Raw genomic sequence first — 144179 nt, forward strand, 5'->3', positions numbered from 1 at the left:
ACTCTGCATCCATAATTTCAGACTCTCCTACACAATAGATCATAGTTAAAGATCTGTTAACAGACCTCTGACTGCTGAACTGGGCAGCTTGTGGTTTTCTTCTAAACCTATTGGCAGTATGTGGATTTATGCAAGAGGTGCAAATTGGAAGTTGTCTGCTATTGGAGCCATTGGCAGAACAGAAATCATACTGTAGGGTTAGCAGCATGAAGTACATTGCTTTGAAATTACACAGCAGGGTTTCAGCTTGTTGCTCCACTTGCCTTTAAGACCAAGGTCTTATATTGTCTGGCCATGATTAAAATCAAAGTGTGGACCTCTTTGCTGGGTGCCAGTAAATGAAGGTGAAAAACAGAAACAATCTGGATTCTTAATTATTTTAAAAAGCAACATAGGCAAAAAACGAAGATGAAAGCATTTGTTACTAATCTATCCTAATTATTGCACATAAAATGATTTCCTAAAGAGGTCTATATCTTGAGATAGTCACTTTCTATGAGTATGCAAGATTTTTTTTACCATATAGCATCTTTTACTTAAACTTGTGAAAACAAAAACTGACAAACAATCTAAATAAATGGTAAACTTATTTATATTCAGGTTTATTTTTATTCAGGGTACATCAAGCCTTGAAATAATCCAATACACTCTGAATTTAGTGAAAATTGAATGACCACTAGCTTGTTCCACTAGCAAAAAAGCACACGTTTGGAAATGCTCCATTCTGCTGCCATACTATAAAGATAAAATGTAAGCATATGCATACTGGTAAGTGGGATCAGGAAAAAAAAAAGTGACAATAGAAGATAAAGATACAGTAGCAGCATAGGAGCCCTCAGTATAAATCCCAGACTCTCTACTCTGAGAATCTCACTCTTGTTTCAGTCACTGTGGTCACATTTAAGTAAAATCATAGCAAAGCAGTGGCATTTGACAGAAAATCAATACTAAATGGGACGGACCTCTGTGAAGGCTATCTACACTACTGTGACTTTTACATAGGTGAACGAAGGAGCTTGTTCTTTACTTGTCAGCATATTCCAAAGTACTTACTGTCAGGATGTTTTTCCTAATCAGCTCTTGGAGGTCTTACTGATAGACAGACCTCTTGACTGAAATGAAGATGCTGCATATCTGGAGATAGTCAAGGACAAGCATTAAAACTGATGTGAAAATTACTTACCCACTCTATCTTTGGACTTTTTAGATGTGTAATATTTTGATTTAGGCTACAGTGCTTGGAAGTCACCTTTTTGGCCTTATTTTTCCTAGTCTAGGCTTCTTGTTCATAGTGCCTTTTCTCTCAGAAAACAAGTGCACACTTTCCATGTTTCCAGCACAAGAAATATATTGGCTATAAGGGAATAAAGGATTCAAGAAGTCACTGTGAAATGTATTCTATTTTGCCTGTTCTTTTAATATAGTTTTAATGCATTTTGAGTACTTTTTTTTTCTTAATAATAAAAACCCATTTCATATCATCCAGCTTGTTGAGTCCTAGACAACCACCTACAAACAAAATTTTCCATGCTTTCAAACCTACAGCAAACAGAGGGCGATGTTTCTTTCATGCCCTAGATTAGAGCAGTTCCTGATGTTAAATTCCTAACTCACAACAACATGTATGTGACCACTGAAGTCAGTTTTATTAACTGGGCTCGTGTCTGGTCGAGCTGTGGCAAGACTCTATCAGGCAATGTCAGTGAGAACTGGAAAGGTGAGCTCCTTGCTCACTCCCTTGCTGGGAGGTCATTTGTACTGCTTGCCCACTACTCGCATACAAACATATATTTAAGACCACCCTGGGTAAGAAATTAAGAGCAGTATTACTGCCTCAAGTTTCTACTTCTTTAGGAAATCCCTTGCCATTTTTTCCTATTTTGCCCCTTTCCCTTAAAAAAAAAAAAATCTCATTACTGTTAAGAAACCATATTGTTTGGATTTTGCCCAGTATCCAAGTATGTTGAGCACATACTGTGGCAGATTTAGCCACATAAAAATTGATGCCTTGCCTTAATTTCTAATGTATATAATGCAATGCTCCACTGGAGAGCTTTAAAGTGACTTAAATAAATACATTTCCCATCTTTGAAAGCTGTAAAAGCTCAAAATAATTTAATAAACTGAAGTTAAAAAAAAAAAAGGTAGACAAAATCCCTACTAATGCCAGTGAAGCTTGTTTTCTGCAAGAAAACTCACAAGAATATGCAGTTCTGGCCTATAATATTTCAGCTCTGGTACTAACAGTAGAAACTGTAGTGGAGGCAACACCCTGCCCACCAGTGCTGCCAGTAGTGCCAAGAACTGAAGCAACGTTGGTGCAAGAAATTCACTGTCAGGCAGGATTTTAACGACTGCACGGTATCCACAGCCTCTTTGCACAGCTGCTGCCATGAGAACAACCGTATGAGGGATAAAAAGGCAAGCCCAAGCGGAAGCTCTGTCAGGAAGGAGGTGCTCACTTCACATCACAGTCCATCAGAAAGGAAGATGAAAGAAAACAGCTGTGAAGAACAGATCTATTTCATGCAAATTCTGTCAGGAAAATACTGAGCACCTCTTTTTGAATTATTTCTCCATTCCTTTCTTTCTTCAAGTCCCTTAAGGCAATCTGTCCTAAGGTAAAGAGGTCTGCAAGTTAAGACTTAGGTGTTTCTCCTGCTGAGCATTCTCTGCAAAATAGTTTTCCTAAGCATTAATTCTCATTATTCTCCTTGTGCTTGGGCCATACTTCCTGTGAGACAGACACCTGTCTCTCTCTCTCTTCCACCTTTTTCCACACTGCAGATTGCATCCAGTGGATTCACTGGTAGATGAATCCTATAGTATCCACTAGAGGCTGTTCCTGAAAGGGAACCTATTGTGGGATCATTGTTACAGGCTGCTTGACTCCTTGCAATACTGACTGAACCTGATGGGCAGACAGAAAATACCATTTTTATAGGTATACAAATCTCAGAAAGACTTTTTTTGGACTTGTGATCTGATAGCTGGACACTCAGAACTTTGCAATACAATGCTGAGAACAAAATCTGGCATTCCTGCTTCACAAGTTTGGTTTTGGCACACATAACTAACTTCAGAAGTAATGCATTCTCAATGAAATTAATGTATCTTAAACAAAACAGCTAATTCCAGCTGCAAAAACCTGGAAATTAATCTCAGCTTCAAGGTAAGTAATAAAAAAATTAAACACATAAGAAAAGCCAAGTTAAAAATAGTGAATTTATCCCTAAGAGTACTATTATGTTATGTTATGAGTGATATGGCCACTGAACCCTGCTATCTTCTGCATCCCAGTCCTGGCTTCTACCCTTGGACAATTCACTGAATATTTCCTCCTCAATACTTATAGGAGGGGATAAAATACTCATCCTGGTGTGATATGAAGACCATTAATACTTTTTTTTTTTTTTGTTTAATATTTTAAGAAATGAAGGGGAAAATAAATAAAAATAAAATAGAAGTTATTCCTAAACCCACATGGAGTATGCAATACTGAGTGAATAAAAATAAACGTTGCCAGCAGATTTTTAAGCTCTTTAGGACAATTTCAAAATTAATGATAAAATGGAATAAAGTAGCTTAACATACATTATCTTAGCTCAAGTACTTAGTAAAATCTCATAATTTAAAAACATAATTCAACCTTTTATGTAAATGGGGCCAGAGAGATTACAAAACAGGATAATGTTAAATGGCAAAATATCTAACTATCCAAGCCAATGGAAGGATCAGTGTAAGAACTGTTTTTAATTAACATCCTAGTGGTTTGGAAAATGGAATAAAGATCATATTAACTAGATTTGATGTTGATGTTGCACTGAAAGATCTTGCCAAAAGTAAAGCCAGAGAAAATACAGTGGACCAGAGAGGTTAAACAAATATGGCAAGGGAAGCTAACTCTCAACCTGTGGGAAAAAAAAGCAAGTTAGCATTAGATAAAGAAGATAAAACATACATGGGAGAGAAAGAAATGGAAGTGAGCAATTGCTCTGGTTCATGCCAAAATCAAGTTAGATTTGTGGTTTTAGCAAGATCAGACATCAATGGAGTAGTTTTACTTGGGCTGCCTTCTGCCATGGCAGGTGCAAAGGAAAGTGTCTCTCTCTGACCACAGTTTTGTGCCAGTAAGAATTGATAGAGTGCCTGCAATGAACATCAACGAATGAAAGTTGAAATGCTACATTGTGCTGCTAACCCCAAGAATTGAAGACTTGTGATTCAGGCTCTCTCCTTATCTTCTTTATTGCAAGTTTTATAAAGTACCACATTTTAAAAGTAGGAAGCGCTGTGATTCTTCTTCATTTGGAAACATTAAGCATTGCATTTTAAGGTTTTCCGTGTGGGAGAGGGCTAGCGAAAAAAACCCAAATCAACTGTCTTTGTTATTGTTGGTTTTGTTCTCAGAGATAGAAACAAAAAGCTGAGATTTTCTCATTCAATGTAATTACAGGAGCTGATGCCTTAAAATAGACAAGTACTATGAAGTAAAAAATAATTGGATCTTGCAAGAGTACAGTATCTTGCAAACAGTGGCATTCACTTGTAGATGCTAAGACTGAAGGCTGGTGATTCACCTATGAGAATTTCCAAGAAAGTAACTAAATTAAGATTAAAGGAAATCTTATTCCAAAGGTCTCCTGGTAAAGTGGCTGTTATTGAGCTGTTGATGTGCAGTTATATGGTAGATGCTGACAGAGGTCAGAAACATCTGTGTCTGGCTGCTCACTTTGAGGATCCCCTAAAGAAGCTTAGCTTTGGCTGAATCTTAGAGAAGACTTTGCATTTGTTGCAAATCCATTCTTTATGCAGCACACTGCAGTTCAGAAGAGCTCAGGAAATGTGTTTAATCCACTTAATATCTGGATATTACTAAATATTATTGCCACCATTTCTTTTGCTTGGAAAACTAAAGTGGACTGGTATTGATGTCACAAGTGGTAGTAAGGGGATTAGAATGCAAAATAGGGCCAACACTGAAGTTCCATGTCCAAGTTAATGTTTATAATTAAAGCTGAGTTTTGGCACAGAGCTGTTGAAAATTTAGGACTCTGCTTTGTTTTTGTGCAGCCCACTCTCTCTACTTATGCAAATGAACACGTCCTCTTTGCTTTCAAACAACCTATATTTCTGATCTGTTCTTCTCTCAGCAGCCACCACCACCAATCAGAGCTGAAAACATCCATGTAAGTAGCTGATTCTATCCACTTCTTCCAAATGCTTGCAAGTCCTTGTACAAGCAATAAATTAGAAGCTATTCTTTAATGCAAAATACCTCGTATTCCAACGTGAGGGAGAGCTGTTAAAATATGCTACATAACCTCCACCCTTAAATAAAACCATCTGAAAACAAAACAGATTTAGAAAAAAATTAGTTTATATAAATTAAAATCAAGAAAAAGAATAAGACACACTTTTTTTGTTTGTGATTAAAGGACAAAGACTTAAAAAAATAAATTTAGAGGACACGAGCGTATAGAAAGGATGGAGGCGAAGGTTAAATTTAAATTCAGCTTATGATGGGCTTGTGTTGCCTGTAATATTCTGATTCTTTATATAATTAAAGATAAAGAAATAGTTTTATAGCTCAACCTTTATTTTTAAAGTATCTAAAATCACCTAGAAAAAATTATTTTACCAAACAATAATAGGAAAAAGTCTAATCACGATTTTTTTTTTTATAAAATGTGTCAACATTAAATGACCTAGTAAAAGACAAAAGGACCTATAACTTCATGTTTTAAACATTTTTGAAGCAGAATTCAGAATCTGCATTGAGGTACTAACCCACACCTTGGAGAGTAAAAGAAAATGGACATAAATACACAGGTTGAATTTATGTGCACCTCCTCAAAGTAAAGCAAGCAGGAAAAACTGAGGACAGACACACAATTTACATCCTTGAGCAACTTTATTCCAGAAGCAGAGTGGCTGTACTCCAGATGCCTAAACCTCAAGGCTGAGGGAGTTCTGAAAATTGCATCTCGACTGTCTTTACTCCTTTTCCAATAATGCAGCAAAATTCTTATGCTTCTATAAAGCCCAACATTAGAGAGATGTGCCAGACAAGTCAAAATTCTTACTTGAACACAAGTTTTAAATTCCACTAATTCGTGCTTCAATGAAACAAAAATCGACTCTTCTGATAGGGAATGTATATAGTTTCAAAACCTTCATGTACAAATATTTTCTCTTAATCTCTTTAAAGTAAAAACATAGTCTTAAATGTAAAACCCTATTTAGACACCACACTAGACAGGCCAAAAAGTTGTTAAGCAACTGGCTGAAAGAAAAATTGCTAATAACAAAAAAACTTCCAGTGAATTCAAAGAAAAAAGCCTTTCAAGAAGAAGCTGGGAATGTTGGATGATCTTGATATAAAAGGAACTGTCTAGGAAAATCCCAATCACTGTGAGAACAAAAATGAATTCCTTGCACTAGTATTCATTACAGAAAATACTGTACCCACAAATTGTTCTTTACTGAAGAGGAGTATGAAGAACTATCTCTAGCTGAAAGTCTGTTCTGTAGTGAAAAATTGAGGAAGAAAAATTTTTTCGTACCTAAATGGTATTTCCAAGAGTGCCAAAGATAGGAAAATCCTATACTGGTAACTGAGAAGTTTTAATTATTGCTTAAATTTGCTTCAATAGTGTTGTGGTTTAGGAATGGCACTCCTCATTTAGTGCTGTCCCTTCTCCCTGAAACTGACCCAAAACCAGATGCTGCTCAGTCTCCCCACCCTCACCCCTTTCCTGCTCTGAGAATTGAAGGCACAAAAAGGCAAAAATTACGGGTTGAGATAAGAATAATTTACTGGGAACAGCAGTAAGATAAGAAAATGAACAGTAACAGCAACAGTATCAATAACAAAAGGCATGAGACAAGGAAGCTATGTATAAGGAAAGCCCAGGTCAGATACTGACTGGTTCTTCCCCACCACACCATGTTTTGTCCTGACTGGAAAAAGGAAGACCTTTATGAGAAATAAGAGCCCCTTTCTCCCCAGCCCCTGGGATGGCATAAAATGGTATCAAACAGCAGCTGTGTCTTGGTCGCACCCACTTGGCACAGACACTGCAGCCCAGAACCCCTGGGAGCAAGTGATCTGCTCAGCCTCCCTGGGTGCTGGGAGCAGAGGTTTGTGCCACTGCACCAGGCTACTGGAAAAAAAAATCATCTTTGTCCTGGGCAGAACTAGAGCAGATACTAAGAGAATGTGACACACGCCTTTGCTATCCCATCAGATACTAAACAGAATTTTATTTCTAGATGTCTTTATGTAAGCCTAGATAAAGTGATAGAGAACATACTGGAATATGATACTCGGATATGATGCTTTGGGGAAGAGTTAGTAAGTATTGCAGATGTAGAAATAATTTGCAAGAGCAATACGATTCTTTGGAAGAATGATGAATCACCATGTGAATAAGGGTAAATCCAGCTTGTACAGTGTAGCTGGACTTTCACTTGAACTGTGTCCTTACAGAGTAAAAGGGAAGGACTTGTCATACAGTGACAACTGAGTGACAACTGCTTAAATGATAAGAAACAAAGGGTAGGAATAAGTGGTCATTTTTTTCCCTGTGAGGAATGTTAGGAATATACTCCCTCCCTTATTTTAGGACAGTAGACGTAGTAGGGACTAGTAGGCACAGGACTACCTTGTATTTGCCAGAGTTTAAATAATTATACACACAAATGATACAATATACAGATGATTTAATTTCTGTGATATGGTTCAGTTCTTTAAGGTGCAGCAGTTTGGTCATAGGTGTGAATCCTCTATTTTCAAGAGCTCTGATACAACAGAATTACTGCAGGATAATAATTATTTCAGTAGTGCCCCATAAATGTTAATATGCAGCAGTATAGACCAGGTATCTGGAGCAGTTTAAGCAGGAGTTACAGAATATTTTTGTTTTTCTTAAAAAAGAACATGTGTTTTATTCTCTCATAGGATTTATTCAATGCAGAGGTTACAATAGGACAAATAGGAGGGGAAAAATATATAATGAATCTAACAAAAGTGTTTAAGCAGATAATTTCTTAAAATCATTAAGAAGTAAGGAATAAAGTGATCTGAAAGGCATCTTGTTTTCTTGAAAATGTTGCTATGTGAACACAGGAAAAATTGAGTTAAATACCTTGGGAATTAACATAGAGCTTGTGAGTTTTCTGACATATTTCATTCATGCATGGAATCTCTCTTTTCAAGGAAGATTTGATTAAAAACATGTTTTCTAACATAAATGCAACTCCCTGGTAACTCTTAAAAATGAAATAAAAATTTATGTGCATCTATTTACTTCTCCAGAAAAGCAGAGAAGACTAGTGGGTTAATGCTTAGTGTTCTTAAGAAGACAGATAACTAAATAATGACAATGGAAAATTGTGCTAATTTATGAAGAACATGTTAAGAGAAAAAATATTCACAAACTATTATTGGGACCAAATGTATACAATGATATATTAGGTCCTGGAGATGAGAGGACAATAAAAATTCTGCACATGGATACAGAAAATAATTTAATCTGAAAAGAAAGATTCAACAAAATATGTCAAGAGGTTTTCCACTGCCTTGCAATAGGTGCTACACTGAGATCTCCATTTCTAGTCCCTTTCTCACTGCTTCTCACCAAGTGCAATGCCACCAGTGGAAGTGAGAAACCACAATAACCAATCCTACAAGTTTTCATTTTTAGCACCTGCAGTCCTACAAAATGTGACAGAGAGAAGAATCTCCCATTAATGGTTGAAGTTGAGCTCTTAAAATTGTTTTTGCAATTTGCATTCAAACACAAGATTATGGTATATTCAAAGGTAATTTGCATCATATTGAGTATTCATTATTCAATACCATGACTGGTTTTTATTTGGTTTATCACAGGGATAGGTAATATTTTACTGTCTCTACATCAGTTTGAGCTGGATATAATTTCTTTCTTATATTTCTATCTTGAGGGGAAATAATCTTGAGGGGAAATAATCTTTCTCCTTCAAGAAAGTTTCATAGAGTGATGTTCATGAATAGTGGGTGAGCCCATGAGCTCTGTGCAAATCCACAGATTCCTGCTGTCCTGGGTGTCATGTCTGGGCAACAGACATGGTGTGCAAGCTGAGCCCACCTGTCCATACAGACCTGTCTGGAGTACTGTTAAATCTTAAAAACTTTTTCAGCTTATATCAGTTGAACACTGCTTTTGCAAAATAGTTCTGTAGCCAAAAATGTGGGAAAAAAAATTATGTGTAGAGAGTAATGTGTTCATTTCTAGCTGGATTTATGCAAACCCATGCGAAACCTATGTTATGTCTACTGACACTGTGGAAAAAAGACAAAAATACACTCCAGCTGTCTGATAAGTTCAGGGCCAAAGCCTCTCCTATTCTGACACAAATGTCATCCAGTGAGGTTAATGGGACTGGGGTGCTTACACTATAGGGTGCCTAATTGTTTCTTGGCGGGCTAGCACTTGCTATCAATACACATACAGACAGTATTAAAATAGATGTGTCATATCAGTATGATCAGCTAAATGATAAACAATACCCTGGCATTAGCTCTGAATGGAGAAAGAGATCTTAGTGCGCAATCAGGGAAAGGAGTTGTTAGAAATGTAATGATTGCACGTAGCCCCTTGATGAACGCTGAACATCAAGAACAAGCCTAGTATGATTTTATGGGCTGTAAGCCAGCAATCAGGTAGCAAGACTGAAAGTCCTTGTCCTTGAAAATTTTAAGCAGCTTTAGACCTTCAGATGAGGATGAATTGTTTTTTATGCTATTTTCATGCATCTTTTTTGATAGCTTTTGCTTTGTTGGTTCTGAAATTAACAATTCAGCTATTAGTATCAACACGTGTCTTAAAAAAGCTAACATGTACCTTATCAGAAAGGGTATAGCATATTAGAATCAACTGAATGACTTTTATAGGGTGACTTCTGTAATAGCTCTGAGGTCATTGCATGAAAGCATGAGATAATTTTGCTGCTTCAGTAAACTGCAAAGTCTCTGGTTTAAATGTAGTGCAATCCATCAAAAAAACCCAGCAAAATACTGCAAAGTGATGGATAATATAAATAATACATGGGTCAGCTTAGATCTTTGCTAGGCCTGAGATTTCTTCAATTTATAATTAAGCATGTAAGGACTTTTGGAGTTTTGTATGAGCTCTAATTTTACCTTTGCAATAAAAACCATCAATGTGTATTGCTCAGTTTTGCTAATGATAAAAAAGAAAAAATTCAGGAAATGTACCTGAGGTATCCATGAATGAAAATAAATATCTGCCATATTTATTACAGTCATTTAGTCACCTGAAAAACTCTTAGGGACCAGGTATTTTATGGGTTCCTTCACTTATAGAAAGATGGCCTTCTTAGAGGTAGATTAATTGTTCTTTTTTTTTTTTTTTTTTCCTTCTTTTACCCTTTCAACAATGTTTGCAGGGCTTTCCTTGAAAGGCAGAAGCAGAATACCTAAGTCAAGCTATTGCAATATTCTTATTACAGATTAGACAAGTCTACTTGTCCCTGTGGAAATACTAGCTTTTGGCCAGATTTGTTTGGAATTATGATCAATCTGAAGTATAATTCCTTTTTTTTACACTTAGTTCCAGGCTATGACCTCATTAGGGTATATCACATGAAATCAGAGAGATATGATTGTTGAGCAAGAGCTCTGGCATGCAAATCTATGAAAATCATCTGTTAGTCTGATACTCTCCTGCAGATTGCTTAAACTCTCTCACAGATGTCATTCTTTACGTCAGGATATACACGTCAGTTTATATTTTGGCTTTATTTAAAAGTCCAGATTTCTGAGGTCTCTCTTTACATTCTGTTTCTGAGAATGGAATAGTTTGTCAGCTCAATAGTCTCAGTTTCTTCCATTTCCTCACTCACCACTGAATGTGAGATGTTGAGCTGGCATTGAGTCTCTAAATCACGACTGCTCAGCAGCTGCTTCCTTCCTATGGATCCAGGCTGCTGCTGCTCCAGGAGGCTGAGTGCCTGAATTCCTTCTCCTTCCCCCAGCAGAGCTTCAGGACATGCTGCCACTGAGATGGATGGATGAAGTGGGGAGAAGAGTGTGGCTGGACTCACTGGATCCCAAGGATGAGGATTCCTATGGATGAGAGTTTTAGATTGGTTTTGCTCTTTCTGGCAGCCATGGATTGCCAGGGCAAACAAGCAGCCACACTGGCTATAAGCACTGCTGAATGCTGCCAGCTTGGTTTCACCCTGATTTAGTGCCAGAGGAGGAACCATTTCTAAAACAGAGGAGTTTTGTTTCATGTTTTACAAGTGTCAGGAGTGTTCCCTTTTTTCAAATTTTTTAAGGTTCTCATGTGCAAACCCTTCTATACTGGATCAGAGTAAATGAATTTGTCAGGATTATTCCAATGGGTCAACAAGACAGGACCTTAAAACAATAAGAAATGAACAATTTCCTCCAAAACTCTGAGAACTTCTGAGAAAGAGATATTCACCCTCTCATACACCACTAACAGCCACACCACTGCATGGGCCTGTGCTGTCTTCAAAACATGACATAGAAGGACACTGCTAAAAATCATGCAGCAGAGGAAAGCCTGCACCATAAATACAGTCTAATCTGGAAAGGAAGCTACTGGTCCTACAGGGCTCAACAAGCAAAATTCCACCAAAGTTACAAGGGAAAAACCATCTTTTCCCAAATGGACATGCTTCTTTAGATTAGCAAAAATGTGTCTCTGAACCAATAGATTATATATTCATCATGCTCATCCTACAACCTACTGGGCAGAATATACCTAACAGGAATTTAAGTAAGGGGAATAAAATATTTTAGCACATTTCTTTTTTATTGTTTTTTTTTTTTTTCTTTCATGATGAAAAACTGTGATTTCATGTGGAAAAAAAAATCAGAAGATTAGTGGAAAATGGAATCTTTCAGAAGAGGAAACATTAGTTAAGCTTAACGTGGGTGTCTGATGTTTGTCTTAAAGAATACAAAAGGACAGAGAATTTCAGTTCAGATTTAAGTGGACTTTTTGAAGTATTACGGAAGTCTAATGACTACTCTGCATAAATTACTTCCAGATGCTGACCTGCTTGAAAATGGTGGGATAGGATAATTCCATGTTTTAATCAGCACCTGTAACAGGTGAGATATCACCAAAATTTGTTTCAAGAAATGCAAATATATATTTTTTTTTAATGTGAAGGGGAAATGAAATAAAATCTAAAATTTTTATGAGCAATTTTTTGAAACAGTATTCTGTAGGGCTTTTTGCATCCTAGAGAAATATTTTAGTCTAATTTTTGTCGTCACAAGGTAGAGTAAAACCCCCAAAAAGCCAAGAATAACTCATTAGAGCTGTGGTTTTCAGCTTATAGAGATTAAGAATGAATATGATCTGAAAATATTTTCTTATTCCTTTTGTTTCACTTTTCAAATAACTTCTTGCAAAGAACCAAACAAACAGTTCCAGGGCACAGGCCTCGGAGTGCTGAGCTCATCTACAACCAGCCTAGCTGGGAGAGCTTTAGCAATTATAATGCTGCTTCTGATCAATGTCCTGCAAGTGCACTTGACTGATTTCTTCAGAGATTGGGAACCACATGTGAGAATGATAAGCATAACAAACAACCCCAGAAAAGCAACGTTTATCATAATCAAAGAGTAAAATCACCGTTTGAAAGTTGTATCTGCTCCAAGGCAGTTTTTAAAGGCCAGCAACACTGAGGCACTAAGGATGCTAGGAAATAAAGGGTTCCTTGCTTGTGAAGGGACTTACTTCTCATTTTTCATTTCTGTTTGTAATCGCTGTCATTTTTGTTTCTCATGCTTTGGATAAAAAAGGTGACTTTTATATTTATTAGAACCGGGTTTCAATAAACATTATGCAATATGGTAGACCAGGGAATGATTTATTGATAATTTGTCACTTATATTTATGGAAGTGTAGACCCTGGAGCCCTAGGGCTGGTAAATCATATTATCCAGCTACAAATGTTTTTTTATTCTTTGCTGCCAAAAGTGCACCATGTAAACTGATTGCCTCACCAAACCCCCAGGGCCTGATAATGATGCACTTGCTAATACAAAGGCAGGAGGGGTGAGTAGAAGACAACTAATTATAAGTTTATTTTTGTTTCAATATGTTTGCCATTTAATCTAGAGTACCATAAACAACAGATTGATGAAATATAATTAGGAGGAAGATTACTGTTTAATGAGGGAAAAGATTGGGAAAGAATGTAAGTGGAGCAGTGGGCTGTGCAGAGTTTTTAGTTGTTTATAATTGTACAGCTGTAAGGCACTTTCACACAGTTCCCAGATGGAAGCAGCTGTTAGCTCTTTGCCATTAGAAAAAAGGAGGTTCATAGTTCATTTTTATCCACTTGTTCCAGCCTAGTAACGCTCACTACAACACTTCACCAAGTCACAACTCCCAGCTACGGCTGACTCTGTCAGGACGGGCACCCTGTCTTCATTTGCCACTTTGCCATTCACTTATCACACCTGGCAACCTCTCAAGCAACAAGCTGTTCCACTCCTTGTAATATGTTTATATCCCATGATGATGTCAGCAAAAGTCAGCAAATCTAATATTCATGCTCAAACAGATTTATTGGTGCTCTTTGTTTATAAGAAAGAGCTCTATATCACCCCTGCAGCTGCTTCCTCTTCACCAAGTTTTGTTTTTGTACAGTACTCTTCTGATAGGCCTTGGGAGCAGTACAAAGCATGGGCCCGACTGATTTAACAGGTTTTTGGGTTTTTTTAATATGAAAAAACCCCATCCAGCATTTTTTTTCCCCAGCATGTTATGAAACCTGTGTTTTCTCCTCAGCTAGAAAAGGGCTCATACACAAGACAGAATATAAAAGGCAAATAAAACAGGCATTTCTTTAAAAAGGCAGTAACTGGGAAAGAAAAAAAGTAGACAGACTTTCAAAAATGAATACTGCAGTAACATTTCTCTTGTAGCACTTAAACAATTCCACATTATGGGCCAAGATATCCACTGCCCTGCACAGGCATTTACATTAGTGCAAAGTGAGTGTAAATCTTTACTGTTTCAGACAGGTTGTATGTTATATTTGGTGCCAAGCTATTGCACATGCTACAGGGAATTAGAGAATTTGGTGCTTGTTTTTGTAATGATTTATGCATTTCACTCTTCTCATTTCACAGTGCTTGGAGCTACCTCAGATACTTTCTATGGCATATTGTGTTTGGGTTTATATCAATTTATATTTCTGAGGTATGTTGTGCATGATAGTTCTATCAGTCAAGGCAAAGGCAGTGTTTATTCCAGGCTGGCATTAGCCATAATGTTTCTGAACAGTTTCTCAATCTGGGTGAGGTATGTTCTTCTTTATTAGTTTCTGTTTTGAGATTAGAATTTCTAAAATTTCTTTTAGACTACTTCACCATTTATTCAGATGTTTGGCTAGAGTTTCATTCTAATTCCACAATTTATTTGTTCCCAGCACAGGATCAGTTTGGAGATCTGGGTTTAACTAGGTGGCAATTGTGGCACTTCCTTTTCCACTAATATAAACCAGTCTGCTTCTAAATCTCTCTCTGCCTTTTTTTTTTTTTTTTTTTCTTTTTTAAGGAAAAACCAAGAGTATTTCTTTAAGCATTGAATTAAATGCTGGTATCTTTATATTATTTTCTTATTGGCTGTCAAAGGACAATTTATTTCACAGTTTCCAAAACACCTTTCAAAATTAATATACACTACATGTTACAAATTTAACATTTAGGTGAATCTTAGGAGTAGAATGATATTCTGATCTGTAAAACAAAATAAATACATAGTACAAAAAAATTCCAACAGTATAAAGTTGTCTTTTTAGTTATTTTAAATTGTACCACTATCAACAGGCCACCCACATGCTTAATCTAGAAGAACCACCTCTAGGCTATGAGGAAATCTCTGTGGCCCCAGAAAACGTGGCTATTTCACAGACAAGGATGCTGGTTAAAGCCAATTATGGCAGAGAATTTTATGTTCCAAACAGCTGTCCAGTCAGAGTTGGGCTAAGACCACCAAGTTATTTCATGTGTCACAAATAGCCATCTGATTGGTTAAATAAAGCTGCATATATATTTTTATGAATAGAAGTGGAAGGTTTAATTTGCTTTTGTTTGTGGGGTCTTATTTATTGCTCGAAAGTGTTTGGATGCCTGCTGGGTATTTGTGAAAAAGGGTTGCAAAAGCTGCACGTATTTCACCTGCAGGCCAGGAACAGAAGTACAGTGTTGTGGTTAAGGCTAACCAAAGCAGAAAAACGATGCTGGAGCAAGATAAGAAAACTACTGCCAAGGTTGTGGACCAAAACTAAAAACTCACTTACCCAACTAAAAATCCCACCTAGTATTTATGTGTTTTTTTGTGTGTGTGTGTTTATTTAATATTAAGGAACAATTTATGCTCAAAAATTTTGCCTCCAGTTTGGGTATGCTACTACTTAAAATTACAGCAGTTTAAATTACTTCCTTACCTGCTCTTTAATGCCTGTTTTCTCTTATTTGATTAGTTCATGCACCTAGAGCACTTTCCTATGTGCAGTTTTTACTGTTTCCCCTGTTTAGCCAGTCTGTTTTTTCATCCTGTCTGTAACATGAAAGCCCTATGCAGCAACTTAGGAGAGAAAAACACTGTTAAATCTCAAAATTATTAATTTTGAATTTTACAGAAAAATAAAGATGCAAGAGCAAAACTGGAAATGCTAGCAAAAGAAGTCCAAGATAGCCTGAGTGTCTGCAGCTATGATTAACTTCTAGAAAAAGAGCTTTGTTAATCTAATGTCATTGTCATCACTTTGAGATACTGACCCCAAAATTCCTAATTTCATGGATTACATTCTTATTTCTCATTAGACTAATTACATTAATAAGTATTTTTAATCCAACCAACACTTCTGAATTTTCTTTTAAAACATTCTAAAGTAAATTCCTCATCCATGGCATAGAATTAATGTTCCCTGAGGTTGTATTTGCTATCTACTTCCCAGCTCAATTACACAAAACTAAAAAAAGAAAAAATATTGCAAAATATTTGATTGTATCTAGAACCAGCCCTTTCTTAATATTTGCTTTCTGTCATAAGACATCTATATTCAGCTTCTTTTTCTGTCTCACTGAATCTTTTGCATGCTTCCTTTCCTCAGACAGCTTACTTTTTTCTTCACCTTCTCCATCCTTCCTTTTACCTTTAAATTACTCCTCTGTTATCACTTGACTCATTCATCTCTTGTCAGTCTGCAGTTTTCAAATGCAAAAAATTGCTCATGATTTCAAAACTATATTGTAAATAAGCTATAGGCAGTATCTAAATCAAAAGCAGTGTATCCAATAAAATATACCTTTATATATTAATAAAAAAATCCTTCCTTTTTCTATCTTATTATTGCTAACAATTAACAGCCAAGAGCAATATTTCTGTGACTTGAGGCAATTGTGTTATATGAAACCAATAATTACAATGGTGCTTTATTACCTCAAGAAAGTTGTGATAAGAAGCACAGGAAAAGATTTTCTACAATTCTGTTTTTCACTGTGTTAAATTTTTGCAGTATGGGGGTGGTTGCATGCATCCCAGTGAGGAATTTCATCTCCAGGATGCCACTCAGCTAGAAATAACTTTTATAACCATCTAGCCTGTTCTTTAGGATAGCATAATAGAAAGAACTGACTTAATCATTAGGTTCCTTTCAAGTCCATGAAATACATTGGAGACTTAATATATCTTTTAGAAGAGCACCTACAGTAAAGACTATAATTGAGGGAAAAGCCACTACTCCCCTAGGTAACCTGGACTTGACCAAAAAGTAAAATTCCTGTGGAGGCAGTCCTAACCAGATGAACAAAGTGTGTGACACATTTTGGTTTACAGTGAAGCTGCAAGAAGCTTCCCAAAACTAAGTGGGAGCGTTTTCCGCTCTAAAAATTTCACAAGAGTTTTTTAAAATTTTGTGGCCTTGAACATATGCCGACACATGGTAGCTATTAACTGCAAGGCATGGGTCTGATATCTTTGATAAGAAAAGAATAAAAGAGACCAGAAAAGAGAAGAGAAGGAAGATTTCCAGACTTTGCATTCATAACAAACCTCTACTCACCCAAAAAAATACCACAAGAGCTGTAGGAAATTTTTAGCTTAACAGCTTAAAAAGACACACAAAAGCTCTGTCTGAGTAGGAACACTAAAATAGTTTGTATGATTCACCTGCTACTTTAGGCCATACTTTGCAGTATAATAATCAAACTTAGCAAATCACTATACCATGGCCATAAGTAAGGACACACAAGTTTTAAAACCCACCAGAAATAGACACTTTCTACGTATACGCCTGAATATCTGCCACTTGGTCTTAAGGCCATTTCAAGTCCTCAAGTAAGCTGATATTTAACACCTAATAAAAAAGCTGTGTACACCTGAGCAGAGGAAAAAAGTGACATTTGTTGGTGGTTTGTATGGAGGATCAGATTACCTTTTTTAAAAGCAAGAAAGATCTTCCTCTAAGTGTTTAGAAGGAGAAGAAGGAGGAAGGGTGGCATTACAAAAATCTTTGTTTTGGAGAAGGTGTTAAAAAAAGAATTGGGTTTGTACAGCTGCAAGCAAGCATACCATTTTAGAAAACTGCACAGACTTGCACTGCTTCTCGGTGAATTAAAAGATTTACAGTACCCACCTAAGAAAAATTATAGCTACTTTGCACATACCCTCCAGGTACCTGGTGGCTTTTTGACTGTCATGTGCTCAGAAAGATCTCCCTCTGAATATGCCCAGATGCATGTAATGGGTCTGCTTTCTTTAAGGCCAAACAAGAAGGCAATGAGTTGCACAGTCTGCCCTGCTTTGTTTTCCTCAAGTGAAATATGATTTTAAACCTAAATGCTGAAATGGCACCAAATATTTAAAATATTTTATAGTTGGTGAGGTTTTCCACAGTGCGGGTTTGTTTTCCATTCCCCCCATGACATCTCACAACTCTAAGTGCTCAATGACAGCCTGTAGAGGTTTCGCCATAATCCACCTTTATCCATTAACAGACACTCAATCACTGAAGTGCTTACTAGACTAAACATATTTATCCAACCAAATCACACTTTACAATGCAATGCTGCCAATCAGACCCCAGCTATTAACGAGGAACTGCTTTAAGGGGATTTTGGTGTTTGTGCTGTGAAGAGCATGCTTACCTCCAACAAACCACTAAACCAAATTAACATAGCTGTATCCTCATAAAAGAAACCAGATATCCTGTTGTGAAAATAGAAAGCTTGGTAGGACAGGGCTCTTTTGATGGCTAACAGTGTGGCAGACTAAGGCTTCAGACTACAAATCTGGTTACCACAGGCTCATTACAAAACTCTAGCATTAAGCTTTTGCTGACTTTAAAAACAAAATAAAAATTTATCATTTGGGTAACTCAGTAAGTCATCAACTTACTAAGTTACTATTATAATTGCAATAAGTGCTGTAATTGTTGGATAAGGCTCCTTAATTCTAATTGCTCCTTTGTCCAAGATCATGTTGTAAAAATGCTTGCATTAGCCAAAATAAAATCCAAGAGACACAAATGTGGTAGTAATAATAATTCCTTTTATTAGCCTGGAAAAGAGGAAGAGAACAAAGCTTTAAAAAGACTTCAAAGTTCTGACCAAGAGAAAAAAAATCTAAAATCGGAGAAACATGCGTACACTCTGCCCTTTTATTAGACTCATACAGACTAAGTGCCATCACCACAACTTAGAGCTTGACAGCATTTCTTTCCCAGGCAGCAGGAAAAGTTACACCATCCATGTTGCAGGGCTAATTTAAGTTCTCTGTCAAAAACTACATAAACCAGTCCTGTATATTCTCACTAGGAAGCCCTAATAGTTTTAGACTTATTGGTATTATACATCCTTTAAATCCCAATATTTTAAAGCTGGATTCGACATTGGCTGGGACTTGATGTATTTTCCCTCCACTTAACCATAGTTAAAAGAAAGGTTTAAAGTTTTCAACTCTGAGGTAAGTGACTCATGAAAATTCATGTTTTTAAGAAACACTTATCAGTTTAAAAATGCATATATATCCTTCTTTGCTCCCAAAAAGCTTTAGCTCTGTTATTGAAATATGTATTTCCAATCCTTCACTGCTTATCAAAAATAATGAGCACTTTCTTTTTTATTAGCTTTTATAAACACTTCTGGGGAAAATTTTATGAGCAGCTAGAACAAGTTTTACTTCTTGCAAAGAAGGCTTCATGCTGGAACTGTATCCAAAATGAGCAAACCACAACATGAACAGATTTTCCAAAAATCACTAGAGCAAACTTCTAAGTTAGAGTTGGAAACATGTAAAGTACAAATTAGGTTGTCAAGTAACAGAGTAGTATACTTTTGTATGGTAGATCCATGCATCACAATATGTACCCATCCTCACTGTTTCTGTAGTCTACATATGTTCTGAACAGGTAAAAATAATACAAAAATTTGCAAATTAAGGTTTTCCAAGCTTGTGTGTAAGAATGTCAATATGTTTTTATATGAAAGGAACCAATGCAGGTTTCCAATGCATAGTTATACTACTTAGAAAGGGAAAAACATCTTAATACTAGAAGTACAAGAAGAAAAGAACAAATTACAATACAAATTAAGAACAGGAATTATTGTAGACCACAATGAATCTCAGCATTTAGAAAATACTTGTTGTGGTACATGAAAAGTACGTTTTCACGCCTTTGCTTCATATCCATGTTAATACATTTTATACTCTGTATTGTATATATGTGTCACAGAAAGCAATGAAAATACACACAGAAAGCTGCCAGAAAGAGCTTTGCCCTGATTAACTGAGAAAGAAGCATTAATAACTGCAATTCTGCCAATTCGGTTCTGTACCATCGATTTGAAACAATTTGTTGTTCCATGGAACATGAGTTTCTCAATGTTCCACTTAGTTATTTTTAATTGGTGTTTTGTTTTGAAAGGTACCACATGTAGCATATTGAACTTCTCAGCTAGCAGAAAGTGAAGAATAGTGCAAACACTGGGGCAACAAAATATTTCATTCTTTCATAACTTTGTTACTTAAGTGAAAAACACAGCCACATAATTAAAAGCATTTTACTTGAATACTCTTGTTATGTTTAGAGGCCAGAGATGTTAATGAAATGTATGTCAACTCCTTGAGCACACAGGGAAGGGAAGGAACAGCTAATCTGTTGAATTACACGATGCAACTCATACCTGTAATGTGCACGAGTAATAAGAGAACACTGCCCATAGTTCTAAATACCGTGCCCCCAGTTTTTATGCACAAGGGCAGTATTATGCCTTTTCACTTGTGATGCATGAAAGTGTCAGACTTCCCATTTAGTTTCCAGTTGTGTCTTTAAATAGACATAATACATCTAGCCAGATTGCCTATATTTTCCACCACATGGCCAGCACTGCTTGATTTGTCTTCTGGAAATGAGATGATTCATTCTTTAACGTTGCTCCACTGAAAGGCTTTTCCACATGTTACCCAGTATTGATAATCTCCACAGAATTATATTTGCAGGAGGTACAGTAAATAAGAAAGTGCAAAATTTGTAGCTGCCTCTAAATATCTTTGACATAAATAATAAACATTTTCTGTAAAATATTTTGAAGTTAAACCAATTTCAGGACTCCTAAATCCCTAAAAAAAAAAAAAAAAAAAAAATCTAGATTTACTAATATATGATGTTTGTATTTACCCTAAAATGGATAACATTATATAATATTTTGGAATTATTTTATTTCAGCTGAAGATAGAATCTGAAAATAACAATTCGTTAGAAAATATATTACCCATAACATGATGGGTCTTATTTACAGTCATTTATAGTCTCTTTTATAGTTTCTGCTTTATTCATTCCTACAGTACAGGTGTCATCATGGCATATTGGCCAACAAATCTGTAGCACAAGCTCAGATGCTCCTGTTAAGCTTGTTTACTCTATGAAGTGTTTTTAGCTTATTTAATACAACTTTACAGGCTACTGAAAATCTTTGAAGTCATTGCACCTATTCTTTAGGTCAAGTCATTGTACATATTCTTTAGGTCCTTAAAATGTTACCATCAAGACATTTTTCTGTGGGTAATTGGCCTAATATGGGAGGATAATTATAATAATTCTCCATTACCCAGGCAAAGAAAAGTAGGCAGCAGAGGAAGTATTTGATATTATGGGGACTGCTGTAACTGATCATGGGGAGTCAGGTCCTTTGGGGTTATCAGGTCCTCCTTGGTACTATTTGTGCTGGGCCATAGCTTTCTCTGGCAGAAACATCCATGTATATCTGTGGTTTGTTCTTTATCTCTCCAAACACAGAAGGGCTCATTATCTGTAATGGAGCAGAGTATGCTTGTGATGAAAACTATAGACTGGGTCAGGGCTGGCTTCTCTACAGGCTAATAAGGTCTATATATACCCACACATATATGCCTGAATACCTACAAAACACCTGCTAGTCCAAACTGGCAGGCCAAGAGGAGAAAGTGCTTGCTGGCCAAGTGGGCAGTCAAGACACATTCTCCTGGCTACACCATACTTGTTTCGTTCTCCTTTCATGCTCAAGCAACTTGGTCAGAAAACTTTGCACTGTGTAACCGTATTTCAGGGTACTTGATGGACTAGGTTGCTCTCCTTTCTGGGTAAATCCATGGGGCCACTAGCAGGTGTTCTCTATTTGTTTGATAAAAATGTTTTAAAAACAAGGTGTTTTTTTAACAAATCATAAATTCTGTCTCTCTTTTATTATATTAAACAGCATAACAAATGTCTGGTAAATATGTTGATATCTTTAGTCAAATGTTTTGTTAATTATTTAGCCAAAGTACTGCTGTTGTCTCTCTGAGAAGAGGCTCCAGAAAGCAATATTATCATAACAGACAGATAGCATCTAATATAATATTTGGTAGGAACATTTCACATAAGAAACCTTCAAACTACATTTTTCCTTTTGCTAAAATATTAAAGAAAGAACAGTTCATTATCACCTGCCCTTCTCAGTCTACAACTGAATCTAGAAGTGTATCACATTCCCTCCACAGTTCAATGGCAAATGGATCCTAAAATAAATAGTGCTTTACCTCAAGTGGATGTTACAGGCATATATGGATGGAACATACTGCTCCTCTATGCTTTAGTTAAGCTTTATGGGAAAGTACGTAAGAAGGCACATTCACAGCAAAAGTGCAATACATGTTCCAACTGGAATGCACATAAACAGTGCCTTTTAAAATTTCATCATTCTGACTTGTCAAATTTTGACATAATATAATGCATGCAAGATTTTACAACTCAAATAAGTCAGTGTGATACCAAAAAGGGAAGATATTTGGAAGCCAGAACTGTACCTTGTTGAGCATTTTGGTATTTACCGCTTTTTTTTTCCCCCATATGTATAGAAAAATACATAATTTTAGTTCAGACATATTCTAGTTCAATGATGTTGGAAAACTATTGAAAGAAATGTTTATTCCATTTGCATTGACACAGGAAGGGAAGAAATGTTTTTTTGACCATACAGTACGTGTTTCAGACACATTTGTTGTACTGTCTGGTGTCTAAGCGAAGGGCTGCTGCATTCTCACTATTGTGACAAACTTGAACTTCAGTTTTTTACTCAGAAATTTGCTCTGTTTTAGTAGAGTCTGAAGCATTTCTTGCCTTTCTCCTGAGTCTAAATATCCACAACATACAGTCTGCCATATATATTTAAAATATATATATAGATTGATTGACCTATTTCTCTCAATACTTGCAATTTTGAGTTAATGAGAAGATCCAGAGAGATCTGGCTAGTCAAGCCAGGCTTTGTTGGGCTCAAAAATTTTGGTAATATCTATATGGGAAAACACAATACACTTGTTAATTAAAAAACACCGAAATATTTGACAAGTCATTGCTGCTATACCTCTGTTCCCTGGCTGTTTCACACCATTGCTGCAGCAGTCACATGCAGGCTTCATAACATTCTGTGATGTTGATCAGGATGATGTCCATTGACATCTCACAAAGAAGTTTGCATTTAGTAGCTATTGCATTTTTGTGAAGAGATGCACTGTTCTTTCTCCCCCAAATCATATCCCACAGCATTCATCTTCATGTACTATTTCTTTCCTCCTCCATATTTATTTTAGAAGATGGCCGTATTAAAAAAAGGTCACCCCTCTTCTAAATACTAAATCCATGATAGACTTTCATGAAATTTTAAGTCTCATTTTTTTTTCTGTGAAACAAAATGAATCTATAATTTACATAGGTTTAAGAATGAACATTTCTTTACTGATGGAAGGCCAAACGTCATTTTTTTTTGGTTCACTTTGTTTGTTCGAAAATACTATTTATCTGGTTGCCTGTTCCATAATCCTTTACTGAAAGGTCAAAGATTAAAACTAAGCACTCTCGTCCTGTGCCCTCAAAGCAAGCATAGCAGACAACCTCCGTTGTCTTGGTTTCCTGCTACTCAGTGTTTGTCAGACACTGATTACGAATAACACCCTGAGCAGTTATCTCTATATGGTATGTTTCTAAATCAAATGTCATAACCAATGAGTCACCATGAGTAAGAGAAATAAGATTACCTTTTAAAATAAGTTACAGTAATCCTTTTCTTAAATGTCACAGCTAACAACTCATTATTTTGCATGACATGCAACTTTGAAGTAAAACCCATTTGTGAATGTACAGTGACTTGGTATTTCCATGATGAAGAAAGGAGTGGATTTCTTTTTCCATAGACCTTTATTCTGTACATTGTGGAGCTCAGATCTCTTTGCCATTTTGCAGACCTAAATTCAAGAGTATCAGAATAAATACACTACCATTTCTTTCATAGACTTCTCCTTTTTTTTTTTTTTTTTTTTTTTTTGGCTTTCACAACACTTGATAGATGGAGAGGAAATAAGTCAGACTATTTAAAATTTGAAAGCTTTAAAATAAAATAATGAGCAAAGAATTTTCCAGTGGGTGGGGCAATAAAAATGAAAGGCGAGTCCCCCAAGAATCACAAACATGGAAGATTATACCAGAGGAAACAGCCAAGATTGGATAAGCTGGCTGAACAGAGAGAAACAATGCCAGAGACACAGGCTAAGTGGTTCCACAAAGGAGAATGCAAAGGGAATTTTGAATTGGTGATAAAGTTATCTAAGTTTCTTTAATTGACTGATGTCATGACGAATGTAAAATAAAAAAAAAAAAAAACAAAACAAAACAAGGAATCCAATAGAACCACTAAAATTTAAATAAGAGTTTTGAGGGAAAGGCTCAGAGACAGAAACTCACTTCGACTGGTATAGTTTGGGCAAGATCTGAATCTGCTTCCAGAAATGGTGGTATTATTATAGAGACTAAAAATTCTCTATGCTCATGAAAATCCCATAGACCTATTACTCCATTTAGGCAATTTTTTATGTGCAATAATTTGTATTGTTGCTGTATCTGCCACAGTTTTGCAGACCTCAGTGACAGATGCATACTGGCATCCAAGCCCAGGTCCAGCTGCAAGCTCAGAGGTGCTGTTAATTTCCATGTTTCATACTCAGGCAGAGCAAAGCTTCCATCCAGCACCAGAGGAGCTCTGGGGCACAGCCGTGCTCCCTGGCAGGATCCTGCTCTGCTCCAACACTGAGGACCCCTGCCTGGAAAGTCTTGCACAACCGGTGAATCTTATGTTCCTTATCTTGGAAACAAGCATATTTAAAACTTAAAAGGGATTTGAAATCCTTCTCTGCTATTTTCACCATGCCAATATACTGTAAAGGCAAGCAGTTTTTTGCTCCCTGTGGTATGAAACTGTACACATAGATTTGTGAAATGGGTGTGGGTCTGGGACTGGGAAAGTCCTTCAGTCTAATCCCATCTACAGACAAGCTTTATCATATTTCTTGCGTAGATAGCTCTCTGAAAAAGATTACTTCAAATGGACAAACATTCCTTCAATTTTTTTTCAGACAGTTTCAGGAAGTTTTCTGTGAAAACCTAAACTTTCAAGCTGAAATATCTCCAGGAAATGCAAATCTTCTGACAAACTTTAGGCTTCCTTCACCACCACAAAGTGATCCCAAAGTGGGCTTTGGGGGGGTTTTGTTAGTTTGTTTTCAGGTTTTTTGTTTGTTTGTTTGGTTTTTGTTGTTTTGTTTTTTAGCATTTTTAAATCCTCAGGATGCAAAGTTCTTGAACATTTTATCATTTTTTTAAAGATATGCATGTCTAAAAATTTTGAAAAACTTTAGAAGTAACAGATTCAGTGGCAAATCTATGAAGGATCATCAAGTCTGACTCCTGTCCTGTGCAGATACCCCAAGAATCACACCATGACTGTGGGGCAAGCAGCTCCAGAAACAGTTAACTGTCATTGTTGGAAGCAATGATTTTTGCATTATTTATGAAACTGAGCTACTTTTCTCTTTCAGTTCAGTTTCAAAACCCTTGTCACACCACTTGTTCCCTTTCAGTCATGCCCAAAGACAATTGAACATAGGAAGTGCTCTACTAGGTTAGGTTAGTGGTCCACCCAGCATTCTATTCTGCCTCAAAAAAGTAGCATTATAGGGTATTTAAGAAGAGATTGTAAGGCTGTCTACTTCATGAAATTCTTTTAACTTGTGCTTCTCCAGCATTCATGATTGATGCATTTGGGATATCAGAGGGACCATCTTTCCCAGTCATTTTGGAATCCATTTATGGATGTTTTTTTCTAATAAATTTGTTGAACATCTTCTACTCCTTTCCTTCACAACATCCTTGGACAATTGGTTCCAAAATTTCCTGACCTGGTGAGAAAATAATCACTTTTTTGGATGTTTTAAGCCAACTTTATGCTAGTTTCATGGGTGTTGATGATTCTTATCCAGAATGACCAGCTGAATAACAGTTTCCTGCTTAGCTCACAGTACATAAATGACTTTGTGAACCAAAATTATATTCCCCTCCAGGCTTTTTTCCTCTAAATTGTAGATTGCTAACTATTGATAATCTTGCCTCCAAGGGTCCCAGCTTCTTAGCCTTTCTTTTGTTGCCCTTCTCTTCAACAACTTTAATTACAATGCACTTTTACTCAAGTTATAAATATCACAAACAAACACAGAACTGGCACTAAGGGATGTCTTTCTCATGACTTTGTGAAAAGTTAGGGTTTGAGCTGTAGGTACCAGTGACTGAAGAAGACCTGCTCTTTCCCCATCTGGCACTCATCAGTAGGACAGCAGGTTAGAGCACAGCAAATGTGAATCCTTGGCACCACACTGAAAAAAGCTTCTCCAGAACAATTACAAAGTTTCCATGAGAAAGTTGTTCTCCTTATTCATAAGAAAGTAATTTGATTAATTCTCTTTCCCTTTGTATGTTTAAAGAATATACAGTAACTCAATCAGACAATTAAGTTTCATTAAAAGTATTTTAAGGCAGTAAAACAACTCTGTAACTTGTTGTTGCACTGCCACAATTAAGACCAGGCTCAATTATTTCAAACCTTAGACAAATGCAAAACACATTTAGAGTTGGGAAGTCTGTACTATCAATGGTGTCTGCAAAAATTATAGCTAAATGTTTCTGATTATATTAGTTTAGCATTTTAGTGAAGTCATTCAATGGGCAAGTCCACATACAGTATTTCCTTTTAGGAAGCTAACAGATTCTGTTTCCAATTCAAATGAGAATGTTTCCAGCCTATGCAGCACTGGCTCCAACCATCTCTGTAGAGACTGTGTGTGCTTTATCTTTGTGTGATTTATTGTATGACACTGAGCAACAGTGGACATAGAGACCCCAACAGCACAAACCATTCCTCAGGGTCATATCTCTACATTCATACAGAGATTCAGAGAGTAAAACTGTTCCTTCAAAAGGAGGTTTTTGTAGATGTGAGCTCAAGTCAACCCCAAAGTTAGATGGGATCTTGTAATCCAGTATTAAGAGATATTCAGGGAGCAAGAAATTTGAGAGAAATTACTAATATTCAGTATGTTTCACCTTTTCTCAAAATCTGGGACTTTAATTTGTCCCCTGTATGTACCCTGTCAAAGTAGCAAGGGTTCAATTTTTCCTCTAATATGTATTATCCCTTTTAATCAAGAACTAATGCCCATCTATTGCCTGTCTACTGAAAGACTATTAAAGACTACTAAATACTATTAAAGTTCTTCTTCTTCTGTTGCAGCAGACTTATTCCTGATTTAAGCATCTCTCAACTTCCTTTCTCAGTCAGAAACCTGTAAACTGCATCTTCCAAAGAGGAAGAAAAGATTATAATAATAATATTTTTTATATTATAAAATATTTTATTTTAATTATTATTATAATAATCCAGACTGAGAGAACCTAAGTTTTACTGGAGATAAGATTGTTGCAAGCTCAATCATATCATCTAGTCAAAAAAACCCCTAAGATTTTAATCTCTAAATCTTATAATATGAAACTAAATGCAGTTTTTAAAGGTGCCTTAAATAAGGCAGGCTTTCTGAGGAAAACAAAGTTTTAAATTGTTCATTAAAGACAAAATGTCAGTAAACTAAATTTCAGATGATTCTATTACTTAGAATATTAAAATTCCTTTTCTTCATGATTCAGCACTGTAGAGAATTTAATTTTGTAAAAAAAAACAAACCTTGAGTCTTGTGTCTCCTTGGTTTTTTTTAATATAAAACTAGTAATGCAGTTTCCACAAGCAAGGAAGACTTATTTAAACTTGGGTGGTATTCAGCTTTTTTTTTTTTTTTAAATTTTTTTTTTTTATTTCCATACTCTTTTGTTTTGACAGTAGAAGTCTTCCTATATACTGTAATAAACAGGAAACAGAACTCCAGAGATTTGCAAATCAGTAAAGCCAATGCTAAAACGTTCTTTCAATAAGAATTTTCCTATTAATTGAAAGAGAACTATTTTGCTACTGTATACTTGAGGTGAAGGAATTCACATTAATCTTTAGTGACTTTTGAAAGTTACTTGATTTCCTTGCTGCTGCTCTTCCTGAATCCTGCCCTGTCTAATGCGGTGAGGGAAGCCTGGAAGCTCAGCTGCCTGTCACTGAGCCTGGCCACAGCCTGGCTCTGAGGGCTTTCTAATGTCCTGCCCCGTACAAGCCAGCAGACTGTTAAAGCTGAAGATGCCAGATCCACCTGTACTTCATATTAGAGCAGCTGTTAGGGAAAGTGAAGAAAAAAAAAAAGGGACTTAATTTATGTTTATGATGCTACAAAGCAAAATGGAAGGAGATCAGAATGCTATGGAAGTAAATTTCCCTACAAAACATGACAATGAAAAGAGAGTTGTCCTGGATGAAAATCTTTATTTACTTGATGAATCCAGACAATGGGAATCCTCTTTCCACTACCCAGCCAATTGGCTGACATAAGTAGGGCTTAGATTAGCTCTCAGGGAACATTAGAGAACAGGGTCTTTCTTTTATGTTATTTATTATCTATGTTGGCTGATCTTCAATATTTTCATCATCTTCATACTGATTGTGTTTCCTTCCACTGTCTCTCACCATCCTTGGGGACTCTTAAACATTTATGTCTGCACTCAACAGGAGAAATTGAAGATTTTGTACGTGACTTCAAGCTAAATCCTAGGGTAATGTATTATTAGGGAAATCATGACATTCTGGCAGATCTGCCAATTTTATTTGCAAGGAGAGCTATGGAAAAATTTTACTTGCTGCAATCAAGAGGCAGATGTGCACAGTAACATAATAAAGCATAAGGCAAGTATTTAACAAATCATATAATTGTTTGCACTTCTGGCTTTTGTAGATTGCAATTGGCATATCAGCATTTGGACCCTTGAATTAAAGGGGAGACTGGTAGTCTTATCTCAAAGATACCACACTTATTTTCTCTCTAGCATTCTAAAAGTTCAAAAGAGCAATGATAAAGGTAAACCAGAATTATCAGAGAAACCTGATTTTTAGTATGTAGGTACTCAACACTTTTTTGAGACTATCAGACTGTTTTAAGGGCAAGGATTTGGGTTATCCATTAGTCATGTTTCTAAAAATATTTGGCATCACCTATTATCTTACCCATGAGCAACTGACGAGGCAGAGCAGCCTTTATGATTTTTTTTTTTTTTTTTTAAGAAATAGCTTTAAGAATAGGTGGTTAACTTGGAGCTGTTATCAGCCTACTAAGAAACATAATAAGTAAAATATGGGATTTTTCACCAGTGAAATATGATTGTCACGCAACTATGATATATTTTTCGCCACGCTTATTCATTTACGAAACACACTTTACTTGGCACAGTTGAACTCCAACTTGTAATTTCTTGCATTACTTGACTGAATTTAGTGTTCCATTAAAATAAGTGACAAAAAATTGTCATTGTCTTTAAAACTTTTTACAACCAACCCGATAGTGTTACTGATTCCTTTAGATCATCTAATGACACTAGCTACTGAAAACAAAGAGCAAAAACACAGTTTATTTTTAGCTTATAATAAGTGTCTGAAAACTCCACAGTAATTATTGGATTAATGCAAAGGAGTTAATCTTATTTCAAATTAATCTCAGACAACTAAAAAAAGACGTAGTTGTGCATTAGCTACCCTCTGTGGTCCAATGAGGGTTTTTTTGACAGATTGCTCTGATTCCAAACAAGTCCAGGACAGTCTGAGAGCTGTGGGGTCACAGCCATCTACCTTATTTTTTCTGCCATTGTGAGTCATAAATGCCTTCAATAATTTTAGCCCTGATGCTGTGCATTCATATTATTAACTCTAATGGGATCACAACATCATTTGGAAGTTAAAGAAAAAAGTTCCCTGTTTCCTTTGACAAATCATGAGTAAAGTAATTTAAATTTTAGTGTTGTATGAAACAGGAAATACAGGAATTGACCACAATTTTATTTTTTCTGCTTTTTTTTCAAATATTTCTGTCACAGAAAAGGTATAATTTTTCCCTATAATTTATTGGCAACTTAGCAAGGATGCTGGGCTCCAGGCTTCTCTGGAGTCTAAATAACATTTTAAAAGGAGCCTAAGTGTTTCAGGAGTATCAGAGTCATGAGAAGTTAAAAACCACTTCTAAATCTGTGCAAATACTCATTAGTGCTTATGCAATGTATTTAACGTAGCAAAAAACCAATACTATGCACTAAAAAAAATACTGTGTACTGATGTGATCATTGTAAAGGGGAAAAATTTAGTATTTCAGGATTAGAGCTCTCTAAAATCTTGTAAATCTAAATATGTGTCTGTTTATGAACGAAAGAAAATGGTTTAGATTTTCAGGTAATCAATTTGCATCTCTCACAGAAAGCACATTTTCAGGGTTCTCTAAAATATCTTCTACTTTTGTCCTTTAACACCTTTGCATTATGAAGTTTATTTAAAGGCAGTTATGAAGAAGTAGAATGACCATTCAATGAATATTGCTATTACCTCATCTTTACTGGAAATATTTTAAAATTTTTTTCTCAGATTTTGTACTATTTTCCTTTCTACCACTTCTTCATCTCCATTTTCAGAAGGCTACATCACTTGAATATTTTCCAAAAACTTTCAGATCATATTTTTGACTGCTTGGGAAAGACATTGCTTTGAAGACTTTACATTGGTTTCATTATTTCATTATTTTAATTTTAAATATGGCCTCTGATTCATGGTCATAGGTTTAGAAGGATTATCATGCAAGTTCTTCTTTCTTTTACCTGTCAACAAAACTTAGTTAATTTGTTGTAAGATGAGTGTCCTCCACTACCAGCTCTTGAGATTATTTCTGAGGAGTGCATTAGTAGTTTTTCAGTCTTAGTGTACTTACATAACTCATCTTCATCATTAAGTACTGTGTAAATATTTACTTATAATTTTATGCAATGTACAGAAAATAATTTAAAAATCGTTGTCTCAAAATAGTAGTTAGAGAAGGAAAAATCTCAAATAAGTTGTTATATCTCTTGTCTATTCCAGCTTTACACTGGGTCCACATTGTAGAGGTGAGGTTCTAGTTTTCCACAGACTTATTTTGCTACAGACACAACACAAATCAGAACAATAAACTGTTTGTGTTTTATGATAAGATAAAGAACTTTTCCTGAGTTTTTGTTGTGGGGTAAAAATATTTTGCTGTACTGATAACTCAGGGTGAGCCATATTTTCCCTCACCTGAACCCAGCTGTAGTGAACTATTCAGACTCCAGAACCTAGTTAACTCTCAGCTTCCTTGAAATAAGAAACTTGTGCTTGCACTTGTATCAGTTTCACCAGCCAAATGTAGGGAAGCAGGAGTTTTCCTGCTTTTAGCCTATGAACCACATTTTTACAAGCCAATCGAGATTTGGCGGGGAGAATAGGGAGAAAGTTGGCGAGATTATTTTCAGACCTGTCAATCCTGTGTGCATATTGTGATCTATACTGGTGCTGTGCTCAGCGCAGAAGATCAAGAGCACAACGTTATTGTACTATTTTCCTTCTGCATAAAATACATTTCTTCTCTAATGTCCATTAACCTAGACTGTAAAGAGCAAACATTTTTCTGTATGTGAAAGTGCTTCCCTGGGTATGACTTGGGTACTGCTATCCAATGCCAATGCACAAAGTCCTGTAACTCTAACTTTGTGGTGGTTAGAAATAATTTTCAGAAAGAAATACTGCTGTAGACACTTAACTTCCAAAGCAAAAATAAAACCAAAACCTCAGGAAAACTTTTGTGGTTTTTCTAAAACTGAAGAACCTAAACGCATATGATTCACATTTTTCTTTTTTTTTTCTTTTTTTTTGTCATTCAGCTGTAATATTGTATGAGATTAAATAAGTTTTTGGAGTATAACATATTGGAGAAAATTTCTAACTTGTTGTTTTCTATGCTGACTTAAAAGCTGCTCAAACAGGATTTGCTCTGATTTCTCTCCAGTTAAAATAGAATGCAAATAGCTGAAAGTTCTTAAACTATGTAAACAACAACAGTAAGGGTACTATTAAAAATATCTGGCTGTAATTTTAGCTTCAAAACTCTGTTTTTAATTTTCCCTTCATGCCACTGGCAATGCTTTTGTCTTTATAGGGCCAAATGAACAAGAATGTAATGAAAATATGAAAAGATATCTCTTTACATATTTTGACTTATATTTTTAGCTCAATTTCCTACTTCAAGACAATTGCTGCCTAATAATTCACCATCTCGGTCTTTGCTTTATGTATTTCACATAATTACTTTCTTACTTTAAAACCTAACAAGGAATGAAGCTTGTTTAAGTTTCATAACAGTGAAAATATCCTCATGATGCTCTCCAGATCTCCCTTGGAGGAAGCAATGCACCCAATCTATCCCTGCTGACAGCACCTAGGACAGTGAAATCTGTGACCTGTCTTTGGGAAGCCAGTGACACAAAAAGAAGTCTATTATGATTATTTGCCATCTTTTCAGTTCACACCATCATTGTCTAAAAAAAGATGATAAATTTCACTTCATAAACCTTCAGTTTCACAGCTAAGCTAGGTAAGAAAGAGATTTTGTGAATGGAATAGTAGAAGGTGAGCACGCATGACTTACCATAAATAAGTTTGTTCTATCCATTCTCAAGTTTATACAAGGGGTTGTCCTGGTATTTAGAACTAACTGTAGAGTGGAAAAATTCCTTCTGAATTTTGAGTTTTCACACTCCTTTATTCTTTTGTAAAACAAAAAAGAAAATATTCACTAGTCCTAAATGACTGCAGTTTTGTTGGAAGTACTATTAACTCTCAGCAGTCTCAAACCTGCAAAAATGAAAGCTGTTCAGGTCAGTTTTGAGGAAGAAGGAAAGCTAAGATTGCTAGAAGGACAAAACAATCAATTACAATTTTACTCTGACCTTTTATAGAGGCCTGCAAAAATGTTACAAATTATGAGATAGCAATAGATTCTCTTACTGTGAAAGCCTCACAGTAATTTCTTTATCTAAAGGGACAAGAAGCTTCAAAAATTTTTAAATTTATTTTGCAATTAGAAATTTAGACCATAGAGACATACAGAAATAGCACAGTTAATCTGTTTACTAACAACAACACTGTGATTAAGAATTTTTTATTGTGGAACTTTTATATTTTTTTCTGTCTAGAGTAATAGTGTTAGTGATTTAAAATTTGTCTTATAGGATAGAATAAACTTCCCTATCATGGTTGAAAATACTGCTTCTAGCATCAACCTGTGTGCCTGTTCTTCTGGGAAAATATCTTAATATTTATTGCTGAAGCAATTTCCTAAATATAATAGGCAAAATTTTTCTGTTTGTGTTTTGTGGAGGTCTGATAGGTAGCAGAGAGACCCAGGTTCTGCAAAAGAGGGAATTCAGATCTTATCTGCTAAACATTTCAAGGCTGTGTCTTTTCAGTCACCTGATGTATACCAACATAGCAAAAGGAGAGATAAAACAGTTTGTGGAAAAAGTCTTTTCAGTCCTTTTATATTATGTTTAAGTTGTGTGTGTTGTGTACCATGGAGGAAATCTTCAGAATTCAAACATATGTGAATATGGTTGATACCATAATTTTTCATTTATAGTTTTTTTTTTTTTTTTCTGGTTGCTGACATTTTGAGCAATAATATGCAGTTATTTTGAAGTGTTTTTCCATAAGCATCAATGAAAAGGAAGAAGCTTTCAAGTTCAGTAAGAAAAAAGCAATAACATTTAAAAAATAAAGTGTCATTTCTGATATTTTGTACTCTCTCTTTTGGATGCACATGGTATAGTTGAACATTTCACTATCATGCTGACAATGTTGAAAGAAAGTTTAGATATTTTTTATATAGATAAGATTAGATAGATAAATACTCAGTTTAGGCAATCTGTGGCAAGAATAGGAAATGAATTCATTGAAACCTTCAAAGAAGTTAGTTTCTCATCCTCCAGACTGATGAGCCCACCGGTCAGTTCAGTAATGCATGTCACTTGAGTGGCATATGATTGTAAATAAAAGCATTCAATGGTTGAAGAGATTTTAACTGATGATTGGTAAGGTTAAAATCAAGGTTTCTTTTAGTGGTCATTCCACTGTGATCCCAGTTTTTTAGTCTTCCAGGTTTTCTTGTCTTGAAAATAAGTTCCTTGGAGCAGAGCTGAAAAATTTTCATTTTATTCCACAGAACAATTAAAATGTGGGTCAAACTACTAATGCCATAGTACATTCTTCTTTCCATGTTCTGGACTGTAATCCCACTCATTTGCCACGTGCATCAATTTTGTAAATTCAGTATTATGTTTAAATCCCAGTGAGATTGCTCAAGTTATGCAAACATAAATCTTTCTAAGACTGGGGCCTAAGGCTGCGTAGTCCCAGGGCAGAAAAAGTTTTTAGTTTTTCTTCTAAAGGGCCAAGCTCACTGTCAGATATAACAAATAAATAATATAGTGGAAATATCATTATCTGAATTGCAAGCCTATTTTTACAAAAGTATCATGTTCCCTGATGGTTGAAACATTATTCCAGGCTAGACCAATCTTGAGTTCATATTTCAACATTACATGTCATAGTGTAGACAAATACTATGTAATTCATCCAAGAATCAGGAATCCATGAATTCTTAATTACCATTGAAACCAGTACAGTTTTTTTTTTACAAGTAAACAATTAAGATTATATAATTTCCTTCCCGTGAACATGAATATAGTATTAAAACAGAAAAGTTCTACTTAATGTCAAATAGCTCCTTTCATTTTCATAAGGGCTGTGATAATGCTCTGACCTAAAGACACTGATAATTCCTACTCCGCTGTATTCATTTGCTCATGGTACCTGAAGCTGATTATCATGCATGTTCTTTTGCTTACATGCAAAGGTTACCTCTACAGTGACACTTGAGATCAGCCCAGCAGTGACACCCTTTCCAGGTAAGTGAGAACTGAAAAATCCTGTAGATCTCAGTCTCTTTTAAGTGTTTATCATCCCAGACTGTAAGAAATTCTGTCAGAGGATTGAAAGAGTATCATGGGTTGTTGAAGAAGACTATTCCTCCCCTGGAAGACAGGATCTCCTGCACCACTGTCACCAGCAGGTTTTTGTCAAACTTATTATGAAAAAACTCAAATAGTAGAGACCACTCCACCTCTGTGGAATATGCTTCATAGTCTTCACCACCAGAGAGTCTTGTTTTATATCTAACCAAACCCTTTCCTTTCTTTCTAAATGTTAGTAATTATATTCTATTTTCACACTCTATTTTTTCCCCTTCTCCAGTCATGCCAAACCTTTGCAATTTTTAACACAAGAACAAGGCTTCTTGTGTTACAAGCAGCTAACAATAAAAGTAGTGAAATGCTAGGTGATTCAGCTCTCTGGAATCTTAAAACTGCACATCAAAAATGTTTTCTCTCTCACTCTTTGATATCCTTTGTTGGACAGAAGTGAAAATATGGGTATGAGGCTTCAATAACCACTGATATTCCTATTTTTGTACTTAATTTCTAAACACCTTATTTCCTAATCAAAATATTACCTCAAAATTTTCCTATACAAAATTATTCTGAATTGCATTAACTTTTTTGTTCAACTTTGTCTACAGTTATCAGCCGGATATCCCTCTCAAGTACCCTGTTGGTGTTCCTGCTCCCCAGCTACCTGAGAATGAACTCCTTGTTACCAGTCATTTAGGAGGAAAGGAACATGGAAAGGAAATGGGTTTTGTGCTGTGACTCTGGAACCATAAACCCAAGTCTTCAGTGATGTGATGTCAAAACCAGATATAAAACCCCATCCCCACCATTCCTAATTTTGTCAACCCATTCCTGTTTCTGGGAAGTGTTATCCAGAGAAGCCCCATGTGTTTTCTTTTCCTGTCCTGATAGCAATTCTGCAGATATGTGAATAGATCACCTTTCTCTGCTCTCCATCACCAGAACTGAGAGCTGACAGCCCAGAATCCCTTTGTTACGCACCATCTGATTTTTCAGCTGGAAGTCACCATCCCTGTCCAGTTGAGGTGGAGGCCTGAGTAGCCATGAAAGAAAAGACTGGCTCAGCATTTGGGTTTCTCAGGTACAAACTGTGATTCACTCTCTCATGACTGGTCTACTCCACCTTATATTTCTGTCCTGGTTACATTTCTGATGCAAGTATTCCTGTCAGTCCTTACCCACTTCCTTTCATCACAGGCTTCTCCCTTTTCACTTTCCATGATGTTTATTTTAGATAGGGACTACTGTTTAAATCCTCCTTCTGGGACCTGGTTGCTGTTGATTTTTACCTTGTTTCCTCATGGTTCAGACAATGAAACTAGTGATCAGATCTAAATGGTAGCACAGAATGTGTTGCATTCACCACTTGGATGGAAGTGACTGCTCAGCGAGCAGAACACTGGGGAGCTGAGTCCACCAGCCCTTTCTGCTTTCAGATATGTCCTGCTTCCTTCTTGTAGAAGTTACCTCCCATTCCTTGTGAACTGGTGAAATTAATAAAATCTGTTTTAAAATATGTTTGTTAATGGAAACATGATTATTGTCAAAACAGTAAAACAAATAAAAAATTCAGCTCTGTCAAATATTCAACAAAAAAGGGAACAGTACAAAACATACTGAAGTCTTCAGAACAGTGAATTGCTTAGTCAATAGGCAGAGGCAGCATTACCTACGACAGCTCTGCTATTAGCAGCTTGAAAGTCTCTGCACCCTTTGAACCAGTTTGGAAGGAAAAGTTATACCAAGTCTCGTTTCATGATAGTGTTTTCTGTGAATATGCAGTCAACAACAAAAAATCTAGTTTAGGGATCTAGTGAGACTTACCAAGCAGAAGGTCTCTTAGCAACAGAACCCCATAACTAATGTGAAGCAGCTGTGGTAATTTTAGAAAATGGCTCAAACTGTTGAAAAGCCATTAGAAAGCTGATATATAGAGAATAAAAGGAACCACTCAACTTTAAAAAGATTTCCCAATATGGAGTGTTATGTTATTTTATAACCAAATCTTAGTCATCCGAAGTTTACACGCCACAAAATTCTATTTATGACCACGTGGCTGGACTTTCTACAAGTAGCTGGAATTCTATCACATATCTGAAATTCCCCCTGAAAAAAGAAATGGCCAATGGCTAAGCACATATTCTTCAGCGGTAAAGGTGCTATCGCTATATTTTAGTGAGACCAATGCCACTTATGGTTTGATTTATTATTTGCGCTTGGAATGGGATCCTAAATAATTGGAATCAATTTCTTTAATCATGTAACTTTCAGTCTCTACTGGAAATAATGAAAGCCACTTGCTTTTGGTAAGGCTTTGCACATGGCTGACTGTCAGACGTTAGCTAACAAGCCTTCTAGCTTATTTGACTGCTTCTTTAATTGGAAATATCCAGTAGCTTGACAAATGACATATTTTAAAAACTGCAACTGGAGCAAAAAATTAGAGGTGTCAGGAATAATAGATTTTATTGGTTTACTCTTCAGGCTGCTGCTGACTGATGAAAAAATAATGATATTTTATTTCTTATATTTATTATTATACTATGGTCTAAAAGTAGCCTAAAACTTCAGGCAGGGAAAAACTGTTCTCAGTCAGTATATCAGCTGGCTCCTACTGGATTCAAGTAGGATTAAGTACTATTTTGAATAAAGGCCAAAGGTTATAAAAGTACAGAATATTAATTAGGCAATCTTCATGAGACAGAAAAAACTATACAATCTGAGTTGGATGGGCTTTCAGATATTCATCAGTCCTAGATAAAGGTGGAGGAAGCTGCATAATTAATCTTATGTGCAATGTGAAAAACTGGTGTGTGCAACCTGGGGACATGAGGCTCATGGTTTTTGAGTCAACCCTTGCCATCAGGTCTGACTGCACAACAGGAGAGCAGTGCTCAGTCCCACTCACTTGTGTTGGACAGCTCAGCTCCCATTTGCTTACATTGAAAATAATTGCAGTTGGAAATTTGATTACAGCTAAACTTACTCAAAGGATTGTGGGCAACCTCTATCTGTCAAGCCTTTGTCTTCTTAGCAGAGGGATGATTTTTGGAAAAGCTGCCTTAATGGACCTCACAGGTATGATATATGCTAGTGTGTTATGGTATTAAATTATAATTATTAGGAAACCACATATCTAATCAGCTTTATTAAAATTAAGTTTTGAGGGAAATAACTGAAAAAGCAGCAACAAAATTTAGTATGATCGTGTGATAAAAAGGGCATAAACAGAGTTTCCAACTCTGATATCTACCAAGTCAGGAGCCCAAAGATTAGCATTACTTATAAAAAAATGCAAAAGTAAACAGGCTTTACAAGTATGTGAAATCTTGAAAACTCAGTAAGCAGTTTTAAGTATTCTCCAGCAAACAACAGGGAAAGCTCCACTTTTTGAGTATCATAATCATGTCTGCCTTTTTAGATTTTCTGTTTTATGGCCACTGATGTTGAGGATGGACTGTTGCAAAACAAGTGATAAAACACAGAAGAGACCATATAAAGATTTTAAAATCTCATGGTTTAAGCCATTTCTAATTGGACTGACTCTTTTATCTGTTATATGATTATAAGTTTAGTAATGCTAAAAATAAATCAAGATTACCAGAAAAATAAATTAAATCTAACAAAAGTTATGGGATTATAGGGAAACTTTGTATTTAGTGGCTTTGACTCAAAGTTGGAAGGAAATTGATAACACTGGCAAAGCTTCACTTTTAGTTCTAAGCCACTTTAGAAACCAAAATAAATCAACTAAACTAAAAAGAAAATATTTGTCCAGGAATGTCCATAAAACTCGAGCTATCAGGGTTCACATACCTGATGTAAGAGACATCTTCAACTCTATTTATTAAGTTAACCACTTAAAAAAAATAATAGAATATTTTATAACCTGCATATTGTAAAATATGCAGTAAACAATTATCATGCCTAATTGACTCTTAAAGAAGCTAATTTATTATAAGGTCAACAAATTTTAGATGAAATTTTCTGCAAATGTAAATTGCATAATTACATAAATGAAATACAGGGACTATCACCTGCGGTAATGCGATGACCTCAGGGAAGAGATAAAATTCCAAAAGTTAATTCAAATTTCCAAATTTACTGTCAAGAAGAAGTTGATGATTGTTCTTAAACTCAGTCAAAACTCAGTGTTGCTATTTGCTATAGTTGATAAGGCTTTATTCAAAGTAAGATCAGTTGGTTTGTTTTTAATGACCTGATATATATCTGGCAGTGATTAATGTAAAAATATATTTGTTTATATTGTTACAAATACATCTGTATTTGTTTACATTGTTAACAATGTGCAAAAGCTACTGCTCACTATCAAATAACAGTGCAGTTACCTTTACAACAAAACCAGGTAGGCAAAAGCAATTTGTTCCACCATTTAGAAGCTTCCTGAAATATTTACCTTCTCTTACCACTGTCTTTGCCAGGCTGTATCTCTTGCTACCTAATTTCTATTTCTCTCATACAGCTACTAATTTCTTTAAAATAATTTGTTCTATTTTTTCTGTATTTTTTTTTAATTTGCTTTCATTCAACCACCCTTTGCTCTTTCTCCTTCAATACCATACAGATGGAATTCCCAGTCTAAAAAAGCAGACTACCTTGGATTTTGCTTTTGTCAGTTTTATTTTATATTGAGTTTAGTAATCCATTTTTTCTCTTACCAGTATAAATAATTATCATGAAGGTACAAAAACTACTGCATGTGTTAAGGCCAAATGTGTTAAGCATTCACATTTTTTGAAAAGTCAGGCTCTTTGGAACATATTCAGCAAAACACTTAGAGTTCTCAAGAAGACAATCTACAAGTGCCTTGAAGCCCACTTCTGTGATATACAACAGTAAATCTTAGCAACCATACTTAAACTGATATCCTTTCACAGACAGGAAACCATCACAGGATGAAACTGTCATACTTGGCTGCTAATTAACTAACTTTTGGAGTAGTGTAATTTGAGAGTAATAATAGAATAAGAGGTCTCTTTCAGTACTCCTGAGTGATGTATTGACTTGAAATTGTGCCACTGGCTTAATCACATGCTTTGGAAATGCATTCAGAACAGTCTTGTGGAGTACCAATACTGTGTTTGTGACACACTAATGAATTATTTCTTAATAGCAAAGCTACAAGATGCTGGGGAACCAGAGTTCACATTCATCCATGAATTCAAACTTCATAGGAGTTTTATGTTATAATATCCTTACCATTTATAAGTGATCTTATTCTCTATTATATAATTCTTTTCTAGGTAGTATTTCATATATCAGACATTCTGTCTTTAGATGTCTGATTGAAGAGTCCAGCCTCTCTTGTACTCAGTGGACAAAGTTATTATCTTTCCAAGTTTAACTGTGGATCAATAAATTAGGGTTCTGCTTTGAATGACTATCTGGAAAAATACTATGCCCATCAGTAAATAAAATGGAGTCTCATTAGCCATTTTTAGTTACTGGTATGAATATCAACCTTAATCTTTACTCTGGTCTTATTTATTATGTATGTTATGTAAAATATTCAGAAGATTCAAATAGTATTTACTGTCCATTAACTGGCCTGCAAGACCATACTACAAGCCTCTAGGGACAGGGAGGTTGCGTTTTGCTCCTAATGCCAGCAAGGAAATGCCTGGATGAAGGATGGACTGAACCTCCTTAATGCCATCTTAACATTTAAACTGATTTCTCAATTTTGACTGCTCAGAGTGAGATTTTCAAGATGGCTTTTCTTTAACTAAAATTGCAAAATACATCATGACTAAGAATACTATAAAGAATTTATCCAGCTGACTTTTAACTCTGTTTTAATATGCTACTGATGTGTCTTAATTTTTGAATGAAGAAAATGATGAGATCTATAAATCAAAAGGGAGAGAGGATAAGCAGTCCAAACTGACAATTTGATTAATATGAATTAGTACAAGTCTAGTTTAGTACTTCATTAGTTCATGTCAGCAGTGATAAAAAACATTAATGATGATACTGGAACGCTGAACTTTTAAAGTTCTAACTCAAGTACTGTGCGTGCTACAAAATAGCCTTGTTGACCCTCAAACCTTAGCTGTAGTGTATGTTTAGTGGGCTTGGAGATCTGTAAGTCAACTAATGTTTTCAGACACCTTCATGATATTATCATTCTTAGTTTTTAATGAAAAAATATCAGTTTTGTTAAGCTGATACCAGGTAGATGTGTTATAATCCTGTCTCTGGGTCTTTGAAAGAGATAAACTGCCTCAGTGACTGCTGCGGGAATTACCCAGGGGACTGACAGAAAAATTTCAGCAAGTGAAAATCTTGGTCCCAAGTTCATAGTTCTTATCAAGAGAAAATTCTTATCACCAGATCCTGATAGAATCACATTTAGGGAGAAACATAAGGAGCAATCAATCAAATAATTTCATTTTACATTATGAAGTTGTCTATGTGTCAAGAATAAAACGGATTTGTTGGCACAGTGGCAACAATTACAGAATAGTGTGTAGGAGGTAAGAAGATTCTTTATTGCTTTCACATAATAAAATACTTAGGGTGACAGTCTGAGGATCCAAGATAATTTGTAAAATACAGCTCTATACTGCTAGACCAGTAGGATGACAAGAGTGTAGAAGACAATGGCAAACCTTGTGCATAAGAGAAATACATGCGAGGTTACTATGACAGGAGTTGGATTTCCATGTTGACAGTGTCAGTATCCATCATCTTTTCACCATGACTGTGCTGGATCTGAATGTTGGAGAGAGTTTCAAATGTCGTCACCAGTCAAAGAGACAGCTCAAGGATTAAATGAGATGAAAAAATAAAAAAGTGATTTATAAAAATTGCACTGGAAAGAAGCCACATTCTTTGGGGGAAGAGAGCTTCCCACATCATGGAATTGTTATAATTCCTTGATTTCTATGTATTAGAACCGTTGTGAAGAGATTGAACCTTGTCAATCTCTTCACAGTCCCACCACTGCCACTGGTGGCCACCGATAAGAAGAACTAAAGTGAGACTTCATTTCCTAAGGAGATATAATAATGATGATTTGTCCTTTTTTCCCAGGACCCAGTTCCTGTAACTGGTGCTACATGGAGTGACTACTAGCATCTTGGCAGGATTCTGCTTGAGCCTCAAGTTCTCTACAGGGTCACAGCAATGATTCCTGTATGGCTGTCTGGTAAGGGCTGAAGCAGTACTCTAAAAAATGTAGGAGTGTGTACACACATGCTTGTACCTATAAATTTGTCTAATATGGAAGATGAAATCAACACATTTACAGGTTTCTCTCCAACTTCTTGGAGAGAAGAATTGCTCTTCAGTAAATGTTAAAATGTTGTGAATAAAGTGAATGTGAATGTAAATGAAGTATAAAAAAAAATCTAATCTTGTTGGCATCTAAGACAGAATCTCCTGATTTCAGTGGATTGGTCTGTAATTCTGATCTGATTATAAGGTAATAATCCCAAGTTCATGGAGATGACTTCAACTCAAAATCTGAAGAGCTAAACCTTATTGCTTATTTTTCTGCTTGCAGGTTTATTTTATGACTGAGTTGCTTTCATTTTCTGAAAAATCCTTTTTCTTATGTGCTACTGTACTAACTATTTAAAGTAAATCCATCTTATAGATGGAGTCACTTCAGAGTGTTTTGTTGTTTTTGCGGCATTACATTATTTGATATAACAAAAATAAACCAAATATTTTTCTTCCAGAAACCAAACTTGATATGCTTAGATATATATAAAGGGTTAGCCTGAGGCTTTTACGATGTAGAAGTAAAAATTAATAGCTAAGTGGTATGTTATACTTTGTCTAAAAAGCTCATTTAATTTTATGGCATGGGGTTTGCATGTGTTTTCTTTTTTCCAATGATATTTTACAAAGTTTTGTGCCACGACTTTCAAAGTCACTTATATAACACAAAAAGCACTTTAAAAACATGTAAAAAGCTATTGTGGCAAAAGAATAAAGAATTTCCTCATGTTCTCTAGTAAGTATCCTGTTAAGTATCTTGTATGTTATTGAGAGTTCCTTCATCATGGAGGGTGGTCCACTGGTAATTTACAAAAAAAGGATAGTGTACAAAAATTAAATTATTATTTGACCCCACATCACTATATGCCACATAACTAATTAAAGCACACTTTAACAATGTACTCTTAATGTGCCGTCTGTTACTTGCATGACTCACTCATCTTTCACAAAGAATAAGTGATTTGTATTAGACGAGAGTTGCTAAGGATGTTTTTGGGGCTAGCAATTGCTGTCATTGCTATGTTAAATCACAGGCCCTAGCCTGGGATAGAAAGAGACAGGCTTATCTTGAGCCAGGAAAACAGCACCACAGGACAGATAGCTCTGACTTAGGGCCTTGTTTAAAAAGTTATGAGTCAGTACAAGCAGCCAAGGATCTTCAGCCTTCCTCAGTTCACTCCAAAGCAGCCATTAAGAGCCCTAATGTTCAGGTTGCGTGCCTCACTCTGATTATTTTTGGGAAGTTGATCACAGCAAGCCCTTTTTTCCCTAATAAGCATTCATCTTCATTTACTGGATGAAGGGAGCTCTTAGTGAAAGCTTTATACATGGTGCAGGATAATGGCAACTTCTGCCAAGCTCTGTAATTGTGTGCATGGTCAGTGAGCTTCTCTTTTCTTTGAGTTGTAAAGCAAAAAGCACATATCATAATAGCTCTCCCAGATAAAAGTACGAGCAAATTATAGATATGAATAATGATTTGTGAGGGAATTAAGCTCGTTTATCTAAATTGGCTATTGGTGATGCTAGAATTATATAATACAACTGCATAGACTATATAAGAGGAACTTGTGCAGCAATATCAAAATTTTAGAAACTGCAGAAGACTAATTCCTTTTTTTAAGTAGGAAATCTTTTCCTTACTGCCTCATTCTTATACTCAGACTTGTTCAGCAGCATGCGTGAGGATAATGCAGGGAGAACTTTTAAAGTGACCTTTAGTAACTTGTTTATGCTTAAGAACATAATTATTTAAAACTCTAGGAGAGCTAGTGGTCCTTGGGAGTTGTGAGAATGAGGTTTATTTTCCTCAGGAAGTCTTAATTTCCAATACAATAGTATTGCAAGACATCTGAACTTAATATCTTTCTAGCCTGGGACTGAATGTTGGCTACCAGAGCATTAAGACAGCACAATTTTGAGAGCAGAAAATCATAGGTAAGAAGATAAAATTCAAAATTTCAAGGAGGTAAAAAAGTTTTTCTGAAGTTATTCAATCCCTTCAGCCCTAAAGTTATATTTTAACAGAGAGATGGCAAATGCAGCAGTGATAGAAGATTGTTTATGGCTAGTAACCACTTTGCACATACAAGCTGATACATATTCTCACATGTAAATAAGTAGGTATCTATTCTAAAGCAAAAGCAAATGGATTTTCAGGGTGATTACAGTGTTAAACACATAGAAATTTATTCAACCCTAAAATTGTTTAACTCGGCCCCTTGAAAGTATAAGCCACCAAATGGTTCCTACACTTTAAAATAATGGGATATGATATGTCAGAAAAAAGCAAAAATCTGAGGCATTAGGCATAGTAATACATGCAGGCTTGATTGTGAAAAATTTAAAAAAAATACACAAAAAATGAAAATACCCAAGGCTACTGAAGCACTGTGCAAGCTATAATTGAAATTAATTAATTTTTACTACATGGAATTTACTAATAAAAATATTTTCTATTTAATAGAAAGTAAGCTCTCTGAGTACTGTCTTATAGGCATTAGAAGTATATTAACATGCGAAAGAATGACAATATAATCTCCTCCTCCCTCATCACCCACCTGCAAGCAAACACACTCAGTCTAAAAACTTGAGGAGTCCAAACTGGTAAAAATATGAAAACAGTTTTTTCAATACAGGGACAGTAACTAACATTTTTAAAGGAAAAAAAAAAAAAAAAGAAAATGGTTTCATTCTAAAGACATTTGTTTTGCTTACATTTTTCCCTAACTCAAAATAAATGTATCTATTTTTCTGCCTTCTGTTTTCTTCTTCCTCTTTCCCGTTTTCCTCAAAATAAGAGCTCACAAGGGAAAATATGGAAAAGTTCTAATGAAAGGGGAAATTACCACTGTTAAAAGTGATTTTTCATTTCCATGTCTGTTGCATAGTTTATGTATTCTCTTATAAAAATAGAAGAAGGAGATGAGAAACCTTCACAAAACATCTAATTATTTCCTCTAAAAAAAGAACAACCAGTGAACCAAAGATCCTTGTGAATTTGGACTATCTGGAATATATAAATTCTTAGCCCCATGGTCAGTCTAGTCCTCCTTTTGCCCATCTTTAATGCCTTTATATTTTGCTCTTCTCTTTTGATTTCTATCATGGGTCTTTATCTTTCACTTTTCCCTGGAGGTGTCCATACCGATGTAACAAAGCGGATTAAGGGGGCATTTCAGCATAACTTCCCAGAGGCTCTGCAAGGGGTCTCAGAACAGCATGAGCTAGGTTCCTTTCAGGTAAAACAAATTCTGGAAGATGCCCTAGCCTGAAATGGATAGGCAGAGAAGGACATCAGCTCTGAGCCTCATAAAGAAATATAAAATCTTGAAATGCATATATTACTTGCATTAAACCCTCACTAACAGCTCTTGTGCTCCACAGATTTGCTCTAACAGTTCTCTGTTTCTTGCTAAGCTACCCAAATGCAATCTCTTAAAAGGGGACAATAACGCCTATCTAGGTGGTATGTTCTAAATTCAGCTCTTCTCTCTCTGCTCAGCACAATAATCTAAAGTTGTCCTCTGCAGCAGAGAACTGGTGTTTAAGGCAGTCTTGCAGTTTTCACAGACTTCCCTCCCACCAGCATATTTTCCTTGATATAAAAAATTGTGGGCTGGTGAGCAGGTGTGCAATTTGAAGGCAACATGCTTCCTGCTATGTGAGGACTATCTTAGTATCTTTTTCTGTCTATCACTTACGTCCATGTTGGCTCACTGCAAAACTGGACAAAAAACCTCAACCCAATCCTGGTGCTACGAGAAGTTTCGGCCAGTACCTTGTGCTGTGGTGTGTCAACTGCTGTTGGTATTTTAGCTTTTAGCCAGGTAGATTCTGCTCTATTGCATTTCCATTTATGAAAATGCAGGTGATAGCAGAGGTTATGTTAACAGAAAGTAACCATAAACAAGGAATTCCAAAATGAATTTGTAGCATTTTTACTTGTATATCTATACATGTGTTTTGTCTCCTCCAATGTTTTTTCCACTACATCTTTCAGAAAGCTATAAGATCACAAGACCAAACTGTTACAAGCTTGTTGGAAAAAAGAACATATAATTTCTAGCCACAGGCCAGAATGTCAACTTCAGCAAAAACTGAGGGGAGAGGAAGAGAAAGAAGAAAGAATATAGGACTAGAATACGTTTTCATTTATTTTAAAAAGTCTCTTTTAGGAGGAGCTCATGATGGATAACAGGAAAAAAACAGCAATAACACCCAGGGAACAGTAACATCTATAGAAGCTATGTGTGCTGTATGGCAAACAGTGACAGAAATTAAATAAAAGCTTCAGGTCACTGTTCAGCATGAGACAAGAAGGCAATCATGGTCACTTTTCAGCATGGTCTTGAACTGGATACCAAGAAGTTTAGATGAATTGGAAGACATGACTTTGGATGATCGAGTGCTAAACTCCTTAGCCCACTGATAACAACGTCCAAGTGTCAGACATGCTTGACCCGTGCTTGGTACTTTTATTACATTGGACATCGGTCAATTCCGACTCATAAATGCCAAGATGACAAAGGAGATGAAATTCAGTGAAGTAATAAATCATTACAGTGTTGAAATGCAGCTGTGGTGAGGCTGAAAGCAAAGTCTTACATACATTTAGCAACATCAAGTGCCAGCAACTCCTCATGGACTGTGAGCAGCTCAATTGGAGACAGTTGAAGGGAGCAGGAAGGCAATTTTCTAAAAAAGTAAAGATGTGAAATGGAATGATTTGATTTAAAAGTCAAAGTTTAGTACTGGTTACACCTGAAAAGAATGGCATGGGCAGTACCTGCTGCTGAAAACTGAGAGGATAAAAAGCAAAAGACGAACACATATAAGTGCAGCCAAGGTCATTTTGAAGAAAGAATCAAGAATTAGTTAGATTGGGGTTTATTATACAATATCAAAGTTGGGCTTAATTGAAGAAATTGTCCCCAATGAGAATGACCATCAAAACTACACCCCAAGGACCTGACAGAAGATTAAAAGGTATAACTAATTTAGTAGATAAATTGATGTGTATTTGAAACTCTGTAAGAAGATAACCCTGATTCTTGCTGTTTGTTACTATTTTGGGGAAACTACAAGTAGAGAGCATTACAAATAAGCAGATTCCAGCATATTTGAGCTGCAGTCAGTTATGCTACACAGAGACTTATTTTTTGCAACATTATTCAGTGAGACACTGAACAGCAGATTCTTCCAGGCCCTTTGGTTCTTAGTTATTAAGGAAAAGCATTCTAATGTGGGTGTTTTAGACTTCAGCTTGCTATCCTTCCCTCTTGTCTTTCTGAATTTTCTTCATACCTGCTTTCTTTGTCTGCTTTCCTTGTCTGCTTTCCTGGTAGAATTGTCATTGTTTACATAAACCACATTATGAACTGCTTGAACAATCTTCAAAATGTGGCAGAACCGGTGTCTTCCAGAGCATAGATCACACAATAAGCAGGTTCTAGCATCAAATGTTGAAAGAACTTACTGTTGCGTAAGGTTGTTCAGTGAAATGAGGTTGTCTTTCGCCCCATCAAAGAAGACATGGGTGGGTTTATGCAAGTTTTAGGGAACTCCCTGTGGGGTTCTGTTTTAACCTATTCTGATAGCGATGCAGGAAAGAAATGAGCTACATAGTGTATATAACAGATGTTTAATTGCATCTGGGGAAACATTCATTATGAATATCATTCACACCGTACTTTACCTGTTCCTCTGGTGAACACCTGTGTGTTAGTAGTGCATGTGGTGGTAATGTGAGAAACTCTCACTACCAGCCTTTTAAATTTTACTATTCCCTCTTTTTTAAAATGTGCTAAATTAGATACAGAAACAAAGAAACACACCTAAATAAACAAAGGAACATAAGGAACATGAGCAATACCGCACTGCCAGAAAGAGCAGGTGGAAATACAAGTTTAAGGGCCATTAAAGCCCTGTGAAATTTTTCAGTGTGTCACAATTACAGGAACACCTGGGTCAAATAAATTAGGACTAATCCATTGGGGGTGTTCTTTACAGTCTACTCTGGTCTCAGAATGGCTTGACCCTAACCTGTAATTCCGAACCAAAAAAGAAAAAATTAACAGGAAAAGCTTGCCGGTTCAGGTGGCTATTGTCAAGGTAATCCATTAACTTTTAATAGAATACAAAGATGGCAGGGAGAGAGTACAGATAAGGAAAGTCTCCACGGGCCTTAAAGAGGAAATTCAATAGGTATATATATATATATATATATATATATTTGGCTAGTATGTGAAGCTTGATAAAGGCCCAACCTCTGATTTCTATGTAATTTCAATCATAATGCATGCACACTGATGTAAATCTAATGAAAAGTTTGTATAGGAGAGCTACTTTATGAAATTTATTTAAAAACCGGATGAAGCTTCTTGATTTCCAAAGGCTGAGAAAACATTCTGGTTAAAGAATATATTTGGATCCAATGTTCCATAGGAACATCCATTACTTTTGCTTCTTGGAAAGGAAAATGAACCAGTAGATATAAACTATGCCAGAGGACAGGGAAAGTTGAAAACGTTCTATACTATGTGTATATGTACTACATGTACCTCATACACTGGTCCCACCATCAGGAACATCGTAACCTCCAATTTTCTTGTCAAGAACTAATAGACTATTTTGGGTTCCTTACCTTCATTTTATCCACCATGGCAGAGTAGCAGACTTCCCTTGGACCTAAAAGAGAGTCAGGGAAAGATCAGAAACTGTTTTCCACTCCTCAAAATTCTGCTGAAGATACTGTTTCCCTCTTCAGAAAAGTGATGATTAGTTAAGAGAACAGACAATCACCTTTGTACATTCTTTCTCCATGTCAAAAGTTTTTGTGAAGAAATCCATTGCAAGATAATTTTTCAAGGGCACAAGGCTTGATTTAATTAAGGGCTTAACAACAGTTAAAAAGCAACCCCAAATCTCACAGTGGCTGTATATGTATTACGTGTAGTCTAATATCCTACTGTATTAGGTAATAAGAGTTTCAACAACTATAGAATTAATACAATAACTATTATTCTAGCATGCACACACATGAATCTTACCTAAAATTATGATAAAAAAGTAAAAGCAAACCAATTTCAAATCTGTGAATTCTAAAAGCAGAAGCATATTAACAGGTAAGCAAGACATGATGTTTTCTTTGTTGAATGGTATAAAATAGTCTCAACAAAAAAATAGATGAATGCCTGGAAACATGTTGAGCTTCATTTATAAAGTTTTAATATATGTAAGGAAATTCAAAGAACATAAATTCAACCTTTTAAAAAACTATTCCAGCACTTAAAACAAAGGACCTTTTAAAAAAAGAGTTTCTCCTTTTTTACAAGGGTTCTCCTCCCTGTTAGATTTAAGCAGCAATATGTTTGATTCTGAAAACAGATCATCTAAAATTTATTAGCCTACTCTACATGGAAGGAGTCCTAATAACACAAACTGAATCATAGTACTTTGAGACATTGATAAATGGCAGTTGAAATGAAAGAAAGAGAAGACTGTACCAAGTGAAGCAGTATAATCACGTTCTTTACTTCAAGCTAAAAAACTAATCTGTTCTCAGCAGGATGTGATTATTATCTCTTTAGAAACACCAGAAAATTAGTTTCACTAAAATGTGGGCAAGGTCAAAAGATGACTCCTCACTTGAACAGAAGCAGAACCCAAATTCAAATAATCCTCATTTCAAAACAGCCCTTTGAAGACTGGTGTTTATGAAGGGATGGACAGTTGAAGATGATCTTAGGGATCACAAACTGAATCCATAAAGGATGCAAAAGGTGCACCAGGAATCTAAACTCTTCATTTATCTAATGTGAAGCCTTTCAGAAGTTCATATAATTACAGGCAGAAGTCCACCAGTTTTTACTGGAAATCTAAAGAAACATCAAAATCTCGGTCTAAAGACTACCAATGTCATACCTCCTATAGCTGTGTTAAATGTGGTGTTGCTAGGCTTTTCTTGCCAGTAGAAGAGAAATCTATTTTGATTTCTCAAGGATATTTGTCTAGATATGGTTTCGTGTCAGTTTAAATTTTTATGCAGTGTTATAACTATAAAAATTTAGACAAATAATATATTTACATATGTTTAGCACCTCAACAAATTAATCTGAGCTAGAATACAAATACTTGTAGAGTGCATAAGACTCTACATTAGCTTTACTTCAAGGTTAAAAGAAAATATTTTCATGGCACAGAATTTTCACAGCACAGAATTTTCACGTGATCTATACATAGAAGGTATTGCAACATTAAGAATTGAAACAATGTTAGAATAATGAACTACATATAAAAGGATATTTTTAGCTAAAATGGGATTCTAGTGCATTGGATCTGATGTAATTTTGGAATTTTCACAGAAATATTCTATACCCAGGGAAGTGGCCACAGCACTAAGAAGCATTCGGACAGCACTCTCAGGCACATGGTGTGCTTCTTGGGGCAGTCCTCTTCAGGGCCAGGAGCTGGACTTTGATGATCCTTACACATCCTCTGTAACTCAGGATAAGCTTGGATTCTATGATTGTAAATTAGGCAGAATTTACATCTTAACTCTGGTGCATGAATCAATTCACAGGTGCTTTTACACAATCATAACAAATAAGTTTTTTAGGTAGAACCCAAAATTAAGTCAGCCAAGAATCCTTATGAAGTGAGTACATTTAATCTGAAGGAATTTCCTCATAAAAATTTGACTTGAAATATTTGGCGTAGTGTTCTATTGCAGTTGAGACAGCCACAATACACAGAGTGGCACCATACAATTTCAGAAGGCTCTAAGCACTTGCCCATACAGAGTAACACCATACCTCATCGGAAGGCGTTGGGCATCTGCCCATACAAAGCAACATCATTTCACTTCAGAAGGCTGCAAGTGTCTGCCTTTCTTCTTCTTCAGCCCAACCTTTTACACCCCTCATGTTCGTGCACTGCACCTCTGTGCCCTCTGTCCCCTTTGGTGGTTTGTCAGTGCACCTGGACACTCCATGGCTCATTGCTGTCAGTGCTGCTCACCTGCTTTTCACAGCTGTAGCCCACTGGGGACGAGGCTCGGCTGCAGTCCCACTCCCAGTTAACACAAACTGTGTGTCTACAGTGTTCCAGAAAGAAATCCATAAAGATAAATGAATTGGCATTGTTGTTTCTAACAGCTTTCCTTGTAGGGGTTGAATCTAGAAAGAAAAGGAAATTTTGACTAACCTCACTCAGCAACAGTGACATTTTCTACAGGTCCCAGTGTTAATAAATAGCAATCAAGGGCCTCTTGTTCAAAACATGCCTTTTGTTTTAGCTATGAACAGAGATACTAAGCTACTTGTGAGAGCTCAGGTACATGTAAATTGTTTCCATTAATGGAAATAGAAACTTAGGGTTCTTGGAAAGACATCAAAGATTCAGCCACTTAGAGCTGGAATTGTAGAACAAAACATCTTGATGCTCTGTTAACAGACAGCTTTTGGCAATAGCACATCCTTTGGTCCCAGTGTTTCCAGCAGGGAGATTTCCACATTGACTGTGGTGAAATGGTCAGATAGCAGGTAAAAGATTAAGGCAAGAACAGAGAGGACACTGTCGATTTTTATATCCAGTGGATTTAATCTGAAAACTATCTTGCAAACTCAGGGACCAACTCTTTAGCTGCCACTGATATTACCTTAGTGAGGCTCTAATACCTCTGGGCAAACCATGCTGGTTTACATCAGTTGACAGAACTCACCAGCACTTTTATTTCTGCAAATTGCACAGATGGAGAAGGTTCGTGCTTTTCTTTATGTTCACCGAGCATTTAATTCTAGTGCTGGGAGAGGAAATTTGGAGAGGTTTTGACAAGGGCCAAATTAAATTTTTTTTTCTGCGCAGAGTTCTATACCTATCTGGGCTGGCCAGACCAGATGAGATACCAAATGAAGCAGTACTCTGCTGGATTGCTTGGTTACAAAAAGTGCGAAGTGTGGAAACACAAGCAAATGAAGAAGTCCCATATGAAATGTTGGTACAAGTCCCACCAAACTGAAAATCTCAAGAAATATGGACTGAAAGTTTAATATCCGAGTCTAAACAATTTGATCTTTTAATATCTTTTCAGTCATTTCAGCAGAAAACCTACTATGAAATTGTAGGACACAAATGTCAGGAATTGTGTGCCCCCATACATAACTGGAACACTTCTGATGGATAGGATAAAGAATGAAAATGCAGAAAATGGGAGTTCAGTTTAAGGCCAAAGGGCTACCTTGATAATGAAAATAAGAGACTGAGGAAAGCATGTCAGGTAAGGTGCTATTTAGTGAGAGGGACAGGGAGAGGAATCAGAGACTGAAAAAGAGTTTCTAAAAGAAGTGAGGAAAGGAAGAGTAAGAGAAATTTGAAGCCAAAACACATTAATAAAGGAAATTCACATAGGACCTGAAGAAAACCCAGTTATAGGAAGAATGCTATGCTAATGTAAATTGGAAAGCCATGATGAGAACATTGTTTTGTTTTGTTACAATCACCAAAAACCAGAACAAACCAACATAACAGCACTGGACAGTGGTATAGGAGTTGGTATAGATGTTGCCTGCCTTGAAAAACATTTTTTCTTGCATAACCTACTGTGTTTTTAAAGAAAACCTTTCTAGGACTACTCTAGAGCAAAGCACAGAGTATTTTCTTTTATTATAATAGCTATGATAGTGCTTGAGAATGGGCCACAGTTTATTGATTATGAGTTTAAATCATTTGCATTGAAAATGACTTATGCATTTCCTAGTTGTCAAATCAGGTAGCTTCTGGTAAATGCTGTGAAGACAGCTCTGAAGTCTGTCAAGTTATAATTATTATATGATAAATGCACGGATAGAATATGATTGTTTACCCATTGTTTAATGGATAAATAAAAATGTTTGTACTCCCAGAGACTATTAAAATAATAAAAAATAATGGAAATTTGCAGATATTTAAAGAGTGTCTAGGAAAAACCAAATGCTAATTAAACCAGATTCATGCTATGTATGCATATAACTGTGAATTTGTTTATTATTTTGGCTGTTTAGTTTAATATTTGCAAAGGCTGTGGTTTTAGTTTAAATGAGGGTTAAATGTTCCTGCAGCTATTTTAGCCAGGTGTTTAGGTAGGAAGTTATCTACAGGAATAAGTCATTGAGGTAACTGTAACTTTTAACTTCAAAGAGATAGAATGAGCAAGATGAAGAGAACTAAAGGACTGTGTTCTGTCATAAAGGAGATTTTATCTCCTCTCCTCTTCCATTCCACCATGGCCATCCCTAATCTATGTTTCCTAAACTGTGCAGTACCTCCTTGCAGGAAGTTGCAGGCACAAAGGAGCAGGAGTGGAACCAGATTTCACCAAAGGAATTACACAGTCACTGTTTCTGAATGAAGAGCTGCAAAAAAGAGAGTAATAATTTGTGTCCATGCTAGCTGTGGCAAGAGCAAGCAGACCTAAAATTCAGAGAGAAAGACTCATTTTCAACCATTAGATAGTGAGTTTGGAGGAGTTAATCAAAACAAAAAGAGATTAGGTAGAGAAATTTGGGGCATCCCAGCTCTGGAAGGTCTTTAGGTACAAACCAAACAAACATTTTCAAAAATAGCACAGCTAGAGCTGATCATATCCTGAGGCAAGAGATACACCAGATGACTTTTCAAGTCTCCTTCCCAGTTTATTTTTCTGTGGCTGTGGCTGCTCTGACACCTCTTGTACAGACAGTATCTGTTGTAGTACTGGCTATTAAGCAGTGATACCCAATATTCCATCACTGAAGAGGCTGATCATTCTTTATTTTAGTCAATGGAACAAGACCAGAAACTATTTTTCCATTTCACCTCAATACAAGAATGGCATTAACAGCAGTAATTTCCAGCAGAATGCCATTTGACTGCTAAGGGATGGGAGCATGAGTGTCTATCTATTTCTTATATTGATGTCTTTTCACACAGTCTTTTCCCTCCAAACTGAGACTGTAAAAACCCCAATAGCTACAAATAATAATGTTTGTTCTGAAAGGCTGGCAATAAACCTTTAACAAACAATGTAACTGTAACCCCTAAATAGTAATTGTACTGCCTAAGGCATCTGATAAAGGATTCTAGTGTTCTTGCTATATTGTGTCAGGCAGATACATCAATCAAACTCCATAATGGTCTAAATTGGAAAATAGGGTAGTGGGAATAAACAGTTCTAAAAAGTGGTGAAACTTTGTGACAAGCAGCCTTAACAGACCAATCTTGATTCTAAACATAGAAGCAATTTTAGGGCTTCTCTGGAGGCAGAGGACAATTATTGCCTAAACAAATAAACTAGTGTCTCAGTACCTCCGGCATTCTCTAAAGTTAGTTTGAAAGAGTTTTGAGTTCTGAATAGTAAAGCTTCAGGGACATTGTAGCTTGACTCATTAGCTTTCATTGAACTGTATATGGACATCCTTTCAGATAATCCATATTCCACTAAAGTGGAATAGAATGAGAAAACTGGAATGTGTTATGATTTTAGCACCAATTTTTCTGCCAACAAAAATAACTAGATCTGAACGTAGATTAAATATATATGTCAGGTGCTGAATTTGACTCCTGATGAATATTGCACACTTAAGGTTCTTAGGTTCAATAAAAGACCTGAACTTCATATACTATTGGGAAAAATGGATTTATCTGAGCATTTATATTCTACTGTGCTGAGGGCTTCTTTGCCTTGTAGGTGAACATGGAATCCAGAGCCCACAGGCTCATGCTTGCATTCATACTTGCACTATGTACTGAAGGGAGTCATACGATGACAGAGGAAAAAGTTTCCCAAGAGTTTTTCCTCCATGGGAAGTGGTTATTCATACTCCTAAAAAAATTTTAAATGTCACAGGGATTTAGATTTCTCTGAAATAGCTTAGCCTCTGTTACAACTTGAAGTTGCATTTTTTGTGCGAAATACTCACACCCTCTTCCAAGACTAACTGAAGAGATTTTCTGTAAATATTAATCAGGATGCATAGACTGTCTTTTCTGCTATGTGAACAGTATCTAATACTGTACTACCATCTTGTGAAGTATTATTACAGCAGGGCAAAAAAAGCTTCCTCTTTCTTGAAAATGGTAGAGCTAAGGAATGTATCATGAATTTAGAAGTTAGTTTTGGTGTGGATTTTGCTAAAGCCATTCTTCTTGTGATGCATGCTGATTCTTCTGATCAATCATGTAATTGATCTGGCATGAAGGAGATTAACATTTCCACCTAGTCATGATCACTCAAACCTTTTAAGCAGCAGTGAAGAGCAAGCAGATTGGGAAGCCCTGTGGCAAAACCATCATCAGTTCCAGACTGATAAAGCATTTGGCACTTGAGAGTTACTGGATAATAGTACATAAGTCAAGCACAATATTTTGGCCTAAAGATACTCAATGGGATTAAGTTACATTATCTTTTTTATTTTTCAGAACTAGCACTATTAGAGGGATTTTGACAAAGATTAAAAAGAAAAACAAGAACTTTATCTCCATCATTGTAATGCATATTTATACTTTATTGCAGATATATTAGGACTATGTAAAGTACATGTTTTTCTATGGTTGAATCCTGTCATTTCTCTTATACTCTCCTGTTCTTGAATATTTTGCAGTGTCTGCTAAATGGAGTGACAAATTACATACATGCATTCATTGTATTTCTCTGAATATTCTTTGCCTCCCATTTTTCTTTAAATCTCTATTGTAATTTCTGAAACAAGTCCAAACAAGTCCTGCTGAGTCCTGAATGTAATCAGATTGATAATTCTGGGTTTTCCTTCTTTTTTAAACTATTTTTCTGATGATTTGTCTTACACATTTGGTGTGGATCTGTCCATTGTAGGCAATTAATTGTGAATCATTCACTTAGTTGAGCAGAGGACCCTGATTTCACAAAAGAGCTGGCTCATGGTGGACTGTGGACTTAGATACTATACATAAAGCTCTTTTTCTAGGAGATTATCCTATACCCTCTGTCAGCTGATGTACTTGCAGATGTACAAAGATGTGCAAGTAGTAGGATCAAACAGAAACAGAGCTGAGGTATTTAACACATACATTGTTGGGGCAGGTTTACTTCAGACTAATTTAGGAAGAAAGAAGAGTCCCGGAAGAGTTGGGAACATCTCCTTTGAAGAAGCACAGACACTTCCCTTCATCCACTATAATGGCTTGTGCCATGTTCAAGCCCTCTGCTTTCATTGTAAGCAAGAAAACCCCTTGGAACATTACCTGTACTTCAACTGAAGAGAGCACCCCATTCATTCATCTGTCTTGAACCTTGAGTCAAAAAGGAGCAGAAAACGCTCTTTTCACTCCTTAAGAGACAGAAGTTTGGGGATGGAGGTGTTAATTGAAGACAGGCAGTATGGGAAGCAGTGCAACCACTGAAGAAAGCTCTGAAGGACGGTGCTCTGGGGTGAGAAGTGGCTCCTTATTCTGCCTCATCCCAGCTTTCACTATATGATCTTCTTTTCAAGACACCTGACTTGAGTCTCTGAGATCGTCATTGCTGAAGTGGTAAGTGCCCACACATTCCTGAAGCTGATGGGAGCTTGTCCTTGAAGGTACAAGCTTCAGGGAATGCTACTTTTCCTACGTTAGGAAAAGGGGAGCTCATATTATGTGTAGCAGCTGTTTATATATTTCCTAAAATCAAATACCTGAGAACCAATATATTTCATTTTAGATAGCCATCCACAATACCTTTAAGGAACATTTTATTATTTTTCAGTTTTCCCCTCCTTGTTCCTCTTTCAATTTTCTTTCCACTTCTATGAGGTGAAGTCTCCCACAAGGCAGTGTGTTCTTCCACACTGCAACTAGGGGCTGTGTAATAAACCTCTTCTTCTCTTGTCTTTCTCAGAAAGCCTGTGCTACAGAGGAAGATGGGAACAGTAAGATTATGGACTACAGCTGCCTGAGGTTTTATGGTAGTATTTCATTACTGAAGTATTTTAATTGTGAGCCAAAATATTTCAGATTTTGTTTACTTTTAAAGTTGAAATTTTCCACTGTTTAATTTCCCTAAATAGCTTTAATGCTACGCAGTCTGAAAATGGTCCTAGATATCTCACACTGGACATCCAAAATTAATTTAGGTGTTTTTCCTAGTTTTTGCCACTTTACTGGTCTTAACAATAGACATAATAATAGAACATCACCACTAAGAAAACTTAAGTAATGTTAAAGCGTGTGGTACTAGAGTAAAAATTGTTTGAAAAATGGTTGTAAAAGTAGATATGTGTTCAAAAAAGATTGCTGAAGAATCCTAATTCTGGAACTAAAGAGGATTTTGGTTGGAATCTATGTAGGTATTCAATTCAGGAAAATTTTAATTTCTTGCTACAGACATTAGGATTTTGTAATGCTAATGTAAGAGCATCACAAATAGAACACAAATACTATTGCTGAAAATATTATACAGCATCTTTATTCAGGAGTTGTCTTTTCAGTAAACATAATCAAAGTTTTCTACGTGTTTCTTGTTCAGAATAAAATTGCTTTTCACATATGCAGTGCTACAAGCTAACAAGCACTGTGATCTTTAGCAAGTTTATATCTTGATTTCACTGTTTCAAAGGTAGTGGTGGGGAGGAATAAGCAATCAGCTAAACCTTTCAGCCTGTTTTAGTGCTGTCAGGTCAAATGTATGAACACACTGCTCTTCCTTAGGATACTGATCTGCCCATGCACTCAGGTTTGGATTGCAGTGACAATGAGGTTTTGGGTAATGTCATACCTGCTCATGTATACAAGTGACATAATCCAATCAAGATACCTGTGGTGACTCAGAAACTTTGTAGTCTGATGATGAAATAGCTCTCAGATTTGTAGACATTGCTCTTTTCCACAGTGGCACATGCTTGTCTGTTAGCGTGGCGTATTAATGATACATATTCTTTTGTCAGAGCTGCTTTTAATGTGTCTGTAAGGGATTTTTACTGTACGTGTTTACAGTGCTTGCTCCTTGTCAATTAGAGGACACACTGCAGCTTAATAGGCTCATGCACAGATTTTTATAGGATGTCAGAACAAAATGATTTTTTATTGACGAAGGGTCAAACAAGTTGTGCTTTTTGTTATGTCACACTAAACAATATGAGGAGCATGTTAAAAAAGCTCACTAGAAGGCAAAGAGTAGGAGAAATGATTTAAAGCTACATTATCCTGTTTCTAATTCCTTTTCTTTCTTCCTGCGGAAATGTAATTGCAAGAGGCTGGGAGAAAGGATTGGAGCATTGGCTTCTATGTCAGCCTTGAAGAGAGTCATAAAGTCTCTTTTATGGGTTTCTCTCTAGCCTACTTCTACTTTTCCAAATTAGAGGAGACAATATGACAATCTTAGCTAGCTCTGATCTTACATCTTAATTTGAAAACTCAGCAGCAACATCAATGCCCAACTTTAGGGGATATGAGGAAATATTTCTGAATTTAAACAATTTCCCATCGACCTGCAGTAAAGGCCCTTTTTACAATTGTCGGCACATTGCTTTAAAGACTTCCTCTCCCTCAATTTTATAGGTTCTGATAATAAATATTCTGGATATCTAATGTCTGTCTCAGTTAAGCTGTCTGGTAGATCCTAGATATAGGAATCAAATATGCATCTGGAAGATTGAAACTGTAAGTTGTGCTGATTTTTTTCTGAATTGACTACAGCAAACATAAAGCACTAGAAATTATAAATCTGTGAAGCAGTTGAAGATTTTTTTTTCATCATAATTTGCTGAGAACTAGCTCTGGCTGTTTTACATATTTTGAATTACTTTAAACTCATATCTATATGTTTTAAATTCCAGAAACCTTACAGTACTGTGTATCACCTATTCCTTAGCATTTCCTGGCATCACTTAATAAAATTCCTGTAGCTGCAACATGCTGCTGGTGCTGGTGTACCTTGGTCATGACCTGGAAGGACCACCCACTCCTGTAAAAGAGAGGGTAAGTCTGTCTCTATGCTAATTCGATTTTAGACCTCCTTTGAAGAAAAAGCATGTGTGTCCTTCAGTCAGCTTCAGTCTGGGCTGAGCTGCTTATGTGGTGCAAGTTTAGGTCTTCAGGAGCCATTTATAGCTGTGTGCATAAGGCAGAAGGTATTTTCTGTGTGTAGGTGAGAATGAGAAAGGAAACATTTATTGGTGCTTTTGTTTCTTTTTTAAGTTGAAAAAAAACCCCAGATATTTTGCCAGTTTTATTTGAATAAATATTAAAGAAAAATAAAAGCATTAATATTATCAAAATGAATTTTTAGTTAATGAGATGTGATTGATTACTATGAAAGGAAAAAACTAATATCCTATTACATATAAATCTATGTGTATTTTTTAAAGATCTAAATAATTTTATTTGCCACAAAAAAACACTTGCAATTAGGAATGAAAAATGCAGTAAGTCAATGAAGAGAAAATAAATTTATTGAAGTGACTTTGCAAATCACAGTTAATTGAGCCACAAACAAAACAGCAAATAAAGGAAATAATGTGGTAATTGGAACCCTTATCCCTTATTGGCATAGATTATGGCTTGCTATCTTTTAGCAGTATTAAATCATTGCATGTGAATGTTGCCAAAAAAACTCTTCATTTCCTTTTAGTGACTTCTTACTGCCCTCAGTTGAAGTTTAATAGAAAAGGAAGGACATGATGTAGTTTTAATGACAGGAAACCCATGGCTTCCAAATGAATAAATTCCATCACTGGCTGCCACAAAGTGTGCTAATTATTTCCTTTGATAAATTAAAAGCCGTAAAAGTCCAAAGTGTATAGCATGTGGTTTACAGTTATAGTCTGCCTGTCTGCATTATTGAAAGTTCATATAAACCTCATTATTTTAATTTAATAAACATTATAATTATTTTTTACACCAGTAGGCTATATAGAAAGCACATGTTGAAGACAAACTTGTCTGACAGAAGCGTAAATAGTCCACAAACAAAATAAGCAAGGAACATGATGTGTCATGTGTCATGATGGCTCGGGTTTTTTATGATACTTTCAAATGAGCAGATGCTTATTTTTTTTAGCTTTATAAACAAGAAAGTAGTAACTAGCTTTATCCTGTAAATGAGTATCTCATTCACCAAAGTGTGCTTTGATGAACAATATAGCCCCTTGCATTTTACAATAGAGTCTGAGAAAACTTGGGAAAATCTAGGGAAATGTGGAGAGGGAAATGGAGGTTTTAGAATAAACATTGCAGGGCAAAAAAGAAAAAAACTCAAAAAAACCAAAAACCACCAAAAACAAAAAAAAGAAAACCCACCCCTATTTTATCTAAAATAATTTAAAATGTCCAACAGAGATGTAAAATAACCATGGATGGTTTGGTGCTGTTTGGTTTGTTTTTTTCCATTCTTTTTTTTTTTTTTTTGTCCAAAAAAAGGCCATATCCAATGACAGAATGAGAGCCTGAAAATTTTTAATGACTATTGTACTAATGACATTCAGGCCTGCTCAGTCCCTCATGGGATTAGACATTTACCTTAATGTAAAAAAACCCAAACCAAAACAAAGACTGAAGAAACTGAAGAATGAGTAACAAAGCTAATTTTTATAGGTTATGAAAGCTCATTTTGGCTTATTGCTCTAAAACATTTTAAATGGCAAATACTTTACTTTCAGGCTAGTCAGACAACACAGTAAAAGAAACGGTTAAAGTGCCAAATCTTTTGCTGTGTCCTGATCTAATACACCTGACTACAGCTGTAAACTGACTCAAATGCACTTTTAAAATAAAAAAGTATTCAGCTGGTCTACATGGTAATTTTGCTAAGTGTATTCATTTAGTAATGAGACTGGAAATTTCTGGAGACACAAGACAGAAATGACATGCCAGAGCACAGGGCATAGGTTCACACAGCAAATATCTGGAACCAGCAGGAGGATGAACAGAACTAGGTCTGACAGGACCAGGAAAAAGCAAAAGGCAGGCAAACCATTCTGCCCTTTCAATTAAAAATGCACGTTAAAGAAAGCAACCACAGATACTGATTAAAATGACAGGAACTGGAGCACATATCGTTTTCCCACTGTATGTGATAAAACACATTGTAGAGGTGGTATGCACAGATATCTGTGCCTTGCTGTGGGACAGCTGCAGCTCCCAAATGACCGATCCCTGTGTCTCGTGATGCTACAGCTCATATCGGGGAGCTTGTTTGTGCTGCTTATTGAACTGTGCTGTCCCTAGCTCAAATCAAACCCTACTGACCAGCACAAATGTGTAACTGGTCTGGCTTGCTTGTGCTGGAAGTAGCTTTTCTGTAAAGAGGTAGAGATCTCTGGCTAGGTATGTCTTTGACCAATTCAGTAGTTCAGTGCAAAACGAAGAATGTGTCTCCCTGGTTTGTCGAAGTGTATGCCTAAATTTTCTGAAGCAAGTTCAGACTTGCGTGTGCTACAGGGAGGAAGTCAGTGGAATTCTATCAAATTGCAGTGATGCTGACTTAGTGCTGTAATGATTTGATATTTCAACTAGAACTTATCCATTTTAGAATGATTGACAATTCATCATGTTATGGGGAAAGATGTAAATGTCTGTGAGAAAAAGAAAAGAGGAAAAAAAAGTACCCGACTTTATGATAAGGTGCTTGAGTCAATTTCTGAGAAATGTTATTTTGCCTTTTGGTGAAATGACATGGAAACATCTTTTGTTTGATGTTCTGGCACTCTTCTGTCATTTCATTGTTACATGGTAATATGAAAAATGATTTTGAGGAAACAGAGTAAGAATTTTTCTGAATCTTTTAGCTGAAAGGGAGGTTGAGAAAGAACTGGGGGAGGTGTTCTAATATTCTTGCAGAAATAATTGGTGTTGCAAGGAAGTGTAGGAGTGTGAGTCCTTCCACATTGCAATATAATGCAGTCTCAGAAGTACTTAACTGTACCATGCATTATACTTGAGGTATACTTGATTGCAAAGACTAAAAAAAGTATATTGGAAATGCCAAATTTATAGTAACACTTGCAAGAATATCACCTTGAAGTGGGGCACACTCCCTTTACAACTGGATGTCACTACTTCTCTGTGATAACAAACCTATTAAAAATAGAATAAAGGACTATTAACAGCATAGTAAGGTCAAATCAAATGCAAAATAAAAATATCATAGTAAACTGTGACAAGATTGTAGTGTAGAAATTACTGCTGACTAACAATTAAAGGACCTGTCATAGACTTGCTATGTCTGTGGTACATAATTTAGAGAGAGCTATAGTAGTACTTTTTTGGTTTTGATTTTAAAGACATATTAGTGCCTACTTGGAAAATGCAAACACACGTTGACCAGGCAAAGGAATTCTGTTACTTTTTCTTTTTTTTTTTTTTTTTTTTTTTTTAATTAGTGGGAAGAAGATAAGATTACTGCTTTTTAGAGATTATATAGTTCATTGATTTTTCCTTCTGTAGTCATAATAAATCTGCTTATAACTGAAAATTACTTTCATAACAGATAACTGCATATTTTCATGGTATCTTGCTGGAAGAATAAGTAACTTTTTTAGACATGCCATTGTGAAACTATGTGATCAAATGAATATATATCCTGTCAACTTCCTGGCTTCTCAGTCAGAAGTGTATAGGAGTTACCTCTCTGTGAAAATTTACTGCATTTGACTATGAGAAACAGGGGGAGGAGGGGCTGTGGTTTCTTTATATACCTGCAGGAGGTCAATGTAAGCAGCAGTGATGAAATTCTCTCCTTGAATTTTCAGGGCTGTTTACAGCTCATGTGGTACAGCACCACAGCATGTGTGGCTGAGAATAGGACACAAGACCCCTCTGATGTTCTGGGGTAATACAAAAGCCTGTTCAAATGTTTTATTTTGCTTAGGCACTAGAAGAGTTCATGATTTAAAGACTATAAATCATATGCTGTTCCATACTCTAAGCATGACACTGGCATTCCCTGGAGAGTCAGTTGCAGCTTCTTGGTTTCAGATTGGAAGAAGCAGTTTTTTGGGGTGAACAATTTTTTGGGGTGCAGTGTGATTACTTCTGCTCTATCCAAAGGGCACAGAGCAGGGAGGTGGCAAGTCTCTGGTGTGTCTCCTGACACAGGTTCCCTGTCAAAGGAGAGGTGATTAAAGTTGGTCTTGATACATTATTGCTGCTTGGCAGAATAGGATAGCACACTATTTTCTCATTGCTAAGTGTCATGGCAACACAGGCCAGGGTAAAGCTGTAGATGCAATTACCATCAGAAAAATGTTAAATGGCTGTTAAATGGCTGAATTTGTTGAAATATTGTGTTTCTTCTTGTCACAAATGTTTTATCTGTTTTTATCGGATTTCTATTTCTGTCAAGTGAGTGAGGGAGTTAAATAATATTGTTATCCTATATAAGTTTCCATTGCCATGGGGTGGGAAAGCACAAGGGTTAAATATCAAATGAGCTGCTTGAAGCTCTAATTTGAAATCCCATCAGGGTTAGTTGTTTACTAGCACTAATAGTTAACTAGTGCACAGCCTTTAAATTACTGCTTATTACAGAGGTGCTGTTCACACCACTGTGCTTAAGGACCTGTCAGCATTTCCAATGGAAAACTCTGTTAACAAAGGCTTATGACTTTGTCGTGAATATTTGCACTGAAACTTGCCAAATGTCATCTCAGGTTAGAAACAGATTATTTCCTTTATTGGAGACTACTTGACTGGGCTGGGGAATAAATTATTTTCAAATTATTTTGAACTCCAGAAGAACTGCTTGTAAGGTTTCCCCACTACCATACTCTACTGCACTGAAAATAATGCAAGTGAGGAGGATTCTGGGACACTGGGGTAAGGAAAGTGTAATACAGTAAAAAAAAAATGAACATGCAAGTTGTTTTGTTGTAGCTTTGCAGTAGATTCTGAGGTGGTAACAAGGCACATTGACAAATTTTTCTAGCTTTTGCAAGGTATAGTTGAAGCTTTGGCTGTTAGAATTTTGGTGTTTTGATACTTCAATTGACTTCTTTATATTGTCCTTTAAATCTCATTTATTTAGCCTAGCAACTGAGGGGACTTGAGTTTGATTCTTACCTGTCCATCAATATTTCTGTAGCCTCAGACCTGTAATATTGACAAACTTGAGTCCCATCAGAAATGGTTTCCCTCAACTGCCTACCAATCCCTAGGGTCTGGTCAGATGCTGAGGATGTGAGAGCTATTCCAAGACCTCAGCTTTAGTGCTGCAAATGACAACCGGAATTCTCAAACTGAAGCACTATTATTTTTGGGGAATTTCCTCTTGTTTTTCAGAAAATAGCTGCTTTCTTATGCTCTTCTTTGTTACTGATCTATATTCAAGGAATACTTTATTTCTCCAGAATACAACTCAGAGCTTTTAATGGTGGACTGTTTTATGAATGAAAGACTTTCATTTTACTGTTGATACATTGGGGTTGTTTCTTTCCTTTAATTTTGCTTTTCATTTTTAATTTTTCTTGAACAATAAATGTACCTAAACTCCAAAGTTTTACACTTTGTTAAGTTTTGTTAACTTTTTTTCAGTTGGAGTTACCTGAATACTTCATGAATCAAATTACTGTCTCCTTTGATGCCATGTATTATATTGCACAAAAACTGGGCAGGATAACAGCTTCAAATTTTCAAAGATCTTTTGTTTTTTCTTTTTTCTTTTTCTCTTTTTCTTTTTGTACTGCTTTTATATTTTCAGAACATACTTTGTGCTCAAGCACACACAAAAAGATTGCTATTTTGGAGATTTCAATGCACATTTTTGAGAAATCTGTAAATCTGCATTTTGAGAAATAGCTGAGTATGCCACAGTTCCATATGGTTATCTTCAGATCCGTAGTTTGTGATACATTTTTTTTTGCTGGAACATATTCAGGTTTTGAGGTACAATATTTCCACAGCACTATTATTCATGCTTTCTTGTTCACAGCTACACTGTGTCTTATTCAGCAACCTTATGTCTCTTGCTGTCTGCTTGTAGGTGTTAGCCAGGAAAAAAGATGCACATGCTAATAGATTTTTTTTTCCTGGAGGAAAATATACTAGCATAAATTTCAACAAATTGTCTTTTATTAATGGAGGGGGAGCATCTATTGCAAGTAAATGTAATTTTATCTTGGTATTTTGCAAAGGACTGAAAGAAGTTAATGGAATAAATATGCATGCAAATTCACTAAGTAATCACTCAGAAATCTGAGTGAAACATCAGTGTGAAAACAAGGCCTAAAGGAAAGTAAATATGACATCTTTAAAATTAGTTTTGACATTTGATAGGAATAGATATGTAAGCTGGGGAAAGGCAAGGTCATATTCAAAACCAGGGACTAAAAAAAACACTGAACTAACAGGCCTATAGCCCTGCATATGTTGGGGATTTTTGACATTAGAAACATTACACGGGCAGGAAGATAAGAAAGAAAATTTCAAGTGCTACTTATTATTTTTTATACAATAAGATATGCAAGAAATAGAAAGTATGTTGGAAAAGCACAATTATTCCTCCATGTTATGCATTTGTTAAACTGAACAGGAATTCTTATAGTAAACCAAGTTGATTGTTGATCAAATGTAGATTATTAAAGCTGAAAAGCAGAATAAAAATGAACAGTAAGATGTTGCAATGGAGGCTTAAAAGTAGGTGGAAGACCAATCTAAAGTAAAGATGCTCTGAAGCGTAAGTGTTATTGGTGAAGAACCTCATTGTTCATCAATATGATAATCTACAATTTGGGGAATATTATTTTAACCCCTTGCCTTCACCATGCACATCTGTGTAGAATTCCTTCACTGGGCTTCTGAACCCATCATGCACACTCCTGTTGCCCCTATCTGAGTGCAAAGCTAACAATGTTGATTCATTGTTGTGCTGATAATGCTCAATTCAGAAAAAAAAAATAACCTTGAAACCAGTAAATTTATTTTCCTTCAAAATCTTTGTACCACATGCAGATGTTAATTATTTCCTAAACAATTTCTGTCATTTAGGTGAAGAATCCATGTGTGCCTTCCATGACCCCAAGTAGGTTGTTAGCCACAACAGAGAAACAGGACTTCAGAGGGAGTTGCTAACCTTCACTGACTGGCCTGTCAGCCAGGGAATGATACAGAGCACCTTCAAAAGGTCCCCTAAGTAATGAGCACTAAGGAGGGTTATAATGGGCCCATCATTAGCTCCAGCTAATATTTTGACCTAATGCCCACATATACTACAGGTGTCATGCAGGGCCACCATAGGATTAATCTGCAGGATACTTTGTGGCTATATGATGACAACACATTTCTTCAGCATGTTTCCTGACTTGTAAACCTTTATGCATGTATTTTATAAAATGCAAGTAAGTTATGACCTCTTGCATATATTTTTTTAATTCTTTCCTCAATCTCAATTGCCTACAGTGACCAATGAAACCAAGTAAATAGCCATGTAAAAGAGAAAATAAATGGCAAGATGTTAAAAGCTTACCCTCTAACAAAGATGTAACAAAACATAAATGTAGCAACTAAAAACCTCACCCTTTCTCCCATTTTGTGTTCTTCCTTTAAACTGTTTTTTTTGTTTTTTGTTTTGACTTTGTGTGTGTGTATGTGTGTGTGTGTGTGTGTGTGTATGTGTGTGTTTTGGGTTTTTTCCCCCCAAATCCTGTTACTACTTACAATTTTGAAGAGGATGAGACTTGTGCACTCTACTTCTGCAAGTATTTTTATGGGTGTCCTGTACACTTATTCCCTGCCTTCTATGGAGAGTTTATTTCATGAAAAATAACTTCTTTTACACCTTTCTCTAATGTGTTTGGTTTTTATTGCACTAAACTTATTCACTTGCCCCTTCAAAGTGTTGGACATTCTTGCTTCCTCACTTGATAGTTAAAGATCCTTTTGATTGTGTTTGCTAAGGATCTACCTTCTCAAAAGTTACAGCTCTTCTTCCTTTTGTTTTGGTAGTATCTTTACATCATTTCCTAAGGAATAGCAGTCACTTTGTGAGGTGAACTGAGCGAAATTTATATCATTGATATTCTCAACCAGATTTAGGCACAAATTCATCCATTTGCCTGCACTCCTATCAACATGGCAAAGACAGTTAAATTTTAAGACATCTTTATGTTTTGTTAACCTGTGCAGTCAAGTTGCTGAGTGAATTTCATGTGATTATAATTTGAAAGTCATATGGTAGAATACATCAAATATAAAGATAATTCGTACAGTTTTTGCCCAATACTACCAAAGAGACATTGCCATTCTATGATCAGCTCATTTAGTAATTGGATATTTAATATAAGAAAAGACAATATTTGACTGATAAGTACTTTTAAATTCCTTGCACAAATGCCTTCCCCCCACCCTGCCATCCACAGCTCTGTGGTTTTGTATTCTTGTACCACTCATATCAAAAGTGCTTGCAACCAGAATGTTGGGTGCTATTTAATCTTACAAAGATGAAGGAACAAAGATTTTGCATTCATGCTGAAACATCAGAAATGTCTAATAAGATAGTAAATAACACAAGTTATTTAAAAATTATATGAATTGAGTTAAAATTTCAACTTAGCTTAATAAAACTTATTCTCAGATTCACTGAAATACAGAGTGCAGGCTCTACACATATATTTGTGTATGTGCTCACACAGATTATTTTTTCTTTAAATTATGTAACTGTAGATGAACATAAGTTGCTTTTTTCTTTGGGCAGGAATTTGTTAAGAGACAGCAGAGACTTCAAAAAGAAATGTTAAGATGTTGGTTTAAAATTGAAGAACTAAATTTCGCTTCATGAATATCTTTATAATAATTCAAGCTAACTATGCACATTTGATGCTGAAATATTGCTAGAAATGGATTTTACATCACTATGCCAATTTAGATAACTTATTAAAGGCGCTATTATTCTGGGGAATTAAACTCTAAAAGGCCATTGCAAATAATTTCATTCATTGCGAAACAGCACTTAACAGAAAAGAGAAAAGTATTTTGGATGACATTTAACTTGACTTCATTTGGGCAAGAGACCTTGAAATTCTCATATGGGCTTACTGAATACAAATCAATGTTTTGTTAGGGTTTTATTTATTTTTTTTTCTTCCTTTCTCAATGGGTTATTTTCAGGGACATTCAAGCAATCTCAGCACAGTCTTTTTTTTTTTTTTTTTTAAAGAAAAAGAATGAAAACTTTTCTTGAGACAAAGATATTAAAATGATAAAGTCTGGTCAATCCATGTTTGTTGTTTCTTTCTCTATTGCTACTAAAAATAAATCCTTCAGGAGAACATTTCTTTAGCTCACTTTTTCATTATTTCCAGAGGCAAAAGCTGGCAAGGCAATTTATAATTCAATTTTTGCTAAATCCACAACACCTAATATATATGTCAGGCATTTCAACGGCAGGGTACTTTGGGGATAGGTGATAAATTGTGCTGATTATAAGTGCAAGCTGTTCTTCTAAAATATCATATCCAAAAGAAGGCAAGTATTATTAGGAAAATGAAATGTATCTTTAGAATGTCCAGAAACATAAGAGATAATCACTTCACGTGAATATATTTTCCCTTGAGTTTTACAGCTCAATATTAGGGTTTTACCATGGTTTTGATAGCACTCATCTGAATGGAGGGACCATCATAAGTTGGTAGTCTTTCAGCAGCCACATAGCTCTTAGGCCTGCAATAATTCATTTCTCCCAAAAAAGAGCTTTACTATGAAACCTGAAACATGGTCATAGTAATTTTCTGATTATGTTGGGGAATGTGAAAAGTCTAAATATTATTCTATAGTATAATCTGTCCTGATCTTTTAAACAACTTTTCAATATTTCCATGTATTTTCCTGTGGGGTACACATGGCTAATTGTTTATCAATACTTCTGAGCAAAACCAAAAACATTCTCCATAATAATCTTGGTTGTTAAGATAATCTGAAAATGAGGAAAAAAATACTATGTCCTGGGAACTTTCCTGTCAGATTCTGCTTTTTTAAACCAAAAATCAATTAGTATTACAAAGATGAGATCAACGTACCAGCTACAAACAGAACCAAAAAACAGGCAAATGTAAATGGGTGGTTGAGATTTGGGGAATGATGGAAACCTTTTTAATTTTATGTTGTTGGTCTGAATCTAGCTTGGCTGATTTTGACTTAGCTGCTCAGCAGATGCTCCTTGTTTGTCTTGCCAACCATAATTTGTATCCTGATCAGATTCTCTGAGGAACAGACTGATTTTGTGGATTTTTAAAAATCAATTTAGTACTCATCCTATACTATCATCCTGTTTAAGGCATATTTCCTTGTCTTTAACTTTTCAGGAAACTTGCTTTAAAGGCAGGCACTTGCTTTCTTGCTTTAAAGGCAGGCACTCATTATTTTTTTGTAAAACAGGAAAAATTCACCTAAAAGGAAAGAAAATAAAATTACAAATTTTCTATGCATCTAAGATAAAATAAAGTGTCAGTAATAAAACCAATAAGGCTTAGAGTAGAAAAAGACAGCTTGAAAAGCTCCCATTCTTTCTAGTTTCCATTTGTCTGCTACTTTATTTCTGTTTCTTTCAAACTGTGTCCTAAATCTTCTCTAGAAGTTCTCCTTATTTTCTATAATATCAGCAACCTTCTGTGGACTCAAGTGCTTCAATCCTCCTTGCCCTCAAACTCTTAGTTTTTGTATCATCTAAACTCATTTAATGAAGAAGATGAACAAAATTGGAAAACAAATGATCACTCATGAACCAGACCAGCTTAGTGTGCACACTTGTCTGAAAGACTGATGAGATAATACCTGCAAAAGAATGGTCTGCTCTGACAGGAAAAGGAGAACCAATGTATCCAGAACACCCAATAGCTCATCTGGCAGTAAATGAGAGGTCAAAATGTCACTCTTCCAGTCCTGCCCCTTCTGGTGTTAGAAATCTATGAAAGAAGTCCTAATATTTGCTCAACAGTATTGTAGGCATTCTTTTAGCATGGATGGGAAATGAAAAGTGGGTGGAATTATGGATAGAAAAGATATATTCTCAAAGGAAAAATGAAATAACTTTGGAGAAAGATTGAAAAATACACTGCAAGGAAGTCAGCGAGAAACAGATACTCTTTAGCAAGAAGCAGGGAGAGATGCTTCAAGAAATTTGAAGAAATAGCAAAGAATAAAATAAGGAAGAATCATGAAAGTGATTTGCCCTCTTATTTAATCTTTCCCTTTGAAATTCAAAAGTAATTCCTTAAAAAGGGGGATGAGACAATTGTAGTTGAGAATTGCTTTCTCATGATTGATGATACGAGGCAGGCAGTTTCTATTCGGCTACTTTTCTTGGGCAGAGAAGGACACAGTGTTGTAATACCCTTCTAGATAAAGACATGCTGAAATTTGTAAGGCTGTTAGTTGAACCTAATCTCACACTGGTAAAAGCTGTTACTACAGCAAGTCAGATTGAATCAGCTATTAATAATGCAAAGATGTCATTACTTCCCAAAACAGATTCTTAGCACAGCTTGTAGGAGAGAATAATATTTTTCATTTTTCATGTTTCATGTTTCACTAGAAGCAGACGTAAAAGGGGACACTGTCTACTGTATGAGTAACAAGGTTTTGTTTTTTTTTTCTCTGCAGAGAGTTTTAAAGGGAAAAGAAAAGACACAGACTAGAGAAGCTAAATCATTCATTTTTTCTCATAATTTTCCATTAGATAAATTAAAATTTTGGCTTCCATTAATACAAAATTCCTATTATGGATACATTCTTGGCCTTGAAAAGCATGGTAGAGAAGAAGGTAGTTTTTTCAGAGGCAATATATTTTTCTATGTCCTGATGACACATGAAAGGACTTGTTAGAGTTCTTATGACTTTAATGGGACAGAATTGAGGCTGACCTGTAAATATCCTCATGCCAGTGTAAAAAGCACAGTTCTCAGACTCCTGGAATAAGAGCAGATCTTTGGTGTAGATGCAGACCTTTTACTGTTTTTCTCATTCTTGTGCTTTTTTTGTGGCTTTCATAGGTTTTTTCCTCTTTTTTTTTTTTTGGCGGGGAGGGACTTATTAATTAGTTGGTGGATTTTTGGGGACTGTTTATCGTATCTTTTATTCTTGTGTATGAATTTATACATGAAATTTTAGAATTTGAATCACAGATGTAGTATTTCTAAAACAGTATTTGCTGAGAGGGCTGAAGAAGACAGGAAGGTTGTATGCTCTTGTGTGTCTCAGGGACCTTGAATATAGGCAAAGCATATATTTTGATATTGAACTATAGATAACTATTTTCAAAATAAATACAAATACAGGTCCTCCTAAATATTTTACTTGTTAAGTGGACTGCTAAAATTGTTACCAATTTATATGCGAGATTAAGAAAGACAATTTCAGATTTCACACAGGGGCCAGCCTTCAGCCAATCCCCTAATTATAAGAATCTGTTTCTATATATTCCTAAAATAAGAATAATTGAATAAAGATCCAGGTCTTTTCTCTCTTTTTCACAGCAATCAAAAGAGTTTAGTTTGACTTTTAAAGGATTTTGCAGAAGCATCCTGTTGGGTGCATGTGCTCTTAAAGAGGTGGTAATACAGTATAGGAAGCAATGGGTGAAGAAGACAAGACCAGCATCTGAGCAGTGTGATAGAAATGCCAAGGTTCCACTAAAGTAATCCATTGGCCTTTATATACTTTTCTGGTAGAAAAGAATGGACATAGAGTCTGGATCAACCTCATGTTTTCTAAATCTGGGCAGATGTAAATCTCATCTCAAAAAATATGATGAGATTTTTAATGAAAGAAAGCTTTTTCAGGTGATGTCATAGGCCTGAAAACATATGGTAGAATCAAAAAAGTACAATTAAGGTTTTCTTAAATTACTTCAAAGTAAATGTGACTTGTTTTTTAATTAGGTCAAAGGCTTCTGTGAGAGATATTCCTCCTGGCTTTCCTATTAGGACCAAAAGCTGAAGAAAAACCAGGAATTGTATCCAGTTGAACATGGAAAATCAGGAACTTCCATAGAATATGGTGCCTCTGTTTTGTTGCAAAAACCAGATATTTAGGATAGAGATTTTTGCAAGAAACATTTCAGAGTCTGCTATCATTAAGAGGGTGCAAAGAGGAAAAGATAACAAGACCACAATTAATTTTATGATGTGGAGGAAATTTTAGCGAAGTTAAAATAAATAGAGACCTTGGGCAAATGGAAATCAAACTTTCAATTACTCTCAAATGGATTCTGGCTCATTGGATCTAGCTGACACTTTGATGTGTTTAAATCCTTGCAGACGCTATGTAAGAACTGAAGCCAGGCCAACTACACCCTCTCGGTCCTTGCAAATGCAGAAGCGGTGGTATCTCAACAGTGAGAGAACTAGCTCTTTCAAGAAGGAAATTTGTAGATATAACATGAGCAGTGGCTGTCACTAAAAGTCAAATGACTACTTTTAGATGTTGGTGAAGGTTATCAGAAGGCAAATATGGCATATTAGATTATACAACCTACTTTCAGGATTTTGCTGTGTTTTCCTGTTTAAAACAAAATCCACGTTGTAAAAGAAGAATAAAGGCAATGAACATAGTATTTATTTTACTGTACTTCAACAGTAATTTCATAATCAGAGGTATCTTTAAAAGTATAAACATTTCCCATTCCTACAGTTAATATCCTAAAACTGCACATCTGTAACAGTACTCTTGCATTAAGCAACAAAACAAATATTTTGTGTATCAAGGTATTTACAAGATACCAGTAACAATAAAGTTTGTGCTCCGAACAAATTTTTTTTGCTGTGAACTGGACACAAAAAAGTCAGGAAACGAGGAAACCCTAAGACAGTATAATTCTAGCACTTGGTTTTAATTAAAAAGTTTTTCTAGACCTTAAGCCACATGTTACTTGTATATATTATCAGGATACAGGAAAGAAGAGAAATTTCACTGAGGCTTGTTAACCCAATATTCAAGGCAGTTCAGTTAAGAAAATGAGACCAAACAATAAATGGGGAAGGCTGTGAAATGCAAGTGAGATTCTTTCAGTGAAATCAGAATGAGGGCACTTTATAGCATGGGATTCTGAAAAGTGGCTAGAGGCTCTGTAAGGAGAAATTAATACTTTTTTTATTTTCATAGCATATTCTCTTGAAGGTCTAAAACATCAGAAATGGCCACTTATTAGATCTAAGAAGTGATCAAACAATTCAAAATTTATTTTTTTCCTGAAGAAATAAAGGTAACTCTTTCCCAAATGAAGGTCCTGTGTAACGTAAGGTTTTTGTAGCTTTTTGTTTCTATGCAGTCAGTGAAGTTCTGTGTTAATATCTCAAGATGAATTTTCTGATTGGAAAGAAAGTGAAAAAATATTTTAAAATTCTGTGATTCATTCAGAGTATCACGGTACTGTGACTTATTCTATAAATATTCCAGTGTACAATGCAGGACTGTAGCCAAATAAAGTACTCTCTGATGGATTTGGAAGTACATAGGAAGGTGGATCAGCTGAAAAAAAATGTTATCTGAAAAAGGATTGACTTCCAATGCTGCTTGTGAAATAGCTTTAGCAATGAAATATGTGCTAGAACAAGAAAGGAAAACCACCAGATGACAAAATGGGATGGATAAAGTGCATGACACAACAAAACAAAAAGCTTTCCTTAAAACTCCATTGTCATAACATATTCCTCCGCTGGGTCCATGAACAAAACACTTCCCAGGAAGTGCAGTGCAAGAGCAGGAGGTCGATGAAAGTTATAGATGGGGAAGCAAATGCAGCTGAGAGGTTCAGAACGGGGTATATAGCACAGAGCTGTGAGTCAGAGCAGCTCTGAACACTGTGCTGAGCACAGGACAGGAAAGTGTACAGGAACAGGCATATTCTGGGACTGAGCCGAGCTGTGTACAGCTGAAGTGTTCTTACAGACAAGCTACTTTAAGGAAAAAAATGATGTCACTCTTTTTACATTGCAAAAATGTAAGCTAGCATACCCTCCTGATGGGGAGTGCAGATACAGTGATAGGGCAGGGAGAGCTATGCTTGAGGTTAACTGAATGCCTAACATGTGTGTCCAAGTGGGAGGAAACTGTGGTGAGACAAGAAATGAGAGAAATAATTCATTTAGTGTCTGGCATGATGACTGTGAATTTCTTTAAAGACGATTTCCTTATATTGTGTAGGTTTGTGGGCTTTTGTGTCTTTCTTTATTGCTGCTGGAAAGAAGTACATCTTCTTGCTAGGACTAAATTATGATCACTTCAGTTTTGTGACTATTAATCAAGAGAAGGCATTTGCAAGCCTTTCCCAGCCACATATCCTTTGAGGGTTTTGAAAGCTATAGAATGCAGTTTGTTATCTGTCACTGCGGGGCCGTGCCAAGTTCCATGATGCAGTGAAAGCAAAGTCATACGCTGCAGCTGACACTTTCCCACTGACCTCACCTCATTGCACTGCATAAACAGAAGCTATTACAAGTCAATATGGTTCTTGGAGTGGGGCTATGCTGAAAGGAGTGCAAGAAAGCTTTCTACGTTTCTGCAAGGTTCAAAGCGAATAATGTGCTTTTTCTGTCACATCAGCAGACGAGGCTGTCATATCCTCAGTTCACCTCATAAATAATAGGCACAGAGGACAGTTGTATAAGGCTGCAGTTCAAAAGGGTTCTAATCTGACAGCAGACATTGCCTTTCTTTGACATGCTCACCTTTAGCCATGCTTAATGGTTGGTGTGTTTCAATTTAACACTGCCTGCTTGGTGAATCGATACCCAGGCTAATAGGCAAAGCCTTGCAAGGAGAAGCCACTGGGCAAAGGACAAAAAAAAAAAAAAAAAAAAATTGGGCAAAGCCTGCCAGCACTATGGTAGCTTCTGTGAGAAGACACAAATTTGGGAGCGGGCCACCACGCTTGGGGACCTGCCACAAACCTTTTCTTGTTTGGTGGCAGCTGTCAGGGAAGGGGATTGAAAGGAATTGGCTGCGGCCTCTGGGAAGCCACCACCAGTCTGGAGGTGCTGGTGGGCAGAGGGGTTGTTTTGTTTCCTGCCCCATCCCTGGAGGTAAATGTGAAGGATTGAAGAAATAAAGCAGGGATTTATTGGGAGGGAGCAGATTTACTAGGAACTGTGGGCAGGGAAGCATTAACCTTCTGCTCCCTCTCTGAGCTGATCTACTGGTGGTGGGGCGCACAGCTCCTGTCCCTGCCTGTCTTTCTCTCAGGGTCCTCAAAGCAGGCCATGAGGCCATGGCACCCTGTATGGGGGCATTTCATTTCCTCCCTTTCCCCCGTGATCTGCCAACGTAAACAACTGCCTACTTTCACCTAAACTGAAAACCAGATCTGCCTCTAATCACGTTGGGTGACTGTTGACATGTGTAGAGTTTGATATTTTGATAATATTATATGTCTGTGATAATACTTCATTACAGTTATGTCCTTGGCTATAATTCTTTCAACACAGTCACTTTTCTCCTGCCGTTTGAGTTACAGGAAAGCATTGTAAGGCCACATTTTGCTCTGATGGTCACATTACAATTCAGATGATTTAGAATCAATCAGCATTTGATATACCTTTGAGAAAGAGCAAGCAATGCATTTATTTCTCTTGTTTTTTTCTTCTAAAGGAAATTGTGCCTGTGTTTGGCAGAGAGGGGAGAAGACTTTTTTTCCCCTGCTCAGATTTGCTTGTAATTTGAAACCGTTACTGGTGTGTTGTCATATATTATACTTCTCCATTTTACAGATACTTTACAATTAGTTCCCTGATTGTTTGCCTGCACAGAGGAGATCATTAAACTATAACTTGAAAATTAGCATGCCGATCAGCAGCTTATACAATGAATCTGCAGAGGTTTTTTCTTTTCATATAGAAAGAAGTGTATGTTAGATTGTGCTTTTAGTTTAATCTCTACTAAGTAGTATGTCTTGTGATTTAAACGGCAGAAACTTATTCTTATGTTTTGAGTGAATAAGGTAAACCTTTGCTTACCACTTCTTTCACAGATGGTAAATTCTCTATGTATGTTTTATTAATAGTCTGAAATCCCATAAATGCTCTAGTGGAGATAATATAATATTCCATCATCTGCCAAAATGAAAGTTTAGTCATTGTTTGAAAATTAATTTAAATTAATTAATACATTTAAAATGAATTTGAAATGAATTTGTAAAATCTTGAAGAATACTTCCAATACTTTCTTGAAGTAAAATTTTCCTTTGGATCGATAAATTAAAACATTTCATTTAGATAAAAATGAAATGTATTGTGTTGCTATGAACCAGTTTTTATTAATCATATCAAGTAAGATTAAACAGGCTCTAGAAGTGGAACAATCTGTCACTTGAAAATAGTTACACTATTTTTGAGACTAAATAATTGTATTTGCAAAGTTGCTCAATGTTTTCTAAAATTTTCTTCTGAAGATCATGGGGACAGACTGCTAAATGCCTTTGTTTTGTTTCCTAAAACCAGCACATTAGACCAATAAAAATATATTTCTGCAAGAAAGGTAGGAATTGAGTGCTTTTTAAGTAGATTCTATGCCCAGAATAAAAGAGCATTTTTCGCAGTTGGATATAATTTCTATAAAGTTTTCAGGAAGAAGTGCCTGACATACCTTTAGCATTCAGAATGCTGAAGAGATTTATATTTTGAGTCTGCTAAAGCACACACCTGGCGCATCTTCCTGCCACTAATCCTGAGCCCATAAGATTCTGGACAATATGAATATGTCTCTTTTCCTGTTCCTGATAATGGAAGATGGAGATGAACAAACTTATGCAGGAACAACTGGGAATGTGCTCACTTAATCCTTAATGAGAATTGTAAGAACGTTTTTCCTGTGCAATCCTTTTAGACTGTCATCAATATTCAAGACAAGAATATAATCCTGTTAGAGGCAGTCAAGATTATGGCCTTTCTTGGTTCATTTAGATTCATTTCACTACTGATGTTTGGCCTGAAGGCAGGGCTCTTTCGATGTCTCCAGGTGGCACAGAACATGCAAGCTCGAGTATCTCCTTGTGCATGGAGTTCAGCTTGCCCCTTCATCATGCAGAGATGATGCTTCTGTATTATGGTTTTGTGATTCACTTTTCCAGCAGAAAGGGGGGAGCGGTTCCCTGACCATGTGTAAATGTGTCTCTGGTGAAGGTCTGCATCTGGATTCCCACTGTGGTTGATATGAAGGTATTAATCTCAGATCTAAAGAAGGTCTGAGGATGCATGCCCAAACATTACCCACAACTACACAATATCTCTATAAAATCTCTGTAAACCCCGAAGTTCAGATGAGAGTTGTGACTCCTCTCTTACAGCATTTACAATTTTCACTGTGAGAAAGTACCTGCAAGTTTGAGATAAGACTGAAGGCCCCTTATTTCTTATAATAACCTGATCTGTTTCACGTTTTATTTTCTAGGTTTTTTTTTTTTTTTTTTTTTGTAGTAGGAAAGAGTTATAAAGACAGACACTGACTCTGGAGATGTAGGAGCAAGAATGAATGTTTTGGAAGTGGCAGACATGAAGACTGAGAGTGAAACCTGAGAAAAACTTCTGTTATTCTTCTTGCTGGCCTACTTGTGTTTAACCAGAGAGGAAAAGAATTGATATAAGAAACAGGAACTAGCCCCAGCTGCTGTCTGTCTTTCCCATGAATACCTAAAACTCTTGAGCTTTTTGTGAAAGTCTCCCTCACATTTTCATTTTGTCCAGCCTTAACACAGCCTGAATTTTTTTCCCAGCAGATGTTAAAACCAACCTTTTGCGTGCAAGAAGTTTTGCTTTGATGATTCATTATAGTCTGAAAAAAAGTTCCAAATCAGCTGTTAGATAAGAAAAGAGTAAAGCAGTGTTTGGAGAATATAACTGACAGAATAATAACCTGGCTGATTACAAGGTCAGGTGCTGGTGTTTCACTTAATAAGCTAAATATTCACAATCTCTTTTTGACTTAGGTAGATGTATAGATGCATCTTTTCTTTCTCAATGAACTTTTCATCCTTTTACTGACATTAGTTCTTCTTTTTATTCAATTAACCCAGAAAGAAAGCTTCTGGCAGGGGGAGTCAGCTGTTGTCTGCTGAAAAGAGACATACAAATCTTGTCACATAGCTTTTATTTCTATGGTCAGGAACCCTCAGGCCTACTATTAAGGCAACTTAGGCTTGTGTGGAACTTTGCTGTCTCCTGCACACTCTGAAATAAGATTACATGATGGAGAGGATCAATTTACTGAGAACATTTAAGCTCAGAATATTAAGCTTTTTGTGCAATCACATCTCCTCTCTAGCTGTGTGGCAGAAAAGCTAGCCACAAGATCCTTGACAAATTAGATATTACCACATCTAACTGTGTATATTTAAGCTTATCAAACTGAATCGTTGCATTGTGACTGTGCTCTTACACAGACAAGGACTCCATTTAATAAATGCAGTGCCATTTAATAGTAATTAATCACTCAACTAAAATGTCACATTAAGGTCAAAGAGACCAGGAGACAAAAAAGAAGAGAACATTAAATTCAGCTGACAAACATAGGAAAAGAGAATATAGAGCCAAAGAAAGTTCTGGGACATTGGCACTGGTAAAACATTTAATCCAAACTTCTTTACTTTCTGTTCAGTTCAGAAATAATCACATTCACTTGGTTCAAAGCAAGGTCATTTTTGTAACTTTAAAATGAAATTTCCTCATTGCGTGTACAGTGACAGCCCATTGCAAGCTTGGAATTGTTGGTGCATTTTACAGATGTTGTGTTCTCAGTATTTGCTGTTTCCTCCCTCCCTGTTTCTCTCCTTGTTTCTTTGCTATTATGACATTCTTCATTTGTGTGGAATTTTCCTTAATATGTCCTGAATGCAAGCATTCTAGAAAGTCTGAAATTTTTGGAGTTTGCAATGCAGAATTTGATTTCACATTACTACTGTGTAGTGCTTTAGCTTTTGTTGTGGTTTAATCATTCAACAGCAACAAAACCAAAAAGAAGTCATTCAGTTAAATAAGAGGACTATTTGTGTTCGATGTTTCTATAAACAGAAACTCTATATAGGAAGCTCTGTTTCAGAGGAAGTATATTTGCCATCTGCAGAAGCAAATAATATGGAATTCCTTATTCTAAAAGTGGGATATTGCAGAAAAGGAACAACTCCATTGTTAATTCCACTTTTAACAATTGTGTTAATCAATTTCAATGTAAGTGTATGAACAGGTTTATACATGTGGCCCAATGTGTATATGCTTGCATTATTTCTCAGTGTCCTTTTTATTTTCCTTTCTTTTATAGAACATAGAAGCAAGCAATCACTATCTGCTTTTAAAACACGTATTTTGAGAGGCTAAATATACTGGTTTCTGTCCATGAAGAAATGAACTTGTAAAATACAGTCAATGATGAAAATATGTTATTGTCAGTGGACGTTACAAAATTCAGACAAATGGCTTCTAAATAGACTTGTTTTTTAAAGCATCTATCATTTCTCCTTCCTGTTTCAGAGTTCTCAGTTTTATGTCCAAGGATTTTTGTATTAGCATTGTGAAAAGGAATAATTCCTCAAAAATTACTCTACATTTGGCAAGATCTGTCTTTATAACTTCTGCGTCAGTCCAAAGAATTTTGGCATCTCCAGAGGTTAAATATTATCTTTCAAAATTGTGTAATTCTGGCTTTGTCAGGAAATGTCTCCATTTTCTATAATAACCTTTTCTTTTCTTACCTTTAAAGTCAAAGAGGTCACATATGAATGATCAAACTCATAATATTGAAATGTTTGGCACAAATTTCTCATGCTTAGATGCATGGTAAATATTAACTTGGTACTGGTCCTGGCTCTGACACATCCAGAGAGACATTTTCCTGTGTGAAGTGAAATCACAGTTTGTGGTGCTGGTTATCATGCATTGACGCACATTTTAGTTTTTAATGAAGGTTTTGATGATGCAAAATTCAAGAGTTCTGATGTAGTATCTGAATTACCTTTGCAGGCTTTGTAGATGAAAAATTACCATTCTCTATCAGTTGTCTACATTTGTGCTGATTTCTGGAAGAACAGAGTTCACTGTATTTCCTCAGAGCTTCTGGGACAATCCTATAGACATGACCTTATTTCTTACACAGCTCTGACAGTCCTTCAAGAAAAGCATGTTTGACGGTATAGGTTGAAATATTATCTTGTTTATTTCATAAGCCAGTGGTTTCCAAACTGTGGTCTGTATTCCAACCTAGAGGGCCGTCTTTAGTAGAGCTTGGCTGGTCTGTGGTCTGCAGCAGATCCTGTGGTTAGCTGGGCTTCCATTAAGAAGAAAGTTTTCTGGCTAGTAGCACAGCCTCTTCCAAAATGTGTGATCCATAGCTCCTGGAACACAACAGGGTCCTACACTAGACTTTTGGTATCATAGGCAGATTTTTTTTCCAAACCCAGTTTGTGGTGTGTTTGAACAAAGTAACAGCTGGCCACACAGCAATTGGTAGCTGTAGTAGGAGGTGCCTTTTTAAGGCTATTTTCAGCAGCTAGAGAAAAGCCAGTCATTTTTATAAGTACAATACAGAGCTCATGGCAGAGGGAGTTTGGAAACTTTTAAACTAAAGTAAAACATTCACCAACATTTCCAACTTTCTGTTCTGGTTCAGTTGTTTTCTTTCATTAGCATCCCTATAATAGCACTCCACCTCCACTTGTGTCTTGCATTCATCCTTTCATACACTCTGACTTTGGCCCTTTTCTTTTTCTTTGACTTCAACATTGGTTTCTGCCTTCAGTTCCCTTCTCACCCTCTTTCCTGCCCTCTCTCAACTTTGCAACTCCTATAAACTTGCTACATTTCCAAATATGCCTCCTATTTGTCCTGGCTGTGCAGGCCACTACTTTTACTCCATTCCCTCTCTGTCTGGAGTGCACTGAGAGTGGAAGGGCTTTGGTCTCATCTCTGTCCTTTCCAGAGACTGCTCTCTTGCTATCTGTTGCTTCAAAAAACTCCTTGTTCAGCTCCTTGTAGCTCTAGATTGAAACATGCTCTTCTGACAGACTTCTTGGGGACAAACTAATTCTTGTATGTACACTCCGAGCATGTGCAGTATGAGCTTGTGAGAAGACTTTTGGTTAAATATAGGTGCAAGTATGGTTGCTGTTGCTTTGGTAACCTTGTCAAAGTACACTGCTAAACAAACAAGTACACAAAGAAGAGAATATCTTTCTTTATATCCCAGGTATTTGAAACACACTTAGAAAATGTTTCTTTGTGAAAAAAGAATCAGTAAGCAAAACTTTCATTATAAAATGTACATGTTTTTTGCCAAAAGGTTTGGTTCCAATGTATGTAATATTGTTCAGTGTGTACATTTGCATTTTTTTGCACAATGGTATGTGTGCAACACTATGTCTTCACTTTCCACCTGTGATTTGCTTATGTTCAGCACATTATTTTCCATGGAGTTGTTGCCAGAAGATGGGGCTTTCAAAACCCAAAGAAATATGGAGTAGTTTTCTGTCTAAATGAGTTTGACTCACTACAGCTAAAGGACAGGGAAAAATGAACACTTTTAAAATAAATTCAGTTTTAGTTACAAAAAACTCCACAAGTCTTGTCTTATGTCTTTCAAACCTACCTGCATTTGACACTCCTTTTAATAGTGACATAAACTCACCATTACAGTGGCCTCACTTTAAACTCCTAAGATATTATTTGCTGAAGCAGATCTCAAGGGAGAAATAAATCACTGATCTAAATGCTAATCTCACCTTCACCAACTGTTTGCATGAGGTATATGTCAGTGTAGTCCCATATCTACTAAAAACTGGGGGCTCTCCTGTCCAAACTCATAGCCTCTATATGAGCAAGGCCCAGTTTAAATGGGTTTTGTTTTATTAGCTGAACTTAATGCAAATATAATTGTGACACAATGAACTGGGACAAATACTTTTAAAATCTCTACACACACAGCAAGCTATGTATAACACAGGGAAAGAAATCTGCTGGCTTGCAAGGGGGGGATGAATATGCCCTTGATGCTGTCCTCTTCTGAGCCCTGGGGGATACTGCTGCCTTTGAAAGGATTGCTCCCATGATGAGGCTCACAGGGAGTCAAAGCAAACACTGCATTACATATACATATATATGCAAAGGCTGTACATTCTGGTCACAAAACAGAGGAAGCAGGCTGTGCTGATGAAGTCCCTTTTTTTCAAAAATACTTGCCTGCTTCCTGAGCAATGCCATAAGGAGCTTACCTTGCTGAGGATCCCTCACCCCCTCAAGGGGACAGCATTCCCCAGCCTGTGCCTGCACTGCGACATGCTGGGTGTCTTTTATTTGTTTTCTTTCCTGGTGATACTACCCCTCTTGGGGCAGACGCTTTAGTGAGATGGATCGCACTCAGGTAACTGGCAGTTCAAGGAAGTCCTTCCCCGGGTTGTTTACACCAAGGCGTTTTAGAGCAGCCATTTAGCTTCCACCCTGTCCCACCCCGCTGACCAGCTGTAAGTGTAAAGGCCGCCAGTGGGCCTGCAGGTCGCTGATAAACTAAACCCCCATTTGGCAGGCAAGGAAGCCAGAACGATAAGGATGTTGATTTATGTTTTATCTGTCACTACATTTTCAGTAAAGTTGGGCAGCGAGCCTTAACGAAGCGAGGGCTGTTATCACCTCTCCTTAGCCCTTTAAGTGCAGCAGGCTCTTTGGTGTCTCTCGCTGAATGCCGCTTTGTTAATTGCGACGGTAAACAGGACGCAGCGCTGACCATCGCCGCGTTTTGCTCAGGCGGCACTTACCACAAAACCATTGGATTTGGGAAAGGATCCTGAGTCCAGGGGGAGTCACACACGAAAGAGGGTTCGTAGAAGTACTCAGCATTTCCTGGACTTGCTTCTATCATTTAAAATGTATTGCATACCTTGAAGTGAATGTAATGGATGGCTTAATTGGAGATAACTTCACTGAAGTGGCCGTAGTTACCATTTATGTCAGCAGTGAATGTGCCCTTTAATGCTGTGCCCCTCAGGTATGGCTGTTCAACATAGGAAAAACCTGACAACATTCATTACCGGTGAAATAAATGTTGTGAATTATATGTATGATTAGGTACCATTTTCCCCTCATTTTGGATATGTGAGCGTTATTTTTCTGAAAGCATCGTAAGATTTTACACATTATATTTAATGGCAAACACATTTTTAGTTTTGTGAAGCACCACATGCTTTTGGGGCCAGTAGAAGTGCCCACAGAGAAGAGGGTGGAAAGAGCTGGGAAAGAAATGCAAGCAATAAAATATTAAAATATTCTGGCAAACCCAGAACATGGAAAATCTGAAAAAATCCACCCTAAGCAATTCTTGTTACATCCTATGCAGAATAGTAAAATTACAGATTTTTATTTTCCTTTATCCCCTTTTGATTTCTTTTCCTTTTTTTCTTCTTTCTCTCCCTCTCCCCAAATATTTCCTCTTACCTTTCAAGTCTGTCATTATATTTCTTTCTAAACAAATCTAGAAAGAGAAAAAGGAGCTAGTTCCTGCTTGAGGTCAGTGGGAACTTTGCCATTGACTTTAAATAGGTCCAGAAGCGGGCCCAACAGAGCATTTTATAGCTTCCTTTATTTATCTTAGGTTTTATTTTCAGCAATGTATCTTTTTGTATGACTGCATTATTTCCACACTGGACACCATAATGATGGCTCATATACATTATTATATATACATGTACTGAACAAAGCATTATTGATAGTTATGCTCTTTTAAACAAGAGCAAAAGACAGCTATGGAACTACAGCACAAGGATGTTTTTATGGTGCAGATTCAGTACAGCATTAGTGTTCTCCATAAGTTTGTGCTTGGTGCTACTCCATACCAATTGTCAAGAAATCTGTTGATTACTGAGAAACAGGTGATTAAAAATGAGTTATTAATGCTTTAGTCTAAGAAGCTAGGTCTGCAGTTCATTAGGTTTTGTAAATGATGCCCACAGCTGATCTGTTCTTCCTGAGAGAAATGGTAGAATGAATCACTGTTCTCCAACTGGAATACAGCAGAAACTGTACTGAAATGTTTGAGCTTAATATCTCTAGGCCAATGGGCCATGGATAACAATACAAAGTTTGGCAAAAATCTGGCTGATAACTGGGGATATCAGCTGTGGAGTGTGGTGGCCATTTGTTACACAAGATTCAGCTGAACAAATGATGGAAGGGACTATTTCTGTTTTTTGTTGATGACAGTTATGAATCTTGGGTTCTTTGCAAAGCTCTCTTCAAGGAATCCCCAAAGGGCCATCTCATGCATAAAGATAATTTATCACAATTACAAATGCATTGTATTAAAACCATACCAACAATGTAAATACAAGAAAGAAAAGATGGTTTTGCTGTAAAAGTGGCTGCTGCTATGAATTAGAATCACCAGCTTCTCTCTGTCTTGTCAAAAAATAAGGTAGACTCCCAGCTGGATAAAATCTTCAGCTCACAGAGATTTGGCAATGAGGATGGATCAAAGGCATATTTTTCTCACACAGTCATTATGAGAGATCTCTGGATCAGCTGTACTTAGGACAGACTAGCCTGAAAGTGCAGCACCTCTTTCACTCAAGTGAAAAGGGCCAGCTGAACTGTGCGGGTGTGTTGCAGGAACCAGAAAATGTCATTGTTGTGTCCATTCCCTTCTGCTAGCTGAAGTTAAAAATCAATTTTCCTTCCAGTTAATGTAGTTATGTTACTTATAGGGCAGCTTTGATGCTGCTGGGTTTGTATTCCACAATACATTACAGCAGCTGTCTGGAGAACATATAACCTATTTACTTCTGGTTGTCATGGAAAGAGATCTACTACTAGGCAAAACAGAAGCATTTATGGAAACCCATGGGTGAGGAGAGGCCGCAGCTTCCAGCAACTGAAGTCCTGCCCTCTGAACAGAGGCACACAGACAGTGCCCTGCACGCAGGGGCAAATGCCAGCTCATGGCAACATGCACAGTGGGACTGGTACTTGCACCCAGAAAACATTTCTGAGGATGAAAAAAATTTTCATCAGTTACCACAAAAATATACTGTTGACAACCAACTGTCACTCTAGCAACCTCAAGAGAAGAAACAACTGCTTGCTGAATGAGCAGCCCTGGCTGCAGCATAACAGTCTAGAATATTTGTTGGACTGGACCTAAGTAAGAAATTCTATAAATGGAATCTAATTTTTTAATTGATAAATTTCCCACAAGCCAACATGGCTAATCTACAGTATAGTTGCTTTCCCAGGTATTTGCTGAAAGCTTCTGTGAACGTATCTTCAGTGCTCATAATAAATTTGCCTGCATGCATGGTTTTCCAGTGCTTTTATTATTTATTTGTGGCAGAACAAATAAATCTCAAAGGATTTTGATCTTATAAAAATATATAATGTGGAAATGTAGATGTTCCTGCACCAGCTCTGCTGTCTGTTTTTTTTTCAAGCTTTCCTACAATTAAACTGAATATTCATGGAAAATAGATTGAGAAAGGGTGTCAATAACACTGTAGTAAATCCAGTATTTTATTCAACTGATTATCCAGGAACACTTTTGGGCCACTTTCCCAATTCTTATTAAAAATAATATAAAAAAGAGAGAAAGAAGTCCTCTCATCTTTTTATGAGTTATGCCACTTTAAAAGTCACTATATTCCATTACACAGTCCCCCACCCACTTGTTTGCCCAAATAGAGTTTGCTACTAGATGGATCCAGAGCAGCTGCCTTGCCCCAGAACAGCTGCTGGTGCTCTATATTTGCAGCTTCCTCTTGCTCTCTGATACTCCATAAAACTGTTTATATTCCCTGTAAAAGTATTTTCACTCTGTTTGCTTAGTGACCATGCACCACAAATATTCTCTTTACCACTAACAATTATGAAATGAAAATGTTTACAAAACTTTATTTAGTGCCAGTACCTAATAAACTATAGTAATGCTCTAAAGTGAATGTGTGTATGCAATGTGTGTATGCATGTATGAAAGAAGTATTTACCTAATTTTTCTGTGCAGCAGAAAGGTGGTGATGTACTTTTACTAGCACTACTCCAAGATTGCATGCATTTGGTGTCTACTGCCTGGATTTATAACTCTTTGAAGCTTATTTATGGTCTGTGGAAGAACTGACATGTGAACTAAGTTAACTATTTTTGTAGCTTTTTTTGGAACCTTGGCCATATCTATTCAAGATCATGTGTTTATGCCACAGCAATGCAAACTTGTTGTTTTTCCTACCTCAGATCAGGTATTTGGGCTAGTTTGTCCTGCACTGCTTTGATACTACCCATCATAAGCCATTTGCACTTTTCTTCCTGCATTGCTGTAACCTGATGTTTTCTGAAAGAGCAATTGTCCCACAGCTTTTATTAAGGTGACACATTTGAAAATATTTGATTCAATATTAGAAGGGCAATTGTTTGCCCCGTTCCTTCCTTTGAAGGAACTCTGCTTCATAAGAGGGAATCACAGGGCATTTCAGTTCATTGAGTTAATTGCTGTTACCCCGAGAGTCTGAGGTAGACTTGTTTACTCTTCTGTGTGCAGCTGGCTTGTCTTTCTCAGATGATACACAGGGTGGCTAAGCAACATTTGGTAGCTTTCATCCATTCCTTTGCTACTTTCATTTGGTATCTCACACACAGAAAGTATCTCCAATGCCAAATCCTCTTTATCAAGCTCACAAAAACAGACTGTGATGTGTTGCCAGCAGGAACAAAGTGCAATGGGGTAAAGTCTTGGAAGGGAAAGCTTTGCTTCTGCACAGAAAGTGTTCATACCCAGCAGCAGCAGGATTTGCTTTCTAGCTGATCTGCTTTCGATTCAGAGCAGGATTTAGGCAGAACCACCACAGTACCCCATCTCTCTGAACTTCAGGGACTGAGAAATGGATACCTTACCTATTGTTTTGGGTGTTTTTAAAATGTCTAGTTTGGCTTAGAATATTTATTGCTTTTCTTGTGATCCTGAAATCCATGACTACTCTCAGCACAGTACCTGTATTTCTTTTATGCCTAAGCTTTGTTCCCATGGTCTGTGTGTGTTACAGGGATTCTTTAATTCAGTGCTTTTTAACATATAAGTGAATAATAATATATATAGGTGGATTCCTATTCTTATACATTCTGATAATCTTGTAAAAGGGATTATTTTCTATTATGATTTTTTTCTGCTTAAGAAATTGTTTTACACTGCAAACCAAGAACATAACTCAGAAGCCTTCAGCTGAGTGTAGTATTTCAGTTCCTCTCCTACCCTCATCAATGTAGGAATCAGCACTACATGGAGACAGACTGGGAAAATTTTATTTCAAAAATACATCTCTGTTTCCTCTTGCATTACAAGAGTCTCACACTCAAACATTTAGAGACCTTTACCTTTCACAGCATCTAAGGCTGAGTCTATAGAGGAACCAAAAATGTTGCTTGCCACCACTAACAGCACTGCCAGAAGTAATGCCAGACCTTATGCTTTCTTAACAACACAGTTAATATATGAACCCAGATAATAATAAATTATGTTCTGACAGATGACTTTGGGCTAAAAGAGATTGCAACAAGACAGCGCACAGTATACTTTCTTTTTTTCTTGGGATCTCTGTGGCTGACCTATTCTGAAAATTGAGTTTTGTGGTGTGGAGACTTTTGAGCCTTCAAAACAAAGTCTTTCAAAATGTTCATGAAACTTGCCTCTATATGTCTTTGTCTGATGATAAATACCTCCCATGTAAAACTGTATTTGATTTCAGTATCTCTTGACAGTCAAGAAGTTCTTTTTCTTTGGAGGATTAAAGACATCACACCTGCTCTTCTTCCTCTTTTTATAGTGCATAAACAGATAATATGCAATACTTCTACCTGGTATTCTTCCACAACATTCATGTTACAGCAGGTACCTCTATAATTCAATTAAGACACCACAGATTGACTTCTGTGCACTGAGGAACAGGGTTTGTGTTTCTGAGTTCCTCTTTATCTTTGGGAAAGTAGCCAGAGCTACCTCATGCACCCTAAATTTAGAGGGGCCTTTGTTTGTCCAAAGCAGTTCAGAATATATAATACTATAAAGTGTGTGGGAGAGATGGTTTTATCTCTTAAGCATCCTTGTCCATAGCTTCAGGAATAACTAACTTTTCCTTTAAATCTGTAGACTGCATATGTTTTAGATTAGTTTCATTTGTGTTTTTGTAGGTTTTATGAGTTCTTTTTTAAATAATTTTCCTGTTTTCTGAGTAAATTATATGAAACATCTGCCCTAAATTTAATCTATCAAGCTCATAAAGGGAAAAGGCAGACGTTTTATGAGTGATATTATAAAATTTAGATAATTATCTTGTTTGTTTTAGCAGTTTCTATTTTGGTCTCTGTACAGTATTCTTCCATTAAAAGACAATTTTTATATGGTGTACTGGTCAAGGAGAACAGCCAGTGATCCCATAAATAGTATGTTTAATAGTGGTCCTGCTAATCAGTAATATTCTGTGTATTTTAAACAGAACTATATCAATTGTGTAAGCATAAACCTAATATCAAACCTGTTATATGGTTCTCAGATTAAAAAAGGAAGAAAAGTCTCTGTGTAGACAGCATATAATTCCTGCAGCCTTCACTAGCTGTGCAACTTATGCAAGTTCAAGTAGGATATATAAAGTATGTCTAGAGCAATGAATGCAAGATGGACTTATGGTACCCTTTTCCTCTGCCATCTGCATCAGTTCAGTGAAGTTTTGCCATCCTGTATCCACCATACGTACAAATCTTTTTAAAGGAAGGTGGAAAATTATTCATGGGGGACATCATCATGTGCATGCTTGCTTTTATCTCCTTTACTCAGCATCTGCCACTGTCTGCTGTCAAAGACAGTATCCTGTGCTAGTGTAAATCTCTGCCCTGATGTGGTTATCCTTGCTGGTCATGTTCTTATTCCTGCCTTTTTTGTTTGTTTGTTTGTTTTTTGATGGTTTTTGTTTTGTTTTATTCCAAAGCAGCTACTTCCACTAACTCCCGGATAGAACCAAATACAGGATCAAAAACTGATGACAAAAGTATTTTAAGAGAAGATGCTGATGGTTTACCTTAAAAAAAAAAAAAAAAAGGCAAAAAAAAATCCACTGCAGCTCCCTTCCTTGTAGTCCTCCATGGGAATACTCACCAAACAAACCTTATTGGAGCTGTAAGGGGTCTTCCTTCTCTCAGAACTGGATCACAACCTTTCAAAGTTCATATGAATTCACAAAAAATATTTTTACTATGTTAGTGAGATCTCACCTCTTCTGGGCAGTTTTTGGATGACACTTACTCCATCTCATCTTATGCTTTCTTTAAACTCTTCTAAGTGAAGTATAAGTTGCTATTGCTCTTCTAGTTTACGTATTTTCTTTCCTGATTTCCACAGTACTTTCCTCAGTCAATGCATGCTCAGCTTGCCTCTTGGGACTTCATGCAGCCCAGGAGGTCCAATGTGTCTAGTTAGAGTAGGATCTGTGCTGGCCTAGTGGGAAAAGCTGATCCTTTCTGGCTTCAAAAAATTTTACATGTTCTGTAAAAAATAAAAAAGTGATTGAAAATAAAATGCTCCATAGAAATGTAACAATATTTTTTTTTGGCAATGTAAAATCAGGGCATCTTTCTCAGGGCTATTTATGCTGCAGAGGAGCTGAGAGGGGAAGGTAAAAGAAGCATGCATGTTATTTTTCAGTGCAGAGTCTGTATTTTTCTCCTCCCACTATATATCAGTGGATAGAGAATTCATTCATTTGGAACTTACTAAGTGGTGCCAGAAGGCAACAGAAAATAGTAGCAGTGCTAAAGGCTTAGCTGTATGAATGATATGCAGTTTGTGCCCAGAATCCATTATAGTTTGTTGGAACTTCAGGGTTTAAAAGACAGATTTCTCAGAATTTCTGTTAATCCAAAGTCTATGCCAACAAGGCTTCAGGGTCAATAGTTAAAATTCAAATTCTCCCTTATGGGTAGAATATGCTATAGCATGCATTCATAGTCCCTGTTCTCATACTAGAAGGTAGGAATAACTTAGTTACTTTCTGAAAATATCTGAATATTTTTTCTTGCTTCCTATTTGAGGATTCTTGATTTCCACACAGTCATCCATGATAGAGTTTTACTGAAATATTTTTTCAAATTTTTCTGACCACTCATTCCCCTAAATTCAGGGCTTTGTTAGCTTCTCTTTGTTGTCTTTGCTGTTATTCCTGCTCCCCGGCTGGTTAAACACAAAAATTTTCCTTCCTGATCAGTAGTTTAAATGGAATAAGCACTGCAAACCAGACAGAGAGATCTGTGACCCCTTTCTGAATTTCAGGCTCTCACTGCAAGCCGGTACCACGGCTTCAGGGGGAATTTAAACCACAGGAGCCCAGGATGCCCATGAGAGGCACTGCAGCTCTCCTTGCTCTCCACAGTGGCAGTGAGCCTGTGGGCTGAGTAACTCTACAGGAAAATGTAGATGACTGCTTTAGGATGTGGCTACTTGCAATTTTTCTCTGTTGCAGTAATTTCTGGTAGCTGGCTTTGGTATTTATCTTCTCTAGGCAAGTGTCTATGACCAGTCATTCAAACTTTAATTTTTGACCAAGCCGTACTGCTGTGTTGGTGTGGCCTGCTTCCAAGCATGGCCAGAATTCCTGAGAAATCAGTGGACTTTCCAGTTCTTCCCAACGAAAAATTCTTGCTTGCTGGTAATCCCATGCTGGGAGTAAGAGCACTAACTGAAGTGCATATGAGAAATAGCAAGGGGCATTTTTACCTCAGAAACCAAGGAAGGAAAGGGAGTTTAAGTGACAGGAGACTTTGGGGCTTCTGTTTTGTTGCAGTGTGAGCGGAGCCAGAGGGCAAATTCTTCCCTCCTGCTCAGTCTCATTATTCTGCCCTCTGTATATCCCACCAGCCCACTGACATCCAGAGCAGAGAAGGGAAAAACACACTTCTGGGACCTAGCAGGAGAGCTGACTGTATCTCCTTATTCTTCTGTATGTGTGAATCTGGTATAAGCCAAATCAAGGTGCAAAATTAAAATATTTTCTCCTTTATATGTTTTCCATAATACCATTTCTTTGAGGATTCAAAATGCCAGAAGGGATTGCCAATGTTTCATCTGGTTAGCTTACATGCTGATTGATGACTTTGATAGTATGTATAGTTTAATGATATTTACACTGTTTGTCCAGTTAGGTATATTAAAAGAATGTTGAGAAAACAGTAGACGTGCTAAAATCCTATGGTAACAGCTCATACATTAGTGGTGTTTTGTTGTGAACAAAGTCATTTTTCAGCCGAGTCATAAAGTAGCCTAAAAACAAGCGTGGCACTGTTTGCTTCAAATGAGGCTGTTGCCATGTGACCACCATTCATCTGACATCATTACTGACATAGCTTTCCTTAGTATGATATCTGATTAAGGCTCCCAGCCCTGGTGGAGCCAGACTAAGTAGTCTGAGTGAGGTGGCTGAGGAAAGTTAATGTGTCAATGTTACTACTGGGTGAGAGCATCTGCTCAAAGTTTCCTTTGGAGAATGAGGATAGAAATGGCTGATGATCTTTCTAACGGGAATCTTCTGAAAATATTTGAAGATCTGGTAGTAATTAAAGATGTGCTGAGCTCCAAAGAGAGATGTAATCAGTTCAGCAAAACATAAAGATACCCTTTCTGTGTGAGGAAATGCAAATATGGAGAAGAATTTAAAAAAGAAAAAAATAAAATATGTTAAGAAATTAATCACACATTTGCAGAAACCAATTAATTTAATATCTGTGTAGCATGTGAATATACTTCTGGCTTGTACATGTAAACAAACAATCATCCTTTTTTTAGGTCTAAATTTCTCTTTTATTAAAAAAAAATAGGGCTTGAGGTATTCTTGTTACCTTAGGAAAAGACAGTTTTCAACAGGTACAGTGAAAAATAATTTGCAATGTCCATATGAGATGGGATAAATTCCACTATTTCTGCTTTGGCTTTTGAAAGCCACAGAGATTGTATCTAGTAATTTGGAAAATATGCTGACTAGCCTGATGTTTTTTGAAAGCATATGGACCAGCCTGAAAAAATATCACAATTTTCATGGAATGAATGGAATGATGAAATTTTTTTTTTTAATTCCATTTCTTAAGTCTGTTGTTAATCTGTGCCCCAATTTTGGTTTTGAATAAGGGACTTCTGCTAATATTCTTCAATTTTTCCTTTTTAAATTAGACTATGATAGGTTATTTTCCTCCCACAGATGCCTTCATGCTTGTTACACTTTGAAGCGCTGTGACACTAAGACCCATCTTAGACTGGTATGGGACTCAGACCCACAACTAAGACCTCCACAGTGCTTGAAGAATTACCTTCTCATACCTGATGCTCAAGTGATTTGGGAACATTTGCATTGTCAGGGGTAACAGGGAAACATAAACCAAATAAGTTTTAGTGGGAACTATGATTCCCAGTGCCTAGATCCTCTTGGGAAAAGGATTTAGGTCAAAAAGAACAATTAAATTTTGACATTGGAAAGAGGTAACACTCCTCAAAGAGTAGGTTGCATATAGTTTTAACAAGTACTTTTAGGTTATGGAAATCTTTAATTCAGATGCTAAATGACAGTCTGACCCATAGTATCTGGGCACTGACTTTGTCTAGATGACCAAAATTCAGCAGTTCAGGAGATGTACTGCATTTGCCTGTCACTTTTTCTTAAAAGCACAGTTGTTGGCACCATCAAGTGATACAGGGCATTGCAAATTCAAAAAGGGAAAAAAACAAAGGATATGGCTTCCTGTGAAATTTTTCAGATAAGTCCTATTTTTTCTTGTACAAATATACTTGAAGAAAAATAGACCCCATTTCTAAGAAATACTGAAACATTCTTGGTATGGGTTACTCACCCACATTCAAAACCTTTAATAATCTAAATTCTGTATAATTTGGCTTGTGGCCAGCCAATGCGAAATGCTAAGATTTCATGGGGGATTAAATTGGTGCAATTTGAACATTAATTCTCCAATAAAACCAGTAAAATTAATGGATAGACTTATAGTTTATTTTTGCAAGAAAATGCAGAAATAAGATGTAGTATAGTCTGCCCTATCTTCATATAGTTTGCAAAAAATAATAAAAGATATTTGTTTCTACTCCAAGGAATAATGATAAAATCACTTTAAAATTGTTAGAAAAATGCTGACTATTAATCTACTACAGCCTTCTAAATGACTGATCATATACATTTAATCTTCTTTTCCTTTAATTAGAAAAGGTTGTAATGTGATAGATCCATTTGACATTAGACTCAGCAACACATTACTTAGATGAAATCACACTTAAGAGTACTGCAGACTGGATCTGAGTAGCTCAGCTGATAAGGCACTGGTTTGTCATCTACAAGACAACAGTTCAAGACTTCTCTGATTTCTTAAGTCAAATTAATTTAGTTATGTCAGCTATGCTGCCATAAGATGATAATCCAAGCTGCATGGATGCCAGGCATACTATTACCTTCTTTGGCTAGATTGAAACAGTGTCAGAAACACTGGGGGTAGCTGGAATTCATTGCAGGTGTGGTGAGAAAAATGAAACACATGAATTTCAATAATTCTTAAATAACTGTCAGTATATAATTGCTCCTTTGATTCATCTGGTCTATGTTTTTTTATTTCCTGTAAGACCCAGACTGAGACATGTCAAACCCACCTGAACTCTGGTTGGACCTAGGATCTATCTATTAAGTTTACTTAAAATAAACCCTCAGCAATCTCACTGGAACCCCCATGTTGCTGCCTTCTCTATGCAGGGCTCTAGCATGCATTATTACCATGACTCAGCAGAGGAATTGGTCACTCTGTGTGTTTCTCTGTTCCACCAACACGTTGCAAACCATTCCTCTGAAGTCACACGGTCTCCACTGAAAAACTCTCTCTTCTAGGGTGCCTATTTCCCCTATGAATTTCCACCGTGACAGTAAATCTTTACAGGAGAGATACGAGGATAACAGAGCCTAAATGCTTACAGAGAAAACACAAACATTCTTGGGCAAAAGTGACTCACTCAGTGAGAGATAAAGGGGCTGGAATTTTCCTAAGGAAATGTCTTATTAACTTTTGTTTTATGTCCATATGTCTGTCAGAAAAAACCTGTCATTCCCTCTTACTTCTTCAATAACTTCCATTTCAGCCAAAATTTGTAGAGGGATAAAAGATGAAAATACCCCCCAGTTTTGTCAAAATATGTGGCTGAGTAGGGAAACAAAGTCTTTTATCAGGCCCACTGATTAAAAAAAAAAAAAAAATCAGCATGAACCTTCAGAATATCCACTTATGAAAGTATTGCTATGAAGATTCTGCAGCACGTATACCCACTGTACTTCTAGCACTGTGCATAATTTCCATCCCAAAGTCTGCTGTTTTGTGAATATGAGAGAGCACATTAACAGAAATCAGCATAAAAGAATAATTAAATAATTCTGATATTGCAATGAACTGCCCAAATTTATGTAACATCGCAGAAATCTGTAAACACTGACACCATTCAGTAATCTGAAACTAGTGATGCTAAAATAATATTTTAATGCCAAAAGAAGGTATTTAAGCTTGCTGCAAAAGATTAGGATATCAGAGACAGAAAGAGAGGTGCAAATAAAAGTTTGGAAGTAGTGTTGACTGTAGAGATTCTATCAGTCTAGTGTACTTCAAGCAAGGCAACTGATAGCTCAGCTTGAAGATAATTATCTCCTGAAAGTGTGCCACTGTCATGCTATTTCCAAGAGACTTTGTTTGCTGTGGAGGTATGTAATTGAATTTCTTATTCGCTGTTAATAAATATCCTTCACAGTAGTCTTCTCGTGCAACTTCTACATCCATATCTCAATTACAGGATTTACTGAGCTGGTAGCATATCTTCAGCTTTTGCAACAGCCTCAGTGATGATCAAATTTCTCAGGAATGATTGTCCACAATCCTTCAGAGCTTGTAAAACTTTTACATTTATCATAGAGCAAATAATCTGGTGAGCAGCCAAGCCTTCATTTTCCATCAAAGAATACTAAAAAGAATCCAATTCCTGGAATCTGATGCAAATGTGTTTTCCGTGAACTGCTGTGTATCCATGCACAGTTTAGAATACTACATCAGAGAAGTTATTTAATGAGTAAAATATTGTTGTTTCTCCCCCTCCCTCCACTAGAATTCTACATATCAAGTTTTCCAAAACACATATGCTCTTTTTAATGACTGGAAATACTTTCCTAGTGATTAAATTCTGCTTAGCTTTAGTAGACTCTTCCAGAGCTTTTATAAGCCAACATAATGTATGCATCTGATGATAGGCCATAAACATTCATTTTTAGGTCACTAAAAGCAATGCTTGGAAAACTGAGCTGTCCATAACCAACTTTGTTTAACAGCTTGTGTGATAATCATTCCTAAAATTATATCTTGTGACTCAGTAAAGACATTTGGCAGTGCATAAGTGCTGTCCAGTTGTCCAAGATGTCCAGCTACTTGGAACTGCAATGTCTAAATTTTTCAGTTGCATTTCCACAATACTTCTGAGTCACAAAGAGCATTTTTTGCCTTGAAGTTCAGTAGGTTGCTTGAACTCAAGATGCAACTTCTTAATGATTTGAAAAGCAAAAATCAACTATGTAATGTGAAGGTAGTGCTTTCATGCTGGTAGGGATTTTTGGTTCCTATATTTTTCAACAACTTCCAGACACAAAATATTGGGTAATTATTTTAGTGTGAAGCAGAAGGCAAGTGTCTGGCCCTTTACATCTCAGAAGCTTCAGGAGATAACTGGTATCACATGCAGGTGATTGGATAAAGATCAGCTTGGCCAAAGACAAACAATGATGTGGACAAGGTACCATTTCCAGTGCAACTTCTGTTCATTAGCATGTGAAGTTATCAGCTCTGCTGCATGCAGAACATGGAATGTGGTGCTGTTCCTATCAGTATTTTCTGTGCTCTTTGGTGTCTCATTTCACAGTAAGTACTGAGAAGTTGGGTGCTGCTGCAAAATTAGGCATCTACTCTTCATACACAGATTGGCAGAGGTTCAACTTCCTAAGTCATCTTCCCACAGCTGCTGACAGCGAACACAAATTTGTATGTTGTGTGGGACTGCTTTTCCTACTCCCCCACAACCTTTTTTTAACAAGCTGAAGCATTTACTATAAAATCACCTTATTGACGGTATAGTTTCCAATTGTTTCTAATGTCAAGAAAACATGACACAGAGCAATGTCATGGACATCTTAGCATGGAGTTCACTGGGCTCTGTGTCACCTTCCATCCCTCCCAAAACAATTTACTTATTCACCTCTGTAGGGATTAGGAGAACCTTTCAGGACTTCATGAGAGAGTGATGACACAGGAACTGTGTATTTATTCTGTGGCCTTTGAAGCCAACCTTGCCCAGGTTCCCTGCCATTCATCAGAGTTCACATCTCTGTGCCTCTTCACCAGCTCTTCCTTTCAGTAACTCCTGCATGTATGCCAAGAATCCTGTGGATCAATGACACCTCTGTTTCCATCTTTTACAGAAGTAGGATGTTCAACTCACCCATTTTTTTATTCTGGTAGCCAAGTTACTCGTTCTTCTGGCATCTTGACTCTGGATCCCTTTACTTATAATATTTTTCCTGTTTTCCATTGAGTCTTCCTGCTCTGTTCTCTGGGTTCTTGCATTTTTTCCACGTTTCCAAATCCACTTTTTCATTGCTTCCTCTTTACCCCACATCCGCTGTTGCTTTGTTGCCTGCTGTTTCTGTCTTCCTGTATTGAAGCTTTTGTTTCTTCCCACAGGCTGCTCTGGAAAGCTCCTTTTGTTTTTTTGGTAGACTCTCAGCCATTATCTGCTCACACATAAGATTAATTTGCTGCCTTTGAGGTATGCAGGCAGTAGAAAGTAGCAATAGTAGAATTAAGCAGTCGGGAGAGTATGGCTGTTCCCCAAGCAAGATTTTTCTTGTGTTTTAAATTGCATGAAAATCAAAGCATCTGTGTCTGTGGGTTTCTGGAACACTTTGGCACTTATCAGCTGAACCACTCCCTGATTGTCATCTTATAAAAAGAGCAGATGGGGCTGGTGTTGGATTTTTCTTTACCATGCCACTCAGAAGTTAATGGCATGATCAGGGAGAGAGAGAGGGAAAAATAACTGCTATGGACTGCTCCACTGCTTTTGTGGAAGTTTCTTGAATGTTGTATAATTTTCATTAAAATATGCAGCTTTACTCAAACTCCAGATCAGAATGGTTCATAGTCACTTACTGGTATTTCGGAGTTCTTTGTTTAAATTTGGTACTTTGAACCTCCAAAGGAAAGAACTGTGCAAATAAAGGTTTAAAAAACTCAGCAACAAAGCCCAAAGTGAAAACCTGGACTTAACATTTGGTTTCCAACATTACTACTTGATAGTTCTTTGAAATATCTTGGCATTGTAGTATGGTTTTCCCATATTTCAGATTCTGCACAGATCATATCAACTTGTACTTCATTATACAACAGTTTAAATCCAGCTGACACCCTGAATCTCAAAAATATTCAGAGAGGGGGAACAGGATTGTATCAGAGCAAAGAAAGACCTGATTTGAAAAAAAAAAAAAAAAAGGCATTTTGGGAGAGAAAAGGAATGGGGAGGCAGAACATGAAAGAGACCAATAAACTTGAGAGTAGCACAGAGAAGTTAAAAAGTCATTAATGTCTGTTATTTCTCTGAATATTGCAACTAAGGATCATCAAAGCAAACAGAGAAGAGGTTCTCAGTGCAGATGTATAGATCAGCTGAGAACTCTTTACCTAAGAATGTAACAAATGCTAAAAATGTTTGTGGTTTTTGGTGAAGTTTGACATATTAATGAAGCGACTATTTGGTGTGACTATACATATCAAAATGATTTCTTAGCTAATCCCCAAATTAAAAAAAATTAGTAGATTCTGAATTTATCTTCTTATTTTCAGAGGATTTTAAGGTGTTCCACTCTTGGAGACCAGGTGGCCTATATGGACTATAAATAGTGTACATAGTACTATTTTCTTGTAATTGCTCACTTCACAGAATTGTCTGGCAGGTGATTTTTACTTGTTCTAATAACACTATATCTGCTTACCAATTAAAAAAAAATATTGTATTACAAATATTGTAATGTGGAAGCTGAAGGCAGGAAAAAAAAAAGGGGAACAAGAGCACTACAGTTTGTACAGATTTATTATTATGCTTGAATTGATGCTTCAAAAGATCTTGTTTTCTACTGGCTGTCCTTTCTTGGCTGTCATATTTTAACAGCCTGGTTGAAATTTTCCATTTTATTGGCTCTTTTGAATGACAGGTATTTAATACCCATTGCCAAAGTGATGTATTTGAGAACTTTTCAAATATAAGCAAAAATGTGATCATGCCCCAGAAATGCAGAATACTGTTTGAGAGTAAAAGCCCAAGTTGAGAAATCTACAGATACAGCTGCTGGGAGGGTATTTCCTGTTCTAGTTCTCAAGACAGATTTGGCAAGACACAACAGTGGTAAGGAAAATAGATTGCAAGCTTTTAATCTCTGCAAGCTCTCGAAGAACTCAATCACTCAGAAAAATTGGCCCTAGAACTTAGTGTGTACTTATTATCTATTTTACTGTTCTGTTCAATTTTGTTTTAATGAGTCCCTGTTAGATAACATGAAGCCTGGTAGCAATGTAGAATTTATTTTGAAGCAAATTTGATTTTCATCTTGATCTTTTACATTTTACCTGCTCTTGGCTTTAGAATATTTAGCCAAAATCTTTTTTTTCTGTGTCCACTTTCTTAACAGTTTGTTTGTTTTTTTTTTTTTTTAAGAAATGGAGAAAACTGAGAAGAAAGCTACTGCAAAAAGAAAAAAAATAATTAACAGAGCATAATACAGAAAGGTATACTGGGATCAAGGGAGATACCTTTCCTAATCTATCAAATTTAATATTCATATAGGCAACAAACCCAACTGTACTAATTTTTTCTTTACTAAAAGATATGTCTCCATAGGCTTTTAACTGATTAACCATTCTTATTTCAGTTTTTTAATAGCAAGCTAACATAGAACAAAAAACCAAATGAGATCAAGACAGCTTTATTTCTTGCAATGCTTTTTGTTCTCTTGCAACCTATTTTGAATTTGGGCCAACATGGGCTTGGAATTTGGGTGCAAGCTCAACATTTTAACCGTTACTAATCTGTCCTGTGTAATTTGTGACAATCCTGAACTATGTGTGTGGATTAGGAAAATGAAGCTGGCAGAAATTTAGGTCCAGGGATGGCAAGAAGCACTTGTCATTGTCTCCAGTGGTCACGATTAATGCTCAGAACAACACTGAGAAGAAAGTTGCAGTGAGAAGGCCAGCAGGCCCTCACGGGTGAACAAAGTCTGAAAATGCCTGTAAGTTTTGGGAGGCAAAGGTCATAGGAACAATATTGGGCCACTCCAAGCCTATGTCATAAACTGTCAATAAAGAGCTCTTGTGCAGGGCAGGCCTCATGTTTTCTCTGCCTATGTTTGTTTTTCCCCAGCACCCCATCAATTCACAGTGCAGGGTTAATAAAAATCCACACAAGTCTCAAGGTGTTTCCTTTAAACTTCTTTGGAGGTTGTGTGGATAGACAATAACACACATCTGACTTCATGCTCAGACCTCTAGTGGTCCATGCTCTTTTTGCAGTGCTTTTTAGCACACATTGCACATATCTGGCATGATTAAACTGTAGGACTGAAGTTTTTGATGAAGTTTATCTGGACCAAAATTTTGCATGTAATGTATATCATAGGAATCTGTCACAAGAAGACCTGAATCATCTTGGCCACACTACCAGCATATCTAATCAAATTTATCACTGCATGACACAGACTCAGCCCCAAGTCTGGTAAAAGAGGAGATGGAGCTCTTCTGTCTGATCTTTCTGGACCTCAATTCATTTTTATTCAACTTTTAAAAAGGATATCTATGACCTATAATCTCATTTTGTCTTCTTAAACATCTTCTGTCTGTCTTCAGATTCTATAACATTTCACAGAATTATGTTTGGGTTGAAAATTCATATTAATAGCAAGGTTGAAAGAAGAAAAGACTAATACCTTGGAATCACAGCAGCTATTAATCAAGTTTAATTGCCATCAGGTCTCCTTAAAAGATAGCTGATTTACTTACACTGCATTGCACAGTGAAGGAGTATTATATGGAAAATACCAGAAAGAGAAAATTATTTTAGCAGGTGCACACTGATTTATGGTTGAGCTAATTTCCAACGTAATGAGGTATGTTCCCATGTTTTGTTTGGTTTTTTTTCTCATAATAATCTAGAAAAAGATACTATTTTACAGGTGAGTTTTACCATGGATTTCTGTGACCATAAAAAAATTTCTGTACATAAATGACATAAAGACAGATTGATGCTGTTCAAATGTGGCTGGATTTTGCAACCTGCTGCTTTAAGATACAGATAGAGCAACTGAAAATTATTTGATCAGTTGTCTGTCATCTCCAAAGGCTCTGTGATGTTTTATCTCCCATTCTAGTAATTTAAAAGGTCAAATGATTCTTTTAAAGGAAAAGCAGCTAAAGCAGAGTGTCAGGAAATGAGATAAAGAAAATCCTTTTATGTTTGAAAATATAGCCTTATCTTAAAATTCACTTTTCATGTAAAAATAAGGCCAGCTCTGAAAAGAACAAACAATATTTTATTTTGTAAAGGAAGCAAATACAATTGGTGCATTTTTTTCAGTAGATTACAAGCATGTTTTTTTCTACAACTGTCCGTCCTGCACCTATCATAACAACTATGGCTTTATATATATTTTTTTTTAATTTAGCTATTTTTCACTATTGAATATAATCCCAAACCTCACGTCCTGACTAATCAGGAATTACTACAGTAGCACAAAGTATTGGCTGAAATATCTAATGAAACACTTTGATACTTTCATGGTTTGGAATTTATCATAAATTTGAAATACACATCTGGTCAATTGAAAAGTTAAATACATGTTTACAAATTTTTTATCACAGGCTTATTGTAACTAATCTATCTTAAAGCAATTTAGTTTACTATATTAAAAAATCTTATTAAATATTTTTTATTTATTTACAGTATTTGTTGGCTGCAGAGCTGTTCTTAGATGTTTCTGTGTACTAATTGCTGCAACCTCTTCTTCACCTCCTTCTGCTCTTCGTTCCACAGAACTTCTGCAAGAGGAATTAGAGTCCTGGCAGAGTGACCAGAAGTATGACATTCAGGAGAGGAAAATGTATTTTTGTTAACCTCGTGCAGAAGGCATTAAGAGTAATCTCCTTTAAAAAGCTTGAGGACATCTGCCTGGGCTGCTTAACAGAAGTCTGCTTTTAGAATAAACAATACATGAACAAATGTAAGCCAATTAGCATAAAAACAGGACCTCTAGAAACACCTTGCTAGATGAAGACTGACCAATAGGACTCATTGGTCATGAGATACGTCTGATGTATCTCAAGACAACATGGTACCTTATTTGCTTTTTAAATATATCCTCATCTGAAAGCACGGTGGTTCTTGGAATTTTAATCTCCAACAGCCCTTCAGTCTTTTCTGATTTAGCTTCATATATTCAGTCACAACAACCCTATGAAGCACTGCAGACTAGGGGAGAGTAGCTGGAAAGCTGCCCTGTGGAAGGGGGCTCAGTTGAACATGAGCCAGTGCGTGCCACTGGTGAGGCCACCCCTCGAATCCTGTGTCCAGCTCTGAGCCCCTCATTGCAGGAATGACATTGAGGTGCTGGAGTGAGTCCAGAGAAGGGCAATGAAGCTGGTGAAGGGTCTTCTGAGAAGCATCTGAGGTAGTTTGGGTTATTTAGCCTGGAGAAAAGGAGGCTCAAAGGAACCTTATGACCCTTTACAATCGCCTGAAAGGAGACTGTAGCCAGGTGGGAGCTCAATCCTTCCCCCATGCAATAAGTGGCAGGATGAGAGGATATAGCCTCAAGCTGCACCAGAGGAGGTTCAGGCTGGACATCAAGTAGAATTTCTTCATGGAAAGGGTTGTTAAACATTGCAACAAACTTTCCAGGGAGGTGGTAGAGGCACCATCCCTGGAAGAGTTCAAGAAATGACTGAAAATTACACTTAGTGCCAGGGTCTAGTTAACAAGGTGGTGATCAGTCAGAGGTTGGACACAATGATCTTGGAGGTCTTTTCCAACCTATGTGATTCTGTGATTCCATCATATTTCACACATTTTTCAGCATTAATGTACTGAATAATGAGATGTGTAATATAGTAAATCTGTCAAATGAGAAGAGTCTAGAGAGTTCTTGTTCATCTATACACAGTCTGAAAGGTGGTAGCATTGAGAACTTTGAGAACTTGCACAGCAAAATAAAGATTCTCCAACAATGTGTGTTTATGCCCTACTGCAAAGGTATGGATGTAGTCAAAAGTACAGAGAATCATGCAACTCCTATTTGCACATTTATGTTGTTTACAGATAATTTTCTTCTAATGACTTTATATCAGTAGAAATCATTGTATTTTTACATATCCCAATCAAACTAATTGATTCATTGTCAATGGTTGCAGCTTAATTGTTTCCATTCTACAAAAATATTCTGGAAATATTTGGTAGCATATCAAAATAAGTAATTCTGTGAATCAGAATATTTTCCTGTGAAATTCTCACATATTTTTACCAAATATATCTTCCATTAGACAAACGTTTCTTTATTTATACAAGAAAAATATTTCACAGAAAAAATGCTGGACTTTTAAAAGAAGGTACTGAATGACTAATGATGAAGCAATATTATCAGATGTTATCACCACAGAATCATAAACAATCAATAAATGCAGAGAATTATTTTGAGGAATTTCATTGACTTGAAAAGAATTTTCTATTAACCTTGATAGAAAATTCCATGACCAATTTTTGCTTCCTCTGGAGGAATATTTTTAGATGAAGAAATAAGCCATACCTCTTTAATGAAATATCCACTACTAATTATTCCCTCAAATCCAGTCATCAGGTCAAAGTTTTGTTATTACCTGTCAAGAGCTTTAAAATGTTTAACATGTGAAGGGGAAGAATTATGCTTATTAGCATCCAACCTTCCAAACTGCCAAAGTCTATCAAATACTTAGCTGCTTCACATTTTAGGTTAGTTAGTTTTCTACAGCAGAAAAGTGAGGCATTTTATTAAACTCCCCCAAATTACAAATATAATGCTCTCTCACAATGAAATGAAAAAATGACTTTTGAACTACTGGTATTGGTAGCAATATCCTATTTCTCCCACCAAAACATATAGGCAAGTTAAAGCATCATTTCTATACAGAGTTTCTGCTTTTTGCATTAGATATACTTTTTAAGATGTGTAGCTCAAAGCTTCCTTTTTTTATTCAAAATAATGGGAAATTTTCCACCTAGGCTAACTGGAATGCAATATGGTTCAAAAGGTTTTAAACTAGGGACTAGGAAAACAATTTGGCTAAAATAAAACTGACCTGAAGCCTTATGCAAGACTTAAACAAAACTTAGTAGTTTGCAAAAATCTGACTTAAAATAATCTGCAAATTTAAAAAGTCATCATTGCAGGGAAATAATATATTTTTTGTCTATTCTATAAGACCTATACTCTTATTTTGGGGATCTCAATTTGGTTCAGATAATCATCCAGGGTTTTAGATGCTTATTTAATTGACCCGCTAAACTTTTTGACTTTGCCCATCTCCAATTTAAAAATCCTCTCTGGGAAAGTTATCCAGATGTAAGTTCTACAAAAGCACACCTGGCAAAACAACATCTGCCTGACAATGACTTAGTGAGCCTCAGTAAAGGCTGACATATGTGCACATGCAATTGGACCTTATACCAACAAAGTGTTTTACATATTAGTGTACACTAGGGAGTCCTGAATCCTGACAGAAAAATATGATGGCTTTTACACTTTATTACAGTGAAGCTGTATCCACAGATGGTGCAGGTACAACATGTGCTCTTATACAGCTGGCAGGTAAGGGGAGGTCATTTCCCTAACAGCCTCTTCCTGATTTCTAGTGTTTGCTACAATGCAGCTGCAATTTGAAGTCAGCATTCTGAGTGGAGTTAGTTCCAGCTGCTGATATAAGGCTGTCTGAAAGCTCCAGTATCAATGAAGAGACTTCTGTTGATGCTTACAGATGACAAAATATCGTTCCCTCTCCTTTATAACAGCATCTCTTTCAGAAGGTATGTGGGGCACAATTTGTTGTGGTTTGGTCAGACGCAGGCCTTGAGTAAGTTAGCAGAGTTTCTTTAAGATTAGTCAGCTGGAAAACTCACAGAGCCATTCCTATGTGCCAAATGGCCATGCTTTGAAGATAGGGAAAGTAAATCTTACGCAGTCAGGTTTTAGCAAACCAACAAAGGAGCTTTAATTCTGAAGGAAAAAGGACTGATACATAGTCTGTTCTCTTATGCTGACCTTTGTCTTAAAACAATAACAAAAATTCCAGTAAATATTTATACTTGGCCAAATTTTGAGAACAGGACATGGCCCAGCTGACCACCAGCATCCAAGTGTGGAATAGAAGGACACTTTATGTTCACAAGACAGTGCAGCAGTGCTGTACTTCTTGCTTCAGAGCTGCAGAAACCCTCTAAGGCAGAATTTTTTATTTTTTTTTCCAATGAAAAATGCAGTGGATACCTAGCCTGACTCATAGTCCTTCTGCTTCTCAACCTGCCCAAGACCTTTTTGTGAGAGTTGTGCATTATAAAGTTCAGTCTTAGAAGACCAGACCAGTACTGCTTTTAGAAGGGCAGGCCTGGACTTTTATCAAGGTATCTTCAGAGGATAAATGGGCTAGGATAAAAGTTGTCTATGAGACTTAGGAAAATCCTCTGCCCACTTCTAGCAGGCCTAATCTAAGCCCAGAATGCACTCATCCATTTTTAAAGTAACCCTTTCCTGCCTCTTGTTTTGGCATCTGCAGCTCGTGGAAATTTTCCTTCATTTCCAGACAGCAAAGAGTGGCTGTACCATAGCATAGGATTAACCAGGAATAGTTCCACGAGCATAGTTGTATAGCCTAGTGAGTAGGAAAAAATGAGCCAGAAGTGTAAGTTTGCAGAATCTGCAGTGGAAGGACACTAGGTTCTGCTGGAAAAATATCATGCAAATCATTCCGCTGGTCCAAGCTGGTTGTTTATATGTTGTCTTTAATCTCATTTACTTGGGCGTTAATCTGTTCATGTTCAAAGCCTACACTATACAGCTGCCTCTTCCAAACCATTTCCAACCATTTCCTTGTGTCTCAGCACCATGCTACCTCTCAGCTCACTCCTGTACTATAGCTTTTTCCAAAAGCTTGTGTTGGTCAGGTGCATGATAACATGTGACTCAAGTTTGGGCAATGGTGTCAGCAGACATAAGGGTTGTCAAGGTCTAAAGCTGTCTCCTTAACAAAGGCACTGCTCCTAATAGTGTGCATCACACTCATCCCCCTCTTTGCTGTATTCATGGATGCATTCTTTTTAGATGTTGAAAATTCTGAAATCAGATTTCTTTTCCTGGAAAGGGGTATAAATAGTGAGTAGATGCAGGTTAGACTACATCTGCATCTGGAGTCAAATAGCCTCTTGGGACCTGACCTTAGAGACCAAGGCCAAATCTTTTAATGAGAACTTAGGCAGTGTCTTATAGCAACACAATTGACTTGTTGGGAGGTTTGTATAACACCTACCCAAAGTATATTTCCATCAAGTTGTGGCATTTACACACTCCAGCAGCACACCTTTTATATGTTTTTTTCTTTGAATGGGTAATTAATTCTTTTTTTTTTACTAAAAGAACAAAAGTTCTGTAAATAATTAGATTTTTATAGGTATCAGAAATAACTGAATAACTTCAGAATAATATCCCAATGTCAAAGGTCGAATATAAATTTGACACAAGCCTAGATGAAGGACCCAGCCAAAAGAAAAGCTTCTCCTTTATAGCAGAAACCTTCAAATCTGACTGAATAGCCTGAACAGACTGAAAGATTGGTTTCTTCTTTCATGAACAATGAAGATTTCAATGATTGTCAACATTGAAAGCTTCTGAGAAAATCTAATAGTTGTTAAATCATCAGCTTAAGTGAGATAATAAAAAAGCAGTAAATATTGAGAAGGTAAGGCTAATGGACTGAGATTGATCATGTAATTCACAGGCTTTATCTTGAATTTGTTCAACCCAGAAAAAGAAAAAGTAGAGAATGAGAATTTCTGATGTAGACTAGAAATTCTGAGTTTCTATACTGCGGCAGGGCAGGACAGTGTAGCCTAAGCTGGCTGAGAAGCACAGGGAAGTTGGATAGAACTGTTGCAGAACACAGTGTGAAAGGTTTTTGTAGACTTCAGTAAAGGACATTTGCCCAGCAGGAACTACCTCAGTATTTTGGGCACGTGAGTTAATTATAGTAAGGACAGCATGTTACAAATATAGGTGGACAGAGCTATCAGTTGGCCTTTCTCACCTAACACTGCAGCAGAAGCCTCTGCTGAACAAGGCTTAGAGCAGTATCTTGTAGCACTGATAGCACCGGTACTGCTGGGGCTACAAAGGTTTGGTCTCACTGGTCACTGGCACAGCTATTGGCACATGGGCTGAAATACTGCTGGCTTTGGTAGTCTCAGCACTTCCTTGTTGAATGGGATCAGAAGAATTTGTAAAGGACTGAGAAGCTGGGGTTTTTCCAAGCTTGGAGGAAACCAGATGATGCATGATGCGATTGCCCGTGAGGCTGGAGAATGAGAAACCTGAATTGGCTGGACAGGACGATGTCAATTAAGCATATGGGAATGTATTTGTTGTGCTCAACTATGCATTTAAATTTAAATAATTGAACATCAGTACAACATTTTGAAGAACAGATACTAGTAAATCTAGTCTCCTGAATGTTCTAATTAATTTTAAATAGGACTTACAAAGTTTATATTTTAAAATGTTTCCTGTGTTGACTGCAAGATCTTTTTTCAGAGGTCTCTTTATGGTAAACTTGAGGTTTAATCCTGTATTTTACTTTTTGAAATACTGGAAAACAATGGATCCCCAGGCTCTGTTTCATCAAGAAATTAAGGTGAAGTGCAGAAAAAAAGAGCTGTAATAATTGTGCATAATATAATCTCATGAATCCTCCACTGTTTCTGTCATACCACAGATATTTCTGGATACTGTCACAGCATCTGAGGAACCATATTCCAGCTGTTCTCAGACTTTCCCATTTCTGGAAGCCTACTCCTCCTTCAGCTCCAATCACAGATGTCCACACAATAGAAATGCAGTCATCCGCCAAGAGGTCAGTCAAAGACTAACTAAAGATTACGCCAGAATGTCTCTGTTATTTTTTTTACTCCATCGAAGGATCTTTAGAATCACAAAGTCAGACATGAATTCATTACCTCAAAGCAAGACACCGACATTTTTGTGAGCTAGCCCTGACAGAATTGTATGTCTTTCCCAAAGTTACTAAGGTCTTTAGCCCAGGTATATCCAAGCTGCAAATCAGGATATCAAAATATGCAAAAAAAATTTAATAAGACACAAATCCCCCAAAATAAAGGAATTTAAAAGTTTTCTGTTCTCTTTAAAATTTAGGCAACTTGCTTGATGACAATCAGCAGTCCTGTCACTTTCAGATGTCACCAACTATCTCTTGCTGCTGCTTTACTTCAGGTTTGAAGTTCCCTCTGCTCTTTGCTCTTTGCTCTTTTCTGGTTGAAAAATCCTTCCCACCCTGGTGTCTAAATACTTGGGAAAGCATTTTCAAAGGACCTAAAAATGTATGCAGGATACTTCAGATTTTGTTTAAAAAGAAAGAAAAAAGGAATAAACCTTCAGAGTCCTATTGTATAGATTTGATTCCTCATGTCTTTAACCTCAACACTAGTATACAGAACTCCACTGGATCCTATTTTCCAATAATTTTTAGTAAGTTAATATCCTAGATAATTTTTACAGTATTAAATATTAAGCTTACCTTTATGTTGATCACTTGAACACATACTATGTTGGTCAAATATGTACATGTAGAATGCTTGTGCGTGTACCCACAAATTAAAAAAAGTAATAAAAAATTAAACTGCTAAACCTAAACTGTATTCAAATAAATAACTTGCCCTACTCCCTAGTCTACCCTAATTTATTTTTCTTTAGTTGCTTTTTTTACTGTAAGAAATCTGCTTTTGCTGCAGGATTAAAAAAAAAAAAAAATTGTTACAGAATTTAGCTAATTAATACGAAATATCAAAAAAACCCTAATGCAACCCAAACCAAAACCCAAAAACCCCAAACTGGTTCCTGGAAACATTAATGTGTACTTATTTCACACAAGATTTTAGACTTGTCTGCAGCAAAGAGCTTGTACATCTAACTTCTGGACTATGCCTTTGAAGAAACAGTCTACATTTTCTTGTTTTCTAAACTTTTCTTATGGTTCAAGTAGTTTCGATTCTTATCCATGTAAGTTGCTTTTCTGATTCTCTTCAGAAGGATGACTATTATCCATCTGAAAAGAAAATACTTCATAAACTGGTAAGCTCATCATTATATGCTATTGGATAAAATAGAGGGATTGTCACAAGGGTTTAAAGCAAATTATTATCATTACCATTGTTATATAAAGATAAAAACTAGGTAGATTTCATTATGGAAGGCACAGCAAATCAATGCATTTCTCCATTATCATGTTACTGAGAAGCATACTAAATGCAGCTTATTAGGAAGTGTCATTCTCATCTCTAAACCAAAAAGACAAGAATAGAACCAAAAGGGGATACTGATAAGGGGAATTATTTTCCTATGCAATTAGCAGTGTAATTCCCTTCTGCAAGATGACTTTGTAGCCAGGAGTTCATGAAGAGTTTTTTTCCCCTAAGAGAATTTTTGGCCATAGAAAACATCCTGTGCAGTTAGGGCTAAAATAACAAGAGATTTGCAGCTCTTTGACTGCTGATCTTTAGCTCACTTCTGAAAATAACATAGATTTTAAAATCCCTTTTCTTCTAGATGTCTTATTCTACAGCAGGCTTTTTATGTCAAAATTTTTTCCTCTTTCTTCCAAACATGAATACCGACCTTTAAAAGGAAAGTATTTCTAAACTAGCTAATCTAGGGAAGAGAGGTTCAACATGACAAGCTCCTTACAATATGATCAATAGCTTTGTATAGAGAAAGGGAAGACAACATAAGCAAAGTCTAGGATAAGAAGTAATATTACTGGGAGGATTACTAAAATTATCGCGATATTTAGAGGTTTCATTTTGCTGCTTTTTGGGCCAAAAATTAATCTGTGTCCAAAGAGCTTGAGAAATTATACTGGGGTGATGAACAGACAAGCAGATATGTGAGCAATTATGGTTGCTTGCAGAAGGTGCTTTGATTTTTTATTTGCTGTGGCAGTGCTATTCTTTGTTTTCATGACAATAAAAAAAAAAGATGGCATCTAAAAACTTGCTTTAGATTTTTTTCATCATTTTTCCTCAACTTGTACTAAATAGGCAATGAAAGAGAGTAATGGTTATTTTCCATGTGGGTAATCCAGGATTAGAAAAGGTATAGGAATACTGGCCTATTGTTCATTCATTTAAAATAAATTAACTTTTTTGTATAATTCCTTATTTATTTTCCTGTCTCAACTGTTTGTTACATTTAACTGCTAAAATGAAATCAGTACAAGGTGTTTGTGACAAAGTGCATTTGGCAGTGTCTCAATAATACATATCAAGAGAGGGATGAACACAGCTCCAGTCTGAATAGGTGTAGGGGAGTCCATGTGTTCCTGCCTGAGTTGCACAAAGGATGAGCTGAATCACACAGCACTAATAGGGAAATAACTCTCTTAATAACAAGTCTGGGAAAGCAGTGCCTGATTTATATAAAAATAAATGGAAATGGGATATTGGTGATAGTGAGCTGTGTTGAAGTCTCTACTCACAAACTCTTCTCACCTTGGTAACATGTAAGCCAGCCCATTTGTTCTAGTACACACTGAAGGCTTTGGAGTATGAGAGCTTCCTGATTTGTCTCCCAGGTTGGCCCTTATACAAAGCAGCTCCTGTGAAGTCATAAAATCCTTGGGATGTGGGGCTTTAAAACCATTGCCAAAGTCATGTTTGGGTCAGTCAAAATAAAGAAACTGCTCCAAACCCACTACTTGTGGAAAAATGCTACACTGCTCATGGTAGATGGACTGTCTTGAAAGAAGACATAGAATGTAGAATCATGTGTTGCTTTCATCAGCAAGCAACCTTTGATGCAAGTTTCTCCTACATCCCGCCCTTAGGTAACAGATAATTGTAGAATGTACTTAATTTTGGACACATTCCATATTTACTTGCAATAACTGCCCTGTGAGACTCATTAATGCTTTAAAGCTTCCTATTAAATAGAAACCTCACAGTACTTTCTTTCTAATAAAATAAACTGAAAGGTGAAAATATTTTCTGTTTGTTTTTTAATTATGAATGTGTGTCTCAAAAAATTACTCTTAATTTGTTGGATTATTTTAGTTTTATGTCCTTTCAGAGGCATGGAGATGAATAATGAAAGAAAGTGCAATAAAAGCAAACAATAATTATTCATGCTGACCTGGGGCATTTAAAGAAATAAAGTCTAAAGAAACAGATTTCCTATAGTGCTACTTTCTTAAGTATACTAAGGTAATTAGCTTTAAGAGGAGATAATTTCAGTTCACTGAGGGTGCTCTTTTAAGTCTTTCTGGGAAATTTGGATTTTTCATTGATAGTAGTTTTAACATGTCACACTGGAGCCAGAGCAAATTAAAGTGAAGAGCTACACAGTCTAAACAAATAGCCCTTCCCATGATCAGAAGCCTAACAACATAACAGCATAAATTATGTCACATGCCCACAAGTAATGCAGGAACAATTAAAAAAATAATTGCAAAACCTCACTGCAATCCATAAACAATATGCGATGTCTTTTATTGAGCTAACATTTTAAGCTGTCTAATTTTCCAGTTTATCATGTTGCATTCTTATCGGTCTTAAGGAAATAAACAACAAATGTTGCCTGTTCTGTGATCTATTATTTCTTCTGATTAAATGGTGACATAGCAATTCTGCATGAAAATAACTCACTAAATCCTCAAAACCATCAATGAAAAACAGAAGTACAGTTCTTATCTCACTTTGAAGCATAGTTAGGATAGATACAATATATTTGTGGGTATGAATATTTTGGTAACTTATTTTACATATTGAAAAATTCTATTTCAATCTCATTTGTGCCTCCTCTGCATCTCTCATCTACAACCAAATTTAAATTTCTTTTCATGCCACTTTCTAACTGAATAAGAAATTAAGGTCTCTAATTACTGCTAGCTGTAAGGATCTCTCCCTCTTTGACATGGTTATTCTCATAATTGAATGTCCTAGATATGGGCAATTTAAGAGAATTAAAACATAAATTGGTTGAGGGCTCTGACACTGCAAACAAATAATCTGACAGTGTTTTGGGCATTGCTACCTCCCTCACTCTACACAGGTGTATGCTGCTATCCTTCTGTGACACCCTTGTGCTCCACTAGAAAGGTCACATTTGACCTCTTTTAGTTCAAAGTTTTCAGTGGTACCTTGAGATAGTATCTGGAAGGTGAGGCTTAGGTGCAGGCAATATGTAGCAGCACACCCCAGGTGATATCCCTGCAAGCAAATGCCATTCCTCCCACTGTGCTTTTGTTAACAAACAAAAAAGTCTCAGTAGTGGCTTCTACTCAACATCAGCTACAACAGGAATGGAAAAAAGTAAAGTTGATGGCAGTGTGTCTCATCCTCTGTCCCGTTCTTTGTACCTACAGATAAGAGACACTTGATAATGGCAGTACATTGATGACTGCCCAACTGGATGGTAAGGTGAATGATTGGTTTTCCCATACCTGAGTAGAATTTAAGGATTACTGTTTAGCACTCATGCTTCTCAACATGAAATCCTTCAGCTGGATGATGCAGGTAAGAAAGGGTATTAGATTATTTCATGTATTACTTTGTCCTTTCCCCGCCTTAGTTTTCAGATACTGCTTTCATAGATACTGTTTGTTGATCACATATTCATGGTCAACTACAGCTCTGGAAAGTGCTTTGAGAATTTTGAGCAAAGGCTGCAGAAGCATCATTAGAAACTACATGAAGAAAGAGAAATTACAGCACATGAATTTCTTGTTGAGGATATAGATACTGTTCTCAAAATTGCCTGGCCTGGTACACAGCTGAAAAGCTTTGGTACTCAGGTTTTCCAAAGTACCAGTACTACAGTGGCAAAGTTAGAGCCTTCTATTAATCTGTTTTTTGTAATTATTTTTAATATATAAATGTTAAGGATGTATTTCATTGTTTTTCTGACTCAGACTTCTTTTATTTTTCTTATTACACTGCAAGAAATTATTATTAATTTCTTATAAAATTGCATTTTTATTACAAGGATAGGATATTATAAGGAAAGGATAAATGAAAGGTGAAGATCCTTACAATACTAAAGAAACAGTAAGCTCTTCAGTAGGTCCACATTGTTTTTCCTCTCTACAAAAATCATTGTAAGCAACATTAGGCAATAAGTTAGTTGTTTTTTGGTATGGCTCCACACCAATCATGGCAGACATTTTTCAAAGAGAGAACTAAAATATTAAAAGTCTAAGTGAATTAGGTGACCATCCCATTTTAAAATGACCTGAGCATTAGGAAAAAACATTTTACCCGGACTCCTAAAATCAAGACCAGATGCCTTTCTAAACACTATGCTGTAATTCAACCATATTTTTATTGGACACAGTACAGGGACTACAGGATGAAATTCCATGGTTTCTGTTATGTAAGAAGTCAGACGACATGATGGCACGATCCCTTATGTCACTAAAATCTCTGAATAACTGAAGATGAAATCACATCTGATATGCTCAAACTTCACTTCCTGGATTCTTGAGTTGTTATAATTTCACTCAATCTCCAGCCACTGAAGCAAGTTCTGGGGTAAACAATGTAGGCAAGATTTGTATTTTTAATACAACAAACAAGTAAAACCCTCAAAACTTTGGGAAAACCTTCCTGTGAAATTTCCACCATCTTTAATGGGCTTATTCTGCTTTAGGATTGAGCTGAAGGGAATGCATGTCTATGTTTTTGCATTCACTCTAATTCTCTTGTCACCAGGAAATAAATCAGGGGATTTATGCTGGGTTGGTATATTAGGCATCAGCTTTATCAGCAAAATCAAAGTGCTGATAAAAAGAAATAGAATCTATTTCTGGAATAGGACTTCTATGAATCTACAAATGATAGTGCCTACTGAAAACCAGAAGCCTTTCTCTTATTCTCAGGTTCAATTATGATGGAATTCACAATTTTATTTTTGAGTGTGGAAAATATCTTCTAATTTTCAGCACTCTGGAAACTAAGTATTTAAAAGAGTCCAAATGTGTTGAAACTTTTGAAAGAACTCTAATGTCAAGAAAGCCTCTGCATGTTAAACCACACTCAACTACAAAATGAGTTTTAAACGTCTTTTCTGTTAGGCTTGAATGAAAGAAAACTGGAGATCAGTCCTGTCTAATGTAATATTCAAGAACCAAAAACTTCCACCACCTTATCAAAAAACAACCCAGAGCAATCAGCTTCGGTGGGAAATAGAAGGAAACAATAGGCATGCTTTGACCTCAGGATTGTTTTTTCCTTCGGGTCTGTGGAGTCATTAGAAAACTCTGGTACCCTCTGCTGGCCAAGCAATAAATCTGTAGCCCCGGAGCCAAGATGACATTCCCAAGGATGCTGACATGCAAGCACGTGAGCGGCTTGGAAGCAAGAGCCACGTTGACTTGAATCTTCTCAAAGAGCAAAACGAAAAACCCACGGAACAACATGTGAGAAAGTGATAGTCAGGAAAAAGTTTCAGGCTACCAAAAGAGTGCTATAAAAAAGGATCTAAGATATTTAACACTAGGTTTTTATTAAAGTATTGTAAAAATATTAAGCTTCTATTTAAGAATATTTGTCAGATTTTCAGAGTATATTGTAGCAGTGCTATATAATGACAGCAAGCATGCTTGTGTTGCGTTCCTCCTGTCTCACAGAGCAGGGCTCAGTGCTGCTAAACAGAGGGAGCATGGCACATCTAGTACCCTGCCACATATGCACATCTAAAATGAGCATATGCATATTTCTTTGAAATAGAGTGATACCCTCTGTTACATGAGCTCACCTCTAAGCAGATACCAGTGAAGTTAGAACTTTGTTTTATCCATTTAAAATAATGTGTATTTGGTGCCTTACAGTTCAGGAGGTTAAAATGGTAAATGGTTTCATGTATACCATAGGCCTCTGCTAAAAAGAGGACAATAATGATGAGTCAGACACTTTTTCAGAGGTGGAAAGTAACTAGTTAGGATAGTTAATCTTTTGACATGCATCCCTGGCATTAAGTGGATTCTTCTCATTTAGCTGAAGGCGCAACAGCTGGATTCTGTCATCCCTGACTGGGGCGGTCTTGTTAGTGTAGGATGACCTCTGGAGCACTAACACAGATAATACTGGCACCTCTCTCCACTCTAATCAACTACCAGTCTGAGCAATTCTACAGGAGATGGGGGCATTAAGGCCATATTATTCTAAACAAAATTCATTGATGGTAGCAGAGTATTGTGACAGCCAAAGACAGATTTTACCTTTCTCACCAAAGGTTTTTGGGGCTAAATTTGTGGAATAGTCTGTAAAAACAGCTCCATATTTTCTCCCTTTTCTTGAAGTCATATTTTGCAAAACTAGACTATTTGTGTCAAGTATGTCTAAGCTAAGACTCTCACAGTTTTACTGCCATATATAAAACTGTTCATTGCAACCACACATAGTTAATGTGTTCTCTTTTAGTCTCTTTCCACATAGATTAGAGCTGGCAGGAAATTTTTGGGCATTTAGCTGGAATGTGAAAGGCTCGGGTTCAAATTACTGTTCTGTCCTGCCCTGTTTCAGAGCAAGGCATTGAAAAAGGATTTTCTAGATCTGAACTGACTACTCTTATGGCTGGACCAGTGCTGGTTTGGTGGTGGAGCTCTTGTATTTTGACTATTTTTAAAGAAGGTCATTAAAAACTGACCTCTTCTCATGATGTACATTAACTTTCACTGAATATATTTCCTTCTGTAAAGTTTTCAGTCATAGCTAATACAGCTAGCTATAAATTAAAAAAAAAAAAAAGAAAGAAAGGCAACAAGGCTATCAGTAGTTATGAAAAAGCAAAATGAAGCTAGCTAACTTTGTTGAAAGGAATTCATGTGCTATGCAGGCATTTGGTGTCCTGCATCCCACTACTTGCAGAGCACAGGCATGCTGTAGATAAAAATGCACCAGTGCACCACATGCAAAGTACAATATGTTGATTTTATAGGCAGCAACAATTCTGTTTATCCTTAGCATTTATTAGGAAATTACCAATACCCACACTGTCAACTAAGCTGAGCCTTTGCTGCACTTGTACTTTTATAGTAATTACATCTGCCCTCTGAATCCTTGGGCTAATGGAATGCTGCTGCCTTATGCCTGGGCAATATAGAGGCATTGGATTTGGTTATATTTGTGAGTGGCATCAGTGTTTGACAGTGTTGACCTCTGAAATTCAGATCCCACTGCTAAAAGCACAACAGAATTGAATGTCAGCATCTGAATTAAGAGTGTTTACATTTACTTTACTGTCAGTGGAGAGAAATAAGGTGTCATTTACCCCCCAAAATAAATATTAATTAATTGACAAATCCTGCCTTTGATTTTTCCTGTCAAATGAGAAAAGAACAGTGATCATCTGTGAACAATTTGGGGTGCTTACTTGCCCACAGTCCTTCATGTCAAAGATGGGAATAAGACCCAAATCTCCTGGCTAGATTTGCTTAATTGAAGTAAACATTGTGTTGCACTCTCTGTTGACAATTTTATTACAACAACACCAGGCTTTATCTGTCATACAGATGCAGCTTTCTGTTGAGAGGCAAATGAATTACTCAGTGTTTGTGACAGGAGTACAAAGCGTCCATGGAACTGGGGACTATGCCATGACAAATACAGCCATGGAGGTCAAAGGCAGTGGTTCTTTGGTGTGGGTGGAATGTCATAGGAGAAGGGGTAATGTTGTATAATTTCTTAAGCTTTAAAAGATCATGGAAAATGAAAGCCTGATCCTTTAGAAATTCACCAATACTACTGGACTTTAACAATATACCACAGTCCTTCATCCTTTGAACTAATGATAGCGGATGAAGGGAGCATGTCATCCTGTTTGTGAATCACTAAAGAAGGCTTCTTAAAGTTTTAATTTTCATAGGTTTTGGTAGAAAGTAAAATAATTTTAAAGTTCAAGTACTCATCTGGTCTTAGAGTGAAAGTTTGTTAGGAGATGGGAGGGGAGTGAAGAGAGGAAGAAAGTATGATTTTGACGCAACTTTTTTCAGCAGAGAACACAAATTGGAGAGGTTTTTATTTCAATTTAAAAATTAAAAAATAAAAAGGAAGAAAATATAATCATCATAAAAATGATCACTAACTTGGTACTTAGGATGCTTATTGGGCCCTCAGTTTCAGTCCCTTATCTGCCTGATGCATACCTGGCCTGTAATCCTGATGTCCCATATCCCATATGAGTTTGTGTGCTGCAAAGAAATTCTTGCTCTTCTTGTAAATTCTGTCAAACTCATCACAGCTTTTGCAGCCTTCCCACTCTGCTGCTTAGAAGGATCACATCTTAGTTGCAGATTGCTTGGAGCATGTAGGTGATTTGGTGATTTTGTCTCTTTTGTTCAAAGAAGATTTTACCCCTTTCCTTTGTGTCTGATTTTGCCCATCTCCTTCTCGCTGTGATTTTCTCTACTGTTTCTATTTCTTTTATTGACCCCATCCAAGTGGTTTGTTCTTCCTATTGTTCCCTGAAACCCTTGCAATGCATTTTCCTGATTGAATGCTGTCAGCAGGGGGAGCATCAACAGCACAGCAGACTTCCACCAGGGTTACTGGGTCTTCATGGAAGAATGGAGTCAGACTTGAAGAATCTTAAAGACAGAAGTTTGGCCATCAGCATTTCAAGGCTAATAAATTATGTTGATACTGACCAAATAAAAAATAAACCAATTTTGATTACGCTGGCACTGAAAGAAAACAACGTGGGCAATCTTTACTGTCTGGAAATGCTGTACACTTGGCTGATTCTTTCCTTTAGTGAGTCATTGTTTTCTGGTAAATGCTGATTACCACTACATCTGCATTTGTGAAAATCTCATCAGGCTAGGCTCCTGTAATCAGTGCAAACATTAATATGCTATCAACATATGGGAAAATAAAAATGGTGCATTCCAGATTCTGTATTGAGAATCCAGAGTTAACGTATATAACACAATATATGAACAATCCTATAAAATTATCATAATATATTTTAACACAAAAATTGTGGTAGCTAGAGATTTAGATAATTCACTGTAAGGATGTTACAAGGATATATATGTTTGAACAACTTATGTATACTGAGAGTGGAATGAAAAAGTAAGTTTTAAAACTAAATTAACTCTGACTATTCACTAAATAGAATACAAAAGTAAACTTTTAAGACTCTCCAGCCACAGAGGAGTACAGAAACCTCAAGTTTTCTGGTGTGATGCTATTTGGGTGTATATGATTGTGGTAGGATTTGCCCCTCTGTTGTCTGAAGTGTGCAACTTGTCTCTCACTTCATGCCTATAGCTATTTGTGAACTATTTATGGGCAACCCAAATGTCCCTGTGACTGAATTCTCTGGGGAGTCTGATGAGGTAGGTATCTTTTGAATGTATTTAGCTCACACTAGTTATACTGCATTCATCCACAGCAAATTTTTTTCAGGGTGGATATAGTGCTGGCATATATGATTATGGTGTTTGTGTATATTTTTTTTATTATTGCCTTGTGGGTAGAGTATTCTTCTACATTTAATTTCTCCCTAAACTTGTGGGACTTCCAGTTTATCACCCCTAGAAGAGGGCCTGTCCTGGCTAAGGAAACTCAGTGATTCTCTTGTCTCAGACCAGCAGCAAATGTTCAGGACCAAGACCAGGGACAGATAAGAAGAGACCTGGCGTTAGGTCTTACAAGATGCCAGCCCTATTGCTCCTCAGAAGAGATGGCAAGATCCCTCTCTTCTCACCACAATTGTTTTTGATCCCCAAAGCTAGAACCACACAAGACTTTCAGAGCTTTGGCATTGGCAAAGCAGATTGTGGGACTGTGATTTTTTCGGCACCAGAAGAAGATGTAGGTAGGTACCAGATGACTGATATAAGTAGAGACCTTCTTTGCCTATGTTTGGGTCCCACCCTAAGTGCTTCTTGTTGCACAACATTAGAACCCGCCACAGTTTTTAAAAATACTTATCTATTTGGTTTATATGCACAGAAGTACTGTTCTTTCCTACAGAAGAACAGAAGCAGATAAAGTAGTACATGATCACATAGGAAGACTCCAGTAATACAAAGTCTTGAATTTTTGTCTTCTAAGTCCTAAAGCACACCCTAAACAAATAGATCATCTTTCTTCTCTGCATGTGCTTGATGTTTCGCTAGCAAGCATTGTAAAATTCTGATTTTCTTTTCTCCTGGGCTGTTTTTCTACAACATATGTGTGTCTTTAGATCTGCAAGTTAAGTAGGTACGGTTTTTCATGCAGTAAACCAATTGGTATATATAGTATTCCTATGTTTAAAATGCCTTTGAAGACTCGTCCAAAGCTCACTGAAGCCAGTGACATCTTTGTTTAATTTCAATGGAATATGAATCAGGATGTGGATTGAAAGAGAAAACGTGGTCCTGCCTCTGCACTGAGAATTAATACAGGCATCCTTGAAAATATAGGATGTTATTTGATTGTAGAAATAATGAGATCATATGGGATCATGAACTTAACAGAAATGGCTCTTTCACACTTTCTGAAGTGTGCACTATAGTCTGAAGCAGTAACTGTCTGAACAAAACTTCAGTATACAGATATCTTCTCTGAGAAAAGAGATTTTTTTCACCAAATTTCCTTCTATTTTGAATTCAGCAAAACTGAAGAGAAAATAAATATCTCTATTTGAAATAGATTTTGAAGAATATAGTAATCTACAAAAATATTGTAAATCAATTTAAAATAACAGCCTGAGTGTTGCTTAACATAGCAATGTTTTCATTTGTCCAAGAGCTGTTATTTGTGGAATCATAGGATAATTTGGGTTGAAAGACACAGTTAGAGGTCTTCTAATCCAATCCCCCTGCAATAAGCAGGGACATTTTCAACCAGATCAGGCTGCTCAGAGCCCCATCCAACCTGACCTTGAATGTTTGCAGGGATGGAACATCTCTGTTGTCCAGAGAGGTGGACAACCTCTCTGGAAATATGTTCCAGTGTTTAATCACTCTCACTGTCAAAAATTAGTTCCATTTTTTTGTCTGAATCTACCCTCTTTTAAATTAAAACCATTATCCCCTGTCCTATTTCAACAGACCTTGCTAAAAGGTTTTTTTAAGGTTTTTTACTGAGAAGCCGTAATAAGGTCTCCCTGGAACCTCCTCTTCTCCAGGAAGTCCTTATTCCCTTACCCTGCCTGCAGAGTAGAGGTGATCCTTTGATTACATTTGTGACCTCTGGATTTGCTCCAATAGGTCCACATTCTTCTAATGCTGGATCCCAGAGAGCTGGATGCATAATTCAGGTGGGGGTCTCATGAGAGTGGAGGAGTGTCACACTATGACATGAAATAAGTCATATATTCACAGTAAGATCAAAAGAGCATAAGGAAGTAACTTTTATTTTTGATTTCACAACATATAGAATTCTAAAAGTGACAGTGGATTGGAGGATAAAATTGCCACCTCTCCAACCACACTGGTCAAACTAACAGTCTATCAATTCTTCCCTCCCACAAAAAAGAATGTAAAACAATTATTATTTACATGAACAGTGTGAGAACTCCAGTAGAAATATGCAAACATCAGAAGGTATAGAAAACTTTTAAAGGAACTTTAAAACTTTTTAAAGAACAGAGCGACAGAGGAGAGGGGCAGAATCCCCTCCCTCACCCTGCTGTCCATCCTGCTTTGGATGTAACCCAGGATAGAGCTGTGTTTCTGGGCTGTGAGTGCACATGGCCAGGTCATGTCCAGCCTCTCATCCAGCTGCAGCCCAAAGCCTTTCTTGGCAGGGCTGCCCTCAATCCCTTCATCCCCCAGCCTGTGTTGATACCAGGGGTTGCCCTGACCCAGGTGCACTTAGCTTGCACTTAGCTTTGTTGAACCTTGTATTGAGCAACCCTCTGAGATGAGCTCAGTTGATTGGAGCATGGTGCTAATAATGCCAAGGTTGTGGGATTGATACCTATAAGGAATACTCACTTAAGAGCTGGACTCAGTGATTCATGTACCTTCCAACTCAGAATATTTTGTGGTCCTCAAGTTTGTCCAGGTCCCTCCAAATGGTATCACATTAATTTTTAAGAATTGTTTTCCAGTTTAACAAAGCTACAGCAAACTGAAAATTCTGCTGAGCACACACAGTTGAAAGCATTTGGAAGTCTCCTGGACAGATTTGCTACTAATTGTAGCAACACTGTGCCCTCTTAATTAAACAGAATGATTCAACCATTAGAAAGTTTTCATGGGTCAATTTCTGGACTGATTTTAGAACAAAAATGGAGAAAAACCCCATGTGTTTTAAAGAAATAGAGGCATGAAAAAAACTACACAATTTGTCAATGTGTTGTTATTATAACAGGATTATTTAATTTTTAAAAAACCCACCTTTCAGAAATGGTTATTTCCTTATTTTTAAAAATCAGTTAAAATGTGTTGTTTTTGAAAACGAATTTTTAAGTGAAAAGAAAAATATAGCTTCCAGTTCAACTTCATCAATCTTTGGGGATTTAAATTTAAAAAATATATTTTTTCACAATTTATTTACTCTAAACTGTAATACAGAAAATCAGTTTTGACACAAATTATTTTGTTTTAACCTTAAACAATTTTTCTAGAGAAGGGAAGAAAATGTTCATCACTCCAGAGAGTGAATACATGATGGGCTACATGGAAGTGGACTCACTAAAACATAAACCTTTCAGCTGCTGGCAGCAGTTCACTTCTGATAAATACAAGATGAGTCCATTGCACTGTGAGTGCAATAGTGCTGTGAGACTGAAGAGCCAGCTTTGAATTGAAAAACACTTGAATGTGAGCAAGACATTTGCTGATGAGATGGGATCAGACAGAACTATTATTTTTCTTGTAAGCCTTCAGTATCATCAGAAGGCAGTACTATTGCAGACTTACCTCTGGTTGGATGGCACTCTACTTTCACTGTACATCTGCTCACGGAGACAACAAAAATTGCTACAAACAGGAAGAAAATGTGTTTCTGATAAACTATAGCCTTCTCTCAAACACTTCCTGTTGTCTTCAGAGCAAACCCAAAATGTCATCATTTTTCTTGACCATTAAGTCTTTTGAGCATTTTTCAGCTTTTTCAATTACCCATCTATATCAGCAATCAGCCTATTGCTGCTGAGGAAATACCCTTCAAAAAGCATATTAGAGACATCATTTCAGTGATTATTTTCTATGGCATAATGACCATTTTGTTTCATTACTGGCATTCTGGTTCTAATCAGACACTTATTTTTCACATTCCCCAAACAAGGTTGCCCAGCATATGTTAAGGGAGCTGTGTGTGTACCATATGGCTAAGAATAATAAATGCTGTATAAAATGGGGAGAGTGAAAGGGAAGAGTAATGTAATATAATAGATAATGAATTCAGCTACATTATATGATTTTTGCATTGTGGGGTTGCGAAGATGAAGGAGCACACATGAACTTCAAACCCCAGCAGTTTTCACTTCCAGTATTCTAAACTAAAATTTCTTTTGCCCTGTCTTGATCAGATGTTTCTGTAGTCATGAAACGACACAGAAGGAAGGCTTAATTCTTGTATAGAAGTGTACTTCAGTTTCAAGAGAGGTAAAGCACACTAAGTCAGAATATGTGGAACTGGAATTACCATGGAGACAGGCCTGTGATGTGTGAGCATTGGGGTACATTTTCTGTTTTTCAAAATAGCATTCTGGTAGTTTTTAAGTAGCAAGACTACGTACTCTGGCTTATGCTAAAAAAAATGGCTCCAAAATAAACTTAAACATTCCTTTTAGAACTTGGCTGGACTTCAGGAAGTGAATTTTCTCATTGCTCTATTTATCTACTATTGAGATTTGAAGAATCATTAGATCAAATCACTAGAATGAAGAGCTGAAATAAAAATGTTTTGATTTCCTAACCAATATCCACAATTTTTAAAATGTGTTCTGGAAAACAAAATGTTTGTTGAATGATAGCACGAGATATAAAAGGGACCTTTCAAGCCATAATTTAACACAAATTGTTATCTGATATTAGACCTATTGTTTGGAGTTTGGCCAATTCTGTGATCAAAATCCCACATAATACTGAAGTTTTCAGACTACATATTAATAGTGAAATGTGCATTTCGCTGGCCAGCTCTCTGACTTGCTATCAAATAGAAATCTGAACAAATTATCTGAATGAAAGCTGGCTCAGAGCTAGCTACCTTGATCCACACACAGCCTTATCCTAATAGTGCCACATTTCATAGGTGTGTTAATGTTGAAAGTTAAGCGCACTGAATGCTTCACACTTCTACTTCTGCCACGTGGATTATAGTCAGGGCTGTACATCATATACCATCTGTAACTTTGCTCACAAAGATTATAACTTATGACTGTTACAGCTGCAAGTTATTTAATACCAATACCTAAAAGCTGTGCTCATTAGGCTCCTAACCCATGTCTCTTCCTGAAAAGCGTATTATCACAGTTGGCAATATCAATAATTTTACTTAAAGTAAGTAATACAGCCCAGCCTTGATTTTATGATTTAAAGGTAGTTACTGAGAACCCTTGAATTCTTAACATATAATTTAGGATCAGCTAAATGTACACAAGACCTTACTTATTGGAGAATCAGAGGTATAAATATACACCTATTCGTTTTTCTTTGCAACTTTTGTTTCAAGTGTACCTGGTAGATTTATTGCTTGACTGTGCTTCGGTAGTCTGACTCCCTGTGGTGATTTCCAAGGGTCTGCAGGCAGGAATATACCCTTACTGTTGCCAAAGATTATGACATAATGGATGTTAAAAAGAGAATGAATGATGTGGTTAGTCATGCATTCAATATATTACTAGAGAGGGGGTTATATGGAAACATGGCCTTTCTGTCAGGTAGAAAAAATGACATCTATAATTTGTTTTGTCCTTCTCTTAAAAGAACAAGGGAAAGGAGATAATCTGTCTTAATAAGGGCATGCTTAGAGTATCAACCAACAAGAAAGTAATATATTCTTAAACATCCATATGTGATCTCCTTATTAAATTAGGATGTTGAGCTAAATTTAAAGTATCAATATATAAATCAGTCAGTCAGTTAAATTAGCCAGTTTTATACTGATAAATGGGAGTTAATAAAGCAATTACTTCTTTCTGAACCATAAGGCTCTGGTTTCCAAATCAGTTGTATGAGTTATGGATTACTGACATAATTTATAAGTTTTCATTTACCTGACTTATACCCTTGATTTCTGAGGAATTAGTCCTTTATTGTATTAAAGGCACAACAAAACAGCATTTGCGTAACATTATGGTTGGAGCAAAGCAACAAAACTCTCTGACTTCTCAATTTATGGTGACAGTGTCCCTTAGTCTAGCTGCTGTTGTTCATAACATATAGAGAGTTAAGGACAGAATTGTTGCCTTAATATTGAAGGTCATGACTTCTCAATGTGTGTGTCATGACCTATGTTCTATACTTGTTGAGTTTTGCCTTTTCTTTCCCCCAATTCTGTTAGTACACACCCCTAGCAGACAGTTCTGCACCTATGCTGGCCATTTGCTATGAAAGAGGTGGCATTAAAACTTGTCAGTGTACTGCCACATAACCTTCACGTTTTCTATTTTTATGAGGCTCAGCTTTGTATAGGTTGACGTCATTGAAGGATTGGAAATGATTACAATGTGAACAAGGTCAAGCTTATATAAGGTGTGCCTTAAATAAATTTTCATTTTAATTTTTCACACGCTTTTCTCCTTTTAATGCTTACTGCCTGGCATTTATCTTATTATTCTATTCAGCTAGAAGTAACCCGTCTCTTGGGCCACACAAGTCTCGAAGAGTTGCACAAACTAGCCAAAGTTAGGTAGAATTTTGCTGGAGTCCAATCAGTTCTTTAAGCAGCAGTTCTGAAATTCAAGAAAGGTAATGGTTTGCAGATTAAACCATTTACTATCCTCTACCATGTTACTCATTGAGAGTACCATAACAGCAATGACAATAGCTGCTATGAGAGAGAGCATTAAAAACCTTTTAAGGAAGACTTCATGATTCATGCTGACGATGTCTGTGTAGCTCAGTTTATTCAGTGTTTCAAAAAGGAACCCCCAAAAACCAACCAACCAACTGAAGAAAAAACAAATACAAAAAACCCCAAACCAAGCCCTAAATCAATAAAATCATATTCTGATGGAAAATATAATTTTTCTCATGAAAAAAATTGGTGGTGATGGAATAAGGTGAGAATCAAACCTGGCTAGGTAGTGCCTGAGACATCCCTGATAAAAGTAAGGAATGAATAAAAAGGTAGACAAAAAAGTCAGGTAGAAACAAAAGAACCAATACCCAGCTCATTATAGCAGAATTCTCAGAGGAAAAAACCCCTTGGACAATAAAAGAATTATATGGCCAAGAGTAGGATTCCCCTGAAACCTGGCCTAAATGGCAGACTCCATTTTACGGACTAGCAGAATTAACAAGGGTCTGGTGAAAGAGTAACTCTAGTCTTCTTATTTACTTTGTTATATTTACCTTGCAGGCAATCCAGAAACTGGACTAGCACTAAGTATGGGATGAACAATTTAAGAGATTGTCTTTCATCTCCGCAGTGTATCTCCATTCAAATATCAACAGCCAACAGATAGGCAAGGCTCACAGCTTCTGTCTTAATGGCATGATCAGTGCTGCTATGTGATGTGGAGCCAGTAAACTTAGTCACTCACTGTAAGGGAACTATTTTAATTAATAAAAGGAATCTTCCTGTGACAACAATTTTATTTTTTCCTCAGTGAAATGTATTGAAACACATAAACATTTGCTCTCATAATTATTATAGACCAGTATCTGCACAGTGCATCATGTATTTTAAAGCTCAGTCCAAGCTCCAAACATTATTGATCCAAACAATAACTCATGACAGAGGCAGTCAGGTGGTCATCTCCCTGGTATGTGTTGGAGACTAAGTATTGTTTTCAGATGTCAGACTGTATAAAAATGCTTCTAAGGAGATACCATAACGGGTTTCTTTAATTTTACCAGCATTAACCCTCAAGCCTTATGTAGTTGGCTGATACCTATTATGTTGAACAGCTTTGACCAGAGTAATTTGGCCTGCACTGCTGGCATTAATATTGCAAGGCATCAGTAGGTCTTCCAGTTATAGGCAGATGGGTGTTGCCTATCACATGCCTGGCTAACAGAGAGATAAATGGATTTACTCTCAAATAGGATATACTATAATAAAATATCAAAGAATCTTAATAAACTTAATTTAAAAGGCCTATTTTTGATAGACCCAACAGAAACTGATTAGACTGCCTAAACTATTCTACTGTTGACTCAGAAGCAGCCAAACTGCTTCCTTTTATACACCTTTCTTTTTGACCTCAATGAAAATGAAAGTTATTTAATTATTTAAAATTGGCATTTCAGCAGAACTTCACATTTCCCTTCAGTCATCTATAAATTTATGAGATTTTAGATAACAGAACTTCCCTTAATATACCTTCCAGGATGTTAAAGAAATGCTGTTTGTTTACGGTATACGGAGCGATGCCAGATCTAGCTAGTCTGGAGGCAAGATTTTTCAAGCTTTTGATCTGCAGGCTCTGGTTTCCAGAATGTTGAGATCCATGTTAAAAAGGAATCTGGTGTACAGAGTCTGTTCATTGCATTCCCACAATTATAAAACAGAACCAGATAAAAAGACTGATAAGGGTGGATTAAAACTATGGAACAATGACTGCAAGAACTGTGACCAAAAGGATAGTGGTCTACAAAATCAAGAAGTATGTGGAAGAGGTGAATATAAGATCTTTATTTACTTTTTCTTCACACCAGAACTCAGCACATGAAAACAATGTCAAAAGAAGGCCTTTTTTTCTCCCTACATAACTAAATGGTGGTCACGGGGTACTGTGGAACAGAGTTGTTGTTAAACACAGGGTGTTAATGGAAAGTAAAATACAAAAGTATTTGGAATCAAACAGTACTAAACTAATTCCTGGAAGATGGATCCATCAGTGACTATTAAATATGTAGGAAACTGCTCCATGATTGCTAAAAGTGGAGAGATTGTATCAGATTGTTCTGTACTTGGTTTTTATTTCCCTACATGACCACTGTTGGGGGTGGAATACTGGGATATACAAACCATTGTGTCCATGACACTTTTGTCACGCTTCATTTTCAAGGATTTAAGGAAAGGAAAATTTTCTTTCATTATTATTGATTATTACCTCATCTCCCTAAATTATCCTCCCGACCAGCTCTCCTTCTTACTCTTCTGGGCATCCTTCCTTTTCTCCATCTACTTCTTGTCACATGCACTCCTTTAAACATTCTTATTAGGAGGACATTGCAGATGGAAAGAACCTAATTCATGTATTGAACATTGATATTCTGTACAGCCACACCTGGACTCCAGAGACAGTAATTTTTCCTTTAGCATAACTATTGAGCATGATTATATTGCTGCCATGTCCATTTTGTTGACCAGATAAGAACTAGATTTTTCATATCTGATTGTTCTGAGCTAGATTAATTGTTTGTATGCATCTTTTGGTTCTATTTAGCATAGAGGATAATGGTTCTAAATAACCACATGATCAGGACAGTTAATGTAAGATTTTGGTTTTGAAAAACCAAGGCAGATAAGATTCAGCCTCCAATATCCTTAATATTCTCCAAAAATGCTACAGGCTGAACAGAAGGCTGATTTTAATAAATTATTCCAGCTCTAAAGCCATGATATAATACTTGTAAATTCCTTTGAGATTATTAGACTGGCAGTTTAGCATCTATCATTCAAGATAGACTAGCATAAAAATGATCACAAATAACTCATCACACATCACTACTATAACTCTTTGTACACTATGGTTCATATTGCTGTTATTCAGCTCCTACAGGTGAATTTGATGAAGTAAATCTCAAGGAATAAGTACTTGATTCTCTTATATGCATCAAAGAAAACAGTTGGATGCATTTCATTTTTGTTGGGTGTTTTTAGTTTGTATTTCTCCCTCTGCCTCTGAGGTTGTATTCTTAGACCTTGTGCATGAAACTGGAGAAACTACAGAAAAACTTCTTAGGCTGCAAAGATGTAATAGAAAATAAGCTTATACACTCATCCTTTGTTTGGATTATCATGAGATATTTTGTCATGGCACAACCAATGTAATCTGTTTCGGAGGATTTCAGCCACCCGGACTCGTGCAAGTCACCCCTGCCCATGGCAGAAGGGATGGACCTAGATGATCTTTAATGTCTATTCCAACCGAAGACGTTTTCATATTCTATGATTCACTTCCCTTTCCCTGGGGAAGTTTTGGTGCTTCTCTTTTTGACTGTGCTGCACTTTTCCCTCCATTGAACTCATTGGCCAGCACAGGCAGACACCCTTCCCTCTGGAGGTAGCGCTTCATGGCATGGCTGTACAGGCCATACAGGTGCCAGGAAGGTGCAAGATCCCAGAGGGATTTTCCTTCTGCATGCCTATAATGGACCGTCAGGTCCCATTCTTGTCACCTTTGCTGAATTTCCACTTTCCAAAGAAGATTTATATTCTTCTGACATTGAAGAGTTAAACAAGGGGGAAAAAAGAACTTTTACGCTGCCCTGTAAAAGTCATGTTTTGCTGGCAAACAGCAGCAAACTTGCTAGGCTTTCTTCATTAGAGCCTTGCCATTTAAGCCATCAGCGTCATTTTGTGAGGACATCAAACATGTGTACACCAGATGCCGGCAACACAGACCAGCTCTAAGGACCTGACTCAACTTAACAATAATCTGTGGACAGCGGGTGTGAACCTGAGCTGGGCCAACACCTCATCAGACTGCATGGCTAATTGATTTCAAAATTAGAGTTGGTATTTCTGAACAATAATCTTAAAAGGCAGCAATAAAATACATCAGAATCCTTTGAGCTAGCCAAGCTTTCATCCAAATGGCTTATTACAAAGAGCTGGCACACCTGAACTTTGGCATAGACAAATAAATCCCAAAACAGTAAATGGAAACCACATTTGGCACTGGAGGTTTGTCAAGAGAAGTTTGTAGTCATCAGGAAACAAGATTTTGGATTTTTTTTCCTTAGTGGCAGGAAGTAATTCACTGGATGTATTTTATTCCAACTGCTGTGATTTATGCAATGAAAATATAGGTAGTGTTGAGGAGAATGCTCTTTTTACATTTTTTTTCCTTAAATTTCACAGTCTTCAGGATCCCAGAAGCTCTAAAAGCACAGGAAGGGTTACAGTTATCCCAACAGTGATAACTTAATTGCATCTGTCGGCCTCCCTCTTTGAACTTTGAACTGCTGTTTTGTGGCATCATGATCCAAAAGGATTTAGATCTGACTTTTGTGTGGCTACAATAAATTATACTCAAGTATCTGAGCAATGCCTGGAATCTTATCTTCAAGGCAGGATGAGGCATCTCACTTAAGGGATGGTATAAATTTGGAATACAAATCTCTTTGGGTACTAGCATTTCAGATCAGGCAGAAAAGATTGCTTTTTCCTTTGCAATAGATTGAATTATAAGAAAATCAAGGATATATAAATAAAACCATTCATTTCCTTAAACATTTCCTGAAAAAAATGGCTCCTCAGAACTATTTAAAAATGGGACTGAACCAACCTTTGCAGTCAGAGGCTGAGATGTGCAGTGCCTGAAATCCATTTGCATTCAACATCTCTATTGTTTATAAACAATTTTATACATTTGAATTTGATGACTAATGATGAAACAGTCTAGAAGCATTTGCAGCTTTCATCATTAATTGGTCTAGGTGAAATGTTACTCACTGCTTGATTACTAGCTTTGTGTTAAACTGTTAGTGGTTAAGTTTTACCATTCTGACAGTCTTGGGTTGAGTTTGTGATAACTGAGATAGTTCTCTTTGTCGTTTTGAGTAATTCTGTTCTGTACCATTCATATTAATGTTAGCATGGTCTCAAACTTAGCTCAGAATGTGAGTCTTGATGGTATGCATTACATACCATCTGTTCATAAACAGTCCTAAGACAAGTGTGCCTACAGAGTTGTTATACATTGCTATGCCGAGGGATATAAGCAGTCTTTTCTCTATGCATCTGACAGATGTAGCAAGCTCAGCTTAGTCAACTCAAAATATAGTCTTTTCTTTTGGTTTATGTGTAATTACAATTTTCAGTCATGGCCTGATTCTTGCCTCACTTACAATGTGGGTTTCCAGATGTATCCCTGGATTTCCACAGGGTTATTCATAACGAAAAAATTGGTCTGTGATATGCCAACTTTCTGATTATCCAGGGCCCAATTCAGTTATACATGTTTAAAACAAGCCTAATTCTATTAGCTGCCAATCTCTAATGCTGTGAGAGAATAATCAGACCTTGTAGATTCATCTTACCCTTATGAAAAATTTTGCTATGCACATTATTTTCAATCTTGCCAATATATAATTGTGTCTCCTGTGGGCCAGGCACGTGAGAACACCTTTTAGTCATGCACTGTATTTTAGCCATGTTTAATTTTAGAAATGTTTTCAGTTGCACAGGTTTGGGGTATGTGGGGCAATTCACATTTTTACCCATTAATTAACTGCAAAAGTTATTCTTCTCCCTATTTCAGTCTAGTAAAGTGAGCTGAAAGAATGGAATTTTTAAAATAAAATGCCTCATTTCATATTATGGGCATCTTGGCCTTCTCACATCCATACACATATTGACTTAACATCCAATTATTTAGCCATTAATGCTCATTTAATTGCTTGGTGTTAAAATAAAATATGAATTAAACTAAATGTCTTACATGCAAATAAATACTAATGGGAGAGATTCAGACCTCTCTTACTTCTGCTCAGCCTCACTTCAGCAAGGATTGTAGAGGTGCAAATGAGGACAGATTTACCTCCAAATTTGTGCTTTTTTCATAATGACACTTCCTGTTTCATGTGCAGCATAAAATCAAGGACTCGTTTTTGTGAAGTCGAATAAGGGATTGACATTTGTAACTTAACTCCAGCACACGGCTCTTCATGTTTTCCTCCTACTTCTACAAGTATTAATATATAAAGCAAAAGAATACATCAAAGTGACACAAGCAGCATAACAAGAGTCTGTCTACAAAGTCCTGCGCCAGCTGGGACTCATACATGGTTTAGATTAGAGTCCAGAGAATACTAAGGCTGGACCACCACAGGAGAAAGAGCTAGGGGACACTGCAAGTGTTCCCATGCACAGTAATAGACAAACACCTGGGTCAAATTAATCTAGGTTTATCCACTGTGAAAATTCACAGGGTTTAATGGCTTTCCTTACCTGTGAAGGGGTGGTCTACTTATAGGACTTCTGTACAGAGTCTGATGCAGAGGGGCAGCTTGCAGATTTTTGTGTGTTAAAGGTCAAAATCTATAGCAAGAGGAAAACAGGTGGGAGTTACCACAGAACAAACTGAAAAATACAGCAAATATATGATTTCCTCAGTTTTCGTTGTTTTTTTTTTTTGTTTTGAAAAGTAACTGAGATGCTATTAAATCAAGTTCCTAGAGAAAACTATATTTGTTGGTTATGAGGAAAAATAGTAAACTGCATTCCTGCTGTATGCTTGTGATGTTTGTATTTCTGTGGAATTACTTTAAAGGCTTTTCCCCTGTTTATGTATTGGGCTACTCTATGCAGATGCTTCATTGTAGGAAATTTTTCTATTTTATCAAAGTTTGCTTGTTCTCTATCTTCCTTTCATGTCAAAATATCGAGCAGGATTTTGTTGTACTTAAATCTTCTTCAACTAGTCACAACAGAACCAGTGGAGAGGGGATATGGACCCACTTATTTGCAAAAAGAAGCTTGACTGTATCACGTATTTTTAAGAATATGCTTCAAATATATCAGTAGTTCCATTAGCTGTCATGCATAACAAGAAGTAATCAGCAGGTTTCCTAGCTCTAATGCTGCAGTAAAAATAGCTTTGGATTAGGGTTTGTTTGTTTGCTTTATCCATGCATTACTCTTTGATAACAATGCTGCAAACACAACTGGGCTTGTCTTCTATATGGAGATGGATGAACTGGCTTTCTCCGAAACAAGGCCAGGAATTCAACAAGATAACATGAGGCAAATCAGAAAGTAACTGGAATTTTTACAGGGCTTCTTCTACACTGTTAATATCTCCTAAGGTTTTTGTACTGCTAGCTGGAGCAGCTTCCTGGCTTGGTGCTTACATTGCTGAAAGACCGGGGGGTATCCCTGGCTCAGCTGGCTCCCGCAGCAATATAACACAATATAAAATGTTTTAATGTGGCCCACCACAACTAACAGAAAGCCACAGTCTTATTGCTGTAGGAAGCCCGTTGCCTTATCATGATAAGTAAAGCAAAAGCCTTTCCAGAAAGTTTTAATGCTTATTAAAGGTTATATTTACTCTGATATTGGAAAACCTATTTGTCTATGAGAAATTAAAACATAAGATTTGCTTCTTGTTTTTAGTTTTAAGTAAGCCCATCAATCTATCAGTACAAAAAGTAGAAATGAGGCAAAGGGATAGAGCAGTTCTAAAAAACAGTAATCTCCATTGTCAATCTGGAGGACAGGCAGAAATGGCTAAAAAATATGTTATGCTTTGGAAGCATAAATATTTGTGGATTGTAAAATATTATAACTTAATAAAAACCAAACCCCAACTTGAATATTTAAATCACATATAGAAACACATAATGATTTATGAATGTATATTTGTCCAAAAATTGACTCCTAAGGAGAGGACTAAAAGACCATGATACCATTGCTGGTGTATAGGAAATTTGTGAGGAAGGACAGTTTCATGATTCCTGGTCAGGGGAGAAGAGAACACTTAGAAAGTCCCCCAACCTGACAAGCACTGCAGACCAATATTGACTACTTGCAGTCAGTTCAGGTGATGTGATGGCCCTCTGGGAAGAGAATGGAAGAGCTCTGCAGATGTACAGCTATAAACATCAGTATGTTGGTTTTTTGCTTGATTTCTAGGCCTTGACCCTTACAAAGTTACAAATAAAAATCCCAAAGGAATAGGTTGAAGTAGACATGACAACAGTTGTGGAGAAAATAATTTGTAATATTCAAAAGAACATTAAGGAATATGATATATGGGTACACCACATGAATAAAACATTACATTGGCCTGGAGTTCTTTCCTTTTTTTTACCAGATGTTGCTTTGCTAAATCATATGGGTATTTTCAGAATACAAAATAGACAAGGCACAGACTGTTAAAGGCAATGATGATATAATATAAATCCTTCTGGTGTATCTCCAGTGTGTCTGTTTGACTCTACTCACCTTCAGTTCACGCTGATGGAAGTCTAACAGACATTGAGGAAAGTGAAAGTTGCATCTCTCCCCATCAAAAACTACCTGTGACACAGCGTGGCCTGACCTCAAAACAATGTCAGCAAGCTGCTGGTCCAAAGGAAAGCATCTCACAGAAAGACAGTGCATTAAGAAGCGTGCTAATGACTTTTTACTCCAATCAGAAGGGCAAAATTGTAATTTAGATATCTAGAAATTAATTGTTTATGTTCTACCAAATATTTCTAGCTACAGTAAAATGTCTGTGGTAATTTAAGACATCTCAAGATCCTGATGGCAGGGATGAAACAGGGCAAAGAAAGATATTATTGTTTGAAAGTAATCTAGAAAGACACAATAATAAAGACACCCTGTTATCTGATGTGCAATATGAGGAAAATAACATCAAAAATAAGCATACTGATTAATATGCCTTATTCTAAGCATATTATTTTCGGAATTGATTTAACTTTTCTGGTTACCACTTTATCTGTCTTGCTGTGGAGATCAATCCATGCAATTTTTCTCCTTTTATAGCTTTATTTTTCCTTCTTTGTCCAGCATTATCAACCTATGACATAAATTCAATTATGATGTTGTGATGCCAAACCTGTGGTCCTGGCAAAGTGTATCATGCAGCATATCTAGGTAAGTGAATTAAAAAAGCATCTGAGCAGGTATCTGGTGTGTGTCACTGCTCATTCTTCCATAATAAACTATGTTCTTCTTCTCATTCATTTGTCAATCAGAGTAACTAAAGATTATTATATGCTGTATGTACGTGACACCAGCAATTTGCAAAGTCTGTTGGCAAGAAAATCAGGTTAGAATGACAGAGTGAGAAATTAAGCAGAAGTCTGATGTAATTAGCTATAACAATCAGTGCTCTAATTTCTGATTTATTGTTTCCTGTTTTCCTGCTGCTTTCAGTCCATGCATACTGCATGCGCTTCATATAGGTCAAACAATTGTCTTATCAGTCCTGGCAAACCAAGGGGTCTGAGTTAACAATATTTATTTAAACATACAGGATGCTTCCCACTGCAATTAGGAAATAACTATTACTGATAGATCTTTGGTGCCATTTCCTTATTTATAAGACTTTGTAAAGACATAAAGGCAGATTCAGGCTTCTTCATAAATATTTCTTGCAGATAGATTTACTTGACGGGTAGCATTTTGGTGTGTTAAACCGACTATGCTGAATTCCACCAAATGGCAATCTGACAACAAAATATCAATATGAACCATTTGCACATACATATATCAATTCAATAACAATGTGGCATTATGTAATGCCAGATCTTAAAAAAAAAAAAAAAAAAAAAAAAAAAAAGGCTATCCAAGTCTTGGTCCCTCTGAAATCAATGAGAGCTTTGCTGCTGATTGTGATGGGATTACGATTTGGCCCTATAAATTTGTTCTGGCTGCCTTTTTCACATTGTACAGAATTCAAGGTCTTTGGATAAACAATCCCTTTTCATAATCCAGGACTGAGCATAATTTACACTTACATAATTCTTGCCATTCCAGTGAGAATTCACATAACTGCTTGTTTTGATTGGAAATATGCATAGTAAATTGTCCATCTCACATATTTACTACATGTATTCAACTCATTATTTAATGGACACATTTACATAAAAAGTGAGTCTAGGAGAGATGCTTAGAGGTTATGTAGTCTGGTCTCCAAAATATTTCTAAAAATAAACTAGAACTAAAACATTCCTGACAGAAGCTGACCTAGTCTACTCTTTTAAAAGTCTGGAAACAGAGATCCCATGAACTCCTCACATAATCTATTCCATTATATACTCCAGTACTCTTTCAGAGATACAATAGCAGGAAAGTTCTAAACTAAATACTCTTGCTACTGCAAATTAATCTAATTATTTTCTTTTCTATAGTATACATGGGGAATCATTTATTCTTTGTAGTAGTCTTCTACATAATCTTAGTCTTTTTTTCCTCTAAAATGATTAATATTTAGCTCTTGTTACTTGAAATTCACATTTGCTTGATGTCTGATCATCTGTTTTGTTCTGTACTGAGCCTTGTCCAGTTCTGACAGCTCAATTGCAAAACTTGGTGCTGTACATACAGCTCTTGTGTTGATACTTCCCATTGTGGTGCTTTCTTTATTGAAGTGTTTAGACACCTGTGACTCATGTGATGCACTATAACATCCAGATCCTTTTCTGTAGGACTGCTATCTGGGCAAGGCATTTCTCAGAAAGTATTTGTGAAGCTGATTGTTCCTACTTAAATATTTTATTTGCCTTGATTGAATTGCTTTCTATTTATTATAGCTTCTTTCTCCATTTGTCTTCCTTATTTTGAATTCTAACCTTGTCCTCAAAAATGCTTACACTCCTCCCAGCTGGCTATCATATAAGAATTTAATAAACTTACTGCCTGTTGTACTGCCCAGAGCATTAATGAAATGACTGCACAGTACCAGACTCCAGACAGATTTCAGTAGAACTCTTGTTGATACTACCTTTCAACAGATTATTTTCCAGTCTCTTCTGCACCCTTGTTATAGAGATGTAAGGAAAGAAATTATTTTCCTGTTTGGTTGGGGTTTTTTCCAATGAAGTTAATATTTATGCAAAGCAGCACAGACTGTTTAATAAGTGAAGATGCAGTACATTATTTTTGGCTGTTACTTTTCAGCAGTTAATTTTGGAGTACTTAGAAATATTTCTCTTTTTTTCTTGGTGCTCCAGAACCTTGACCTCTGCAGATTCTTTCATTTCTAATGATTCTAATGATTCTAAGTTTGGTTCCCCTCTGGATATCTTTGTGAAGTCCTGTGTAACTCACTGAAGACAGAAGCTTAACCTTTTTGATTTTGATGCTAATCGCACAGTTTGTAATCTCAGATCATTATTTTTTTTGTGAACCATGAATCAAAAGTGTACTAAACATTTTGTCCATCTTGGCATTATCTAGCACTGTTAACAGTACTGTTGACTTTTCGTCCCTGTTGACTGCCAGGATAATTTATTGCTTAGAAAATTTATTTTTGAGGAGAGGATCCACCTTTTCAGAACCTCTGGGCAACATCCATCAGTGAGGGCCAGTTCTGAAGACATCTGTCCAAGGCCCAGGGCTGTGCTGGAAAGGAATCATGACTGCAGCATATAACAGCAGCAAATTTAGGACATGGGTAATATCAATGAATTCAAGTCTATGAAGTTTTATAGGATTTGGTGAAATGTTCTGCCTATAGAGTTGTGTGATATTACCAAAAGGTGCATGAGAATGGAGGGAAAAGGAGAGATGAAGGTGAACAACATAAATGTGAAAAATGTCAGCTATTTGGACCACTTATATTATTTTCAGGAAATGTGGCAAAATCCCTTCCCATTTCCCATCCTCCTGAAAATTAAGAGAAGTGTGGAGTTTTTCACAGCACACTTCTGCTTTCAGGATGGATACCTGTCCATAGAGCAGATGTGTTTTTTAGATTGCAGCACATGTTCATGAGATTTCTATAGATGCCTTGAATGATGGGGTCTGGATGCCCATCCCCATCCCTGGGCTGAGATGTGAGCACCGGCAATGGCCTGAACTTCAGACTGTTCAGGACACCCCCACGAGGACAGAGGGACCTGTTGTGCCTTCCAGTTTGTACAGTGAAGGAGACAAGGCTCCAAAGTATGAGAGACACACACTTTAGACAGACATATAATGATAAATTAAAGCAGAGCTTTAGCTTCAGCTTCTTTTCTTGCCTATTCTAATGGGCACTGTCTTCAAGCATTTTTATTTTCTCCTGAAGTTTCCACTTGCTTCTGATGTACTGTTACTACTTAAATTATTATGATTTTGGAAACTTTACTTATTTTTCTTGCATATCAAAGACCTTTATAAACAGGAAGAGCCTAATTCATTGCTAATCACACATCAAAGTTTGGGCAGCAGCAGCACAACTGGAACTTAGTTCTCAAATGTGTGTGTCTGTGTGAAGGTACTGTAGGAAAACATCACTGTGTTACTTTGCTGGCTATCATTCAAGGATACAGGAAAATATCTTAAAAAATCTTGGGAACACAAAAGAAACCACTGTAAGAGCCAATTTACTGCTGAAGAATTTGCATTTCTTGTATTTACAAACTACCGTCTTCGCCAAATATTCAGCTAGCATCAACCATTATAGTTTCCCACAAGCCAATTTATACCACCTTACAGTAGATTAAGGTAGCTGTAGGATATCATAAAAACAAAAGACACTCTGATTAAAAGTTTGTGGCTGATAATCATTGCCCAGATTACTAATACTAAATATTAATTTTTTGCAATTTCAGGAAAATGTGAACCCAACAGTATTATAGCCTGCAACCATCCTAGTATTTATAGTCACCAAATTTCAGTGGACTAGTTTTTCTAATTTTTTCCCTTCAAAGTAATTTATCTTACTTATTTGTTTCCAGATATTGATACTAATTATCTTTGTCAGTTAATTTGAGGATAGAAAATATAACTTGGGCTCAGTCCTCCTTGTTTGATAATTTAATACCAATATTATTTAGGTTATTAGTTTTACTGGTAAATCAAGAAGCAAGTTGCCGGAATACAGCTGTGACCCCAGGGCAGGAACTTTCTGCCGGCTGTCACCTTCTGACAGTTTGGGCTGTTAATTACCTCCAACAGTTGGAGCACAAGCACCTCTGTGTCTGCCAGCTGGCAGCCTCTGCCTCTCACTGGCAGCCTGAGATTTAAAACCTGTAACAAAAAGCTGTTATGTAAACAGTTTATTGTATAATACACAATGGCAGCAGTAGACCCACACTGGGAATCAAAGGTACTCTCTGCATTCACAAGTAGTTAGGGCTGAAAAGGGTGCAACACTTTGCTTGCCTCTTTCCACCAGTCAGCAGAAAAAACATGAAGCCCGAAGTGAAACAGCCTGAGCTGAGGCTTCTCAGACTGCATACTGGGATCTAAGTGTCTGAATTGTTGTGGTGCTGTTGAACTGTATCAATTACTTTAACATGTGAGAATAAAAGACTTTAATTGCCTGGTGACACACCAGTCACCAGCCCAGAGAAGCTGCAAAAATCATCTCTGAGGTTTCCTTCTCAGAAAACAAATTCAGACTTCAAAAGTGCATTCTCAGGTCCTCTCATTTAAGGACTCATTCCCTGAAGTGGCACAGATGTACCCTGCAGCTTTAGCTGGTCTGTATCTGGGAAAGAGCTCATGATTACACTTCTGAGGGAGCAGTGTCACCATGCTGTATATAAAACTTGAGCTGCTCAGAAGTGTGAGAAGCAGGTTCCTTATTCCAAATTCATGAAAGGCTCTCTTTATAGTCATAGTGGCTCAAAGGGTGCAGCTAAAGCAATGCTGGAGCCACACAATGGGACATCCCCAAAATGGGGCTTGCAATTCAGCTTCTGGAAGTTATTTCATGTCTTTACTTGTCAATTGTTTAAGTTTAGAAAACAGAACCACCCTAAGCAAGAGGAAGGTCCCCAAACCCCCTTGTTAGCTTCAGCTGAGAGGTTAGAGCACTTACAGAAGGGCAGAACTGGATTGCTATCCATCCCAGACCTGAGAAGATTCAAGCCACCATCTCATTTATCTGCAGAGCAGCCTGATAATTTCCAGGTGAGCTTTGGCCACCAGAGATCTAGAATTGCAGAACTGACCAAGCAAAAGCAAGGAGCCCAGCTATGGCCCAGGATGAGGTGTTCTGGATCATATTCTTATTCTCTGTAATGTTCAAGTATTTTATATGCTGGCTGCTTGGTGCAATAAGCACAGTGTTTCTGCAACAGAAATTTGTGGAATTTTAAAGACCTGGGATAACAACAAAATAATGACTTATCTCTCAATTTCCAATTGGTTGCATATAAATTTGAATTCAGTAAATGGAAGGAATGTAAGGAATATTCCCTACTATTAGGTTTGCATATCCAGTACAAGGGTGTTCAGACATCTGCTATCACTCTATCATGCTTAGGTAAAGGCCATTAATGCTGATGGTAAGCAAACTCTTCTTGGGGCCTTTAAATGGTATCATCAGAACCGAAAAAATAAGGATCAAGTGGAGCAGTAAGCTTTGTTTTCAGGATTTGAAATAAATGAAAAAGAGATTGTAACAAAATTATTTCAGTGGAATTTTTTTTGGTGATCATTATAGAGCATTCTTTTTCTCTCTCTCCTACTAGATTTTACTCAGAGTCAAAATAAATCAATCATATCTTGATTTAAATATTATTTCTTACATGGAAATGAAATTTCACATCAGTGGCATACTTTCCATAGATGTCACAATGTTGTTTATTAAACTTATTCTAAGAAACATTGTACTTTATATCCTTTGAAATAACTCCTAGAGAGAAGGAACAACTCTTAGAGAAAAATCTACTATACACCAGCAATTTGTACAATAGAAGCAAGCCTGGGTTCCCTTATGTAGACAAAATTCTCAGAATTTTCAAGTATTTCACCTACTTCATCTTTTAGTTAGACTCGAGCACAGAATTTGCTTTTCAATATATTTCAGATCAGGCATGGAAACACTCTACCTCCTCCAATCCCTTGCAGACAAAGGGAAGTTGGAACCAGCATAAAGCTGTATACTAAAAGAGGAAGATAATTGTCAGCTTATCAAAAATTAACAATAGCAGCCCAAGTACCACCCATCTGGTCTGCTGACATCCAAATAAGTCTAAGCCTTCCAGGCCAGAGGTGCCCACATAATTTTCAGAAAGGAAACATCTGGGAATGGCTTTTATACCACTGTGGAGCATGCAATTTCATTCCTATACTTGCAATTTGTGTCTTCCTCACAGTTATTTCGAAGCTACAAGCTTAATGAGGTATAATCTCACAATATCTGTTTGGAGCAAATGGCTGAGGTAGAATGTACCAAATTGTACTTTTGACTATGATGGAACTTTCCAGTATTCACACCAGTATGAAGAGAAACAAAGTTTGACCCAGTGACTTCACACAGGCATAACATTGGGAGGATTCCTAAAATATGTATGTATTTTGAAATTTAATGTAAAAGAAAAAGTAATGTTAAATCAGTTTTTTGCATTATTTATACAGATGAAATATTTCTTATGAATTCTTTTTACACTGCTATTGAAGGATGCTTTGAAAACAATGCACAGAAATGAAACCAATTGCCAGTGTAAAGAAAGCCTGCCTTCAACACTGGTAGGGGTAAAGAAACCTCCATTTCTTTGCATTCTCCTCTGTAAAGTAGTGGGAAACCTTTTAACTGTTCCCATTCCTGCAGGCAATTCCCCTTTCATGGTTAACTGCTTCACTGCTGGCCCAGCAGTCACATCTGCCCTGTGTTGCCATATCACATTGGTGCTCCCTTGAAGCTGGGGAATTGCCAGCAAGAGATACCTGGTATCTATCACCAGCAGTCAAGCTATCAGACTGACTGGAGCAAAGCCATTTGAAAGTTATATTACAAAAATTTTCTGTGATTTTCACAGATCTGAAGCACCCTGACAGTATTGCATTTTTTTTTTTTCATTTAAATAGGCTTCTATTTTTTTAGCAGTAAAAATAGAAAATATAAAAATATGCCAGCATGACTTTTCTTTTTATATTTGAAAATATTATTTTAAATATTTTCTAGAAAGTAATTTTTTCAGCAAATTGTCTTCTATTGTCCGATTGTCTTCTATCCTTATATTTGTAATAATAATTTAAATATAATTTCTTTTGCCTAAAGATTTTTGTATTCCCTTATCCTTTTCAAGATATATCTGATTTGATTTTTGCTAAAAGGTTTACATGAGCAAACCTTTACTGTTACTTTGGCTGTCTCATTGGAAAAATTCTGAATATTTTATATTCTTTTTTTCTTTTTCCTTAAATAACCAGATATCACAGTCTATTTCATAGATAAAGAGCTGAGTTTTTAAGTTGTTCTGATATTTAAGTTCTTTCAATTGCTTAAAATGTCAACTTTCCCATTTTCATTCACATAATGTATTTTGCTTTGTGGGTTGTTTGTCTTACTGACACAATCAGTCAGGTGGAACTTTGAACAGACGTTATACATTTGCTATATTCCTGTTTCACACTGACCACTGCATATAGCTAATTTTCTGCCTGTGAGTGATCCTGCCTGACTCAATTGCTTTGCCTGGCTAATGATGCCGAACTGTGAGTGCAGGAAGCCCGTGTGTTCCTGGGCACTCAGTGGCCAAATCCCAGCATAATCTGTTGAGTGCCAGCCCTGCAGTGGGAATGAGCCCAGCAGTCTGATGATCCTGCCTGACGAAGATGTAAAATTCTATGCTTGAGGTTGGAGGAGATGTGGCCTGCGGGACAGGGATATTTTATATTGCCCCCCCTTTTTTTTTAATGTGATTTCCAGTACCATAGAGCAGAGGGAAATGAAGGAGGGAGAAGTTCAGGAGGAAGAGGCATTGCTCAGGCTTTCTTTGATCTGCTGCAGTTGAAGCTTTTCTGACCCAGGCAGACAGATCAAAGAAAGAAGCCAGAATACAGAACACTTGAGACATTTCATGACTGTAGAAAATACTGCCTCAAAAGTGCTTCTTTTTTAGTTTGAAAATACGCTTGCCTTACATATAAACTGTTGTGGCACTTATTACTGAAACCAGATGATCACAAACTATCGATTATTTTATATACCTCTGTCAGGAAGGCATTAGCTATATAGTGCCTCAGATAAAAAACCTGTGACTGGTACATGAAGACTGCAATAAAACTAACAGAAACAAATGATAACAAATTGCACATTATTTTAGTTCTTAATATGTCTTCGCTTAAAGAGATTCCAATTTCAAATGCTCAGTAATCCAGTGATTGGATAGAAGATTTTCTTTGAACATTAGTAAATCTTAGTCTCAATAATTTAGTGAGAGGCAGCAAACAACTGCTGTATTGCCATCTTCAATCTGTGGTACTGAGTAGCCTTTACAGAGCAGAGAGGTATCACTGAATAAGGGCTAAATCCTGGTTTCAGTATAAGCTATGTGCTGCATGATGCTTTATAGCCATAATTAGACCAAATTATGCCCCAAAGATTCCTCTAACAAGGGCTGATCCTTGTGATTAACTCCCCATGCTGCGAGCAGCCACACTGATTGATCTCCACTGACTCTTCACTGGCTTTGTTCGGATTTCTCACTGGGCTTGCACATCAAGTGCAGGGCATGCCTTCGGAACCAGCCCCAGCAACAACCCCTTTTGCTAAACAACCCCTTTGCATAAGAGTCTTGTTTATGTGGTTTTCTGGCTTTTTTTCCTTGCAGGAGCTGATGGGCAGCAACAGATAGGCTGAGTGCAGGTTCCTTCTCTGAGACAGAGAGAAGGGTGCCATCTACTGAAGCACTCACATCCTCTCCTGCATCCCACAGGCTTTTCACGGAAGCCTCTCAGCTGTGTGCCAAACTGGAAAGCTCATAAGACCAAAGTAAATCCATGCATTTGATGAAACTCATTAAAAGACATTTCAGGAAGACCTGCATTTGTTTAAATTACTACGTTATTCCATTTGCTGTGTCCTAAGTGAGAGTGAGCAGCTTTATGATGAACAGGGACATGATGCAAAAGATCATTTTGGCACATGTATCTTAAAATAACAAAATTCATCATGAAAACTGGCTATTAGAGGAGAGGATTAATTGAATAGTTATTGTGGAGTTATTTTGGTTGTAAACTCTGAATTTAAACTGTTTATTTTTATGGAATCAGAGTTTCTATTTAGCCTTTGTTAAAATCTACTTCATGCCGATAGTTACACAGCCATTATCATTTCATGACATGCATGGGACTTCAAAACCATTATCTGAAAATAGATTACAGAATTATTTCTGCTAATACTTTTATCTGATACTACAAAATACATCACTGTGATATTTCATGTAGCAATGGTCACAAATAAAGAGCATATTTTTCTTTTGTGGGATCATCTTTGAAAATTGTCATCTAGTATGGTCAGTATGTTTGTTTCAAAAGCCAGACCTGTATTTTGCAAAACAGACTCGTTTCATTATCTGTTGGTATCTGTCTTCTTTAATGAGAAAAGGGCACTAAAGACATGGGAGAGACAGAGCAAATACCTTCATATGTGACTGTGAGTAAATCACCGTCTCTGTGTAAGCCCAACACATGCTTTCTGTTCATAATCCACAGGGGAGTGTACTAATCATGCATTTTTACTGCAGCTCTATGTATCCAAACATTTGACCAGGTAAAATTATTGGAGATGTCAGGGAAAAAGATATATTTGGTGTTCTTACTTTCACCTCATCTTGGAACATAAGCCCCTGTAAATAAAAGCTAATCTTGGCAAATCATGTAGAAAAAGTCAAAATCAAGTTGTCAAAGCAATAAACAGTCTAATACAGCTGACAGGTCTCTTTGTTACAAAATAATACACACGTCAGCTGTAAAAAAGATAGGCTGAGACCTAAATGTACTGATTTTGAAACAAGTATGAGAATTTCTTGGTTTTGGGAACATATACCACTGAGCCACGATAAAGTACAAGAGGAATTTATTTGGTTTTTTTTCCCCCCTAAACATTTTTCATCAGCCTACCTTGATCTAAGAATTTATTGCACTCTGATAGCAAAAGGAGAGAGGAGCGCTGGCTTTGTACTGGCTTTTGGGGATTTTTAAAATTTTATGAGTGAATGACAATTGTGGTTGAAAATGCTTCATGCTGGTGCTCTTTTTCATTCTTACCACCAGATTATGAAATAAATGTAAGTTTTCAAGTGCAGATGTAAATGCCATAAGTGTTTGGCATCAAGAAGAATTTATGGCATATCACATTGTTCTCCTATGCTTTTGGATAAGTTTTACAATCAACAGGTTAAGTTAACAAGAACTGTGAACTATTTCTGAAAGGTATTTATAAACAATAGTCAAATTTATGCATGCAGGAAGATACTGAGAAGTTTGAATAAGACTGTCACCATGCCTACAGTCTTCCTTCTCCCACTTATTACTTACTAGTAGGATTCTATTTTCAAGATAGATAAATCTCTAACCAGGTATATGAGTAATATTGATTTAAACTTCCAAATAAAACAGAGCACTGCATCTGTTATCCAAAGGCCACACACTTGTAAAAGTACTTTTCTAAGTTTCTGACTTTCCTTGAGTACTGTAATTTCTTTAATGCAGCTAAACAAGGTTAAAAATATTTAAAGCTAAGTTCATGTTTCTGAATTTAATTTAGAAGCAGTATAGCTTAAGTGTTTCTTGGTGTTTGATATCATTACCTGTGATTTTGCCATAGGTGATTGAATACTGTATTCAGAAAAAGTACTGAAGAAATAGGAGTTGAGCATACCTGTTAAAAATGTAGGGGGGTGCTTTTTATTTTTCATGCTTACTTTTCTATTATTGTAATCTACAGAGTTTCTGAGCTCACAGAAGTGCTGTTGTGACAGTCA

The 144179-nt window shown here is 36.5% G+C and overlaps 2 long non-coding RNA genes across 6 annotated transcripts; one reads left to right on the forward strand and one right to left on the reverse strand.

Moving 5' to 3' along the window:
* Positions 1-30483: 30483 nt before the first annotated feature.
* LOC128805883 (uncharacterized) lies at positions 30484-82597 on the reverse strand. 2 transcript variants are annotated; one of them, XR_008436625.1, is made up of 3 exons: positions 82304-82587; positions 79250-80431; positions 30484-30495 (listed from the first exon to the last, which is right to left on the reverse strand). It is a non-coding gene; the product is annotated as an uncharacterized LOC128805883 (long non-coding RNA). The 2 variants fall into 2 exon arrangements; XR_008436624.1 differs by lacking the exon at positions 30484-30495 and adding an exon at positions 77102-77250 and having other exon boundaries at positions 77839-80431; positions 82304-82597.
* On the forward strand, positions 82592-108235 carry LOC128805885 (uncharacterized). 4 transcript variants are annotated; one of them, XR_008436631.1, is made up of 5 exons: positions 82594-83073; positions 101251-101437; positions 104098-104268; positions 107223-107360; positions 107660-108235. It is a non-coding gene; the product is annotated as an uncharacterized LOC128805885 (long non-coding RNA). The 4 variants fall into 4 exon arrangements; XR_008436633.1 differs by having other exon boundaries at positions 82592-82904; positions 107223-108235; XR_008436630.1 differs by having other exon boundaries at positions 107223-108235.
* Positions 108236-144179: the final 35944 nt, after the last annotated feature.

The sequence above is a fragment of the Vidua macroura genome, chromosome 4 (assembly GCF_024509145.1).
Source record: "Vidua macroura isolate BioBank_ID:100142 chromosome 4, ASM2450914v1, whole genome shotgun sequence".
NCBI lineage: Eukaryota > Metazoa > Chordata > Aves > Passeriformes > Viduidae > Vidua > Vidua macroura.